The sequence below is a fragment of the Crotalus tigris genome, unplaced genomic scaffold, assembly GCF_016545835.1.
Source record: "Crotalus tigris isolate CLP2741 ecotype Arizona unplaced genomic scaffold, ASM1654583v1 scf7180000024462.759394, whole genome shotgun sequence".
NCBI lineage: Eukaryota > Metazoa > Chordata > Lepidosauria > Squamata > Viperidae > Crotalus > Crotalus tigris.
In genome coordinates this window covers 603,849-748,027 of record NW_024100633.1, presented here as the reverse complement: position 1 = coordinate 748,027, position 144,179 = coordinate 603,849, and the positions used below count along the sequence as shown (strand labels likewise).

Sequence of the window (144,179 nt, the reverse complement as noted above, 5' to 3'; positions counted from 1 at the left end):
GCCTGTCTTTACATTTGGGTCAAAAAAAAAATTTCACTTCCGGAGCACAAAAATCCCTGACCCCGGCATCAGGAATTTCCTTCCCCGGACACCAAAATCGCTGTTTTTAAAAACTACATAAAGCACCATTTTTAAGCATGAAATTTAACTCCGAATCCAATTCTGATGTTCGTTTTTACATTTGGGTCAAAAAAAAATTTCACCTCCGGAGCACAAAAATCCCTGACCCTGGCATCAGGAATTTCCTTTCCCGGACACCAAAACGGCTCAATTTTTAAAAACTACATAAAGCACCATTTTTAAGCATGAAATTTAACCCCGAATCCAATTCTGATGTCCGTTTTTACATTTGGGTCAAAAAAAAATTTCACCTCCGGAGCACAAAAATCCCTGACCCCGGCATCAGGAATTTCCTTTCCCGGATATCAAAACGGCTCAATTTTTAAAAACTACAAAAAGCACCATTTTTAAGCATGAAATTTAACCCCGAATCCAATTCTGATGTTCGTTTTTACATTTGGGTCAAAAAAAAAATTTCACCTCCGGAGCACAAAAATCCCTGACCCCGGCATCAGAAATTTCCTTCCCGGGACACCAAAACGGCTCAATTTTTAAAAACCAGATGAAGCACCATTTTTAAGTATGAAATTTAACCCCGAATCCAATTCTGATGTCCATTTTAACATTTGGGTCAAAAAAAAATTTCACCTCTGGAGCACAAAAATCCCTGACCTCGGCATCAGGAATTTCCTTCCCCAGAAATCAAAATAGCTCCATATTTACAAACTACATAAAGCACCATTTTTAAGCATGAAATTTAACCCCGAATCCAATTCTGATGTCCGTTTTTACATTTGAGTGAAGAAATTTTTTTCACCTCGGAGCACAAAAATCCCTGACCCCGGCATCAGGAATTTCTTTCCCGCGACACGAAAACGGCTCCATAATTAAAAACTACATAAAGCCCCATTTTTAAGCATGAAATTTAACCCCGAATCCAATTCTGATGTCCATTTTAACATTTGGGTCAAAAAAAATTTCACTTCCGGAGCAGAAAAATCCCTGACCCCGGCATCAGGAATTTCCTTCCCTGGACACCAAAACGGCTCAATTTTTAAAAACTACATAAAGCATCATTTTTCAGCATGAAATTTAACCCCGAATCCAATTCTGATGTCTGTTTTTACATTTGGGTCAAAAAAAATATTTCACCTCTGGAGCACAAAAATCCCTGACCCCGGCATCCGGAATTTCCTTCCCGGGACACCAAAACGGCTCAATTTTTTAAAACTACATAAAGCACCGTTTTTAAGCATGAAATTTAACCCCGAATCCAATTCTGATGTCCATTTTTACATTGGAGTGAAGAAATTTTTTTCACCTCCAGAGCACAAAAATCCATGACCCCGGCATCAGGAATTTCCTTCCCCGGATATCAAAATGGCTCAATTTTTAAAAACTAGATAAAGCACCATTTTTAAGCATGAAATTTAACCCTGAATCCAATTCTGACATCGGTTTTCACATTTGGGTGAAAAAAAAATTTCACTTCCGGAGAACAAAAATCCCTGACCCCGGCATCAGGAATTTCCTTGCCGGGACACCAAAACGGCTCAATTTTTAAAAACTAGATAAAGCACAATTTTTAAGCATGAAATTTAACCCCGAATCCAATTCTGATGTCAGTTTTTACATTTGAGTGAAGAAATATTTTTCACCTCCGGAGCACAAAAATCCCTGACCCTGGCATCAGGAATTTCCTTCCTGTGACACCAACACGGCTCCATAATTAAAAACTACATAAAGCACCATTTTTAAGCATGAAATTTAACCCCGAATCCAATTCTGATGTCAGTTTTTACATTTGAGTGAAGAAATTTTTTTCACCTCCGGAGCACAAAAATCCCTGACCCTGGCATCAGGAATTTCCTGCCCCGGACACCAAAACGGCTCCATAATTAAAACTACAATAAAGCCCCATTTTTAAAACGCATGAATTTTAATTCCGAATCCAATTCTGATGTCCATTTTAACATTTTGGTCAAAAAAAATTCACCTCCCGAGCACAAAAATCCCTGCCCCCGGCATCAGGAATTTCCTTTCCCGACACCAAAACGGCTCAATTTTGAAAAACTAGATAAAGCACCATTTTTAAGCATGAAAATTTAAAAACCCCGAATCATTCTGATGTCCATTTTAACTTTGGGCAAAAAAAAAATTTTACCTCGAGAGTACAAAAATCCCTGCCCGGCATCAGGATTTTCCTTCCCCGAACACCAAAACAGCTCAATTTTTAAAAACTGCAAAAAGCACCATTTTTAAGCATGAAATTTAACCCTGAATCCCATTATGACGTCCGTTTTTCCATTTGGGTCAAAAAAAAATTCACCTCCGGAGTACAAAAATCCCTGACCCCGACATCAGGAATTTCCTTCCCGGACACGAAAACGGCTCCATAATTAAAAACTACATAAAGCACCATTTTTAAGCATGAAATTTAATTCCGAATCAAATTCTGATGTCCGTTTTTACATTTGGGTCAAAAAAAAATTTCACCTCCGGAGCACAAAATTCCCTGACCCCGGCATCAGGAATTTCCTTACCCGGACACCAAAACGGCTCAATTTTTAAAAACTACATAAAGCACCATTTTTAAGTATGAAATTTAACCCCGAATCCAATTCTGATGTCCATTTTAATATTTGAGTGAAGAAATTTTTTTCACCTCCGGAGCACAAAAATCCCTGACCCCGACATCAGGAATTTCCTTCCCGGGACACCAAAACGGCTCAATTTTTAAAAACTAGATAAAGCACAATTTTTAAGCATGAAATTTAACCCCGAATCCAATTCTGATGTCCATTTTAACATTTGCGTCAAAAAAATTTCGCCTCTGGAGCACAAAAATCCCTGACCCCGACATCAGGAATTTCCTTTCCCGGACACCAAAACGGCTCAATTTTTAAAAACTACATAAAGCACCATTTTTAAGCATGAAATTTAACTCCGAATCCAATTCTGATGTTCGTTTTTACATTTGGGTCAAAAAAAAAATTTCACCTCCGGAGCACAAAAATCCCTGACCCCGGCATTAGGAATTTCCTTTCCCGGACACCAAAACGGCTCAATTTTTAAAAACTACATAAAGCACCATTTTTAAGCATGAAATTTAACCCCGAATCCAATTCTGATGTCCGTTTTTACATTTGGATCAAAAAAAAATTTCACCTCCGGAGCACAAAAATCCCTGACCCCGACATCAGGAATTTCCTGCCCCGGACACCAAAACGGCTCCATAATTAAAAACTACATAAAGCACCATTTTTAAGCATGAAATTTAATTCCGAATCAAATTCTGATGTCCGTTTTTACATTTGGGTCAAAAAAAAATTTCACTTCCGGAGCAGAAAAATCCCTGACCTCGGCATCAGGATTTTTCTTCCCCGGACACCAAAACGGCTCAATTTTTAAAAACTAGATAAAGCACCATTTTTAAGCATGAAATTTAACCCCGAATCCAATTCTGATGTCTGTTTTTACATTTGGGTCAAAAAAAATATTTCACCTCTGGAGCACAAAAATCCCTGACCCCGGCATCCGGAATTTCCTTCCCGGGACAACAAAACGGCTCAATTTTTAAAAACTACATAAAGCACCGTTTTTAAGCATGAAATTTAACCCCGAATCCAATTCTGATATCCATTTTTACATTTGGGTCAAAAAAAATTTCACCTCCAGAGCACAAAAATCCCTGACCCCGGCATCAGGAATTTCCTTCCCTGGACACCAAAACGGCTCAATTTTTAAAAACTAGATAAAGCACCATTTTTAAGCATGAAATTTAACCCCGAATCCAATTCTGATGTCCATTTTAACATTTGAGTGAAGAAATTTTTTTCACCTCCGGAGCACAAAAATCCCTGAACCCGGTATCAGGAATTTTTTTCCCGGGACACCAAAACGGCTTAATTTTTAAAAACTAGATAAAGCACCATTTTTAAGCATGAAATTTAACCCCGAATCCAATTCTTATGTCCATTTTAACATTTGGGTCAAAAAAAAATTTCACTTCCGGAGCAGAAAGATCCTTGACCCCGGCATCAGGAATTTCCTTCCATGGACACCAAAACGGCTCAATTTTTAAAAACTACATAAAGCATCATTTTTAAGCATGAAATTTAACCCCGAATCCAATTCTGATGTCTGTTTTTACATTTGGGTCAAAAAAAATATTTCACCTCCGGAGCACAAAAATCCCTGACCCCGGCATAAGGAATTTCCTTCCCGGGACACCAAAACGGCTCAATTTTTAAAAACTAGATGAAGCACCATTTTTAAGTATGAAATTTAACCCCGAATCCAATTCTCATGTCCATTTTAACATTTGGGTCAAAAAAAATTTCACCTCCGGAGCACAAAAATCCCTGAACCCGGTATCAGGAATTTTTTTCCCGGGACACCAAAACGGCTTAATTTTTAAAAACTAGATAAAGCACCATTTTTAAGCATGAAATTTAACCCCGAATCCAATTCTGATGTCCATTTTAACATTTGGGTCAAAAAAAAATTTCACTTCCGGAGCAGAAAGATCCTTGACCCCGGCATCAGGAATTTCCTTCCATGGACACCAAAACGGCTCAATTTTTAAAAACTACATAAAGCATCATTTTTAAGCATGAAATTTAACCCCGAATCCAATTCTGATGTCTGTTTTTACATTTGGGTCAAAAAAAATATTTCACCTCCGGAGCACAAAAATCCCTGACCCCGGCATAAGGAATTTCCTTCCCGGGACACCAAAACGGCTCAATTTTTAAAAACTAGATGAAGCACCATTTTTAAGTATGAAATTTAACCCCGAATCCAATTCTGATGTCCATTTTAACATTTGGGTCAAAAAAAATTCACCTCTGGCGCACAAAATATCCCTGACCCCGGCATCAGGAATTCCTCCCTGGACACCAAAATCGGTACTCATTTAAAAATCTACATAAAGCACAATTTTTTAAGCATGAATTAACCCCGAATCAATTCTGATGTTCCATTTTAACATTGCGGGTCAAAAAAACAAAATTTCAACTTCCGAGCAGAAAAATCCCTGACCCCGGCATCAGGAATTCCTTCCCTGGGCACACAACGCTCAATTTTTAAAAAAGACATTAAAAGCATCATTTTTAGCATGAAAATTTAACCCGAATCCAATTCTGATGCTGTTTTTACATGGGTCAAAAAAAATATTTCACCTCTGGAGCACAAAAATCCCTGACCCCGGCATCCGGAATTTCCTTCCCGGGACACCAAAACGGCTCAATTTTTTAAAACTACATAAAGCACCGTTTTTAAGCATGAAATTTAACCCCGAATCCAATTCTGATGTCCATTTTTACATTGGAGTGAAGAAATTTTTTTCACCTCCAGAGCACAAAAATCCATGACCCCGGCATCAGGAATTTCCTTCCCCGGATATCAAAATGGCTCAATTTTTAAAAACTACATAAAGCACCATTTTTAAGCATGAAATTTAACCCCGAATCCAATTGTGATGTCCATTTTAACATTTGGGTCAAAAAAAATTTCACCTCCAGAGCACAAAAATCCCTGACCCCGGCATCAGGAATTTCCTTCCTGCGACACCAAAACGGCTCCATAATTAAAAACTACATAAAGCACCATTTTTAAGTATGAAATTTAACCCCGAATCCAATTCTGATGTCCATTTTAACATTTGAGTGAAGAAATTTTTTTCACCTCCGGAGCACAAAAATCCCTGACCCTGGCATCAGGAATTTCTTTCCCGCGACACGAAAACGGCTCCATAATTAAAAACTACATAAAGCCCCATTTTTAAGCATGAAATTTAACCCCGAATCCAATTCTGATGTCCATTTTAACATTTGGGTCAAAAAAAATTTCACTTCCGGAGCAGAAAAATCCCTGACCCCGGCATCAGGAATTTCCTTCCCTGGACACCAAAACGGCTCAATTTTTAAAAACTACATAAAGCATCATTTTTAAGCATGAAATTTAACCCCGAATCCAATTCTGATGTCTGTTTTTACATTTGGGTCAAAAAAAATATTTCACCTCTGGAGCACAAAAATCCCTGACCCCGGCATCCGGAATTTCCTTCCCGGGAAACCAAAACGGCTCAATTTTTTAAAACTACATAAAGCACCGTTTTTAAGCATGAAATTTAACCCCGAATCCAATTCTGATATCCATTTTTACATTTGGGTCAAAAAAAATTTCACCTCCAGAGCACAAAAATCCCTGACCCCGGCATCAGGAATTTCCTTCCTGCGACACCAAAACGGCTCCATAATTAAAAACTACATAAAGCACCATTTTTAAGTGTGAAATTTAACCCCGAATCCAATTCTGATGTCCATTTTAACATTTGAGTGAAGAAATTTTTTTCACCTCCGGAGCACAAAAATCCCTGAACCCGGTATCAGGAATTTTTTTCCCGGGACACCAAAACGGCTTAATTTTTAAAAACTAGATAAAGCACCATTTTTAAGCATGAAATTTAACCCCGAATCCAATTCTGATGTCCATTTTTAACCTTCTGGGTCAAAAAAAAATTTTCACTTCCGGCGCAGAAAAAATCCCTGACCCCGGCATCAGGAAGTTACTTTCCCGAGGACTACCCAAAATCGGCTCCAATTTTAAAAACTAACATTAATGCATATCATTTTTAAGCATGAAATTTAACCCCGAACCAATTATGATGTTGTTTTACATGTGGGTCAAAAAAAATATTACCTCCGAGCACAAAAATCCCTGACCCCGGCATAAGGAATTGTCCTTCCTGCGAACCAAAACGGCCTCACATAATTTAAAAAACTACATTTAAAGCACATTTTTAAGTTATGACATTAACCCATGAATCCATTCTGATGTCATTTTAACATTTGAGGTGAAGAAATTTTTTTTTCACCTACGGAGCACAAAAATCCCTGACCCTGGCATCAGGAATTTCTTTCCCGCGACACGAAAACGGCTCCATAATTAAAAACTACATAAAGCCCCATTTTTAAGCATGAAATTTAACCCCGAATCCAATTCTGATGTCCATTTTAACATTTGGGTTCAAAAAAAATTTCACTTCCGGAGCAGAAAAATCCCTGACCCCGGCATCAGGAATTTCCTTCCCTGGACACCAAAACGGCTCAATTTTTAAAAACTACATAAAGCATCATTTTTAAGCATGAAATTTAACCCCGAATCCAATTCTGATGTCTGTTTTTACATTTGGGTCAAAAAAAATATTTCACCTCTGGAGCACAAAAATCCCTGACCCCGGCATCCGGAATTTCCTTCCCGGGAAACCAAAACGGCTCAATTTTTTAAAACTACATAAAGCACCGTTTTTAAGCATGAAATTTAACCCCGAATCCAATTCTGATATCCATTTTTACATTTGGGTCAAAAAAAATTTCACCTCCAGAGCACAAAAATCCCTGACCCCGGCATCAGGAATTTCCTTCCTGCGACACCAAAACGGCTCCATAATTAAAAACTACATAAAGCACCATTTTTAAGTGTGAAATTTAACCCCGAATCCAATTCTGATGTCCATTTTAACATTTGAGTGAAGAAATTTTTTTCACCTCCGGAGCACAAAAATCCCTGACCCTGGCATCAGGAATTTCTTTCCCGCGACACGAAAACGGCTCCATAATTAAAAACTACATAAAGCCCCATTTTTAAGCATGAAATTTAACCCCGAATCCAATTCTGATATCCATTTTTACATTTGGGTCAAAAAAAATTTCACCTCCAGAGCACAAAAATCCCTGACCCCGGCATCAGGAATTTTCTTCCTGCGACACCAAAACGGCTCCATAATTAAAAACTACATAAAGCACCATTTTTAAGTATGAAATTTAACCCCGAATCCAATTCTGATGTCCATTTTAACATTTGAGTGAAGAAATTTTTTTCACCTCCGGAGCACAAAAATCCCTGAACCCGGTATCAGGAATTTCCTTCCCGGGACACCAAAACGGCTTAATTTTTAAAAACTAGATAAAGCACCATTTTTAAGCATGAAATTTAACCCCGAATCCAATTCTGATGTCCATTTTAACATTTGGGTCAAAAAAAAATTTCACTTCCGGATCAGAAAAATCCCTGACCCCGGCATCAGGAATTTCCTTCCCTGGACACCAAAACGGCTCAATTTTTAAAAACTACATAAAGCATCATTTTTAAGCATGAAATTTAACCCCGAATCCAATTCTGATGTCTGTTTTTACATTTGGGTCAAAAAAAATATTTCACCCCGGAGCACAAAAATCCCTGACCCCGGCATAAGGATTCCTTCCCGGGACAACCAAAACGGCTCAATTTTTAAAAAACTAGATGAAGCACATTTTTAAGTATGAAAGTTAACCCCGATCCAATTATGGTCCATTTTAACATTCTGGGTCAAAAAAAAAATTTCACTCTGGAGACAAAAATTTCCTGACCCGGGGCATCAGGAATTCCTTCCCACCCCCACACTGAAGTGCACTTCACACCCAAAACGGCTCAATTTTTGAAAACTAGAAAAAGCACCATTTTTAAGCATGAAATTTAACCCCGAATCCCATTCTGAGGTCCGTTTTTACATTGGGTCAAAAAAAATTTTTCTCCTCTTGAGCAGAAAAATCCGTGACCCCGGCATCAGGAATTTCCTTCCCGGACACCAAAACGGCTCAATTTTTAAAAACTACATAAAGCACCATTTTTAAGCATGAAATTTAACCCCGAATCCAATTCTGATGTCCGTTTTTACATTTGTGTCAAAAAAAAATATTTCACCTCCGGAGCACAAAAATCCCTGACCCCGGCATCAGAAATTTCCTTCCCGGGACACCAAAACGGCTCAATTTTTAAAAACTAGATGAAGCACCATTTTTAAGTATGAAATTTAACCCCGAATCCAATTCTGATGTCCATTTTAACATTTGGGTCAAAAAAAAATTTCACTTCCGGAGCAGAAAAATCCCTGACCCCGGCATCAGGAATTTCCTTCCCTGGACACCAAAACGGCTCAATTTTTAAAAACTACATAAAGCATCATTTTTAAGCATGAAATTTAACCCCGAATCCAATTCTGATGTCTGTTTTTACATTTGGGTCAAAAAAAATATTTCACCTCCGGAGGACAAAAATCCCTGACCCCGGCATCAGGAATTTCCTTCCCCAGAGACGAAAACAGCTCAATTTTTAAAACTAAAGAAAGCACCGATTTTAAGCCTGAAATTCAACCCTGAATCCCATTCTTGGGTCCGTTTTTACATTTGGGTAAAAAAAAAAAATTTTCACCTCCTGAGCACAAAAATCCCTGACCCCAGCATCAGGAATTTTCTTCCCCCAACAGCCAAACTGCTCAATTTTTAAAAACTAGAAAAAGCACCATTTTTAAGCATGTAATTTAACCCCGAATCCCATTCTGGGGTCCGTTTTTGTATTTGAGTCAAAAAAAAAATTTTACCTCCTGAGCCAGCATCACGAATTTTCTTCCCCGGACACCAAAACGGCTCAATTTTAAAAACCAGAAAAAGCACAATTTTTAAGCATGAAATTTTACCCAGAATCCTATTTTTGGGTCCGTTTTTACATTTGGGTCAAAAAAATTTTTTTTACCTCCTGAGGACAGAATACTTTGTAGAAAATGGGATATATTTTATCAATGGCTAGAAACTTATATGCGGGTCAAGAAGCAATAGTGAGAACTGGACATGGAACCACTGATTGGTTCAAAATTGGAAAAGGAGTCCGGCAAGGCTGTATACTGTCGCCCTGCCTATTTAACTTATATGCAGAGCACATCATGAGAAAGGCAGGGCTAGATGAATCAAAAGTTGGAATTAAGATTGGGAGAAATATCAACAACCTAAGATATGCAGATGATACCACGCTAATGGCAGAAAGTGAAGAGGAACTAAAGAGCCTCTTGATGAGGGTGAAGAAGGAGAGTGCAAAAGTTGGCTTGAAACTCAACATTAAGAAAACCAAAATCATGGCATCCGGCCCTCTCAATTCCTGGCAAATAGATGGGGAAGAAATGGAGGTAGTGACAGATTTTATTTTTCTGGGCTCCAAGATCACCTCAGATGGGGACTGCAGCCAAGAAATTAAAAGACGCTTGCTCCTGGGGAGGAAAGCTATGGCAAATCTAGACAGCATACTAAAAAGCAGAGACATCACCCTGCCAACAAAAGTGCGTATAGTCCAGGCCATGGTTTTCCCAGTTGCAATGTATGGCTGTGAAAGTTGGACCATAAGAAAGGCTGAGCGCCAAAGAATTGAGGCCTTTGAACTATGGTGCTGGAGAAGACTCCTGCGAGTCCCTTGGACTGCAAGGCGTTCAAACCGGTCAGTCCTAGAAGAGATCAACCCCGACTGCTCTTTAGAAGGCCAGATCCTGAAGTTGAAACTCAAATACTTTGGCCACCTAATGAGAAGGAAGGACTCACTGGAGAAGGGCCTAATGCTGGGAAAGATTGAGGGCAATAGAAGAAGGGGACGACAGAGAATGAGATGGCTGGATGGAGTCACTGAAGCAGTAGGTGTGAACTTAAATGGACTCCAGAAGATGGTAGAGGACAGGAAGACCTGGAGGAACATTGTCCATGGGGTCGCGATGGGTCGGACCCGACTTCGCAATTAACAACAACAAGAAAAACAAGGTAGAGAGAAAGGAATTTATCACGTATTAGTAAGCCAAATATTGAAACTCAGAGAATATGTTGCTGATAAAATATTAAGGATTTGTGACTACAAAAAAATTAATAAAATATTGAAAAAAAAGAAAGAAAGAAAACATACCCAGGAAATTACAGAGCAATCAGTTTAACATCAATACCTGGTAAGATCTTATAAAAGATAATCAAAAAACAGATCTGAAAATACCTAGAAGCAAACAAAGTTATAATCAGTAGCCAGCACAGGTTTGTTAAAAACAGATCATGCCAAACCAATCTTATTTAATTCTTCAATAAAGTGAATAAACTAGTAGACCAGTGAAATGCTGTGGACATAATAAACTTAGATTTCAGGAAGGCATTTGATAAAGTAGATCACAACCTACTCCTCGGTAAACTAGAAAAAGGTGGAATAGACAACATCACCACCAGATGGATCTGTAGCTGACTGACAAATCATACTCAAAAAGTAATCCTCAATGAAACTACATCCACATAGAGAGAAGGAAGCAGTGTGGTACCACAAGGTTCTGTCTTAGGCCTAGTACTCTTCAATATCTTCATAAATAACTTAGATGAGGGAATTGAAGGGGAACTCATCAAATTTGCAGATGACACTAAACTGACAAGAATAGTCAACACCCAGAAGACAAACTCAGGATCCAAAAAGATCTAGACAAACTTGAACAATGTGTTGTGTCCTGAGCCTGCAAAGGCAGGCTCGGGACGTTGCAACAGTCCCGGGCAGTTGCAAGCTGCCTGGGACCAGACTGGCTGGCGCCAGCACTCACACGCATGCGTGAAGTGCAAAGCGTGCCAAATGTTGCCGTTTGGCCCGGGGATTGTCTTTAAGAGAAGGAGAGAGGCTTGTGTGCCTCAGCATTGTAACCGGGCTGCTGAACAACAATAAAGAGGCTCCTGAGAACTACCAAATGCTTCGTGAAGTTATTGCCATTCGCTGAGGACTCAACACTGGCGACAAAGGTGGGATGCCTTACAATTATTTCAAACAATTGTAAGCTTGCCCTGGAGTCCTGAAGCAGCAGGAAACGGCGTTAAATTCAGCAACTGCCTGCCAATACAGCAAACGTTGAAGGTAAGCTGGCTGATAGACCCTTCTTGTACTACTGAAGATGGCAAAGATAGGAAGACTTTCTGAGTTCGGTGTTACGCATCCGGAAAGATGGGAGTCTTATGTGGCCAGAGTAGAAAATTATCTCAAGGTCAATCAAGTGAGAGAAGATGGCTTAAAAGCCGCCACCCTGCTGTGTGTTTGTGGTCAAGATGCATTTGAGATCGCTGAAAATCTAGCAGCACCTGCACCTCTAGAATCTGTTACCTACACAGACTTAAAGAAATTGCTAAAGGAACATTTCCAGCCCAAGTTGTCTGTCATTGCTTGGCGCCATACTTTTGAACAGAGGGATCAACGGGCTGGTGAATCAGCTAAAGAGTACATTGCTGCATTGAGAAGAGCAGCTAAGCCTTGCGAGTTTAAAGACTTAGAAGAAAGGCTGAGAGACAGATTTGTATGTGGACTGAGACACAGAGACTTGCAGCAGAGACTTTTTGCCAAAGAAGATTTATCATTCCAAGATGCCTTGAGAGAGGTTACTGCAGAAGAGGCAGCAGGTGGGGCAATCAAGAATATGAGGCCTATCAGAAGTACTCAGTCTGGGAGTCCAAGGGAGCTCAGAAGAGGATTCTGATGAAGAAGTAGACCGTCTCTACCCAACAAAAGAAGGGAAGCAGAAGGAAGGCAAAGAAAAGTCTTCAGCTGTCCCCAAGTGCTTCGGGTGTGGAGGTCGCCACAAGAGGACCGACTGCAGGTTTCGCTCTGCTATCTGTAGAGCATGTGGAAAGCAAGACCACATTGCAGCTGTGTGTCTGGGCCGTCAGAAGGTACAACCCCGAGAAGAATTGCACCTGAAAGGTACCAGGGTCCCCAGCCAAAACAGGGTGGGTTTCTGTGCTTCACGAAGAAGCATTTATAGGACAGGCACACACAAACCTATCAAGAAGAAACTGTCACTTAAAGTGAAGTTGCAAGGAGTTCCATTGGTCATGGAACTGGACACTGGGTCTGCACTTTCAATCATTTCCATACATACATTCAGAAAGATTTGTTCTGGTAGTGGATTTCAGGCCAAGCTTAGGCCTTTTGACATTGTGTTAACAGACTTTCAAAACTCCAGAGTGTGTGTTAAGGGGGAGGCCACCCTTAACGTACAGTATAAGGATTTTGAAGGTCCATTAGATGTATTGATAGCAGGGGGTGAGCGAACGAGTCTCATAGGACTCGATTGGTTTGAGGCCTTGGGAATACATGTTACAGGGCTCAATAGCTTGCAAACAGTAGATCTACAGGAAGTCTGCAAAGAATTTGCAGATGTTTTCAGCCCACAGCTGGGCACGTACAAAGGGCCCCCTGTGTCCTTAAAACTAGACCCCACTGTCACTCCTGTCAGAGTAAAAGCAAGAAGGGTTCCTTTTGCTTTAAAAGGGAAAATTGATACTGAATTAGACAAATTGATTCAGCAAGGAGTTTTAGAACCTGTTGATTCCAGTCCTTGGGAGACCCCCATAGTCACGCCTCTTAAGGCTAATGGGGACATTCGCATCTGTGCAGATTACAAATGCACTCTGAATAAGGCATTGCAGCAACATGCCTATCCTGTACCTGTAGTCAGTCATATCCTGGTCTCCCTCAAGGGGGGGCGTGTTTTTGCAAAGCTTGACCTAGCTCAGGCTTATCAACAGTTGCCTGTTGATGAAGCTGCTGCAGTAGCACAAACCATTGTAACCTACAGGGGGGCATTCAAAATAAAGAGGTTACAATTTGGAGTAAATGTGGCTCCTGGAATTTTCCAAAGCATAATGGAAAACACACTGAGGGGTATACCAGGGGTTTGCCCCTATTTTGATGATGTCTTAATTGCTGGAGACTCCACCCAAAATTTAGCTGAGAGATTGAGGGCTGTCCTGCTGCGGTTCCGGGAAACGGGCCTCAAACTCAAGAAGGACAAATGTAAAATTGGGGTGCCTTCTACAGATTTTCTGGGATTCAAAATTGATGCCAATGGGATTCATTCTGCTGAGTCCAAATTAAAGGCCATCATGCATGCTCCTAGGCCTAAGTCCAAGGCCGAACTACAGGCTTTTCTGGGCCTTTTGAATTTCTATAATTCATTCATTCCTAACAAGGCTAATGTAGCTGAACCACTTCATAGGCTTCTGGACAAACAGGTAGTGTGGCAGTGGTCACAAACACATGAAGCAAGCTTCAATGAGGTTAAGGCCTCTAACAATGTGCTTGTACATTTTAATGAAACTCTTCCTGTGTGCATCGCTTGTGATGCTTCTCCGTATGGGGTGGGAGCAGTACTCAGCCACCTTAGGCCGGATGGAACTCAGGTTCCTGTTGCATATTACTCCAGAACCTTGTCTTCTGCTGAGCGAAACTACGCCCAGATAGACAGGGAGGCTTTAGCTGTTGTTGCTGGAATTAAAAAATTCCATGATTTTTTGTATGGCAGACATTTCACGGTCTTCACTGACCATAAGCCTTTGTTGGGGCTGTTTATCACAAACAGACAAACTCCCCATATCATCTCCCCCAGAATGCTGAGATGGTCAATCTTTCTGTCAGCCTATGATTTTTCTCTAATTCACAAACCTGGGAAAGAAATGGGCCATGCTGATGGCCTCAGTAGATTACCCCTGCAAGTAGTAGAGGCTGATCATGCCCCTGCCATCAACATCCTTTCAATTCAGGCATTGCCTGAGTCACCGTTAAATGCCAGGGATGTGGCTGCTGAATCTGCTACAGATTTCACACTCTCTCGTGTTTTATCTTGGGTTTTGTTTGGATGGCCAGAGAGTTGTCCAGGCGCTGAGTTTCAGAGTTTCTGGCTTAAGAGGAATGAGTTATCCACTTTCCAGGTTGTCTGCTGGGGGGCAGCAGAGTTGTCATTCCTACCTCAATGAGGTCTAGAGTCTTAGGTTCCCTTCACGAGGGTCATCCTGGCATTGTACGCATGAAGGCGCTTGCGCATAGCCATTTGTGGTGGCCTGGGTTAGACAAGGAAATTGAAGCTAAGGTGCACGCATGCCACCTTTGTCAGCACTCACGCCCAGAAATGCCACAGGCTCCTATGCATAGATGGGAGGAAACACAGTCTCCATGGTCTAGGGTGCACATCGATTATGCTGGGCCCTTTCAGGGTCAATTCTTCTTGGTCCTGGTTGATAGCCATTCAAAATGGCTTGAGGTTGTACCTGTCTCTTCCACCACCGCTGAAAAGACTATTCAAGTACTGAGGGGGATTTTTGCTGCACATGGGCTTCTGGATGTTTTGGTGTCTGACAATGACCCTCAATTTACTTCTTCTGAATTCCAAGCTTTCTTACAGGCCAACATGATTCGTCATGCCACCTCTGCACCTTTCCACCCTTCCACCAACGGTATGGCAGAACGGATGGTCCGCATCACCAAGGATGCTTTAAAGAAACTGACATATGGGGACTGGCATCACAGGTTGGCAGATTTTCTACTTGCTTACCACACCACACCTTCAACTTCTACTGGGACGAGCCCAGCTGAACTTCGCTGGGGGCGCAAACTGACTACTAAGCTTGACCGGTTGCACCCGGACAGACTGCCTCCCAAGTTTACACAACCCAGGGCACCTAGGCAATTGCTAGTGGGTGCCCTGGTATGGACCTGTAATTACGGGCCAGGTCACTTGTGGGTCCCTGCCATAGTATGCAAAGTTACAGGTCCTTTGTCTTACGAGGTTTCCCTGGATGACGGTCGTATCCTGCGACAGCATATCGACCAGCTGCGTACGAGACTGGACTCACCTGCAGAGACTCCTGGGTCTTGGTCCGGGGGGGGAGGGGGACCTCTACGGGCAAAGGGAAGGGTGTGGGCAGTAGCCAGACACCAACAGAGCGGCCACAGACGGCCCATTTCAAGATTCCGCGAGTGCTCCGAACAGGAATTCGTGGGAACCAGCTAGAACACAGGCACCAGTGCCTACTCCAGCCAGGGAGTTACCCCAGGGGCATAATCATTACACACCAACACCATTCAGCACTCCAGTCAGGGAGAATAAGTGGGAGCATCCTAATAACTCACACCTTGCAAGAGAGCTGGCACACACTCCGTCTAGTTGGTCCAACACTGCCACTGTTCCCAGAAAGGGGCATTTACATAGGAGGTGGTCGGAGGGCCGAATCCCAATTCTGACACCTCCGGCATAACAGAGGGGGCAACTGAGTTTTGGGACAGTACTGACATTCCAGACAGCCCTACTATAGAACTGGGGAGTGGAGGAAGGCAGCCTCATGATAGGTCTAGGGTAGACTTGGGAGGCTCTACAGAGTTATCCAACAGTGGCAGCCTTCTAGAAGGGCCAGAGAGCCTGCAACTAGGCAGGTCAACCAGGTTAGGGAGAGAACAAAGTCCTGTCCTGACGAGCCCGGTGGGCAAGCAAGCAGGCCAGGCAACGGGGCACGGTCCATGGGGACCAACAGGGTCAAAGGAAGGGGGCGAACACACAGCACCCCCTGGGCAAGATGTGCTTGGGGGTTGCCAGGGAATTCGGAGGTCACAGAGAGCTAAAAGATCTCCTAAATATCTTGCGTAATTCAATGAAGCTATAAGCTATGTCGTACAGGGCCACCCAAGATGGACAGGTTATAGCAGAGAGTTCTGACTAAATGTGATCCACTGGAGAAGGAAATGGCAAACCACTCCAGTATCTTTGCCATGAAAACCCCATGGACAGTACTAAAAGGAAAAAAGATATGACGCTGGAAGATGAGCCCCTCAGGTCGGAAGGTGTCCAATATGCTACTGGGGAAGAGCAGAGGGCTAGTACTAGTAGCACCAGAAAGAATGAAGCGACTGGGCCAAAGCCGAAAGGACGCTCAGCTGTGGATATATCTGGTGGTGAAAGGAAAGTCCGATGCTGTAAAGATTTTTTCTCCATAGGAACCTGGAATGTAAGATCCATGAATCAAGGCAAGCTAGACGTAGTCAAAAAAGAGATGACAAGACTGAACATCGACATCTTAGGAATCAGCGAACTAAAATGGACAGGAATGGGTGAATTTAACGCAGATGACCATCAGGTATACTACTGTGGGCAAGAATCCCTCAGAAGAAATGGAGTAGCCTTCATAGTCAATAAAAGAATAGGAAAAGCAATACTGGGATACAATCCCCAAAATGACAGAATGATCTCAATTCGAATCCAAGGCAAACCATTCAATATTACAATAATCCAAATCTATGCCCCAACCACTGGTGCTGAAGAGGATGAAATTGACCGGTTCTATGAAGCCCTACAGCACCTTATAGAATTAACATCAAAAAATGATGTCCTTATCATCATGGGGGATTGGAATGCTAAGGTAGGAAGCCAAAAGATAATCGGAATAACAGGCAAGTTTGGCCTTGGAGTACAAAATGAAGAAGGGCACAGGCTGATAGAATTTTGTCAAGAGAATACGATGGTTATAACAAACACTCTTTTCCAACAACCCAAGAGACGGCTCTACACATGGACATCACCAGACGGTCAACATAGAAATCAGATTGACTATGTGCTCTGCAGCCAAAGATGGAGAAGCTCTATACAGTCAGTAAAAACAAGACCAGGAGCTGACTGTGGCTCAGATCATGAGCTTCTCATTGCAAAATTTAGGCTTAAATAAAAAAAAGTAGGGAAAAGCACTAGGCCACTCAGGTATGAACTAAATCATATTCCTAATGAATATACAATAGAGGTGACAAATAGATTTAAGGAATTAGATCTGATAGACAGAGTGCCTGAAGAACTATGGATGGAAGTTCGCAACATTGTACAAGAGGTAGCAACTAAAACCATCCCAAAGAAAAAGAAATGCAAGAAAGCAAAATGGCTGTCTGAGGAAGCTTTGCAAATAGCTGAGGAAAGAAGGGAAGCGAAAGGCAAAGGAGAACGAGAAAGATACACCCAATTGAATGCAGAATTCCAGAGAATAGCTAGAAGAGATAAGAATGCCTTCTTAAATGAACAGTGCAAAGAAATAGAAGAAAACAACAGAATAGGGAGGACCAGAGATCTCTTCAAGAAAATTGGAGATATGAAGGGAACGTTTCATGCAAAGATGGGCATGATAAAGGACCAAGATGGCAGGGACCTAACAGAGGCAGAAGAGATTAAGAAGAGATGGCAAAACTACACAGAAGAACTATACAAGAATGAGCTTAACATCCCAGATAACCACAATGAGATGGTCACTGACCTCGAACCAGACATCCTAGAATGTGAAGTGAAATGGGCCTTAGAAAATCTGAGCAACAACAAAGCTAGTGGAGGTGACAGTATTCCAGCTGAGCTATTCAAAATCTTAAAAGACGATGCAGTAAAAGTGCTACACTCAATTTGCCAGCAAATTTGGAAAACTCAACAGTGGCCACAGGATTGGAAAAGGTCAGTTTACATTCCAATTCCAAAGAAAGGCAATGCCAAAGAATGTTCAAACTATCGCACCATTGCACTCATTTCACATGCTAGTAAAGTTATGCTTAAAATCCTACAAGCTAGACTCCAGCAGTATGTGGATCGAGAACTACCAGAAGTACAGGCAGGATTTCGAAGAGGCAGAGGAACTAGAGATCAAATTGCCAACATACGCTGGATCATGGAGAAAGCTAGGGAGTTCCAGAAAAACATCTACTTCTGCTTCATTGACTATGCAAAAGCCTTTGATTGTGTGGATCACAACAAATTGTGGCAAGTTCTTAAAGAGATGGGAGTACCAGACCATCTCATTTGTCTCTTGAGAAACCTATATGCGGGTCAAGAAGCAACAGTGAGAACTGGACACGGAACCACTGATTGGTTCAAAATTGGAAAAGGAGTCCGGCAAGGCTGTATACTGTCGCCCTGCCTATTTAACTTATATGCAGAGCACATCATGAGAAAGGCAGGGCTAGATGAATCAAAAGTTGGAATTAAGATTGCCGGGAGAAATATCAACAACCTAAGATATGCAGATGATACCACTCTAATGGCAGAAAGTGAAGAGGAACTAAAGAGCCTCTTGATGCGGGTGAAGAAGGAGAGTGCAAAAGTTGGCTTGAAACTCAACATTAAGAAAACCAAAATCATGGCATCCGGCCCTCTCAATTCCTGGCAAATAGATGGGGAAGAAATGGAGGTAGTGACAGATTTTATTTTTCTGGGCTCCAAGATCACCTCAGATGGGGACTGCAGCCAAGAAATTAAAAGACGCTTGCTCCTGGGGAGGAAAGCTATGGCAAATCTAGACAGCATACTAAAAAGCAGAGACATCACCCTGCCAACAAAAGTGCGTATAGTCCAGGCCATGGTTTTCCCAGTTGCAATGTATGGCTGTGAAAGTTGGACCATAAGAAAGGCTGAGCGCAAAGAATTGAGGCCTTTGAACTATGGTGCTGGAGAAGACTCCTGCGAGTCCCTTGGACTGCAAGGCGTTCAAACCGGTCAGTCCTAGAAGAGATCAACCCTGACTGCTCTTTAGAAGGCCAGATCCTGAAGTTGAAACTCAAATACTTTGGCCACCTAATGAGAAGGAAGGACTCACTGGAAAAGGGCCTAATGCTGGGAAAGATTGAGGGCAATAGAAGAAGGGGACGACAGAGAATGAGATGGCTGGATGAATCACTGAAGCAGTAGGTGAGAACTTAAATGGACTCCAGAAGATGGTAGAGGACAGGAAGACCTGGAGGAACGTTGTCCATGGGGTCGCGATGGGTCGGACACGACTTCGCAATTAACAACAACAACAAATATCTTGAAGATTTTGTAACTCTGCTGGCAAAGCAGAAACAGTAAGAGGGTATTTCTGTGAAAGGTTAGAATAAGGAACACTGGGAAATGAAGCCCAAAACATTACAGCTTGGTTCCATGGAGCTAGTGTGGCTCCCACGCTCGTGTTGAGGTCGCATGTAACTATTCATGTAGTTATAGTTTTAGCCGGGGGGGGGGGGTGGAAGGGGTATTGTGTCCTGAGCCTGCAAAGGCAGGCTCGGGACGTTGCAACAGTCCCGGGCAGTTGCAAGCTGCCCGGGACCAGACTGGCTGGCGCCAGCACTCGCACACATGCGTGAAGTGCAAAGCACGCCAAATGTTGCCGTTTGGCCCGGGGATTGTCTTTAAGAGAAGGAGAGAGGCTTGTGTGCCTCGGTGTTGTAACAGGGCTGCTGAACAACAATAAAGAGGCTCCTGAGAACTACCAAATGCTTCGTGAAGTTATTGCCATTCGCTGAGGACTCAACAAATGGGCCCTATCCAACAAAATTAGTTTAAATGTGGAGAAAAGCAAAGCTTTACATTTAGGCAGGAAAAATCAAAAGTACAAGTACAGATTGGGCGAGACCTGTCTTAAAAACAGTAACTCTGAGAGGGAACTTGGAGTCCTAGTGGACAATCACTTGACTATGAGCCACAGTGTGCAGCAGTAACCAAAAAAGCTTATACAATCCTGGGTTGCAAAAACGGAGGCATGGAATCAAGACCATGTGAAGTATTAGTACTGCTTTATAAAGCCTAGTAAGACCACACCTGGAATATTGCAGCCAACTTTGGTCACCATATCACAAAAAAAGATGTTGAGAGTTTGGGTAAAATTCAGAGAAGAGCAACCAAGATGATCAAATACCTGGAGACTAAAACGTACGAAGAATGGCTGCGGGATTTGGGTTTGGCTAGTCTAAAGAAAAGAAGAAAGAGGGGAGACATGATAGCAGTATTCCAGTATCTGAGGGGCTGCCACAAGGAAGAGGGGTCACTTTGTTCACCAGAGCACCAGAGGGAAGGACAAGAAACAATGGTTGGAAACTGATTAAAGCAGCGGTTCTCAACCTGTGGGTCGCGACCCCATTTGGGGTCAAACGACCATTTCACGGGGGTCACCAAACAACACAATCCGCCATTTTCCCCCTTTTCCTTAGCTGTGCTACTCCCTTTTATTCTATTGGCTTTTGAAAGCCAATAGAATAGACTCTCTTGAATAGAGTCTAATTCTATTGGCCTTCAAAAGCCAATAGGAATTGTCCAGGCTGTCTCTGCTCTGCTGAGCCCACCAAAAGCTTCAGTTTGCAAACGGTGTTGCACGTTGTCTGCAGCGAAGGCGAGCTGTCTGGAAGCTTCCACCCCTCCCTGCTGAGCAACTACTAAATGTAAGTAAAAGAGGGCCAGGGGTGGGAGGTGGGAGGCCGGCGGGTGCAGGGAGGGTTGCTGGCGCACGTGGGGCCCAACGGGTGCCTTACCTCCCTTGGGCTGGGCCAGCTGGTGGCCCAGCCAGTGGTCGCCCTGCGCCATCACTGCCCCTTGCCAGCTACGCCTCGGCCAGCGCAGGGGGTAGCACCACGCATGCATGGCGCTCCCGGGCAGGGAAAGTCCTCAACTTACGACCAGTTAGGTAGTCCTCAACTTACGACTGGTTGGGGTCACGGCATTAAAAAGGTTGAGAACCACTGGATTAAAGAGAGAAGCAACCTGGTATTAAGGAGAAACTTCCTGACAGTGAGGACAATCAACCAGTGGAACAGCTTGCCTCCAGAAAATATGGGCGCTCCACCACTGGCGATTTTTAAGAAGAGACTAGACAACCACCTGTCTGAGATGGTATATAGGTTCTCCTGCTTGAGCAGGGGGCTGGACTAGAAGACCTCCAAGGTCCCTTTCAGCTCTACTCTACTCTACTCTTGTTCTAGACTCTTACTTGTTTCTCTAGAATCTAGAGAAACAAGTAAGCACATTAGAAAATAATTGCAATAATTGCAGAAAAACTGCCAAAAAAGAAAACCCCTGGAAAAACTGCAGTAATTGCAGAAAAGAATTCCAATTGATCCCACTCCTACTGGAGGGGATTTTCCCTCAAGGTTTTTTTTTTTAAAAAAAAAGATGAAAAAAGTGCACCAATGGGCGCCGCTCTTCTCAGGTTGCAAACGCCACCTATCTCCCCAAGGCTCGAGCAGCGTTGACTGGCAGGCTTTTGTCACGTGACCAGCTAGGATGGCGGCTCCTGGCTTAGTTCTTGTTGTACAGTCAACCATTCCAGGCGGAACCGGAAGTGCAACGTGCGCTCGGCTAGGCTGCAAAGAGGGCGCTGAGCTGTGCGCGTGAGTCGGGCAGGTGGGTTTCGGGGCGGCGGGAGAAGATGCGTGTTTTTAAAGCAAGCGCGTCAAATGCAGGAAGGTCTGCTGGGGAAGATGATCTAAAGGATCAGGGAATAGGGGAGGGGTGGTGAAAGCTGAGTAGGGAGATGAAGAGGCGCATTCGTTTAGGGCAGGAACTAAATAACTTAATGCCTTCCAAATGCATCGGGTTGCGAGTTTCCTAATTCCTAACTGGTAGCAGTGCTACCTGGGCCTTAGGAATGGTGCGGTTCAAACGTACCTGGAAGTTCTTTGATTTGGAGTGGGGTGGGTGGATGGGAAGTTGAGAAAGCTTACAGTAGAAGTAAGACATAGAAGTGGAAGGAACATGTTGATTTTCCACGATCTGTACTGAACATTGGTTTAAATGGCGAGGGTATTTCTCTGGGGGATAGTTTTAATATCAATACAGTTGGGGAAGGTCCTTTCCTTGTTTCCTAACTACGATCCCTTTGCAGGTTTTGTTCCTGTAGAAAGTATAAGAAACTTGGGGCGTGGATGTATCAAATGTGTGTGTTTTTTTAAGCCAGGCAAAGCTGTTATTTTGCTGAGTTGTCCTTGTTGGGGTTACAAGTATTGAACTCCTTCCAATATAGTATGAATCTGTATTTTAAGACTGTGATGTTAGAATTGTGTTGTGTTGAATAGTGTCATTCAACAGGGTGGGTTTCTGCAAGCAATAATTTTCCTGTTTTAATATTAGAAAATTATTTTCCAGAAAGTAAAATTTTAATATTTTATAGTTAATAAAATTGTAACCAGCCCCTTTTTTAAAAAAAAAACTCATTGCAAAATCCAAGGATACCCTTCTGGATGTCATTTAAGCCTAAATCTTGATTTTTTTATTCTTAATATTTGCATTGAATAGAAGTATTATTTGGAGTTTAGCATGGCAGCTAAAAATGAAATCCTGTATTATAGTGAGTTTGATGCAGAAACTGTTACAAGATTGCTGCAATAATGTTACTTTTGTAGTTTAAGGTTTTAACATCTCCCTCCCTTCTGTGGAGTTATTTGAGACATCCTTATCATAGCTTCAGTAAACTCTTCAGGAGACAGTATTGTAATCCAGTGAAAGACTTATTACCTTCCCAAACCGGTGGGGGAAGAGAGCTGGCTTGTCCAGCTGGTAGATCTTGTTTTCCACTGTTCATGTGGGAAGCACTGAAACAACATAAGGAGTGTTTAGTTCTAGTATCCGTTAGTAACCTCAGTGTCATATAGCCTTTTTTTTTCCATTGCAACTCTTGGCAGATGCTTGATGATTTCTTCACATTATTTTTGACATTATTTTTCTTTCCAGCCAAACCTCCTTTTGAGGCTAATCTTTTGGTGTGCCACAGTCCTCTTCCTTTATATAATAATTGAACTTCACCACCAAATAAGAAGGGGCTTATAGATATGAGTTGTTGGAGAAATGTCCTTCCGTTGTTCTTCTTTGAGTCATTCAGATGTTTATTGGCAAACTTCAGACGGGCCTGTACATGTGCTTTCTTGAGCAGGGGGACCTTGCAGGCGCTGCAGGATTTCAGTCCTTCATGGTGTAGTGTATTAATTGTTTTCTTGGTGACTATGGTCTCAGCTGCCTTGAGATCATTGACAAGATCCTCCCTTGTAGTTCTGGGATGATTCCTCACCATTCTCATGATCATTGAAACTCCATCTTGCATGGAACCCCAGACTGAGAGAGGTTGACCGTTATTTTGTATTTCTTCCATTTGCGAATAATCACACTAACTGTTGTCACCTTCTCACCAAGCTGCTTGGCGATAGTCTTGTAGCCCATTCCAGCCTTGTGTGGGTCTACAATCTTGTCCCTGACATCCTTGGACAACTCTTTGGTGTTGGCCATGGTGGAGAGTTTGGAATCTGATTGATTGCTTCTGTGGACAGTGGCTTTTATATAGGTAACAAGCTGAGATTAGGAGCATTCCCTTTTAAGAGAGTGCTCTTAATCACAGCTCCTTATCTGTATAAAAGACACCTGAGAACCAGAAATCTTGCTGATTGATAGGGGATCAAATACTTATTTTGCTCATTAAAATGCAAATCAATTTATAACTTTTTTGAAATGCATTTTTCTGGATTTTTTTTGTTGTTATTCTGTTTCTCACTGTTAAAATAAACCAGCCATTAAAATTATAGACTGATCATTTCTTTGTCAGTGGGCAAACGTACAAAATCAGCAGGGGATCAAATAATTTTTTCCTCACTGTAAATACTATCTCTAGATTAAAGGTAGCATGCAAATAAATACTAATTACAGGAAAGAATGCCAAGAGAAGAGCAAGTCTCTCATCTCCAGCTTGTGAGAAATTGGCCATTGTGAGAAATAAAATGCTGGATTAAAATGAGCAACTTGTTTTTTAATATTGAGCTGTTTTAAATGTTGCTTGAATACCTCTTTTTCTTTTTCTCTTTCAGCTGTGTTGAGAATAGATCTTCAGAGATGCACAGGATGATTTGAAGCACCATGCTGATTGCTGCCTATGTCGCTTTTGCTTTTCTCCTACTGATATGTTTGGGCTTGGAGTTCTCCGCCTGCCGCTCCAGGCTCACCAGCAAGTCTTGCTCCAACCCAGCCTTCTTGCGGTTCCAGCTAGATTATTATCAAGTCTATTTCTTGGCTCTCACAGCTGATTGGTTGCAAGGACCTTATCTTTACAAACTCTACCAGCATTATAACTTCTTGGAGGCCCAGATCACCATTATTTATGTTTGTGGCTTTGCCTCAAGTGTGTTGTTTGGGCTGGTTTCCAATTCGTTGGTTGACCGCTTGGGCCGAAAAAAGTCCTGCATCCTCTTTTCCTTGACTTACTCTGTCTGCTGCCTCACAAAGCTCTCCTGGGATTATTTTGTTCTAATTGTAGGAAGAATATTAGGAGGGCTGTCTACTGCTCTACTGTTCTCTGCTTTTGAGGCATGGTACGTGCATGAGCATGTGGAGCGCCATGATTTCCCAGCAGAATGGATTCCGGCCACCTTCTCTAAGGCTGCCTTCTGGAATAGTATAATTGCTATTGGAGCTGGTGTAGTAGCCAATATCTTTGCTGAATGGCTGAGATTTGGCCCAGTAGCTCCCTTCATGGTCTCTATTCCCTTTCTTGTGCTGGCTGGTACCTTGGTTATGAAGAACTGGGATGAGAATTATGGGAAAAAGCGGGCACTGTCCAGAACTTGCACTGATGGCTTGAAATGCCTTCTGTCCGACCGTCGTGTCCTGCTTTTGGGGACTATTCAGGCCTTATTTGAAAGTGTCATCTATATCTTCATCTTCCTCTGGACTCCAGTCCTGGATCCCTACAACCCACCTCTAGGCATTGTCTTCTCCAGTTTCATGGCTGCCAGCATGGTTGGATCCTTACTCTACCGTGTGGCCACATCCAAGAAATATCACCTCCAGCCCATGCACATCTTGTCTCTTTCAGTCCTAATGGTATTTTTTTCACTCTTCATGCTGACTTTCTCAACCAATCCTGGGCAAGAGAACCCATCGGAGTCCTTCTTGGCCTTCCTGCTCATTGAGCTCTCATGTGGGCTCTACTTTCCTTCCATGGGTTTTCTCAGGCAAAAAGTGATCCCTGAGAAGGATCAGGCAGGTGTGATGCATTGGTTCCGTGTTCCATTGAACCTACTGGCTTGCCTTGGGCTGCTCATCCTCCATGATAGTGATTATAAGACAGGCACCAGGAATATGTTCACCATCTGCTCTGTCATGATGGTAATGGCCCTCTTGGCTGTTGTAAGCCTCTTTACTGTTGTCCGAAACAATGCAGAGCTCAGGCTGCCCAGTTCATCTAGCCAGGCGGAGATATCTTCTCCTGAGCTCTGATCAAGAATATGCCAATTGTCCATAATGTATCAATACATACATACATACATACATACCTATATACAAAGAGTCTGCAAGGAGAACACTGAATATCTGACAAGTGCCATGTGGATCTCTTCCACCTACTGGAAGAGTGAAGTGTATAAACATCTAATTTTCTTTTCAACAAAGACAGGCCACATTAAGAACTTGGGTTACATCTATGTCAAGCAGCTTGCATCCTTTTTTCCCCACCTTGGAGTCCAGTGGCTGCTTGACTTCTGCTAGTTGCTGTCTGCTACTTCATTCTGAATTGATGGTGACAGACAATGGCTTGCAAGGACAAAGCAGGGTTTCTTTATAAATAATAAAAAAAAAGACAACAGTGAGGTTGATAGACTGATTGTCAATTATCAGTATTGAACCTGGTAGCAGGAACAGCTGTATTCTATAAACAGCAGTATCAGCCACACTCTGTGATCATCTGCTTTTTAAAAAAATAATAAACTGAAATTAAACAAAGTTTATCTTGAGTCAATTTTAATTTTGACAGTATATAGCCCGGCTTGGTCAAATATTTCAAACGAGTTGGGATATTTTGAAATTCTGAATTTTGACATCACAAGGTTTTTATTGTGTTTATATTGGTTTCACAATTTCCAGTATGGCAGTGATAAAGCATTGTTCTTCCAATTTCCTATTTTGCCCATTGTTTTAGCTTCTATTTCAGTTTATAGTGAAGGGTGTAAATTAAGCACCTGTTCAATATTTTAATCATATCTGCAAACAGTAGAATTTAAAAAAATACTGAGACTCAAAAATGAAGAAGAGTGATAGTCTTAGAGAAACTTTGTTTTATAGTGCATCTAGTTTTATTTCATTATCCCAGCAACCAAAGAGTTTGCTCCTGTTGATCTCTGCATGATCCACTTGCAAAGGTATATGGCAACTGTAGTCATATCTGGAGAACTTATCCAGAATTCATTTCACCAATAAATAGCCATGAAACCCCACAATTTATAATATTTGAATATTAACAATGTTCCTGCATTAGTGCATCTAGCTTGTAGATTTGTATCATTTAGCCAATATGTTTTTAAATCCCTTTAAATAATAATTTTTACCAAAAACCAGAGGGCAAGCAATACCTGCTACATGAGAGAAGGCAATGCCTCTTCTCTGCATTCCTTAAGTCTTTCTGACAGTTGCATGCTTCATCTACATGGGAAATAAATGTGTTTGCTTTTCTCAGAATCATTACTTCTAATACGTATGCTAATGTAAAAGCGCTTTTATTTTAACAGACTCTGTACAGCACGGGTGTTAAATTCACCACATCACGTGACATGTTGCGACATATCACAATTCTTTTTGCATTGCCGGCAATAGGATGGGTGCGGCTTTGGTATGATGAAACCAGCCGTGGACCAGCAGTTTGACAACCCTGGTGTACAGTACATTTTAAAGGATAGCATCTGAGCCAGCTAGTACAGTAATTAGCATTCTTTTTTTTTTACTAAACTCTAATAGGAACTATAGTTTTGCCTAAGGTGATAGGCCTTGATCTCTGCTTTGGTTTTTGCCCTGCCCAGAATTAAAAGCATATTCAAGTGGCAAACAAAAGGCAAAACAATATGTTTCATTGTGTTTTTGTCTACTTTTTTTTTTTTTTAGATCTCAGCTCTTATCTCTTATCTCTTCTACATGTTGTCTCTCTTTCCCCCTAGTTCTTTTAAAAAAAAATTAATTCAGGAGACAGCTTTTAAACCAACTGCTCATTTTATAGCCAAGTGATAAGTGGGGCATTTCTCAGTGACTTCCTATTATTTTTAACAGAACAGCTTCAGGGTTTCTTCAGTTTTTTTGAGAAGTTCTAATGATTTAAAAAATGTTGCCACTTTTATATATTTCTTGTCACTCATTGAAAACTTATTTACCATCCAAGACCAAACAATAAAAATCCAGTATTCGTAATATTCAGGTTACAATGACAATTGGAATATCCATTGCTAAGAAATGCTATTGTATCAAAAGAAGAGAATATTGGTAGGTCAGGGTTGAATTGTGGGGTCCTTGGTTCTCTGAGCTTGGTGTGGATTTTTTTTTTTTTTTTTGCAGATATTTCATTACCAAACTAGGTAACATCATCAGTGCTAGCATTGAAGTTGAGGCCTTTCTGTAGAATATTGTACTCGGCAATAGATAGTGGGCAGCTAGCTATGTTGCCCAGTTATTCATGCTAGCACTACTGATATTAACCAGTTTGTTAATGGAACATCTGCAAGAAAACCATCAAGCTCAAAGCATGACATCATGTGACCACATTGCTTAGTAACAGCAATCCTGACAGTCCTAGTTGCTTTTGTAACCTCAAGGACCGTGCAAGTCATTAAATAGGAACAGGTGGGAATATAGGATGGTGCTGGGAGCATGTGCTGCAGAATGCTGCTGTGGGGAAGGCATTATGGAATGCAGGTGGGCCAGCAGGTGCCACAAGTGAGTGTTATGAAACACAGGTGGGCAGGGTGCATTATGGAGTATATGATCCCTGACATCTCGTATTCTCAGGATTCCTCCTGCTTTCCAACTGCAACATTATTTTTTGAACCTCTAGGAGTGAAACAGGAGGCCATTCAGGAAGTTCATCAAATAGCTGTTAGGAACTTAACAGCTTTCAGTTGAAGTGTGGAAATCCAGAAATATCTAGCCTACAACTTAAGAGGAATTATTTATTGTTGCCATTAGCATTTATTTTGGGTGTAAATGGAGAGACAAATAGGCAGAAGAGACAAATTGTCTTTATTCATTATTGCTTGTTGGATTTTGGTGCAATTCTTAACAATGTAAAAGTTTATTATAGTCCTTTTTTAGGGAGTAAAAATTTTCATATGAGGGACAGTCATTATGGATACAGGAATTCCTGTAAGAATTGCCTGTGCTTTGACCCTTTTACACTCTCAAACCAGGCATTGGGGCAGGGGTTAGGCCAGTGTAATGAAGAGGGCTGTGAACTTCTGAGTAATGATTTCTGATGGAAAAGGTCATCTTTGGTTATACTTACAGACTTTCTCAAGTCAACAAAGAATTAAAAAAAACAAACAGATCATACCCCATCTGTTCATCCAGACAAGTCTAAAGTACCTGACAGTAGAGGTAAATAATAAAGTGATAATGAGCGACTTGGCCCAGTTGTGTCAAAAACAAATGAATCCACAATTGGAAGACAGTCACCCTCTGGATGGAAGATCACACTAAAGTCTTTGCAATGGAAGGCAAAGGCACTAGATAACTAGTCCAAAGTTGATACCCTTCTAGAATCCCTAATAATGAGTTCACCCGCTGGATCCTTCTGGAATAGATTCTTTAAGAATATTTAAGTCATATTTTGTTGCCAGTAAGAAAAACTTCCAAACCCGTGTTATTGCCAGAATCCTTAGATTTCTGGGAAGTCTCCTCAATTGAGGAAGATCATGGGGCACTGTGATGCAGGAGAAAAGCTTTATAATTACTCCCCAATCTGGCATTGAAATCAGTGATTATTATACAACTTGTAAATTGGGAGGTTAAATTCAAGGGCCAAGATCCAAAACTCTCTCATTCACTATTAATTTGAGAAATTGGGTATAAGCTGGAAAATGCCCACTTCTTAGAAGCAAATTGGCTAGGCCAACTTTCAGGGGAATAGCTATAGCAGTGGTGGCGAACCTATGGTACGGGTGCCGGAGGTGACACTCAGAGCCCTCTCTGTGGGCACGTGCGCCATTCGCCTCAGTCCTAGGCCTTCAGCTGGGTTTTATAAAATCTTTTCGCTTTAGGCCTCCGCCGCCATGTGCAAAAAAAAACAGTTCAATCAGTCAAATTCAACTTTTCGCGGGGGGAAAAAAGATCTTGCAAAGTTGGAATTGATCGATTGAACTTTTTAGTCCCACCCAGTCTGCCGTTACCACCGCAGTCATGCCCACCCAATGGGCCACACCCAGCCAATGGGCCACACCTACTCGGCACCCTACGATGCATAAGTGGGTTTTCGGTTGCAGTTTGGGCACTCAGTCTCTAAAAGGTTTACCATCACTGAGCTATAGTAACTTGTTCACAATACTATAAAATAAAGTGTAAGCATGAGAGCCTAACAGAAATAAGTACGTATACTGATTCCCCTTAATGGACAGCCACTCTTCTTCTTAAGTCTAGTCAAAAGGGAATAAGTGGTACTGTTTAAAATATAAAGGATCTGTACCCTAAGTCTATATCTCTTTAAAAATAAAACTTCAGGTTGTTTTCAGCAATCTAAATTGCATTGTTCTGACAAGGGAGATTCCAGTAGTAGGCAAGACACTGATATGTGTCACAAGTCTCAGTTGCTTATAACCTCTGCCCCTGGAACTGTCTCTGCTCCTGAGTCAGACAGACCACTGATTTGATTACTCATAATACATCAGTAACTCCGACAGGCATGTAATTCAGTTCAGGGACTAGATTATCAGCTCTTAGTTGCTTCAAGGATTTTCTTTGGCTTATATGTGCAGACCTTAAGTGAGCCCTCTTTTTCCTACCCATTAATATTAAAAAGCATTCTGATAAAAGAAAACCAAAGACATGTCAGTCCTCCGGATAAAAGTTGGAAGTCAAAAATTGAAAGTGAAACAAATAAAAAATTAGAAATTATTTTAAAATGTATTTAAAAATATTGGAGTCAGGGAAGACCCTTGGCTGTGTCACATCATCTTCAGAAAAAAACAAATAGCAAAATATGTTCAACTCACATTTGCTGGTTATCACTAATTTTGCCTATTAGCCTATCCAATTCTACAGTGATGGTTGGTATAGTAAATCAAAACTATATCATATGAGATAGCAGAGGTAAACTGTCTCTCTCCTGTATCACATTTTAGCCCTTCTGCGTAAACACTAAAGTTGGGGGGGGGGAGTGAAAATACTGCAGTTAGCATCGCTCTGTTTGGTAGCTGTTTTAGGCTTTTGTCTGTCTAGAGACCAGAAGAAAGTGTTAAAACAGATTAATTATCTATCTGGTCCAGACAATGTCAACAACTAAAGTTAAGATGAGGTGAGGAAACCAATGACAATGCTTCACTTGGCTAAAATGCTCAACATTGTTGACCTAAGTTCTAGATTTATATACATTAGACTTGTCAAAAATTAGTTCTTGGAATTATGCCAAGAAGATGAGCACCTATATGAGCAAATTCCAATTCTACACAGGAACATTTAGAAAGCTTTGGTTCTGTTATATGGATCCCAACAATAACAAGGCTGTAGAACATGTTTTTCAGCAAGTTACTACCAAAACGAGAGTCATTCATCCATTGCTTTAGAATTTATGGATGGGGTAATTTTGTCAAGAACTAGACAAAATTAATATGTTACTACTGTACACTGGCACATTCATAGCTAGAAAACATAACGGTGACTATCTTCTTGTCCAGTACATAGTCACCTATTCAGTTGCCTCAGGGTGATTCTTAATCATAAGCAGATAATCAGTAGTAGTTTATAACTCTCAGAGTAATAATTATACTCTTAGTGACATAAGAGTTACTGAACAAACTTTGCAAAGCCACATGGAAGCTTTGTTTGCACGAAGTTTGATTAACTGTAACCTAGGTTAGATTTTTTGAGGCTTAGCATTTTCATACAAAATAACATGGTTAATTTTTGGCTGAGTGTCATATGGATAGATGATATGGGCAACTAAATCATAACATTAATCATGGATAAGATTGCATAAACACTGCAATAGAAAAGCTGCTTTGATAACAATCAGTAAGCATGCTACAGTCATCACCATTCTGGTTTGACCCTTTGCTCCAGTTGTAGCTTGAGAAAGTCCTACAATATAAGGAGATGATCTCAACAGAATCTTACGTAACTTACATTGCCTGTCTTTCTAATATATCCAGTTAGCTTATCTATGTGCCAATCAACATCATGAATATGTAGAGTTGGGAGAAAAATACTTGATAAACTGGTGAGGCCACTCTCAGCCAAGAGTTATCACTTGTGGTATTTGTTTTGCATTAGTGTTAACACCCAGAGATCACCACCCCATGTTAGTAGAGTGGGGTTTACCCTAGTGTCGCACAAGAACTCCACATGTTAAGGCATGATGATACAATATTGTGGATTTAGAGTATATATCAAAGGCATCTGTGCACCTGTAGTGATGCCATTTTATCAAAGTGTTCCAAGTGCTTTTATGAGGTAATAATGTTTTATTCTGGAAGGGCTCCTACTTTTATTATTGGTATTTTTATCCTGCTAAACTCCAACATGGCTATGAGACATGTTCATTAATGTAACTCGGAAGAATCAGAAAACAGACACAATGTAGTTTTCTCCTAAGATTCTCATTTTTTCCCTCTCTCTCCTTGCAAAAGGAAAGTTTTTGGATTGGGTTGTCCTTCAAATACAAAAAACCTGAAGCCCACCATTCTTCTTGCTAATTACTTCATTTCTTGCCCTTTACAGAGGCAACTTTTCTATTCAGTACTACTAAAGATGCTCTCAACAATTTTGATTTCCTTGGCAATTAGAATACAGCTTCCTAAAGCAACTGTAGTCATTTGAAGTCCAACATCACAATTTCAAAACATATGTACATAGGTGGGTTTAAAAATATGTCCAAAAGTGAAAAAGAAATATTGCAGTCAAGATCTGTTCTGGATCTCTTGTAGCAGATAATTCCTTTGAACCCTTGTTTCCACTTGAAAATACTGAAATAATTTTTCTCTTTAGAATGAAAAAATCAACTTAGATCTATCCACATTATCACTGAATATATCTGGATTTCTCATACCATAATACTGCTATCATAAGATTATCTGAATCTCAAAGAATCTCATCTTAAAGATTTTTTGCATTCAGGTATTGTTATGATAGTAACCTTTCATATGTTCAAATATTCAAATATTGAAGAATGGCATTGTTCTTAGAACTAAGGTGTATGAACAAGCTAGATTTTTTAAAAAACAAAGCTTTGATGTTAACTTCTATTTTATAAAATATTTAAATACTTTTTTTAGTGAAAGGATATTTAAATATTTACACATGCATAACAGCATAAAATAATTAGTAAATTAAAATTCTTGCTAAATTCTGTGTTATTTACCCATAAGTACTTTTTTATAGTTTTGAATCTTTTGTTTCTGTTCCATGTAATGGCTGTACATATACTAGCTCTTGTTCTTTCTGTCTTATCTTCCTCTGCAGGTTGTCAATTCAGGTTACTATGGACAATCTAATTCTTAAGTCTTCAAAGCTGTCCCCAATGAAACTACTGACATCTTCCTCAACCTGTTGTGTCCCACCTGATGAGCAGATCATGCATGAGACAAAAGACTGAACCATAAGTACTTTAGAGGGGGGGGGGAATGACAATACAAATAAATACGCTAAGTCAGGAGTGTCAAACTGCCAGCCCATGGGCCGGATGCGTCATGGTAAAAACAATGGCATCATGCCCACCCCATTGCCAGCAATGAAAAAAAAGTTGTGACATATCACATAACATTGCAAGTTTGACACCCCTGTGCTAGGTAGAAAAACTGAACATTCTAAACAAAAAAATAACCTATTTATCACTTCCTACGCCATATCTGCCTTTTTTACTCTTTCCCCCATTTACTATCACTATTCCAACTACCTTGGACTTTCTCTCCTTTCCTCCCTCTAAAGATTTACTCAATAATGTCAAGAAATGCAGATTTATAATTTGTGCTGCCTATCTTACCAGCTATTTTGTTAACAAAGATGACTTTTCAGTGGACCCATTTTGGAATAGTGCCTATTTATCCTCCACCACCACCAGTTTCAGTAGTCCAAAACTACTGATCCTGACCTAACTGCACGGATTCGTTACTTATATTACAGAATATGGCATAGGATTCAGAAGTATTGTGTAACTCCAAACAATAGTGACTCATGCAGTATGTTATAGTTAACAGGCCATGGTTAATCATATTGGAAACAAATTAACGTGAGCAGTAAGTAGATGGACTACATCTTGTTTTGGGAGGATAGGATATCGATTGGAGACAAGATTGCAGCATTCCCCAGCTAGGAATGTAGAATGTTGTAACGAATAGCGATCAAAGATGTTATTTTGCATAGAAAACTGCTGAGTAAGTTACATACACTTCCATGCAAGGCACCAGTTTATTCCTTAGCAGGGTATTCCTTAGCAACAAAGGAATAATAAGTACAACTCATCTTTTTCCACCTAGCAGTGATGGATTTCAATAAGTGAATTATCCAGGAATAAGCATGCTGTTATAGTACCACTTAGGAATTTTTGGAATGCTTTTAATATTAAAGAATGTTCTCCAGTCGGAAAACCTGAATCCGTAAGATCAATAGACAGCAAATGTCAATCAAACTTCGGCAAGCCAAACATTTCTGGCTTGAAATCATTCATTGATTGTAGGACACGGGTGGCTTCTTTCGTCAGTTCTTTTGGCAAACCGCCGTCGGGGACCATGACTACTTGCATGCCGGCAGCAAGGGCAGCTTTGACTCCATTGGGGGCGTCTTCAAACACAAGGCACTTTGCCGGAGGTACCGGCGGTTCGAACTTCTTTGCAGCAACCAAAAATATATCGGGTTGTGGCTTGCCGTTTTTTACCTCGGGGTCATCTCCCATCACAATGTGATGGAACAAGCCGAAAAAGGGCTTAAGTTGCCCCGTTTTCATCTCAAACGCTTCGCGAATGGAGCTGGTGGCGACTGCAATGGGGATCTTGTGCTCGTGCAGATGGCGGACCAGCTTGTCCACCCCCGGCATTAAGGCAGAGGTGGGATATTGTTCTCGTTTCTTTTGTGCGGTTTCGCGTAGGATTTCTTCAACGGTTAAAGGCAGGTCGAAGAGCTTTCGGAGAACTTCCAAGGCGTTCACTTCTTTCATACCCATAATCTGGGATCTTTCCTTCCAAGTGTACATCTTCCCATAGCGACTACAGAGTTCTTTCATGATGGCGTTAAAGATATCCTCGGTGTTTATGAGGGTACCATCCAGGTCAAAGATGACATGAGTGACGGGCACTAGCGGCTTACCTCCATCGGAGGAAGCAGCCATCGCAGTCTCCCGTCCTCTATGCCCCTTTCCCGTGCTAAATCAACCGCCCAGGAAAACCGCGGGAAACGAACTACGCGTGCGCAATGCCGTTTCCCCGTCTCCTAGTGGTTACTGTGATATCAATGGACGCCTCACACGCCGTCACTTGAGCGTTCGAGAATTCGAAGTTCGGCTCGCCTGCTCAAACCTTTGCGAAGATTGTCATTGGGCGTACGTAACGCGTGCCTCTCCTTCTGCAAAGAGGTTCTAATTCTTAGGAAAAAATAAAGGAGACAGGTTTACTTTAGAGAGCAGCTGTAAAACAAGCTACAAGCGAATGGAGCCATATCTCCTTCCCGAATAAGTCTTCCCTAATGTAATGCAGCAGAAATTGCAATGGCCATGCTTGCTTGAGTGGTGGGAGACAAGTTTCAACATACTTAAAAGGCACTGGGTTGGAAAGTCTGGTATTATGTTTTATTCAAAATGAGGTCCCACTATATAGACTCATTTTATTTATAGATAGTCCTGTTTAGTGACTGTTCAAGGTTACAAAGTTACTTAAGTTATGACCACATGATTTGTGAATTGGCAATTGGTTGATATTTAGTGTGATCATCTTTTGCGACCTTCTCACAAGCAAAAGTCAATGGGGAAGCCAGATTCATTTAACAACTGGGTTACTAACTTATCAATTGCAGTGATTCACTTAACAACTGTGGCAAGAAAAGTCGTAAATGGGGCAAAACTCACTTAACAAATGTTTCACTTAACAGAAATTTTGGGCTCAATTGTAGTCGTAAGTTGAGGACTACTGTATTTAGTAGATTTTTATCCTGCCTTTATTACTTCATGAGTAATTCAAGGCAGCAAGCATATATGATACTCCTCCTATTTTCTGCACAACAACCATCTTGTAAGGGTGACTGGCCCAAAGTCGTTCAGTCAAGGCAGAAGGAGAACTTAAAGAGTCTTCTAGTTTCTAGGCCAACATCCTAGCCATTACACCAAACTGCCTCATATATATGCCCATGTACAGGTAGTCCCTTACTTAACAACAGTTCATTTAGTGACAACAGCACTGAAAAAAGTAACTTATGACCGTTTTTCACAGGTGAGTCTGGCCTGTCTACAGGATATGGAGAGTCAGGTTGCGAGTCAGGCTTCTCAGCCACACACAGATCCATACAATTGCGACAATAGAGAATTTCATCTCTATTGTCCACTAGATAGGAGCGTGGTGCCAGTTTCATTTTGTCCTTTAAACTCATGACATAACATGTTGTACTGAGTCCAGCTGGCAGGTTTGAATTATATTGTTTAATCTGAGATTTATGAGCCATTTTTTGCCCTTAGAGTTTATGGCATCAATGCATTCCTTTATGTCAGTGTTTCCCAAACTTTTGACATATGTGTACCCCTTCTATAATTTTCGTAACGCTGAGTACCCCTCATAAAAAACATATGCTTTAATAAAAATCAAAATATATTTATTTTTTCTTTTTTTTGTACATACACAAAATAAACGAAAGTTATATTATAAAGAACATTTATTTGATTCAATGAGAAGGATGAAATTGTTTATGTTGAGATGACAGATCATCATAATTTGGTTCCCTGGTTGTTAATTTTAATCTGAGATGCGGTTCCACATCCAATAGTCTGTTCCTTTTTTTCAACTTAATGTCTACAAATGCAGAAAAAGCAACTTTGCATAAATACGAAGTTGGAAAAGGCAAGATGTATTTCAGGACTTTTTCTGTTAAAACTGGATACACATGTTGCATTTGTAACCAGAATGATGTTAAAGTACACTCCTTATGTTTATTTCTCAAGAATCCGTCCGAAGCTAACTCCAACAATTGCTCTCCTTCCGCATGCGACAAACCTTCTGTCATGGATGTTGTGTTAATGTTGAACGGATATCTTATCCATTCAATATTTTCGTTTAAATCAGGGAAATAGTTTTTCAAGCCAACTTGCAAACTCTCCAAATGCTGTATTATGCATTTCAAAGTATCAGCCTCAATTTTAGTAGCCGAACTTGTTATAAACTCATGAAGAGAGGGAAACGAGTCTACTTCTCCATTACCAACTCTCTTTTGCCATAAATTTAGTTTTGCGATGGTAGCGTTCACTTTATCTTGAACGTGAAACAATGAAATTTCTTTGCCTTGTAACGATAAGTTGAGGCAATTTAAAACAGAGAATATATCTGCTAAGTATGCTAGTTTACAAAGCCATTTCATGTAAACAATTTCTCAGCTCAAATCTATCATTAAGAAAGCACTGAAGTTCACGTCTAAGTTCGAACAATCGGTTTAGAATTTTTCCCCGAGATAGCCAACGAACATCGGTATGAAAAAGCAGCTGGGTATTTCTTCACATATTTGCAAAAAAAGTCGTGCATTCAAAGGGCGGCTTTTAATGTAGTTAATGATTTTCACGCTTTCATCCAGAACTTTCTGTAGATCAGCGGGCATCTTACGTGTTGCCAAAGCCTCTCTGTGTATGCAACAATGTGTGGATATGACATTTGGAGCAACATTTTGAATTCTTGCAATGAGTCCTTTATTAATTCCGACCATACTTTTTGCTCCATCTGTGCTTATTCCAACACATCTATTCCAATCAATTTTGTTCTCTTGCATAAATGTATTCATAACATTAAAGATATCTTCTCCTGCTGTGTGATCTAATAAAGGCTGGCAAAATAAAAAGTTGTCATGAATTTCTTGATTTTTTTCGTATCTAACAAACGCCATAAGATTTGCAAAATTCGCAATGTCGGTGGACTCATCGACTTGCAATGCATAATAACGACTTTGAGAAATATCAGATAATAACATCCGTTTTACATTATTAGACATATCAATGATTCGTTGATGAACTGTATTATTTGAGAGAGGAACGCGGTCAAAAGTTTGTTTCGCTCTATCTCCTATCATTACTTCTGCCATTATCTTGGCTGCAGGCTTGATTAAAATTTCGCCAATGGTTTCCGCTGCACTACATTTGGCAATTAAAAGTGACACGCGATACGAAGCTTCTAGTATTTTTTGATTGTCACCTCCCGTCAAACCCTGCATTACTTTTCGAGACTGATTTAAACCCTTAAGTTTATTTTCAAAAAAATCTATGGGTTTATCTTTGTACTGATTATGGTTTGTCTCAAAATGGCGCTTTAAGTTGGATGGTTTCATGCTTTCATTTGTTAGATTTTCAAAACAAATGACACAAAGTGGAATAGGCTCATTTTCATCTCCAGTCCATGAGAATCCAAATTTAAGATATTCTTTGTCGTACTTGTGAGTTTTCCTTGCTTTTTTCTTAACAGGTTCTTTCAGAATTGAAATTGATTCGTCGTTAATTTCATTATTTCCTGTTCGTTGATTGCTATTACAATCATTACTTTCTTTCGGTTTAGTAGTTCCAGATTTCAACCAGCCATCCATAATCTCTGTTAGGGATAAAAATTGTATTTTATAAAAATAATCAAAATCAGTGGAACTTACTAAAGCACGATAACAGGCGCCCGGAACTAACTATTAAAGAAGTAAGTTGTCTCTATAACGAAGTGCAGTATATTCACGCCGTGTCACGCCTCACAAGACTGTCTAACCGTTGATAACACTGGAATTCTCTGGCTTTTAAACAGCTCCGAGGCTCAACATTAACTGTTAATGTTCCCGCAGTTTAAAAATGGCCGAACCAGAGCTGCGCGAAGGATGCGCAGAAGTTCCCATCATAATGAGTTGCGATACGATGTATGATGGCCCCAGTTCCCGTGTAAAAACTGCGATACGCGCCTATTTCTTTCTTTGTTCTGTGGGTGCAGCTAAGCACGGTGCAGTGGATATTCCCACGTGATCCCCACTAAACTCCGGTGCAACGCGTACCCCCACCAAACTCTTCCCGTACCCCTGGGGGTACGCGTACCACACTTTGGGAAACACTGCTTTATGTAAACCACATCAGTGGTAAGCAAGTGTGCATCCTCGGGATCTTACATTTGTTCAATTATGTGCAGCTTCCTTGTTTCCATTTTACTTGTGCAGCTTCCTTGCTTCCATTTTACTTTACTCCTGCAAAATGATTTGGTTTCCCACATGCCCTACAGATTTTCCCATATGCAGGACACTGCTGTTTCTCTCGTACATGCCCACTGCCACAGTACTTGCATGATACTGGGTTGCTCCCAGGTGAGTTGTGTAGATGAATTTTGTGCTAACGCATGTGCTTAACCGTTGTTTGGAGGCTGTATTGACACTGTCAATCTGTTTATCCTGCTCCAAAGCTCTCATCCATTTGTCAGTAAGTTCTGTGGTACAACATATCTCAATTGCTGCTTTTAAACTTAAAGTGTGCTCCCTCATAAAGTGACGGGGTGTGCTTTCACTAGCAATACCCAGAACTATTTTATCACAAATTCATCTCTCAGAGAGCCATAATCACAGCTTGCAGCTTTTAGGCATTTGACAAAACTGTCTATTGCTTTACCTTCTTCTTGCTTACAACTGCCAAATATATATCTTTCATATATGACATTTTTAGAAAAATGAAAAAGACTTCTAAGGCAGAGGTCCCCAATCTTTTGGGCACCAGGGACTGGTTATGGAGAGAGTTTTTCCGTGGACCAGAGAGGGCGTGGTTTTGTATGCTGCCTACATCCCATGGATGGGGTTTTGCTTATTTGTGTAGGGCGGTTGCTGGCATGCCGTGGCCCGGTTCTGGTCCACGGACCAGAGGTTGGGGACCCCTGTTCTAAGGCATCTAGGATGACTTTAGTATCACTTTTTTGCTCCTCTGTAAGGGTTAAATTATGCTTGTAAACATGGAGATATTCGCTAGTAGAAGTAGTGTATACCTTTTTTTAATGAAAATTATCAGCACTTTTGATCAGTGACGTCATCAAAGTAAACAAGCCCACGTGCTGATTACGTCAATAGGGCACAGCCCTAAAAGGAAGTGACGTGCTCAGCCCCCACCCTCCGGATGTGACGTTTTGGCCTAATCCCATCAAGATTGGCAGGCAATCCTCTGGGTACATGATTAGGTTAACCCTAGACTAATTCTATGGACGTTCAAAACCAAAAAGAGCTAAGTAAAGTGAATAATTAGCAGAGGCCTGTGTTTTTGGGGAACAAGCCCTACTTTGGGGAGCTGTTAACCCTAGACTATTTCTATGGACATTCAAAACCAAAAAGAGCTAAGTGAATAATTAGCAGAGGCCTGTGTTTTTGGGAACCAAGCCCTACTTTGGGGAGCTGTTTGTGTTTTTGGGAAACAAGCCCTACTTTGGGGAGCTGTGAAATAAAAAAATAAAAAAAGGCTTTTTATTAGCCTAACGATGCTTTGAATTTTTGTGGAGTTTTAAAAATCAGTGCCTCAAAAGCTGGGGGAAAAGAATCCCCTGAAAGGCAGCCAGAGCCTGCATTTAACCCCCTTTTTCTAAAAGATATTTTTTCTGAAAGGTATTTATTTCTAGGTGGCTTTAAAAGCATTTCCTCGAACGCAGGGGAAAAAACAAACAAACACAGCCCCTTTTAAAACCCACAGCTGGTTTTTACTTTTGTAAAAAATCTAAAGACACATATTTTGCCATTTGCACCCTGAATAAAATTTATTCTGCCCCCCTCCCCACTATAGCAAAAGACAAGGAATATTAACAGGAATTAAAATGCTCACAAGAGGCAAGCAGCCAACCAGGCTCACAAGAGGCAAGCAGCAAGCAGCCATGCCTCTCTGTCTGCTAGTAAAAAAAAAGTGGGGGTTAGGCCTTGTTTGGGACGTGCCCGGGCATGTCATGCTCCCCGTGATCTGGGCATGCGCAATGCTCAAGGGCGTGTCATTGCAAGGGGCAGGGGAGTTTGCGCGGGCAGGGACATGCCCGGGCATGTCATGCTCCCCGTGATCTGGGCATGCGCAATGCTCAAGGGCGTGTCATTGCAAGGGGCAGGGGAGTTTGTGTGGGCAGGCCTGAACAGCTAGCGATTTAACCCCAGCAGTCTTTTGAAGATGGCAGCCTCTGATGGAGATTTGTTTGATGTAAATTTGACCCCCAAACCACCCAAGCGTGGGCGCAGAATAAGAAAAGGACCTGAGTTATACAGTTTCATTGAAGAGAACAAACTTATAAAACCTTGTTATTGCAGATTCTGCAAAACATCAAATGGTAAGTAAATATGTTTTTATTTATGATAATGTAAATGGTGCTGGAGCGGATACACCGCTAACAGGATGTGCTTTATATTTTGCAGACTCTGAATTAGTAATACCTAGACAGCAAACACTTCAAGACACCCCGCTTTTAGATTCCTGTGGTAATCGCCATGGTCAGAAAGCTTCTGCAGATTTCTCTGATCTAGACTGTAACAGGGATTATGAGCTATCCCAGAGACCACGCTATCTACCTTGTGAGTTAAAGAGCTGCAATTTGTGTAAAGACTGGTTTGCTTGTGACTGCGGACGTGATTTGTGGGGCACAGACGGGTCAGAGTATTATAAAATAGTATTATCTTCTGATTCTGATAGTGGTGATGAGGGATATTTTTCTGATGGCAGAGCCGTGCACCCTCTGAATTCTGTATAACCAATAAAAGACTGTGTTAATGTCAACACTTGAACATTTGTCAGTGGTCTTTCAGTATAACGATGCATGAAAAGCTTTTAAGTCGTATTTATTATACTCCGGGGTGTGTAGGGAGTTATGGAGGTGTGAATGCCCTTTTTCAGGAAGCTAGAAAACATGATAAAAACCTGACCATGAAGCAAGTCAAGACGTGGCTGTCAGGGGAAGACGCTTATACGCTTCATAAGCCTGCAAGAATTAATTTTCCTAGAAATAAAACAGTAGTGTCTGGCTTAGATCATCAATGGCAGGCTGACCTCATAGATGTCTCCAAATTTTCTAAAGAGAATCATGGAAAAAAGTACATCTTAGCAGTTATCGATGTGTTATCTAAATATGCCTGGGCCTCCCCTTTATCTGATAAAACAGGGAGGGAAGTTACATCCGCTTTCCAGAATATCTTTCAAACAGGACGTGCACCCCGAAAATTACAGACAGATGCAGGTAAAGAGTTCTTGAATATTCCACTGAAGAAACTTTTAGCACGTTACGGCATTCATCATTTTGTCACTCATAGCGAAACTAAAGCAGCCGTTATAGAGAGGTTTAATAGAACCCTAAAAAACAAACTCTGGAGATATTTCACAGCTAGAAATACCCACCGGTATGTGGACATTTTAGCAGATACTATTCAGGGGTACAATAGCTCTTACCATCGTAGCATCGGTACTGCTCCTAACACCGTAAATTTGTCTAACGAAAGGGGTGTGTGGATGAGGCTTTATGGGGCAACTTTAAAAAGAAAAAGAAAGGAAAAATGTCTTAAGATGGGGGATCATGTCAGGGTATCCAGACTGAAGGGTAAGTTTGAAAAGGGCTATCAGCAAACCTATACGGATGAGATATTCATCGTCAAAGAACTGCAGACAAGGGGGGAAAGAGCGGTGTATAGATTAAATGATTACACTGGTGACCCTGTAAAGGGGGCTTTTTACTTTGAGGAGCTCCAAAAGGTTCCTGCTGACCAACAGCGCATATACAGAATAGAGAAAATTATCCAAAAAAGAGGGCGGGGGAGACACAGAGAATTTCTAGTCAAATGGACTGGATGGCCAGAGAAGTTCAACAGTTGGGTTAAGGAGACTGAAGTACAACATCTTTGATATGGCAGAGTTTTACATCACCCTTCCCAGCAATGCGTCAGCAGCAATTTTCCCCCAAAACAGAAATTCTAATTTTACTATACAATTAGCAAGATCATTGGATCTTCCAGGGTCATGGGAAGTAGGGCTAGCAGAGATACAGTATCCGCATAGTTGGCACACATTAACTTCTCCTGGATATTTTGAAATTGCTAATGAGAGAAAGAGATGGCATTTTTCTTTGAGAAGCGGATACTATACTAGCATCCGACAACTGTTAGAAAATATGAACAAGCTTATATCAAGTGCCAAGGACGGCCCTAAGACAACCCTACAGTATGATGCAGTGGGTCGAAAAATTAACCTTAAAGGTGATGAACCGCATACCATTCTAGTTAGCGGAGAACTTGGACATCTGTTAAGTACGTTCCCTGGATTCAACACCTTATATGTTTACACAGACATTGTAGAGCTCCAGATAGTGGGTGACTACTATGTGCCATTACTGCGCTGTGTGCCTGTGCAAGGGCAAGACAATGATTTCATCACAATAACCTATGACCGTCCACATTATGTACCAGTCAGCAAACATCACATCGATACCGTTACTATAGAAATCAAAACCGACCAGGACAAAAACGTGCGTTTTTATAACGGGAAGGTGATTGTCAAGCTTCATTTTAGGCCTCGGAAAAGTGAAGGATGGTTGTAATCAAGGAGCACGGGAACCCTCAAGACTACGTGGCTTACTACAGGGCACAAGCCGGTGGAGGCCTTCCAGGCTTCCGAGGAGCCCCCATTATGTATGGGACAGGGTTAGGGGGTCTGTTCCGTGGGCTTTTTCGAAAAGCAATGCCTTTTTTGAGGCGTGGGTTAGAAATCATTAAGCCGCATGTGAAATCTGCTGCCAAAAACATTGTCAGAGATGTTGCGGGGAATCTTGTATCCCAAGTTGTTGATAGGGGGCAGGCTGGATCAGGGTTGTTCATAGCCAGGAAGAATTATGCATCGGGCCCGCCTATTCCGCTTAAAAAGAGAAGACTTGTGAAAAAGGCCCGTCATACCAAGAGGAGACGTGCGCAGAAGAGGAAGCTCTGTGACAAGGAAGACATATTCTAATACAATATGTCATTTATTCATTCTGCTTCAGAGGAATGTGTTAAATCAGAACTGGATCTTTTTCAACTGGCGCCTACACAGACCAGTATTGAAAACAGTACCTATGTCGAGATCCCTCCTTTATCAGCGCTAACACCCAACGCACCCCTGGAATTTTTTATCACAGGGCATGGTGAACATTACACGGATTTAAACAACACTCTGCTGTATGTGAGTTGCAAGATTGTAAAGGCGGATGGGACGGATATTGATGATGGGGCAAGGGTGGGCCTGACCAACTACCCTATAGCATCACTATTTAACCAGCTGGATGTTACTTTGGGAGATCGGCTCATTACACAGAGCCATCATTGCTATTCTTATCGGGCCATGATTGAACTGATTCTGAACTTTGGTAGTGATGCACTGGGTACCCAATTTACAGCTGGGGGTTTTTACAAAGATGACTCAGAACTCATGGAGAGTACTCTACTGACAGCTGCTGGGAACTCCGGTTTCAAAGCGAGAGCAAGACACACGGCCGGTAGTCGTAAATGGGATTTGCTAGGGCCTCTGCATAGCGATCTGTTTTTTCAAGACAGACTGCTGATTAATGGCGTTGATGTGAAAGTCAAACTCACAAGAAGCAGAAATGAATTTTGTGTGATGAAGGACGGCAATGAGAATTATAAAGTGCAACTCCTGGCAGCTTCTCTCTTTGTAAAACGTGTAAAAATAGCCCCGGGAGTGCGCCTTGGGCATGCAGAAGCTTTGCTCACCTCCAATGCCAAATACCCCATTGATCGAGTGGGGATGAAGGTTTACAGCATTCCTGCAGGGAGCCTTGTGTGTAATCAGGAAAATCTATTTCTGGGGCAGCTACCTAAACAATTAGTGATTGGGTTTGTGGACAATGCATCTTTTAGTGGGGATTATGAAAGAAACCCGTTCAATTTTCAACACTGCAATGTCAATTTTTGCGCCCTGTATTGTGATGGCGAGCAGATCCCTGCAAAGCCTCTCCAGCCTGATTATGAACACGGTCTTTTTGTGAGAGAGTACATGCAGATGGTGCAAGCCACGGGCAAAGGCATGAAAGACAGGCCACTGATAATCAGCCGGGAAGAGTTTAACCGAGGGTATACTTTGTATTGTTTTGACTTGAGTCCTGATCAGGGGTGTTCTGAGCACTATTCTTTGATCAAGAATGGTAACCTCAGAGCCGAAATTAGATTTGCACAACCCCTCCCCAACACCGTCAACATGATTCTCTATGCAATTTTTGAAAACCTTATTGAAATAAGTCACACAAGGAATGTGCTTTTTGATTATATGTGAGTATGGACACACTGCAGCTCCTCCAATTGTTCTCTGGAAATACTGCCTTTCTAGGGGTCTACCCTTGTGATCTGCTACCCCAGAGACATATCTCCAAAAGACCTTTTGGATTAATTGTAAATACTCACCCTCACACTCTGCCTGGTGAACACTGGCTGGCCCTCTACTTCCCATCTCCTGGATATGGGGAATTTTTTGATTCTTATGGAAGACCGCCGGATAGCCCTGACTTTCCTGGCTCTATAGTGATGTTTTTAGAGCAGCAAGCTGAGAAGTACACATTTCACCAACGTCAACTGCAACACCCCAGCGCTGTGACCTGCGGGCAACACTGTGCGTTTTTTCTACTGAACCGGACTAAAGGAGTGGACTATGAAAATATTTTAAAGATGTACTCCAAAGCCGATATTAAAAATGATCAAATGGTAAAGCTGTTTGTAAAAACTATAAAGGTGGGAAGGGGGCTTGGAACCTGTAACCGTCACCAATGCATGCAGACATGCATGCCTTATTGTAAAATAAAGAAGAAGACTTAAATGTTTTTACTTGTTTCACTGTGTTTTTATTCATTTTACAAATTGAGCCAGTCACCAAACTTGAACCTACTTCTAGGATTTAATGTCCAAGGGCTAGAGGGGGTACCGGTAATCAGAGGCTTCTGAGTTCCAAAAGGGGGTGTCATAACAGAGACGGGGTTAGTAGCAGCTTCATCCTTAACAACCAGAGAATCTTTCAACTTTTCTATTTGCTCTTTAACAGTTGTAGATCCCAACACAGAGGTTGGAACATTCACCTCGGCCATAGCATTCATAAAGTCATCCCAGCCTTTAGGTTTCCGCTTCTCAGTAGGAGCTCGGTGTTGTGAGGCTCCTTTTACCAAGTCTAAAATATTAGTACCAGGAATAGGGACCCCTTTGTATAAAAAGGTACCACGATCATCCCAGGTTGAGACGTCCTGATGCTGCTTCATTTTGTTCAGTAAAAGTTCTGCATTTTTCCTGTAACGGGTGCTCACACCCCTTAGGATCTCATCCATCGCTGTGTCCTGCGGAGATGGCTGTGGCGGCTGTTCTGGTAAAGTTGGAAGTGGTCGAGGCTCTTCCGGTGGATAAATGAGATTCAGTCTGTCCTTTTCAGATTCATTTTGCCTGGTCAGTCTTAGATACCTCTGCAGTGTAGAATTGTAGAGCTTAATCTTGTCATCCTCAGACAAATCAGCTCTCTGAAGAATGGTACGCATCTCATCATCCAACCGGTTAGTGGCTATAGCCCCCATAGTAGGGGGCCTACCCTGTAGTTGCTCCATCTGATGACGCGACACCAGGTACATTTTTTCAGCATGATCCATGGTTTATCCAGCTAACAGGCTAGTCAATAGCGGAATAGCTATCCCTAGTAAGGGCCCGATAAAACCGCCCGACTGAAGTATGATCTTCTTCTTCTTTTTGAGTGAGACCTTTCTATCACTCAACTTTTTAATGACCCCTTTCTTTCTCTTTAGAGACCGGAATTGTGAAGGTTTCAGAGGAAGGTTTCCTTTTAGGGTGTTCAGAGCTATTTCTGCTATTGCCCCCACCAGGTCATTGTTAGCATTGCATAAGATGGCTTTTCTCTGTCTTGGTCCAGCCTTTACTAAGATTTTTAAAAGCCCCCAATTTCTACGTACCCTCTCTGACATCTTAAATGAACTAGCGCTAGGGTAACTGAGCTACTGCTTTTTACACTTCTTTTTCATTGTGTAAACAGTAGGCCAATCAGGCGGGAAGAGGCCTGTTCTCAACCTGTAGGATTCTGGAGTGGTGGCTGCCAAATCTACCAAAAGGTACCCATGTGGTTTGCGAGTGGCATCTTGGAATACTTCTAAAAAATACTTTGTGTTAGTGGGATACATTTGTCTGGCCAGTGTGACAATTTGCATCTGATCACGGGGGCTGCTGAACAAAACCAAATATTTGGAATTCAGAGCTATTGTTCTCATTTTCTTACCTTGAAAGAACAGGTTTTGTAGTATGAGAATAATGCTCAGGTTTCTGTGATGGACGTACTGTGTAAAAGCCTTCTCTATTTGATCGCTGTCACCGGCCGATGCCATGAGATCATCTATCACAGCTAGAGTGATTTGTTTTGGCGGAAACAAATCATCATCTTCAAAAGAAGACGGAAGCCCCTCCATAAACTTAATATAAGGAATTTTATTAAGCAGTTCTTTGTACAGAGGTTGCCAACAACTATAAAACCATACAATATTTTGAGGCATTTGAGACAACACAACATCACCATGTTCTAACATTTGTTTGATAAAAAAAGATTTGCCAGAATTGGACGGGCCGCTTATAATACAGGAGAAAGGGTGTACAAATTGTGCAATGTTTTCCGCCATCCTTAATAACCGTAAGGCAGCGTACAGTAATCCTCACTCTTTAATAACCTTTTATTATACACTACTTTTAGAGTTTTTCGGAGGACCCGCGTTTCTAGGGTCCAATTTTTCTTAACCCTAACAATCCCCAACTGCTCTACCCCAATCTCCTTTTTTCTCTCTGCACCAGACACACAATAATCATCTACCAAATCTTTCAAGCTGTCAAAATTAACCTTGTTGCTATTACCACAGTTTAGCGTGATCCCCTTCACTTTTAGCACCGTTTCCCCGTTGGACAAAGCATAAGCATACGTTTTGGGACCAGCCGCAACAAACTCTGTTATCGTAGTGTTTGGTGGAATCTCACTTGTCAGCTGTCCTAAATAATCACCCAAAGGAGGTGTCCACGCCCCCTCTCTACTTACAAAAATGACTGAATCGGTGTCATGGTACAGGCACCTATCGCCCAGCCCATCCAGTAGTCTGTATAATTCCAGCCGGGCATAAGCAGTAGTAAAGCTGGCGATAAATACATTAGTGCATGTCGATTTGGTGGGGTGGTTCTTGGCTGTTTTCCATGTCACAACGGCTGTCTCTGTATCCACAAACTCACATGAGGAAACATCATAATAGGGCACAAAAAGGTATTTGAATAAATCCTCAGGGTTTGTCACCACGGATGTGGTCAGGTGATTGGTGCTCTGACCAAACTTGCCCCACAGCGAATTTAAAAACAGCTTGGCAATCTGTCTTTTAGCAGGATTTACTTCAATGTGGTCACGTCGTAAGCGGACACCTTCCATCTTTTCATAATCCTGAATATATTGCTCTTCATCCTGTTCTGTTTTGCACCAGTCAGGGTAACCACTGGCCTCCTGTTTCTGTCTGAGATGCGTGTTCATATAACCTGAAAATAGCTCATTTGATGTTCTTTCAAAATGCCAGATCTCATAGATTTCAACAATTCTGTAACCTTTTTCTAAAGCTACATTCAATTCAATGGTACACCATGTCCCAGTCAGAGCTCTTTCCTCATCACTGTGTTTACAGGGGGTGGTTTGCAGTTTTTCTGTGCAGGTTGCGCACAAACTAAACATTAATTTGCCCCCTGATTTGTGGGGTAGGATTGGGAAATAGAGATTCCTTGGTGGGTACACTTTGACTTTGGCCAACCCAAAATATTGCTTTATGTCCCCAAAGTTTTGGTAGATGATTTGCGGATGGCCAATTGGGTACTCCTTGGTCTTATTCACAAACGGGTACAAACTGGTGAAATCATAGTATAAGATTTGTTCACCGGGTTTTGGTTTGTAGTACAGGCATGTAGCATTTGTTCTACCACCAAAAAAAGCATCTCGAGGATTCAAAGGAGTTGGGAGCTTATTCTCAACTAGAAACTGCTTCAAAGAGGTGTCATCCTCCACCATGGCCCTCCATTCATGTTCCCAGATGCAGCGCACAGCATACCCCTGGCCCCTGAGGTACTCTTCTTTAATCCTAGTACGATTGTGCAGGCCTCCATATGTTGAATCAAGTAATTTGTTGAAGTCTTTTTCAGAGTAGCAGACAGGGCACCCATGAAAAAAACACCCGCGAAATTCAAAAGCTGTGGGAGTTCCATTTATGACAGCAAAACCATCCAAAAAATATTTGCCTACTTGCTTTTCACCCCCCTTCAGAGCATGCTGGATATTGAGATTCTCAGTGTGCTCTATATGCAACAACCATTGAATCGCTGGAGCTGAATACCTTTTCTGTGTCTTGTGATAATTGTCCAAAGGAGCTAATGCAATGGTATAGCTCTTCAAATACATGAACCGGTACTGGGCCATACAGACAGATGCCAGTGTGATATGTTGGAAGGGGTCAATGCCTCGAATCGCTATCTCCTCAACAATATCCCCCCCGACCCCCCTGAAACACTCTCGCTCAGTCATTTCCATCACCTGTTCCCTAAATCGAATACAGGCCTCTCTTAATATATCTACATCTTGTCTGCAATAGTAAGCCAGAGCCTTCTTTAGTTTAAACACAGTACCTGTATTAGCAGAGTGCCATTTCATGAATTCTTCTCTCTCCCCGGGCATCATGGTTTCAGGGCTGTAATACTTGATTTCAGGGAGTGGCCCCACGTAGTCTTGATTGGCCATTGTATTGAACAAGTGGGGGAAATATCCTTTGCTGCCTTGAAACCCCATAGCTTTGGGTAATTTGCTTAATTTAAGGGGCAAAAATGAGAGGCTATCAATAAACCGGATCTTATAATCTGGCAGGGTGATACACAACAGTTTCCCCCCCTGACTTATAAGCCGAACCTTAACCTTTTCACGGATCAGCTGCTTCAGTACTAGGTACCCGTCATAACCTTTGGAGTTGTGAGCGATAAAAGTACATCCTTTAAACTTATGATTTATAAAATTCTTTACAAACTGCTCCAGGCATCTAACACCATAACAATCCCACCTCACAACATCTTTATCATCCTCATCATTCAACATATCCCTGGCGCAGGCATAATTAGGTATATGGATGCCTGTCTCTTGACAGCATTCAAAATCATAAATGATGTATCTTTTGCCAATTTGCGGCCGGTCCAATGAATTTAGAAAGCATAAATGCCCTTCCAAGCTTTCAACCTTCTCAGAGCACTGTCCACACTTGGTTTCCTTGCACTTTTTGTGGGGGCTAAAGACGTAAGCCCCACACGTTTCACAATATTCTTTATTCTTACAGTCAACTTTTCCCTCCATAGCAAGCTGTGTGTGTCTTTCAAGACACGCCTTAGACCGGCAAAACTCTTTGCACCTACAGCAGCGCACCTTCTCCTCCACCACCTGCTGGCATTCTTGGTTGAGACAGGCTCTGCAGATATATTGACAGCCATGACTAAATTTGTGGTGGTAGGGTGTGTGGCAGAATTTACAGAAATAGCGTTCACCCAGGAAGCCCTTGATATTTTTGATGCCATAATAATGCTTGTCGTGTAACAATATAAACACTATTTTTTCTTGCTGGGGGCTACCTGTGACAAAAAACCGCCAACCGTCCTGCATATAAAACAAGATCTTTATAGTGACCCTTAAAGCTTCTTCAAAGAGGTGTATCTGAGAAAAGTCAATTCTGTTTTCTGTGGAAACACCCAGTCTATTGTGAAGTTCCCTGGCCCTGGTAATAATTTCTTGATTTCTAACATCCCCGCCAATCAGCCAGAGCAAACAGCTAGCAAAACATAGAAATTCACCTCCCACATTGAAATCTACTAGGTGCTGTCTTTTTTTCTCCAGCACTCTGGTGAGCAGCACAGTGCTTAACTTCCTAAGACCTCCCCCCTCCTTGTTCTTCACGACAGTAACCACTAATTGCAAATTACCCCCCCACAGTATCTCGGCCTTACTTTGCAGCAGATTTTCAATACCGGTCAGAAAATCCTCAGCATTTAAATCATTGATATTCCTCCTGAGAGAAAAGAGAGGATGATTTAACCCCTCTGCATCCAGCCGGAGTTGAACAAAATCATTTGGACCTATGTCCCTAGCAACATTATTCAAAAGAGGCTGTATCACATTATGAACAGCCTCTATAGCATCTACAAAAGACCGGATTTGGTCAAGATTAATAAATCTATAGCGTTGATAATATTCCACAGCCCTGAAATTCCTGATAGGCTTCTCCCATTCCTGTACCATATCCAAATAAACATTGTTCATATTCTGAGAGTTTGCAGAGTTAGGGGCTTGTAGCTGTGGTGTAGAATGACATATCTCCCCTTCTGGTTGAGATGCTGGCGTGGAATCACATTTATGACTGTCTGCTGGGGATGCGGGAAGTCCACCTCCATGCATTTTTGCTTTTTTGCAGGCCGGCTCTGGTTAAACAAACAAACAAAAGGCTATCACCAACATTCCTAATAATGTAATAACGCTCCCCTCCCTTTAGTTTCTAAAAAAATAATACTAATGATTTTGTAGTTGGATAAAATGCTAGATATTATACCTCCTAACAGCATTCGTGTTGTGTAGCTTGTGCATGGCTGGGCCTCTTGGGGCTCCTGGGGTAATGTAAGGTCTACATATGGCTGGTCATCCACCCATTCTGAAGGAAAAAAAAGCCCCCAATGTTCAGAATTGTTGCAGAAATGTTTACCAGAATCTAAAATGTTATGAAAATATGAAAGACAAATACCTTCATACGCCCTCAAACATTCTGAGTCTGTCAATTGGTTCTCTACAGTAATAGCAACATCAGTGAATAACTGGTCATCCTCCCATTCTGAAGGAAAAGAGAAATCCTATGGTCAGATTTGTTGCAGAAATGTTTACCAGAATCTAAATGTGTGAAAGTATGAAAGACAAATACCTTCATAAGCCCTCAAGCATTCTGAGTCTGTCAATTCATTCTAGTGAAATAAAACAATCAATCAGTCAAACAAGCAAGCAGACAAGAATATTCTAAAACTCCATTTTGCATCTAAGTGTTTCAAAAATTAGCCATAAAACTACTTACAATAGTGGCTTCCATTCTGAAAAGGGTCTTCTTAGCAGATCAAATGGCTCCAGAGGTACAGATATGCCAGAAACCAGCAAATGTGACTAGACCAGTATGGACCCTGCTTTTGTATACGCTGGTGATGTCACAACTTAATCACATCAGAGGAGGTGTGTTTTTCACAACTTTTGCAAATCTGACCAGCCCCGCCTCATCAGGGAAACCGAATTGAATAATACCCCTTGAGTTTTGATTAAATTGTGTTTAACATCTGCCAAAGTTAAACAGGGGTCAGCAAAAGAAAAACATAATACATATTTCATGTGATTTGTAAAGCCCATTTTATTATAAATTTCATAGCATTAAGAGATTCTTGTAATTAATTTCTGTTACATTTTGGCATATGAGCCTCTTCAGAGACAATGGCAATTCAGATTCAATCTTTGACATTAATGACAGTGGTTTACGGCTCTTTTCGATACGCTGTATGAATGTCTTGACCTCATCAAGGGAACCCTGGGTGAAATATAAGTTATTCATTTTGTCAGAAATACTGATGATGATCCAGAGAACATGAGGCATAGAAAGTCTAAAGCATAAGCTTTTAATATGTTCTGTTTCACTGGTACCATCCACGTGGTCTTCATCTGATTGTAGACACCCCATTAAACAGTGGTGTAATATTTTAATAATACACGCTTTCAGAATCTGAGGCATGCTGACATTTTGAGACTCCGCCGTTTCTAAAGCAGGAAATAAGGTAGATTTAGGCTAGCTGTTTCAACCAATCAAAATACTGTTTTCTTAATTATATATATATATATTTACTTACCATTTGATGTTTTGCAGAATCTGCAATAACAAGGTTTTATAAGTTTGTTCTCTTCAATGAAACTGTATAACTCAGGTCCTTTTCTTATTCTGCGCCCACGCTTGGGTGGTTTGGGGGTCAAATTTACATCAAACAAATCTCCATCAGAGGCTGCCATCTTCAAAAGACTGCTGGGGTTAAATCGCTAGCTGTTCAGGCCTGCCCACACAAACTCCCCTGCCCCTTGCAATGACACGCCCTTGAGCATTGCGCATGCCCAGATCACGGGGAGCATGACATGCCCGGGCATGTCCCTGCCCGCGCAAACTCCCCTGCCCCTTGCAATGACACGCCCTTGAGCATTGCGCATGCCCAGATCACGGGGAGCATGACATGCCCGGGCACGTCCCAAACAAGGCCTAACCCCCACTTTTTTTTTACTAGCAGACAGAGAGGCATGGCTGCTTGCTGCTTGCCTCTTGTGAGCCTGGTTGGCTGCTTGCCTCTTGTGAGCATTTTAATTCCTGTTAATATTCCTTGTCTTTTGCTATAGTGGGGAGGGGGGCAGAATAAATTTTATTCAGGGTGCAAATGGCAAAATATGTGTCTTTAGATTTTTTACAAAAGTAAAAACCAGCTGTGGGTTTTAAAAGGGGCTGTGTTTGTTTGTTTTTTCCCCTGCGTTCGAGGAAATGCTTTTAAAGCCACCTAGAAATAAATACCTTTCAGAAAAAATATCTTTTAGAAAAAGGGGGTTAAATGCAGGCTCTGGCTGCCTTTCAGGGGATTCTTTTCCCCCAGCTTTTGAGGCACTGATTTTTAAAACTCCACAAAAATTCAAAGCATCGTTAGGCTAATAAAAAGCCTTTTTTTATTTTTTTATTTCACAGCTCCCCAAAGTAGGGCTTGTTTCCCAAAAACACAAACAGCTCCCCAAAGTAGGGCTTGGTTCCCAAAAACACAGGCCTCTGCTAATTATTCACTTAGCTCTTTTTGGTTTTGAATGTCCATAGAAATAGTCTAGGGTTAACAGCTCCCCAAAGTAGGGCTTGTTCCCCAAAAACACAGGCCTCTGCTAATTATTCACTTTACTTAGCTCTTTTTGGTTTTGAACGTCCATAGAATTAGTCTAGGGTTAACCTAATCATGTACCCAGAGGATTGCCTGCCAATCTTGATGGGATTAGGCCAAAACGTCACATCCGGAGGGTGGGGGCTGAGCACGTCACTTCCTTTTAGGGCTGTGCCCTGTTGACGTAATCAGCACGTGGGCTTGTTTACTTTGATGACGTCACTGATCAAAAGTGCTGATAATTTTCATTAAAAAAAGGTATACACTACTTCTACTTTCGCTGCACATCAGTCTACTCAGTGTGGCTGCTTGCACTGCTGCTGGTTTGTCATTTAAACCTGTGGCTAGGGAGTAATCCTCAAACTCTGCTCTGAAGTCCCAGTTACTGCTGCAATTTCCACTTACCCTCATTGCCTCAGGCAGTGATATGCTATTAGCAGTTGCCATGATGCTGGTTTTCTTGCCTCAAATGCTCAATTTCCAGGACAAAACCGCAAGTGCTAGACAGGCATCAAATATGTAGACAGTGCAGATTCAGATGCTTCTGACACCATGTCTCATATGGAGTAAGTAAATACAATAGTAAATACAAAAAAGAAAATGCATCACAGGAACAATAGAGGTGGATAATAGAGTAGCAATGTGACACAGGAAACAAATACATTAGAGATGAATGATAGAGCTGCATATAAGGTAAACATAACACCCATGACATGTGTGATCCCCTTTTGCGACCTTCTGTCAAACAAAGTCAATGGGGAAGCCAGATTCACTTAACCATGTTACTAATTTATCAACTGCAATGATTCACTTAACAAACAAGGCAAGAAAGGTCATAAAATGGGGCAAAACTCACTTAACAAATGTCTCACTTAAAACAGAAATTTTGGGCTCAACTGTGGTCATAAGTTAGATTTCCTTCTGCTGTGTAGGCCAGGCTTTTGTTAATTACATGGTTACATTTACCAGGGAGAATACCTCACTGAAATCAGTGGTTTATCTGACAACATACAACAACAATGACAACAACAACAATAAAGTTGGAAGGGACCTTGGAGGTCATCTAGTCCAACCCCCTGCTCAGGCAGGAAACCCTATACCATTTCGGACAAATGGCTGTCCAGTCTCTTCTTAAAAACCTCCAGTGTTGAGCATTCACCACTTCTGGAGGCAGGTTGTTCCACTGGTTAATTGTTCTAACTGTCAAGAAGTTTCTCCTTAGTTCTATGTTGCTTTTCTCTTTGGTTAGTTTCCACCCGTTGCTTCTTGTCCTGCCTTCAGGTGCTTTGGAAAATAGCTTGACACCCTCTTCTTTGTGGCAGCCCCTGAGATATTGGAACACTGCTATCATGTCCCCCCTCGTCCTTCTCTTCATTAAACTAGACATACCCAGTTCCAGCAACCGTTCCTTATATGTTTTAGCCTCCAGTCCCCTGATCATCTTTGTTGCTCTTCTCTGTACTCTTTCTAGAATCTCAACATCTTTTTTATATCGTGACCAGAACTGGATGCAGTATTCCAAGTGTGGCCTTACCAAGATGTTGTAAACTGGTATTAACACTTCATGTGATCTTGATTCTATCTGTCTGTTAATGCAGCCTAGCACTGTGTTGGCTTTTTTGGCAGCTGCAGCACACTGCTGGCTCATATTTAAGTGAATGTCCACTAGGACTCCAAGACCCCTCTCACAATTGCTACTATTGAGCAAGGTACCACCTATACTATACTTGTGCATTTGGTTTTTCTTGCCTAAATGTAGAGTCTTACTTTTTTTCACCATTGAATTTCATTTTGTTAGATAGGGCCCAATGTTCAAGTCTGTCAAGATCCTTCTTTATCTTAATCCTATCTTCTGGATTGTTGGCTATTCCTGCCAGCTTGGTGTCCTCTGCAAATTTGAGGAGTTCCCCATCTCTCCTCTGATCCAAATCATTGATGGAGATGTTGAAGAGCACTGGGCCCCGAACAGAGCCCTGAGGCATCCCACTACACACTTCCCTCCATGTAGATGCAGTTCCATTGAGGACCACATGCTGAGTATGGCCGGTCAGCCAGCTATCGGTGATGCTGTCTAACTCACATTTTTCTATCTACAACTTAGAGTGGAGGCCAAGATCCATTAACCCCACCATGCATCTACATTTCCAATTAAATATATTTTGTGGGCATTTTAAACCCCAAAACTGTAGACCTTGTTTGAAACTTCTTGTGATCAGGTTCATGGAATGAGATCGTTTAGAATTCTAGCCCTATGATTTTAAATTGAGAAAACAGCCTCACTTTATCAGAGAAAACAAAGTATACACTGCTCTAGTTCAAAGCACCATAATAGTGGTATACCATACCATGTATTCCATTGCACTTAGTGGAACTTTGTCTGAAGAAAGCATGTGTATTTATACATCAGTGCTTCTCAACTTTGGTAAGGTGTGTGGACATCAACACTGGGCTTATTTTAAAGTTGCTAAGGTTGAGAAACACTGAACACTATTAAATACTAAGGGAAGCTTAACGGCTTGTAAAAAAACAAAATTAAAACAAAATTATTAGACATTTACTCAAGTGATACACAGTAGGGAAACCCAAATAAATTAGACCCCGGGTGTATTGGGGGCGGCTATTTAAGAGTTGCAATCAGAGATAAGAACTGCTAGCATTCAAACACTACGCAACATCCTGCCTATTGAAGTTAGTTAAAGGACTGGCGCGGCGGCGACTCCCAAGCAAATTCCCAGCAGGCAATGGATGGGGAAAATGGGCGGAGCTACACTGCCGCTTTTGTGATTGGCCGCCATTGTCGATTTGAACGGGGCGCGGGGCCGAGTCTGTTCGTGTTTCGGCTGCAGGTCGTGGCTGCTTTAGAGAGCGAGCGGCTGGTTGAGAGGAAAGATATTCTGGCGGCGGGTAGGCTGAATTTAAGGGGGAAGACAGTGGGAGGGGGGAGCTCTTCGCGCTTGGCGCTAGAGAGGGGTAGGGAAATCGTGTGGGAGATCCCTGAAACAGCGACCATGTACTGTATTTCTCATTTATATTTGCCCAGTGCTCGTCTTGGACCATAACTCCCATACAGTATTTCCTGTCCAGCACTTTGTTGCATAATGCTAAAGTTGAATTCGGCCCACTCTTCTGAAGGTTACTGTAAACTAGTAATTCGAAACAAATATCTGCCGCATCTTTTTGATAAAGTGGGAAGGAAGCCATAAACGCTTTGACCGGTTATAGGTTTGTTACACGCTCTAAATGCATTTTTTTCAATGCGTTAAAATAAGATAACCTTGTCATTTTTTACTGTGAGCACACTGGCATACATTAACAATGAAATTTTGTTGCTTGCTCTAAAAAAAAAAAAGTACCCATGCCCATACATAACACACATATACACATGCTATATACATATACATACATATATACATACATAAACATACATATATATTACAAATTGGTCAAGTCTGTATTTAATCTAGTAGGCATTTAAAAGAGCTGACAGATGCTTCTAAACTGTTCTTTAGATTGAGATAGGTTCATTGGGCCTGGGACAAGTTTTGCATATGGAGAGAAAATGTCTTTAAGTGAACTTTCTGAGACTATTCAAAAAATAGATGTTCTATGTGTTAACTCCTCACTTTTTATGGTATATTGGGCTTCATGTGTTGTAGGCATTAATCATGTGTAATAGCCCTTTTGGCAGGATATATTGCAGAATAATATAACTTGACAGAGATACACTTTTTTGTGAAGACTAAGGGGTTTGGAGCATCTACCATAAGATAACATTTGGAAGTGGAGTGAGAAGATAACTCCCCGATTCAGTCAATTAGGAGGAGGTGGTGGTACAGCATAATCAGACTTGCCACAACCTGTTGTTATAGTCAATCTCAATACAGTAGTTTTAGCCTTCCTGTGAGTTGATTTTTCTGGACAGGTTTACCTTATAGCGCTTATAAGGGACGATGGCTCAATTTGTACATTTGGAAATAACTGATTGTATGATACTTTGCTAAAATGCCTCATCTGGTTTGCAATCTGGGGGGGGGGGAAAGTCCAGAGTGACAGTGGAAGAAAATGCAATATTGATAATATTCCATACATAGTGAGATAAGTCAATCACTTTGTGAGTTCTGAATATGGCTTAATAGCAGTATATTGAACGAAATGGAACAAAAGAAAATGCATCAATGGTGTGAGATAAGCTTAGATTGATATGTTTGCAGCTTTTTACAAAAGTGGCATGACAATGGAATATCACAAGTATAGTTTTACTATATCTCCATAATCTAAAGTTTTTCCAAGTATTCAAATTGTATAATATTTTCACTTTAAACTGTCCCTCATTCCAGGTTGTCTCCTAGAGGTTCAGGTGGGAAATAAGTTAATAAGTGAGAATAAGTAGAAAATCTATGGGAAGGGAACCAGAAATGGGAATGTGTCTTGTCAGATTTTTATGTTTTTGACTTGCACAGGTTTTTATGACTTATGAATTAACTATCAGAGGGGGAGATCCTCTGTTTTTTTACTCCTTCCTCTGTAATCCAGACAGCCCGGGCTGAAAAAGATTGACCGGCCTTAAGTCACCTAGTGAATTCCATAGTAAAAAACTCAATCTGAACGTCTAATACAATTGTGGGTATTAGAGTTGAATGTAAAGCTTGCTGGTATGGCCTGATAGGAAAAGATATAACACAGAAAAATTCTAGCTACTATAAATTGTGATAAGGTACAGATGGGAGGTATAGAGAAGCACTGAGAGGCCCAATGAGGCTTAGTCTATGGGCTAAATGTATTGTGGGAAGAATTTAGAGAAAGAAATATTTTGGGAAATATTAAAAAGGCAGAATATATCTCCTCTAAGGATTTTAAAGGCAGAAACCAACCCCCCCCCCAAGTCTGCCCCAGACAGAAACCAGGGCTGCAGAAATGCAGATGTGATAATCTTGTCAGAAAGATTACAGTCAGGAAGCTGGGATTAGAAAGAAAGATCCCTAGAATCAACAATCCCTCGCACCAAAAAATCCAACAGTCATCAGCCACAGCTCCAGGGAAGCAGGATATAACCTTTGGGACATAATAGGATTAACCCACCACCATCAGAATATCAGAAAGGCACACTCAGACCCAGGTCAAAGTTCATGCCACAGGAACAACTCCAAATAAAAGCTCAAGAAGGCCAAATAAAAGCTCAAGAAGACATAAAAACCCACTACTCTCTACTACATGTGGTCAGTTTTTCCAGAGCCATCTTTCCGTTTGGCTCTCCTCTTCAATAACTACAACCTTCTTTCTAAAGCAGTCTCCATTTTGATTATTCCCAGCTTGGACTGTTGTTTCAACAGTATATACATATTTTCCTCTTGTTTCAGGCATGCAAAATGAAGTTCCTCAAAAATGTGGATTTTGTGGCACAGACTAATACTCCGCAAGAAACCCTGACTTTGTTGTCACTGCTGAAGGTAAGAAATCTGCGTTGCTATCCAATGACTTAAAAAAAAAAATTAAATGCATTCAAGGATGGCAGATCTCAAATGCCTGTTAATAATAACTAAATTTTATTGTATTATATTTAATTATGCTTAGAATAGACTTAAAACATTTTGAATTTTATTCACTATGGACTCAGAAATCTTATGTCCTGCCTTCTGAAATGGACTGTTTCTTCAATTACGTCTGGAGATTGTTTGAAATTTTAGAAGGCCTTAAAACAGTTGAAAGGACCTTTAGGAAATATTTATTTCTCCTTTATACAGTATAGATTTCTTTTACATTTTATATTGATTGCTATATTGTTGCTGTTATTAGCATTGTACTGCATTGCTTTCCTTGTAATAAAAATTACTCCTATCTGTGAGCATCATTATCAGTTTTTTTGCAGGCTTCTTACAAACTGCTTGCTCAGCACTGCTGGAAACAGACATCTTGAGTAAATTTTATAGGTCAGGAGTAACAAATTGGACTGTAGGATGTTAATCTTTCCTTCAGCTGGGGGTTATGGTTGTTGGCAATTCCCAGGGTTTTCAATCAACATAAACATTGTATGGGAATGGTGGTGGTGGTGGTATAACTGGAGATCTGTAAGCTTCCCATTCCTGCCTTACATGCTATAGGTTTTGCACCAAGGTAGGAAAAATGCTCTGGATGATTGTTTTTTCTTTTTTTTAAAGAAGGTTGCTGTATTAGATGTATTTTAATTACAGGAATGCCTCATATTTGGGCCTAAAAATACAGACTGTCCAAACGAAGCTTCCATGCAAACAACAGCATGTGATCGGATCCTTCGGGCTTGCATCTACCGGTTTGGAGAAAGCTTGGACTGCCCTGGTCATTTAAAAAGCCTCCAGGCCCTAGCTGACATGGCTTATCAAGGCTACGTATCTGCAAGACTTAAATATGTTCCTCTCTATTTGGAAAGGCTACTTTATCACTTGCTGCGGGGAGTGGCTGCTCAAGGCCCATCTGATACTTGCCTGAGGTTTGCTGATCTTCTCTATGCTGATCTGTTGAAGCACCAGCCTCCCCAAGTGCCTGTTGATGACTATACCTCTATTGCCAAAAGTACATTTAGTGTGCTGTGGATGACCACAGATGCCATAGCCAAAATGGAAAAAATGCCTGCTGAGTTTAAGCTTGTACTCTCCACCCAGCTACAAGCAGTGCGGTTTTTACTGCTCCTGGAGCATCGTGCTCCTATTATTTTGCTCCTAGAACCTCCATTCTTAACTTCCATAGTGGCCCGGCATGCTTCAGCTGCCGCTGTTTCTTTTGTGGCCCGGTACAGCCCTCTGAAGAAGGAAGAAGCCAGCTTTCTCAATGAGCAGCTTTTTCATCACTTGGTGGCAGCCATTTTGGAAAAGAATGGTGTAAGTGAACCTTTGCCCTTCCAGGACTGCCTCTGTATCTTTGAGCTTATGGTGGTAAGAGTACGTTACCTCTGCAAAACTGGCTGCTTCAGACAGAGCAAAGAAGTTATTCAGCAATCTAAAAGCTTCTTGAGAAAATCCAGCAACGAGTCCCATTGCTTAAGACTCACTTTAGACATTCTCTTTGCTGGTGTTGAACTGAATAAAGCACTGTTAGTTGCCAAAAGTCCTGTAGGCCCTTTCTTCAACCAAGCAGCAGAAGTTCTAAACTGTTCTATGGATGCTCAAGAACCCCTCCTTAAAGTGCTGGCTGAAAGTGGCCAGTTGCTTGTAACTCCTTTATATGAACATGCAAAGAAAGATAAACAGAAGATTTTTCATTTGAATGATATCTTGGAGGTTTCTACATTCATGGAAAGTTATTTCAGGCTGCTCTGCAAGCTGTTAAATATGGTAAGTAAAGCTGTTTTTTAATTATTTTGGTTGAAATTCATGCTGGATGTCTCTTGCAAATTTATGTGATTTAGATAAAAAAAACCCATTTTTCAAAATGGCTTTGTTTTGGAATGGATCCAACTGGAATGCTTCTCTAGACTATAGATGTAATGATGGAGAAGAGAAAATGCTGTCACCTTATTAATCTGTCTTGAGGTCTAGAAAGTTAGCTTTAAAAAGAGCCTATTGCAGTTTATGTACACATCTGAGATTCACTTATAACTGCATTCCTCATTCATAAGCTTTTTTTCAAAAAGACGTAATTTCCCAATTGTCATCTAAATATCATACTGGGCAAAAACAGGGAGGAATGGGAAATAAAGCAGCGACCAGTACTTTTTTTCTGGATTAAAAGGTCAGGAAGTCCAGTAAGTACCAGGTTTTTTTTAATTTCATATAATATTTCTGGATGGGGGCTGTCTGCTACTTAAAATATGAACTGTCTTTTTCATTTCCTTTTGCCTCCACAGGTTCCAAGAGACAATGTGAAACAGCAACAAGTTCTGGTGAAGCTACTATATCATTATTTCCAATTATACACAACTGTGGTGCATGATTCTTTTCAGATGCTTCCGGTAAGGGAAATTTAGGAGTTGCCTTGGTCTAGTGAAATCTTGAATAGCAAATTTCCAGCCTGGGACAGCAAGGGTGGGTTTTTCACCTTTGGGCAAAATATCTTTGCATAGAAAAAATAGAGCATGATTCTACAAAGCCACCAAATGGGCTCATATAGTGTAAAAAAAAAGGTATGTGTTTCTTTTTGTGCAAGCTCAGAGTAGAGACAAAAATAGTGCCTGCATTGCCTTTTTTATTCTCTACCTTATCTGATGGGCAGCAAGACTTTCTGTTGTGTTCACAGATCCTGGTAAAACAGGATCTTTGACTGCAAATAGACTTTAAGTATATTCTAATTAACATGTGTTGAAATATTCTTCAGATTTTTCTGCAATTTGCAGTTTTGGATTTGAAAGAATGAGCAATTTTGGGATAGGTTTGCTGGCAGGAACCTGCTGTCTGCTCAGCAGTATTCATTTAACAGTGTGTGTTCTTGGGTAACATGTAATGTTCCCATTTTGATGTGGCAAATGGAGTTCTGTGTTTCCAATTAAAAATTAATGACAGTGGTATACATATTGTGATCGCTGGCCTCCCCCCTTTAAAAATGATTTTCTTCTACCCTAATCTGCCTTATTCAGCTCTTTTCAAATGGTGTTTGTTACATTATCTGAAAACAACAGATTCTGTATTTAATTACCTTATTACATTTGTTCACATTCCCTTTGGCAAGAAATTAGCACTCATAATCATTAGAGTGTCTGTTTATATCAGTAAATATAACACTGTAACAACAGAATAAAAACAGAATGGAATTGGTCTAAGAGTGAAAGGAGGAAAGTCTGAATCTATTACATACTCATAGTGTCCTAATCATAGCATACACAAGAAGTTACAATGTTAACTAATACGTTTTTCTTTTTTCCTCCTCCTCCTCCTCCCTTTTTATTTTATAATAATAGTAGAGTTCAGGTTACATTTGATTCCGCTAACTGGCCTTGGGTACTCTGAGTACTGATTACAAATATAATTGAGATGGCAATCTACAGTCTGTCATAAATGTTCTGCACAGTGTCGCTTTAGTTTTGGAAGTTTTATTGTTTCTCGTCCTAAAACTTCTGTATTTCCTCACAGGGGTTGGATTTTTGTGGGCTGCCACGGTTATTGGCATCTTTTCAAAGGATTGTTACCCAGATGCTAGAAATGCTGGAAGGACTCCCTAAGGCAGACCAGGCCGAATATCTGGATCTCTCAGGTTGGTGTTCAGAATAGGTCGCTTATATTCCCAGTTGTCAGTAAAAAGGCAGATAGATAGGGCATTGTATTGCTCTTTTGGCAGTTACAAAGAGAAAATAATAAAGTGTTCTAAATTAAGTTTTTTTCAATTACATGTTGCCCTGATTACTTCATTACTTGGAAAAAACAGATGTTGCTCTTAATAATTATAAGAATGATTATAAGCATAACAGGATAGGTACTGTAACTAGGAAACATATTTTATTCTCTCTCCCCCAAACCTAACAATATTTCATCATAAGATGCAAGCCCTTAGCTCCCTACCAACATACATCCCTACCAACATATCTCAGCTCTTAATTTTATGCTCTTGTCTCCTTGCAAACAAATAATAGTAAGCAATCTAGATTCTTAGAGAAATGTATACATTACTGTTTAAGATGAACATATCTTAAGTTGGTCAGTCAGTGATTTATAGTTCATGCACAGGCTATAATATAACTATTAATAAATAATCATTCATTATGTGAACTGTTTTCAGAGCCAGTTTTGGTAGTCACAAGTAACAGTTTAATACCACTTTAGTCTATTACTAAAACAAAAAAACAGTTGAGAATTTTACCCTTCCCACCAAAAGAAAATGGCTCCTAGCTTGGTACATCATAGGGGAGAAAGGAAGAGGCACAATAATTTGAATATTCATTTTACTATATTAACTGTGGAGTTCTTGGTGTTCTCTAAGTAGGTTGTTTGCAGATGTTTCATTACTCAACTAGGTCCGTGCCAGTGAGTTTGGTGTTTGCTCTCTGTTTATATACAGCAACTTGCCCTGCCAGTGTCAATGGGTGTATGGTTTTCTCCTTGATAATTTCTTGATTAGGGTATGTTTTCTGTTCGATTGTTTGGTGTTTAATCTCTGCTTATCTGGGTATTGGTTGCTAGAGACCAGTGCTTTTTTTGTAAAAAAAAAATTAAAAAAAATGCCAGAACTCACACATGTTATACAACCCGCCTTGCCTACCCTACAAGGTTCCATCCAAAAAAAAGGTGCCGGAACTCCGTTCTGAGCGTTCTATGAGAAAAAAAGCCCTGCTAGAGACTATGTGTTTCTAGTCTTTTTTTTTTTCTGGCTTTTTTATTCTCTTTGAATGGTGTACAAATGTTTATTACTATGTAATGGCTGTTTATTGATGGCTGTCTATTGCTGTGTGTGTGCAGCAGTTGCAACTTTGAGGACAGTTCATAAATTTGGGGATCTAACATAATTTCATATGGTCGTTAAGTGAGTACTATCTACAGTTGGTTTATATGATGCCTTATGGTTATAATAGCCCATTGGTTGTTTCTGAGATGTTTTTGATGTACAGATAGTAGTCGAGTTATAACTGCAATTGGGACCTGGATTGCCATTGTTAAGCAGTGCAGCTGCAAAGCACAACAGCACATGACCACATCATTTAGTGAAGGCAATCCAGACAGTCTCAGTTGCAACCCAGGATGTGCAGGTTGATAAGTGGGAAAGCAGAGGAAGTCCCAGGAAAGGAATATGGGGGCGCTGCAGTGGGTGAAGGGGAGCTCCTGAAAGGCCTGTGCAGGCTGGGTACTAGTTGGGAGGAGGACGTTCTTGGCGTGGCAGAAGCTCAGAAAGGCCAGGGCATTAAGGTACATCCATGTGTGCAATGGCAGAGAGGCTGTAGAAAGAGGGTGGGGTACATGCATGCAGTCATTTGTAGGGAGGCTGCGGAAAGAGGGTGCAGGGTACATGTAAAGTGCAAAGTTTATGTGAATGAAAGGCGGAAGAAGAAGAGTATGGTGCATGCAAGTAAAGAAAGACCAGTGGATGAGGGGAGAAGAGAGACCCCAGAAGCTTGCAATCTTCCTTGTTGCCTTCCCACTGATTTTGCTTGAAGTAGGCTGGTAGGGAAGGTCATGTGTGGGATGCTGCAACTGGTCATAAGTGTGAGCTGTTGCCAGGCTACCGAATTTTATTCATTTGATTGCAGAGGTGCTGAAATAGCTTGGACTTAAATGACTGGTTAAAAAGACTCTTAGTTTAGCATCATTGTCACTTCGAATGATCGCCAAAGTAATGTTTGTAACTTGACTACTAGCGTAGCAGCATTATCCTTTTCATAGCTGGTTTTGGTTGTGTTGTAGTGGGTTGAGTGGTCAAGAAATTTTTGATAAAGTTCTGTGGGTATCCACTTTATTGGGAGATGTTATACAGGTACTCTTTGGCTTAACACCACAATTAAACCCAACATTTTTATTGTTAAGCAAGACAGTTGATAAGTGAGTTTTGCTCCATTTTATGACCCTTTGCCACACTTGTTAAGCGAATCACTGCAGTTGCTAGGTGAATCATGTGGTCGTTAAGCGAATCTGGCTTCCCCATTGACTTTGCTTGTCAGAAGCCAACTGGGAAAGTTACAAATAGTGATCACATGCCCTGGGACAGTGCAACTATCATAAATGCATGCCAGTTGCCAAGCGCCTGAATTTTGATCATGTGACCAGGGGAATGTTGCAATGATCATAACTGAAAAATGATCATGTCACTTTTTTGTGACATTGTAACTTCGAACAGTCATTGAACAACTAGTTGTAAGTTGAGGACTATCTGTATAGGTGGTCTGTTTCCTTTTTTCTTTTTTGGTTTTTTCCAAATTTTGGTTGTGTGCTATAGTTTTTAGATGCTGCTTTAGAGTTCCTGCCACGTATCATGAGAGGCTTCCTCTGATTTAGGTAATCACTTTTGGATGGCAGTTTAGATTACCAAAATAAGATCGCCACTCTCAGGAGTGAATATAGATTACTTGATTTATTCATTTAGAAACTGCTTGAGATCTGTCTGTGGCTTAGCATGATATACGAACCTTCTTAGAAAGAACAAATGTTCTTTTCTTGGTTAAATCGATATATTATTTTCATACAAATCTTATTTTCACTCAGGAAACTGGAAACAACTTATTGTTTGTTTAATGAGGTTTATTACAACATATAGTTTCCTTGAGGAAATACTAGCTAAAGTAGATTTATTAATCATTATGGATGGCTTACAAATGTTTTTTGTTCTTCTTACAGCATACTGTGTATCCCGATTGGCCTATAGATTCTATTCTCATAAGATGTATGTAGAATCTAACTCCATAATGGGGCAATTCTGTGGATGGCTAGTCAAAAAGGCCAAATGTACAGACTTGCCCACAGAAAAGGTAATTAAGTTATCCTTATAGTTTGAATGAAGGCTATAACATGAAATGAGAATGGTGTATGGGGCACAGGAACTACCTTATGAAATAAGACTGTTGATTTGTTATTTTTGAGACAGGCTCTAATTTTATATGACCAAGGTCTTAAGCCTACTATTTTACTAATGAAATGAAGCCTAGGTTTTCAAGTTAGTGAAGGGTTTTAGCAAATCACTCTTTTCTAGACAGAATCTGTGGTTGTTTACTTAAAATGTAAGTCATATCCCTATCCCTGCATATTCCAAATAAATTCAAATTAATTTATTTAGATAATTTTTAATTTTATCTTAAATATATAACTCTATATTTATATGGCTAACAAACACAAGTTTTAAAACCATTTTTACTGTGGTTGTTAAGTGAATAATCACCGGTCGCTAAGCAAATCCAGTTCTCAAGTGATTTTGCTTGTTGGAAGCTGATTGAGAAAGTTACAAACTGGAATCACATGACCAAAACTGCAACTGTTGTAAATATGAGTTGGATGCTAAGCAACGGAATTGTGATCATGTGATTGTCAGGGTGGAGCAGCAGTTGTAATGTTGAGGACCCATCACCCCTCACTTTTTCTGAGGCTGTTGTAACTTCAAACCATTGTTAAATGAATGATCATAAATTGAGGGCTACCTGTACTGAGATAAAATGCTTCTAGGAGGCCTCTGATTATTTGCCAGTCATAATCAGTTTGGTTAACCATATCCCTCTTCAATACACTGTCCATTACTTTCCTGGATAATTTTCTTGATTTCATTTCCCTGAACTATGCAATTTTACAAAACTAATTTCATGGGTCTGCCACTACATTATACCTGTCAGATGTCCTTTGCTGCTGCTGACAAACTCCAGACACAAAAGGAACAGGTGACTAGCAAACTTTAATGCAAAGAAAAAGTCAGCACTGGGAGTGAACTGCTCCCAGTGCTTTACATAGACGTGCCCCTCCCATCAACCCCACCTCAATCAGCAAGCCAGCATCCAGTTCGTATGGATAAAAGGCACAGTTCAATGTCCACATTCCCCCCCTCCAGACGCACCCACGTAGCCTCTGCCATTCCAGCTGCTCTCTCAGGCAACCAGGCAGTGCTCTGCTTCCTCCCCCCTGCGCCCAGCAGGAGGGAGAGGCAGCCAAGGTGAGGGATACTCTCCCCCTGGCCCGGCTTGCTTAATCCACATGTCCAGCCGGCGGTGGGAATGTTTCTGGCATCCGGTTCATTGGAGGGAGGCACCCGCGGCGTCAGGTGGCCAAGCCGACTCCCAGCTGCTGGCAGGGAGCCAGGCCGACTCCCAGCTGACTCCCAGGAGCCGAGCCAACACGTGGAAGCCGGGCCGGTTCACAGCTGTTGTTCGGGAGTCAGGCGGCGCACGGCGCGTCCACCGACGCCCAGCTGTTGTGCGCATGCCAACCCGACTCAGCTGGTTGCTGGGGACCAGGCGGTGCGTAGCAATCCCGCCGGTTCTGCGCCGACCTCTGGACGCTGTCCCGACTCCCAGCTGACTGTCGGGAGTCAGGCGGTGCTCACGGGCCCCATACGGGCGTCGTTCGGCTGCTGGCTGCGTGCTCCCCGTCTCCCGGCTCATGTCAAGCCCAGGGGCTTGACAATACCTATATCTAGTCATTCCCTTCACTCTTACATTTGGATTCGTTAGCTTGCCTGGAATTCAGTGATTTAACTCATACAGTAGTATCCAAAGATCTTTTGGTCAACACAGGAACTGTCTGACATGGTTGCTTAAAGTCTAATCACCATAAAGAACTTGAAATTCCTTGGGGCTTCTTAACTTTTTATTGTTTTTAGTATGGCTACATTATATTTATTATGTTTTTAATTGTTTTGTTTTATTGTGATTTTATGTTAACTGTGCACTGCTCAGAATCATGCATGTGAGACAGTCAGTTATGTAAATTTACCAAATAAGTACATAAAAAATAGGATAGCTACCTCTACCTGACATCCCAATCCCATTTCATTGAGCCTTGAACTCCTAGAGCAGCTTAGCAATTTAAGCAAAGGCTTATAATTCACAGTTGTTTGATATGCAGGGAGCTTCTAATCTTCTGGGCAGCTGGAGGAGTCTCCTGTTGCCACCCTGAATGTTTATCTTTCTCTTTCCAGCTACACAACAGCTTTAAGCTGCAAGTAGAAAACTACAGGAAACTGGGCTTGCTAGAGGAGGGTCTTCAAACTGTAGCCCTCTGGTTGGCTTCTCATCACAGCAAGATCACAGAACAGATGGTGGAGCCTGTCTGCTCCTGGGTCAAAGTCAAGATGGATGCCAATAAAAATGGGGCTGATAATTTGAGGCTGAAGTAAGAAATGAATTAAAGATTAGGTCTCTTATTCAAAACTGGCAATTTCGGAGTAGTTTCTATATATATTTTTTTTATTAGGAATTGTTATTTTTTGTTTCCTGCCATCCTAGTAAACTAAAAGTAATGAGGCTGATGTTTCCCCTTCTTGCCATTTAAAATTTTGTTCTGCGGGAAGAGTCTGTTGTTTTCCTTTTTAATAATTAAAAATATACTTTATTTATTTTTCATACTTCTGTACCATCCATCTCCCTCAAAAAGAGGGAGATTTTTTATCGTTCAAAATTGGCCATGAGCTGTGCACAAAACAAGATTCATTTTGTTTTCAAACCCAGAACAAATCTGTTTTGAAAATTCAGCAGACCTTTTTCAAGTCCATCATGTTTTGCTGAAATAAAACTTGGGAATGTTTTGGTGGTTCCAGATTTCAGTCTTATGAAAACTTAGAGGGATACTGGAGTGATTTTATAGGTCAAGTAGGGCAAGGCTGATATGTGTTTCTTCTCCTCCTTTCAGTAGCTTCCAGTGTAACATTCCACTAACTTATCTGCCTCCTAATTTTTCCAGCATTTTCCCTCCCTTCTCCCCCCTCAGGTGCTGACTTTCCAACATGGCATATTTCAGACTTCCTTAGCCCCAAGTCTTCTCATATCTGTTCTTCCTTTCTACTCTTTAGCCCCATGCTGCCACTTTCAATGTCCCAGCATAGTACAGCTGACTGTCTTGTTCCCATAACTTTCTCATTGCCGTCCTCCCTTCAGTTGCAAATAATATCTGGCTCCCTCACCCTCTTTTTCCCCCCACCAAAAGCATTTCTGCCACAAATAACAGCTTTTTGAGTGCCAAAGAAACACCCTTGTTTTGTTCTATGTGTGAACCCAACACATTCAAAATATATGTGCACAGTCCATCTGAAACTAATATTCCATGTTTGGGATGTTTTGCATTTTTAGAATGAGTCATTCTCCCTCCAGGGCCTGTCCAGACATAAGAAGCCTCTTATTCATGGAAATGCCATAGGATTGAGGAACTTATACTTGAAAGGTCCCAGATTCCAGTGTCCTTCAGCACTGGCCATTTCAATTGAGGCAAATGTGAGCTGGCAAGATAAATTTAGAAAGAATGCTATTTGGTGCCTTAACTAGCCAGATATTTTTATGGTGGATTGCTATTTAATAAGGCTACTTAAGAGTAGACTATTCTTTCTATTTGTTGTGGGTAGAGAGCCATGCAAATGAATTCACGTTTGGTGGAAGAAGATCCCTTCCCTCTACTTTTTTAACAATAGAATGTTCAGAACTGATTGTTTTTTGCATCAAAAGAGCAAGAAGTGGGAACATGGGACAGGTGGTCTAATGCAGTGTCAAATGCCTCCTTGCAATTGATTCCCAAGACTTTCATCACATTTTTCTTGCCTTTCCCATTTCCCTTCCAGACTCCTCTTTCTTGCCACTTTCTGTATTCACATCCTCTGAATTCCCTTACTTCTCCAACACTTGCAAATCATCTCTTTTCATTACTTTCTTGCCTTCTATCATCTAGTCTTCCCAAGTTTTCTTCTTCCTGTGATTTCTTATATGTACTGTTTTTTTTTTTTCTGTAGCTACCCAGAATCATTAAAGAGTCAGGCAACCTCAAAACTGGATAAATAAATATTGCCTTTCCGCAGTCCACACATGCTTATCCACCTGGTCATAGAGTGAAGCTTTTCTTTTGTCTTCAAAAATTAAATAAGAGAAAATTGCAGCATTAATTATTAGTACCATAGGAGTATGACTTTAGGATTATTTTGCATGTCATAACCTCTTCTGTGTCTGAATCTGTCCTTTTGAATATGAAGCAAACTCAGTCTGTTATTTTATAAACCTCTAGGCAAGAGTTCAAGAGTGAGTCGTAGTTGTCAATTTCTGGAACATCAGTGTAACCTATAATCCTATGTTTCTCTGAGGGCTTTCCCTCAAAGTACTAGTGAAATCCAAGTCTGTTTGGCTTTTTCAAAGTCTGCCAAGATTGGCTAGTCACTGCTATCTTCTGTGACTATAGGAGGGGACCCCAAACTGAAACTTTTTATCAGTTGAAAAAGCTGATACTGAAAAATATCAGTTTTAAAGCACTCTCTTGATGAAGAAAGCTTGTATCTTAAAAAAATAACTTGTAAAAAAATCCATAAAACAAACCAAACAGACAAAAAAATATTTTACAGCAGGGATCTTCAAATGTGGCCCTTTTATGACTAGTAGACTTCAACTCCCAGAATTCCTCAGCCAGGCATGCTGGCTGAGGAATTCTGAGAGTTGAAATCCACAAGTCACAAAAGGGCCCTGTTTTACAGTGAAACGAGTATCCCTGCCCATTTATAACATGAGGCCCTCAAAATGCTGTGTGAAGCAGTGTAACTGTGCAGTTGGCAGAAACTGAATGTCTTTGCTTTTTACACCTTTTCTAATTTCTATTTTCGTTTGGTTTCTATATTCATTATAGGACTCTGAAGGAAAGTCTTGAAGAGTATCACTTAGATGATGAGATCCTTGTGAAAGTCCTGTTGGAGGAACTAAAGACATACAAAACTGTGCGAGTTGACACTGGCCAAGAGCGTTTCAATGTGATCTGTGACCTCCTAGATATATGTTCAGAAGGCAGCCAATGGGTCCATGAAAGAGCTTTTATTCTAGTAGAATTGGCACAGGTGCTGTGTTATCATGATTATAATGAGCAGACAGAATGGTGAGTATTTAGTATGATTTGATGATAGCTTTATAATTTACCTCAAGTTCTACTTTGGATACCTCTTCATTGAAGTGTTGCTCAGTTTTAAAAACTGCCAGAGCTGCAGTGTCTTGTTTCTCGTATCCTGTCTTCTCTTGGTTTTGTGTTTTCGCTGGTGGACTGTGGACTTTTAAGTGCAGGACTGGAGATGAGTTGGGAGAGAATCAACCTTGCTTGCTAACAAAGGATTGCTGACTGATGCTACTGATAAATGTTAGGATCCGTTGCCACTTCAAATATACTAATAATTAGGGTACTGGACCCTTGCATATTTTAAGTGCTGCTGTTGCCATACTTTCTGACAAAAGTACTTGAATTTCTAATGAAAAAAGGGAGAAGGATTTTATCAGTTATTTATATAAGGATTGGATGATGTAGATATAATCTAGAACTGATGAGAATGTTGGCTAAGCTAATTAGAAATGAACAAGCAATCTTCTGACTGTATCATTTATGTTTTCTGAGCATATGAGAATCCAATTACAAAAAGAATTCTCAGCAATTGTCTGTAATTATGTCTGAAATGATTGTTAAATGTAGGTCTTCTCTCTTGTAGTTCTGCTCTGGACTCTATAAATGAAGCCCTGCAGTTGTTAGAATATGTGCCAAAGAGCCCACAGAATGAGGAACAGCTCCAGGATGATAAGGCCCAGGCTTTACTCTGGCTTTATATCTGCACAGTTGAGGACAAAATGCATGAGGTATGTGACTAAAAGCAAAATAGCATAGAACTCAAACAGCTAAATACTAATTTGTGTGTATTCTGTACTCCACAGAGAAGAGGAACTAAAATAGCTAATAAAGCCACTGGAAGGAACATAATCTTTGCTTATTTAATTAAAAATGAGAATGCAGAATTATTTACTTCACTATATCACTAGTATTAAGTGACAATATAATTTAAGGTTATCCCAAAATATACAAATCCAATATACATTATATAACAGGAAACAGTGATAATCTTTTAGAAGCAGCTACAGTCAGTGATCATTCAGAGTTCCCCAGAGATACTTAAAATCAGGTTTCCAAATTTTGATTTTCCCCCACAGTCATGTGATCACATTTTGGGCACATGGCAACCAGACTGCATTTATGACTATTTGCAGTGTCCTGCGATCACATGGCCACAATTTATAACTTTTTGCCAAAACCTGGCATTTACGTCTGGTTTCTGGCAAAAAACACCCATTGGCTAAAGGGGTTTGCTTAACAGTCACAGTGTATGTTTAATAACTGCAGCATTCACCAAATATCCTCTGCAAAACAGATTGTTAAAATTGAACAGTGTCACATGGTGACCTGCTTAACGACAAGCATGACTTATGACCATAATTCTGGGCTCAGTTATGGTCGAGGACTATCAGTATAAGAAATCATAAAGCAAAGAGCCCAGTGAGATTAGAATAGGTCATTTAAAGGCCTGGCAACTTGTTTACTGGCTAGCTTTCAAACTAGCACAGTTCGCCAAGGATTTCAGCAAAGGTGTTATACACCATTGCTTAACCTTTCATGATTGGAAATGTTGATTACAATAATACGTACATGCTCCATGCAAGGGGTATATGCTGTCCCCAGAGCTGTTTTCCATCTTCTGTAAACGTTGAACTGTTTCAATGGTCAGTGTAAGAACTTGTTTCTATGGTACCAAAATCATATATATAGTAATGGTCTAAACTCTAAAAGTTTGTTAAAGGATGAAAAGAATAACTTGCTGTAGTGCAGAGGTGTCAAACTGCTGGCCTGTGGGCTGGTTTCATCATACCAAAGCCACGCCCACCCCATTGCCGGCAATGCAAAAAGAGTCTCGATACGTCGCGACACATCATGTGATGTGGCGAGTTTGACACCCATGGTGTAGTGGGTTCAGCTGCTGGCCTAGAAAGCAGGAGGCTGTGAGAACCTATGACAGCTGCCTATCCCAGGTTCTTGGGAAGGACTCAATAGATGTATAAAAATGCCAAATCCAATTTAAACATCTGGCTGACTGTGTGACCAACCATAATAACAATAACCACCACCATTAAAAGCAGACTAACCACTACATTGTTATTTTGTATTAATTGATGGTAGGAAATGATATACCTCAAGAGTTCATTTACAGGTGGTTACTTGAAATCCCCACTATCATATAAAATAATGCATATTGCAAGATGGGCTCAATGAAATCTCTCTCAGATAGTTTTGAAGTTCTCTTATCTAAAATTGTGGCATAAGGGACATAGAGGAATGGAACATGGACAGTAAGAACACTGTCTGGCTTACATACTATCTGGCTTACTTACATACTAAGTATGCTGTTTGCAATACTTGGTGCGTTTAATGTTAATTCTCCTCTCTCAAACAGAGTATCAAGCAAGAGCAGAGAACCAGAAATACTGACACAAAAGTTCTTCAGAGCTTTGAAACCAATGATCTCACTTATGAGGATAAATCCCATGATGACAAGTTCCTGTATCTTGGCATTGCATTTAATCTATGTGCAGATTCTGGTGAGGATATTTATATTGCTATTGGACTGAAGGGAACTGCTAAATTGAAAGAGACATTAATCATCTTGGATTACTTTACCAAATACAATTTTCCATTTTAGTTTGAAAACTGTCATAAAGCAGGGCCGGTCCCAGAACGCAGCCTGTTGGGAACCAGGCTGTGCAAGCTGCGAGCGAGCACATGGAATCATCCCCTTATTGGTTTATTATTTGCTCAAAGTTAAGATAAGACATTATTTTGTAATAGTCTGGGAACCCTTTATGGACTTTTTGCTGATACCAGGATTGAAAAGTTGATATTTTATAGATTTGCTTATAAATAAGGGATTAAATATTGAATCAAGAGATAACTTTTTAAGTTAATAAAGTATGAAGAGTTATTAAATTGTTTGTATTTGTTGTGATGAAGATTAGAAATCACTTCTTCATAAATGTCTTTTTACTTTATTCTTTTTTCTTTAATTCTTTTTTTCCATTCTCTTATTTCTCTAGTTTGTGTTACTTTTAAGTACTGTAATTACAACAACTTTCCATATCCTGTCAAGATTAAAATCAGTGATGCTTTTTAGAGCACTTCAATTTAATATCATTCTGAACCTTTATAACTAAGCAAAATAGTTAATCTTGCTTGGGAAATTTTCTATTGGAAACACTTAAATAGCAAACAGGAAGTCTAAATCTAGGCTCCATAACCAAGTTCTACCAGTTTACACAATATTACAATTATTTCATTTCTTAATTTCAGTTTTTTCTCTTTATAGGAGTTATTTTGTTGGAAAGAATTAAAAACAAATGAGCATACTATAAAAGCACATAACTTGTAGCAACAATAACAACAAACACAACTTTTTTTTTTTTTTTTAAAAAAAGAAAGGTGTTTGATACTGCAGATTCAGGGCATTTGCCAAGGAACAGCATTCCATGCCATAATAAGTACATTGCTTCAGTTGTTAACCCCGTTACCTTACACAAGGCTATTAAAAGAGAGTTTGTTACTACACCGGTGTTTTTATCCATCTGAAAGACAACAGGTTGGAAAACACCCAAAATAATTGAACTTCAAGCTGTGTATAGTGGACATATATCTTGCTTGCCTGTGTCTTGCAGCTGAGGACATTAGGCAAAGGTCTTCAGCAGTTCTATGCTGCTCAGGGAATGATTTTACCTGTTCTTTCTCAGATTGCTTAGGATGCAGCAGATGAGCTCCTCAAAAAGATAAAAGTAGGATTTGGTCTGGCTGTTTGTAGAAATGCGCATATTCTGGCACCTAACTTGTCATTACTTGATTAGCAAAAAGCAAATATAGTCTTGTAATTGTTCCAAGCTTTCATCTCCTTAGACTACTTTACCAAAATTTGGGGATAGAATTGTAATCGATATCAGACATGACTCGGTCTCTTTCAAAACAATTTCTCTTCTGTTCAGATGGGACATGTTTTAATAATAATATACTCTTGAAGGTAGACTGGGTCCTATATAGGCTGAAGGCAGAATTGAGCTAAAATAATCCTATTAGATTTGCAAACTGTCTTTGACTAACCTTTTGCTTTCTTTCTAGTGCAATCCAGATGTTTGGATGATGCCCTGGCCTTATGGAAACAGCTCCTATCAAAAGGCAGGACCCCAGCAGTACGGAGCATTGAGCAGACAGCAGCATCCCTGCATATCATGGCAGCTTTATACAGAATGATGGGGAAGGTATATTAAATGCTGGACATTCTGTTCTGGGAATTTTGTATAACCTGATTTTGCTTCTTTAGTTTCCTTGAGGCTTGCTCTTTTTTTTTTTCTTTCCTTCCTATTCCAAATTCTCTTGCCTCTCTGGGATACCTATGTAAAGTGCCTCAGGAATTAGAGAAGATGAGAGATGACAATTGTTTATACACCTCACAAATATGATGTATCTTTTCTGCTCTTCTAACTACAAATGTTAACTCTCTTCCCAATCAGATTATAAGAGAAAGAGTGGCCTTCAACTGTTGCTGCTTATAGTAACTAACAACCTCCTGTTTTGTTCTCAAGCATGCAGTGTTATAGCCAGTAGAAAATTTCTAAGCAAGATTAACTATTTTGCTTAGTTATAATAATCAAGTTGGAATGTTGTTGGATTGAGGTGCTCTAAAAAACATCATTGATTTTAACCATGATATGAATTGCTAGGCTAGTGAAGGAGTGGAGAATCCTTGGCCTTCCAGCATAATTAGTGGGGAAGGACTGGGAATTATAAATAGGAGAACAGTTGAAGCCCTGCAGGTTTCCCAAATGTATGCATGGTGGAAATATTAATGCTGGTTGCAAGAACTAAGTCAAAATGTACAAAGGGGTTTGATGAAGTATATTAATGAAATACAGGTAGTCCTCATTTAAGCAACTCCAATTGGTTTTGGCGAAATGGCCGTTAAGCGACATGTTTGTTACTCTTCAGCAAACATTGTTGTCAGGCAGAAAAATTTGGGCATAAATGCAGGTATTGATCAGAAAATTATTTTTTACTATTGTTTATTACCACTGTATTTGCAAACAAGGCAGTTGCGAAACAAGGATTACCTGTAGTTTTATTTGTAGCATCCACCTCTACTTTTTCACCCACTGGCTGTCATAAAAGGATGCTAATTGGCAATGTGGCATCTCTAAGTAGCTCCTCTTGATCTCCAGGCTTTTTAAAATAAAAATGTCTTGAATTTCTGTAGCATTCCATGAGTTTTTTTTTAATTGTAGTCTATCAGTATATTCATGTTTTTTAAAAACGCTGTGGAAACATTAGTCATAAAGGTTTTAAAGCCCTGTAAAAGTGAGTAGCGGATGCTTAGAATTACGGTTTTCCAGTTTCTTGCTACTGTTCCTTTTTCTTGTACTTCTATAATTTTCAGTGCAGGAACAATAGAAAAAATAGGTGATGCAGCTTTCTCAAAGAAAGTACCATCATACATATTTATTTTAAAATGGAACACCTTTCCAAAATGTTGAATCAGCATTTTGAATGAATTCTTGCAGTGGAATAAAATATGATACGCAGTATGTATGATAGTTCTCTTTATGATTTCTGTTTTGTCCAGGTTTATATTTGAAAGTTTTTTTTCCAATCAGAAAGAAAGCAAAGTAGTTAGCCAGCTGGTGGTCAATGGCTATGGCAGCTTTATTTGAAAGATAATGGCCATAAAATTGTTAATAAAGTACAGTTTCAGTTTTTGTTCAGTTTTAGTGAAATGAGAGTCTCCAGCGATACACTGTATGCTTTGTAAGCTTATGCACTGGTTGAATAATCAGGCTTGCAGCTTCGGTTTGTTTCCTGTTCAGGGAGAAAAGGGAAGAGTAGATTATTCAACTCCAGTAATAATTTCCAAACTGCATATTGTTTTAGTTTATGAATCCAGGACCATCTTTCTGTTTAAACATTGGCAACTTTTACTACAGTACCTCAGTTCTACAGGAACAGGTTTGGGCCATCAGATTTTTCCAGAATGTTATAGCTGGTCATCTCTATTCCACATATCATATTATCATCCTCTACATTTCCTCTTCTACCCTCTCCTTCAAAGTTATATATCTAAATGTTTTATTCTGCTTTTATTTTGCAGCCACTAGAGGCTATAGAGAGCTTCTTCCTCATAACAGCTCTTTGTGATGCACTTAAAGATTTTGTTGGGAAAACCAGTGCCTTGTGCCAAATAGTTAAGCTCCTTCTCCAGCTGGAGTGTCCCAGTTATGCTGAGGTGAGTATGAGGTGTGGTCACAACACAAATATGGGCACATCACAAGGCCATATCTTTGTTTATAGCCTATTGTTATGTCCCAAAGGTGCATTTTCAGGAGGCAACTGGACTTTCTTGTTTTTCTTTGAAGACATTTCGCTTCTCATCCAAGAAGCTTCTTCCGCTCTGACGGATGGTGGGGAATGGAAGGATTTATATTCCTTGCAGAATATAAATGGATTTCCAGAAAACATTGCAGACTACAGGAACTATTTGCATTTCAGTTTGAGATGCATACAACACAGACTCATCCCCAACTGCCTGCACCTGTCTTTGACTGAAACGACACAAGCAAAAAACATCCTGCAGCCTAGAAAGCTCCACACACCTTTGCACTACTCAGGTGACTCTGAAGACACAGGTAAACTTCCAAATGGCCTCAACAACTCTCTAAAAGAATGCAAATGACCAGCTCTTTGCAAGCATTCCCTATCATCCAGCCAGAGCTGAAGAAGCTCTCTTTTGGATGAGAAGCGAAACATCTTCAAAGAAAAACAAGAAAGTCCAGTTGTTTCTTGAAAAAGCACCTTTGGGAAAACCATAACCTGGATGTCAGAGAATCTCCATAGATATTCAGCCCATTATTATTCTGTTGGTTCACTTAGGTCTGCATACAACTACAATTCAGCAACAGGAGAATTCTGGAATTGGATCTTGAACTTTATGCACTCAAAATACATAGTTTGCTAAAATGACCACCAGTATAACAAACATGGAGTTTAATGGATTTCTCCTGATGTTATCACATGCTGGTTTACTGTTTATTTTTTTTAAATAGTACAAAATAACATTGAAAGTGTAAAAAAAAAATCATAGCATAGCGAAAATCCAGATTCAGAAGACATAAAGGAATCTTTCCTGTCTTTCATGGAGGGAGGAATAAGAAGAAGGAAAGTAGACTATAAATGCTGGATTTTGTTTGTTCATATTAAACTAGGACAGCCATGAAAGCAATAGATTGCCAAATGTCTCCCAATGACCCTGAGTGGTTCATAACAATCAACAAAGAAATTAAAATATAATCAGTAAGATGTAAAAAATAAAAGACGGTAAGTGGAATCAAGCAAAAGGTCTCATTCTTCCTTGCCAAAGGCCTGGTGGAGAGTTAGGTCCTGTTTGCTCTTCTGAGCAAAAGTAGAGTGGAGGCCATCCAGATTTCATAGGGAACCTCATTCCAGAGGGCAGCTGCAGTTCCTGATCCTGAGAGATCATGATGTTTAATTAAGAAACCCAGAGCACACCGAAACCCAGATTGGATTGACTGGGCAAATGCTATAGAAAGCAGGTTGTCTTAAGAAACAAGGTTCTATTCTATGTAAGGGTTTATAGGTGGCACTCTGAATCACACCTGGAAGCAAATTGACAACCAGTGCAGCTTGCAAAGCATATAGGCGTTACATGTACATACCAAGACATGCCCATTACTGCTCGTGCCACTGCATTGTGGACCAGTTGAAGCTTCTGGAGGGTGTCTTCAAAGGCAGGACCACGTAGAGCATGTTGTAGCATCACCTTTGCTTCTATTATATAAGCTTCTCGAGAGGAAAAGTCTTCCTTACATTCTAGAGGGGAAGGTACAGTATATGGAGGAGCAGTCTCCTCCTTTTAAAGGATTTTTCACAACTTTAACGTCAAACTCGTGATGTCGCGCGACATATCAGAAGTTTTTCCCCATTGCCAGCAACGGGGTGGGCGTGGTTTCCTAATGATGTATCCGGCCCATGGGTTGGCAGTTTGACACTCCTGCTTTAGGCTGTTGAGATGAATTGCTAATACTCAATCATTAGCTACATTCTCTTATTAAATGCTAGTGGGCTACCTGTTCCGAAAATGTCCTTTTTCCTCTTTTCTTTTAGACTCTTTTAAGGGAAGCTGAACTATGCCTGAAAAATGTGGATGGAAATAGTAGCTCCTACTCGCTGATGAATCAGACATTGGCTGTGCTCCATAGCAAGCTGTATTTAGCAAACTGCAAGGTATTTGCAGTAGAATGCCTTTTTATATGTGTTGGATTAATAAGCTGGTGTGCTAAAAAAAATGTTGTTAAAGTACCTTGGCCTTCATCTATGTTAGATCTAGCCTTCTCGATTGGCTGAGTTCACCTCTAGTCAAGGATAGTCATTGATTCTAGTTGTATCTCATATGGCATACTAGAAAGCAACATGGATATCTTGCTTCTGTAGAGTCACAAAGGGAAGCTGTTGTAATAGTTACTATTTGGCTCTGCTATCGAAAGTTAGTTAACCTTGTTTAGTTAACCTTCTTGCCTAGATACTACTTCTTCACCTATGCTTATGGCAAGGAGATTCGTCATAGCTAGACTATCAACTGGTTGTCTTCAAGATATACAATACCCAATTGACTCCCTATACAACAAATAGCAGTGGCACCTTCCATACCTAGAATGACCATAATTCTACCACAAATGGTGCACCCTGTCCCTACAGATGCTGCTGAACTACCTCCCAGTGGCTTGAGCAGAGGTGAAGGATACTTGGAATTTTTGTGCAGTAACAACTACAAGTTAAATCATGAAAAAACCATTATTCTTTAGGACTGTACAGTAGTCATCGTAAGCTTGTAATTGTAAATTTAGTGATAATTGTTAGTAAATCTTGTTAGTATTTTCACGGTCACGTTATTCTATTTTTAACATTTTATCCTTTAGAAAGATTGTTGGCATACTTTTATGAAAAGATTATTAAAAATATTTTCAAGCCGGCAATGATATATAAGGTTTTCCTCCTGAATAACAAGAAGTATCGTTCACTGGATGATAGAACTGGTGTAGAAGAGAGCCATCTGGCTTAGTAGAAAAATAAGGAACCAAGTTCCTTATGGCACCATGAGCTTGGCACTTCAAAGGCCCCAAGTGACCAACTTTCTGGGAAGCAAACTATTGCAGAAAGCAAGAAATTGACCCAGTCCCCTTTCTTATTTATTCTACTAACAAATATTGGATACAATCTGCACTTTGTGGATTCTCAAGAAATTTCTCTGGAGTTGGCAAATCACCTGCAATCTGAACAATGAATTACTGAAAACAGATGGCTAGAATGGAGAACAACCTTCTTAGCAACTGATGTTTCTTCCTCTTTTCTATTGATGAACAGATTGAAGAAGGCCTCAATCTATTAGTAGAAATCCTTCAAAATCCAGCTTTGCAAAGATCCTCCAAGGTCTGGTATCTGCTGCGAGCCAGTGCTCTCCAGCTAACTGCTGCTTATCTTATCCTACCTTCTTCCATTCTCCCACTGACACTCCGGCAAAAGCTCTCTTTTCTAGGTGAGTGTGAAAATCTGTGTTCCCTTTTTTCTTTCATATGCAATATGCTTCATACTTTATAGGTAAAGAACCTGAAGCACTCTGTAAAATGGCAGTGCAATCCATCCTATGGGAGAAAGTTTTACCCTATGGTTTTTAAGTTCCTCAATTGGTTCAGAAGCTGACTTCCAAACCTAGAGAACTGACTTTCAAACCTAGAGCATATGGAGCAAAAGCAGAATTATAGATGACTGCTCTATGTTCTTAGAGCAGCTGCATTAATAATAATAATAATACTAGTAGTAGTAATAATAATAGTAATAATAATAATAACTGCTTCCATCTTGCGACAATATCTGTTATACCATCAAACATCCACATCTGCCTATCCCAGGTCCTTGGTAAGGACTCGATAGGTAGACAAAATGCCAAATCCAGTCTGAACATCTGGCTGACTGTGCGATAATAATAATAATAAAGTTGGACGGGACCTTGGAGGTCATCAAGTCCAACCCCCTGCTCAGGCAGGTAACCCTATACCATTTTGGACAAATGGCTGTCCAGTTTCTTCTTAAAAACTTCCAGTGTTGGAGCATTCACCACTTCTGGAGGGAGGTTGTTCCACTGGTTAATTGTTCTAACTGTCAGGAAGTTTCTCCTTAGTTCTAGGTTACTTCTCTCCTTGATTAGTTTCCATCCGTTGCTTCTTGTCCTGCCTTCAGGCGCTTTGGAGAATAGCTTGACTCCCTCTTCTTTGTGGCAGCCCCTGAGATATTGGAATACTGCTATCATGTCCCCCCTCGTCCTTCTCTTCATCTTGCAGGGGAAGATAGATGATTAAAGAGTAAAAAATGGGTCTTGTCTCCTGGAAGCTTTCAGCTCCCATTGTCATCCATCAAATGTTAAAAATTGGGGTATTTGGGAAGGGGTTTACAAATAATTTCATTCTTTCCCATAACGTTCCAAAAAAATAATGCTTCTGGAATGCTTCACTGTTTCATTGAATGGCCTTTTTGATCCTCAGAAGGTTGGAAAACTATGTAGTGGTGGATTTACTGCTATGAAAACTAGCTTATTTCTTAAATGTGTAATCTTGGAAAACATTGTAAGTTGCATTCTTGTGACTAAGGTTTAATGTGTGGATTTTATATGTACCTGTAGACAGTGTTGTATGTTATGATCTAAAGGCAGACACTGTTCTCCCAAATAAAATATAAATTAAATAAATTACTAAAAGGAAGAATAGTCTTGTGGGATTTTTTTTATTTAAGTTGTGTTCTTAATTTTAGTGTATGCAGAAATTAAAGAGTGTCTGCAGCTATGGTCCTAAGCCACAGGTTGGGAATAATGGTCCTCAACAATACTTATAACACTCCTCAGAAATATCAATAACACAGAGATCCCATTACATGGATTTCTTGAGAAAAGTTTCTCAAAGCCACGGTGTTTGAAGAATGTAATATTTTTCTCTTCTACCATGCAGGATGGAAGACGCCTGAAATGGCTCTAAGTGATGCACACAGACTGTACCGTAGCATCCTCTTGACCTTTTCACTCATTACCAGTGACGCATCAACAAAAGAGTCTCTTGAACATCCGTTTATCGATCATGGTAAATTATTATTGTTTTTCTATGTGTATAAGAACTCTCGCTGTGGCTAAAAGCCTGTGATCTTGAAACTATTAGCTATCTATGATTTTCTAATTAAATTTGCATAGTATAAAGACTGAAAAAATATTTTTGTATACTGTACATTTGGCAACTCCTTAGTGATGAAATTCCCTTTTCTAAAGATTTAAAGAAAGGGTCGACAATCACATTGCTTGCTTCTTTGTTCTCTTGCTCATTTGCTCTACTAAGTTTGCAAATTTAAAAAAGTAGGCTTAAGAATATGTGGGTAATGCTCACCTAATTTTTAGAAATCTGAAAAGTCATGATGAAAAATCAAGGTACCACTATATTGCAGAGGGAGCCTGCCCTGTTTCACATTTAACTACGATTACTTTATAGTTAGTAATTGCCTTGTATGTCTGTTTTGGTTAAACCAATAATTATTGTGTAAACTTAACATTTAGGGAAAAATAAATACCAGAGTAGGTTTGGAGATGATGCAAAGTGGAAGGACTGTACATATCCAGGCAACTATTTCCTCTCTTTTTCCTAGCTTTGGGGAAAGGTTTGGTGGTTTTGGAGTTTCATTTAGTATGTTAACCTATCTATCTGCAAAGTATGTACCATAATTATAACATATTTTGGCTTCAAAATGGCATAAACAACTTATTTTTGATAATGATTGGAAGAGACTTTATGGAATTTCAAAAATGAGTATTATGTGACCCAATTGTGAGCTAAGGGGGATTTTGCTCATGTTCCAGAATGCTTTATATTTTTCACCAACAGAACCACTTAATATCTCAGCTTATGCTCATCTTTGCTACCCCCACCTAAAGCAGTGGTTCTCAACCTTTTTAATGCCGCGACCCCCCAACCGGTCGTAAGTCGAGGACTACTCAACCGGTCGTAAGTCGAGGACTACTCAACTGGTGCAGCACCGTTTGCAGAATGGGACTTTTGGTGGGCTCAGCAGGGCAGAGACAGCCTGGACAATTCCTATTGGCTTTTGAAAGCCAATAGAATTAGACTCTATTCAAGAGAGTCTATTCTATTGGCTTTCAAAAGCCAATAGAATAAAAGGGAGTAGCACAGCTAAGGAAAAGGGGAAAAAATGGCGGACTGCATTGTTTGGCGACCCCCCGTGAAATGGTCATTCGACCCAAATGGGGTCTCGACCCACAGGTTGAGAACCACTGCTCTAGAGTGTTTCCTTTCCCTTCCCTTTTTGTTTCTCTCTTCCTTCTCAGGTGATAACCTGGTGCAGAAATGGCAAGTGCTGGCAGATATGTTTGTTTGTTCAGAGCGTTTTGTGTCTCTCCTCAGCAAGATTGAGACTGTAAGTGAAGCCAAAGCTTTCTGCCTGGAAACACTCAAAATTTCCATGAAGGTGCAATCCATTCGATGGTAAGAAACATGCAGATAAAACAAAAGAGGCAGAATTATGGAAATTACAGACTTTGAATGAAAATGAACTTCTAACCCTTCACTAAAACATAGAGGATTTCTGAGTTCCCGGTTTATCTTGACATATAGAACTAATCATTTAAAATATATTGGGATTCATAAAACATTATATTTGTTATTGTTGCTGTTGTTCTTATTACTTATTACAGCAAGAATAACGCTAACAATAGGACTATGAATGATTTCAAAGGAATTGTGGGTGGTGTATGTAAGGTCGGGTGCATCTATTAGTGAATTCCAGCTGCAAGGCAAAAATTTGAAATGTTGACTAACTGGATCACTAAGCCCACTGAAACAATGAAGGATACCATCTTGTTACAGAGGATAACCAGGTGATTTTTTACTTTTCTTCTTAGGTGTGCTCGCTTTCTGGTTCTGAAGAGTGAGCTGGAGCTCCAGCGCAACAATCTGGATCTATGTGGCTCAGATCTTGAGCAGGTCTTCTTTCTTCTTGAATCGGGCACAGGTGATAAATCTAAGCAGGGTTGAACTTATTTATTTTATTTTATTTACTTAAGACATTTAAATATCTGCCCATTTTCTAACCAACTCTGGGCAGTTCCCAATCAAAAGTTAAAACAACATATAAAACCATATTAAAACTATTAAACTAAACACATTAAAGCATTAAAAACAACAAAAATCATGGCAGAGCAAAGAGCTTTTTGTTGCAAGCAGCATGTAGGTTTGAATGGGTCGATCAACTACTCTATTAAAAATTCAGTCTTACTTGGAGCAGCCGAGGTTCCAGGTCGATAGATTGTATTTCATTTCAGACTGCAATTTATTTAAGCTGTGTTTCAGGAATAATGAAGGCTTAAAAAAAAAGAGAGCAAGTGTTGGTGAGGGAAGAACTATGTTATGTTACCCTCCTGATGAGCAGTGCCATATTCCATCAGCTCATATTGTGCAAAGGAATCCAGAATTTGCAGGACAGGATTCATTGTCAAATTATGAAACAATAAATTGAGAGCCTCTTCTTAGATTTGTGCTCAAATTTCAGTAATCTTCACAACATTAGTAAATACCAGGAAGCAAAACTCCCCTGGGGACAGTTTTGTCCATGACAAAACTGAGTTGTTAGATCAAAAACGGCAGATTTTTTTTCTGTCTTGCTTCCACCAGCATTTCATTACTTAAGTTATTTCTGAAAAAAGGTACATTGGTCAGTTTTTTAGGACCATATGCTTGGCATTTCAGATTTTAGACCTGAACTTACTTTCTTTAGAACTTACACATAGTTTTTTTGGTGAAATGATTTGTTTTTTATGACTAGCCAAAGAAGTTAAATGTGGTTGAGTCTTGACTTTTTTTCCTCACTCCCTTCTCTGTTTCAGGGCTACGTTGGTGTTTACATAATTGCTCTTTGTATTTCTCTATATCTGGAGCCCAAATAATTGGGCTAGGCATCTCTTGATACAAACTTTGACAATGAGTTCTACTCAGAGTCGGTTTCTGAAAAGATCTTCCCTAGAGTAGGAGAATCTTTGCTAGTCTGTCAAGATTAGTGGGAGGAAATACATTAGAATAATAGTAAACGTGTTAAGCATTTAACAAAAGGTCATAGAATTTTCATTTTGTTCAGTTCATTACAAGGGGGAGAAATTACTAAATGAACCTTTCTCTTTTGTTGCTAGTGTTTGAAACCAAAGAAGGAAAGGAGAAGGTGAAAATCAAGCCCAAGAAAGGAGGCCCTAAGGGCAGGAAGCCCAAAAGCCTGCAGTTGGAGTCTCCCGAGGAAGAACAGTCATTCTTGAAAGAAGCCTGCCTTGAATTCATTGATACAGTCCCTGTGCAGAAGACTTTAACTACTTCACCAGTACTGAGGCCAAAGCTGAAGAAACAGCCCAGCTTCCTGAGCCACTCAGATAAGTGCTGCTGTTTGCTATGTTCTGATGTGTTCCTCTCCACCATCTGTCTCCGCTGGCTGATCATCTCTGTAGATGGAGAGCTGACCTTTGGAAATAGAGTGGAAGGATTTCATCTCCTTGAGGCCATTCTGCAACGGTGCGCCACTGTGGCTCAGCGGATCGCCCGTATGGTAGCAAGTGTATCTCAGCAGGAAGAGAAGAAAGTTGTTGGTCCATGTCAATCCACCATTGGGCTCCTTGATGGTCTCGTGGCCCACACCTACATGCTACTGACAAAGCAAAGCATGAACAGCAGGACACCAGGGAAGAAACTCTGGCAGTTTCTCGAGAAGGGGTTGACCTTTCTTTCCTCCAAGGGGCCTCAACTGCTTGAACTTGAATACTACAGGGCCCAACTACTACTTGCCAGAGCTGTGGCTGCAATTTCTGTTCTCACCTCCAGACAAGACAGTTATACAGAAAACATCCTGTGTAGTACTTGGTCGTGGAAGTCCCCATTGCCTCTTACTGGAGACCAAGAAATCAAGCAGGGAACAACAACAGAAGAGACTTTCAATACAGTTTATGAAATGTCTCGGAAAAGCAGAACGAAGAAGCAGCCAGGACTTGTCTCAAAATCAAAGTCTAAGAGAATCCAAGGGACCAAACCTCGGCCTGTGATCAACCCAAATGACCCCTTTGCCCTTGGTGACTCTGATTCAGACACTCCTTTCATTGTTCTTAAGCCCCCTACTGAATCCTTCTGTACCCCAGCACAAAAATCCCTTCCAGTCTCCAAGAAAAACCTGTCCTTAAGTGCCAGGTCCATCATTACTCACAAGGCTCCATTTGTGGTGTTTGAGGAATCCTCTCCAAAACTGAACACTGAACTTCCAAAAGCTCCCAAAGTAACCAGGAGAATGAAATGCCGAATTAAGGTAACTTAATTAATATAAGGAGTGGGGTACTAGGCAATTAAAGGATGTTTGACCTTGCTAATGAATAAAGATGTTATTCTAATAAAACAAAAAGATATTTTGCTTAGCTGGTGCATATATATGTCTTGATACAAGCTTGTTTTAGAGATAGTTTCTTCCATACAAGGATGAAAAAAGATTTTCTACTTCATGCAAATATAGATCATGTATGTGCTTTTTGCAGGTTGGCTTGATAAAAATATAAGAGTTACTAATTGCAAATGCATTACATCAGTAATCCTTATGCATATTGATATAGTGATGGTCTCAAAACCTCCAAGAACCTTAACCAGTGGTTAACAGGGATGACAAGTTAATGGCCCATTGCATTGTTTAGACTAAATCTGGCATTTTTATCAACCTATCGAGCCCTTCCCAAGGACCTGAGACAGGCAAATGTTGATGTTTGTTATATTCTCTATTTCTTTCTCTTCTGTTGTCCCAGGTACTGCCATGTCAGCTCTTTTTTTTTTTTTGTCTTTCTGATCAACAGTTGTTAAATCTGAGGTATTATAAAGCTGGTGCCTGTCTGTTGAATTCTAAAGTCCCAGAGCACTTTAGCTTCTTCCATTTTCAATTATTTTCTCTATTTTGTGGTTCCATCAGTTCTTGCTTGCAGACAAATGGTATTTCTTGCATATCGTCCAATGCATCATTGTTGCTACTTTGTCATGCCGTTGCCTATAGTCAGTCTGTGTGATTTTGCAGCAGCTAAACTAGGTGGTCTACTGTTTCTTCAGGTTCTTTGCAGAAGTGGCACTTACTGTCTGTTACTGTCTTCTCAGATCCAGCTTTGTATGCATTTTTTCTTAAGGCTTGGTCTTGTGCAGCCAGAATTAGCACCTCTTTCTTCAGCTTTCCTACTCTTAGCCATTGTCAGGTCTTATTATTATCTGCTTTGCCTGCTGTTTTATTTTAATGTACTGACCACGTAATACTTTGTCTTCTCATGTCCCTTTTTAATTATTATTTTAAGATTTTTATCCCAACATTTTAAAATATATTTTTGGTCAACTCAAGGCTCTTAACATACCTAATATTCCAGCCTCCTATTTTCCCCACACCAACAGTCCAATGAAGTAGGTTGGGCTGAGAGAGAGAGAGAGAGAGAGAGAGAGAGAGAGAGAGAGAGAGAGAGAGCAACTGGTTCAAAGTCTTCTAGCTGTCTTTCATGCCTAAGTGAGGTCAAGAACGCAAAATTCCTATTCCTATTCCTATTCTATTGTGTTTCCCCGAAAATAAGGTGCAACTGGAAAATAAGCCCTAGCATGATTTTTCAAGATGCTCGTAATATAAGCCCTACCCCAAAAATAAGCCCCAGTTAAGATCATCAGCCAGACAGACACATTTAGTATCTTATTTCTCCGAAAAGAAGACCTAACCAGAAAATAAGACCTAATGCATCTTTTGGAGCAAATTAATATAAGACCCGGTCTTATTTTTGGGGACACACGGTACTTGAAAAGCGTACAAATCTCTTTGTTTCTAAATTTTTAAAACACAGGCATTTCTTGCTTAACAATCCTAATCGGGACCAGAATATCCATCACTAAGCGATGAAATCATTAGGCAAAACATCACATGACTGCATTGCTTAATGATAGTGGTTTTGACAGTCATTAGGTGAGGACCTCATACTTCTCCTACCTTGTAGCACTCACCTCCACTTCAAACCCACCCATCCATCTAACTCCCTCCATCTCTGACTCTTTTGGCCACCCTATACTCTACCATCCCTGCTTCTCCCTTCGCCTTCTTTTCTAAGAAGATGAGAAATCCCATCCCTTTGTTATCCCCAGATTCCCTTCAGCGATGACAGCGATGCTGAAGGCCATCCAGAAGCAGGGCCAGAATCCCAGCTCTGTGTTGAGAATGAACCAATGGCTGCTATTCGCAGGACAGGACGAAGGGTAGCATCTAACAGAAAACCAGCTAAGACAAACTTCGCTAAAATGGAGAAGTGCAGTGCTGGCTCTTCACAGGAGTGCTCCAAAATGGTAAATCCCCAGCTTGAGAGGCCAAGTACTAGGAGACGCACTAGACAAGAAAAGCAAGAAGAAATCCAGAAAGCTTCCAAGGAAAAAATTCATCAGGAAGATCAAGGAGGAGGAGAAAAGAAAGAGATTCTAAAGACAAACAAGGAGAGTTCAGAAGACAACATTGAAGTCTTGCGAGGTTCTGATGAGGAGAAACCTATTAAAGGTAGGCTTTATGTTATGAAAATGGCAAGCAAAAATCAAGGGCTGAGCAGACTGCAGATTCATATTAATATCAACAAAAATGCAAAACACTGAGACAGAAATGGGAAATAAGAAATGGAGCTGAGATTGTAGGGATATAAATAAGCCCCATCTGACCTAAGGAACTGGAAGATACATCGTTTCCGTCAGTCTCTTCTTCTCCCCATCTGCTTCCTTCTTTCCCTTCTTGTCCTTTATGCTTTGAAGCACAGCACATACCAGGCTCCAGTGGGTGGGGAGATCTATTAAACGCAAATTCTTAAGGTATTTGGAAAAACCTTAAGTCAACAAGGAAGGAAAGAAGTCAACAGAAAAAAAACTGTTGACTTACATCCAAAATTTACCATTGGAAGTAGTATTGATTTCTGATTCCAACTTCCTGCTTATTTTAAATTCTTCTTGTCCGCCTGGCCCAACATTTGTGATAGCCAAGTAAGAAAAGAAATGTTCTAAACATTCTAAAATTTCTATTTGGGTTTTGTAAAAACTGATTACAAAATAATGCTGAGGCTCAGCATTATCGTCTCTGTCCACTGAGATTGCATCGTATATCATGTAGCTGAATATTTCAACTTGCCTGAGCAGAAGCTTCCTTGCTTTTAAATACCGTGTTTCCCTGAAAATAAGACCCGGTTGTTGTTGTTTTTCCTCTAAAAGAGTCGCCAGGTCTTATTTTCATGGGTGGTGGCACCAACAACTCCACCCAGCTGACCCATTGCTTCTGCAGCCAAAGGATCAACTTCATTTTGCAGCTGAGAATGGAGCTCAGGCCTGCATTTCACCATCAGAGACCTTTCCGGAAGGCCTGTGCAGCCAAGAACCAACCTACAGATCGATCCATGGCAGGCCTGACTGCAATGGCAAGCTCCATCCCCACCCTAGCTTGATTTTTAGGTGTGCGCCTCACCCCAAAACTAGGGCTTATTTTTGGGTATGGCTTATATTAAACCCACCCCAAAAAATCAAGCTAGGGCTTATTTTCAAATTAGGACTTACTTTCGGGAAAACATGGTATATTTACTGTGGATTTGCAAGCTGAAGTCAGTTATAGCCCACATAGATGATGCATAGTAAATCTATAAATCAACCGTTTCTGGATGTTTACTATCCAGATTAACATATCATCAGCAGTCTTGACTTAACACCACTGGGCATCAACTGTTGAGTTTGTAGTCTTTGTGGAATTACAACAAAAGCAATATTTGACATCTGATTTGGACAAGATGGAAAAGTTTTGGTGTTCTGTTTCTTTATCCTCTGCAGAAACTCGAGGACAACCAAGGACAGAAGACCAGGAGGTCCTTCGGAGAGACTTTGGCACTGTCTTACAGGGAGGATTTTCAGCCTCAGAGAAGAAAGTTTTGGAAGATCCCTTCAACTTGCATGTACTTGCCTCTTCACTAGATGCACCGGCTGGTAAAGAGCCATTCAAATTTGTTTTCTCTCAAATCTTCCTTTAAAAATTATATTATTGTTGGAAAGACTTACCTGAACTATGGCTTCCACAATATACTGCATGAAACCCTTGCATTTTTTTTTAACATAGAAGTTTGAATTCTGATATTTTTCTGGATCATTTATTTTTAAATTTCTATCCTAGTTTTCACTGCTACAGTTGACCAAATTCAATCTATTGCCTAGGGATCTTTTCTAGAATAGTGCCCTTAGATGTAATTTCTGATGGTCCCATAGCCATTAGTTGTACTGACTATGGCTGATGAGAAACTAAGCGTCATTGGAAGGCATTGGCTGGGAAAGGCTGAGTTAGAATATCAGCAATCATTTGTGCAAGCTGGCTTCACTCAGAAGTTTCCCTAAGCAAAAATCCATAGAATTTCAGCCTATACTTGCTATGCTCATGACTCAGAATTCTTAGATTACTAACAAATTATCTGCTTTCTTGGTACCAACTTAATAATATTGAGATATAATTAAATTTTCTGGATGTCGAAAGTATAGATTGTAGGGCTGTAAGACAGGAGGATTGAAACAAAAAGAGATGGCTTATCTAAGTCCACCCAAGTCAGCCTTATATTTAATAATTTGCTTGGTTAGCAAAGGGCATTAGAAATGCCCTAATGGCTCCACATAGTTAGGGAAGTTTCCATGATAGCCATAGGCAAACTAGCTAAGGAGACATGACTCAGTCAAAATGGGTTTCATGCTAACAAGAGAAAAAGTAAAATTTGTTTCCCCATGATAAACACAGGAATAGAGTTGGTTACTTGAGAAAAAATATTTTAAATTTACTGAAATGCTAGTTGCCTGCCTGCAGAGGATGTACTTTAAATTACCTTGTAGAGTTTTGTAATGTTAAAAAACGGGAAATGAAGAATAATTATCTATCCTGGCTTGAGCTACTAGAAGGATGAGGAATGCAGATATAAAAATGGAGCTTTATGAAATTAGAACTTATTTCTGAACATATTCCGGCTGGTGTAGTCCAGATGTGTTTCCTTCAATTCCTACCATGCTGACATGGAATTATGACAGCTGAATTCCAGTACGTTTGGAGAGGGAATCGTGGCTAGAGAAATTGGGTAAATAGATTAATATTGCAAATTCAAAAAGAGAACTAACACTGCTCGATTATGAAATAGACTGACTAATCTGAACATAACTGCATTCAGGTTTTCACTGACTTTCAGGTTTTATTTTTCTTCCCTCACTTGCATAATTACAGACATCTTGTCCATGGACTCAGTCTATGACTCCCTGCAAGCCGCTTTTCATTCAATTGCCCATTATCCACTGGGTGCCCTCTACAACCATCTCTGTCAACTCATGGCGCTGTGTATTGGGAACCAGGACCCCATTGCTACTGCCTATCTGGTTTCTGAATCAGTCTCTATCACTCTTCGTCATCAGAAGATGACCATGATTCATAAAAAGCTCAAGTAAGTTCATGGTGATGGAGGGGGGAAATGGGAACATGTTATCTATCAGTTTGATGAGCATGGCAAGTGGAAAAATGTAAAAACGACACCAAACAATCCTATCCTTATTCACCATGCTGGTGGATCTGAACAAAGCTCCTAATTGGAAGGAGATAATCCCAGGACAGGAGTGAAAGTACTATCAGACAGCCTCTTTCAGGGATTTTGCTGTGATTTTAAACCAAATGGAAGAAAAGTTGCAAGGGATGCAGCTGGACTGTCTATTACTGTGAATCTTCTGGAAAGTAGATTAGTAAATCATGCAGTGGGTAGCCTCCCTGTGGATATATATTTGAAGATCCCCTGATGCTTGGATGCACTTGTTTCCCATCCAAGCTTTTAGTTGAACTTTAAATGAATTGGAAGCTTGCAAAACGTCATGGCCTAGAATTTAGAACAATGGTTCTCAACCTGTGGGTCGGGACCCCATTTGGGGTCGAACGACCATTTCATGGGGGTCGCCAAACAACGCAGTCCGCCATTTTTTCCACTTTTCCTTAGCTGTGCTACTCCCTTTTATTCTATTGGCTTTTGAAAGCCAATAGAATAGACTCTCTTGAATAGAGTCTAATTCTGTTGGCTTTCAAAAGCCAATAGGAATTGTCCAGGCTGTCTCTGCCCTGCTGACCCCGCCAAAAGTCCCATTCTGCAAACGGTGCTGCACCAGTTTAGTCCTCGACTTACGACCGGTTGAGTAGTCCTCAACTTACGACCGGTGGGGGTCGCGGCATTAAAAAGGTTGAGAACCATTGATTTAGAACAAAACTTGCAGTACAAATTGTAAATGAAATAGTAATACTTCATTAAATAAGCCCACTGGAAATGGGTGGGTAATACATTCAAATAAATAAATAGACATTCCAATCAGGTTTGTCAAGGTGGAGTAGACTTCTGTGATTAACATGAAAATTTTAGAACTGTCTTTAAGATTATTGTCTTCATCAGTAACAGTATGTCACATCTACAGAAGGGAAAGCATATTTTTGCAATAAAGCAGAGACATATTTTAAGAATGTCTAAATAATCTTAGTGCTCCATTTCCTCCTTAGCAAAATGAAAAAAACATCAGTGGTCAAGCAACTGGAGGCACTCACCCTGCAAGAAGGAAAAGCAGATTCTCAGCTTCAGCACCTCTTAGAACTTCAGAATGCCTTTGAGTTCAGTTGCCCCAACTCAACAGAGTTGGAAACTAAGAAATTCAGAGAAGGGCTGCAGGAAATCCCCCCTGGTATGTGATTGATATGTAAGAGGGAATCATATTTTGATTGTGGTTGGCAAGTACCACCATTCTGAAAAGGAAGATAGTTCTCAGTCATAAAGAGGCCTTCTCAGGTATGTGCGTTAATATTGTGTGTTTTGAATCGTCGTGACTGGACTAGCCTCTCCAATTCCCTTGGCAAGGTTTTTGGGTTTTTTAAGTGCTTTGCCCTTATTTGCTTTCTAGGGCTAAGAGAGAGTGACTGGCCCAAGGTCACCCAGCTGGCTTCATGCCTAAGGCTGGACTAGAACTCATGGTCTCCTGGTTTCAAGCCTGGTACCTTAACACTACACCAAACTGGTTCTTCTGCATTAATAATACCATGGCACAAAAATATTGTGTTTTCCCCAAAATAGGACCTAGCCCGATATTTTTGGCATGCTCCTAATATAAGCCCTACCCCAAAAATAACCCCAGGGGGTGGGGGTGGCCAGCACAGGAGGCAGTGAGCGCACGGGGGCAGACGGTGTCTGTTGTAGGATGCTAAGAAAAAGACGCAGGCATGTCTTGAGCAGAAGTTTGAAGCTGCAGGACACAGCTTGACAAACTCTGAGTTTATTGCTTTTTATATACTTGTTACATACATAGGCTTTACCATTAAATGCTGACAAAGCTTTCTTCACTGGAAAATGTCTTCATGTAAGCAACTATTTTCTAGTAACACATTACATGGTCAGAGATCAGGTAAAGAGCAAACAGGAGAAGGAACTAACAAAGACAGGAAGAGATAGGAGAAGGAACTAAGCATATCTGTTTAGATAGGTAAGGCATTAAGTCAAAAGGGTATGAACTTCTGGCTGCTTCATTAGGACAAAGGGTATCAAAAGGTTATGAGGTTTGGGGGGGGGGAAAGCATGGCAGCTTGCTGCGCGTGCAAATTCCCCCACAGTCTGGCAGCAGCCGCAGTCCACACAGCACAGGTAAGTCCGAGTGTGGAGACGGGGAAGGCAGGCGATCTGGTCTCACTGTGCAGCCGCCTGGCTCATGGGAGGCTCACGCGGCGGCAGCAGGCGGAGGCATGGGGAGGAGGCAGGCGATCCCGATGCACCACCCACTCCGTCCCACTGTCTTGGTTTGCCCACAGCTGTGCTGGAGCAGGCAGCTGTGTGGTGGGATTGTCTGCCTCCCCCCATGCCTCTGCCCGCTGCTAGTGCCACCGCATGAGCCTCCTGTTTGCCAGTTGGCTGCACAACACATCCAGATCACCTGTCTCCCCCTCCACTTTTGTCTCCATGCTCAGACTTACCTGCGCTGCTACAAAGGCTGTGGCTCCTGCTGGATACCATCGGTCCCTGCGTGCTCACCGCCTCTTTGTGTGCCAGGGAGGTGAGGTGCCTAACCAGGCTGATCACCCTGATACAGTGTTTCCCTGAAAATAAGCCCTAATGTGTCTTTTGGAGGGGGGGGGAAGATCAGATCTTATTTTTGGAGAAACACAGTAAGTTTTGTTGCCAGAGTACCAGGATGAGACCCTGAGATACTGCATATATTGTCTGAAGACACTTCTCACTGTCATTGGCAAATGCTAATTGGAGCTATTGAGATTTGTAGTTCAGCAACAACTACTGCACCACTTGTTTCCAATCTCTGTTTTAGCTGAACATTAAATGAATTGGCAGATTGGTCTAGAATCTAGAAGGAAACATCTGCAGAATAGACTCTGGATGAAATATTTAATACTGTTTAGATTATTTAAAAATGAGTTCTTTGTCAGCGTTTTTTTTTTAGCAACAATCTGATGCATTGCAAATGTTTTGACTTACTTTCCATCTGCCCAATCAGCAAAATCAATAGAAGAAATCTGGGGAAATTATAATAAAAAAGTGTATGGACGCTACTAGGCTGCCCACCCACCAGTACAGGTTATTCAATTATCTTGGATGTATTACATTAGGAATCTGGAGCTTGGAAGTAGGAATTGGAAAACAGCTAAGTGATCAGAGAGTTAGGTGAGCTGATTTCTGTCCTGCCCTCTTTTTTCAACCATTGACTTTTTTTATTACTCTGACCTTTTGAGGGCTAAAAAATACAGGGCTTAAAGGAGTAGCGTGATGAGCAGGGATGATGGCTTGAAGGCCTGTGATATGCTTTGGCAAACAAATTCTGGTTTTAATAAGATATTATTTTCTTGTTACGTTTTCTCTTTTCAATTGACTTATTTAAGAGTCTTCTTGTCTCCTCCTTAGGAGTCACAGTGTGCATAATGACTCTGGTGAGCACCCAGCCAGAGACCACTGGGGACATCCTCTTATTGACAAGGTTAGAGAAAGATGCTATCCCTGTGAACATCCAGATACAGACTCTGCATGCCAAGGTAAGAGCGAGAAGGAGAATTTGAATGCTAAGTTTCTGGATTTAGACCATGTTTTGCTTCATAATATTCCTTTTGATGTTTTTTCAGGTCTCCTTAAGTGCAGCTCTAAGTGAATTTGAAGCCATCCTGCAAAAACAAAAAGAGATCTCAAATTTTACAGAGAAAGAGGATTGGTGGACTGGCCGGATAGCATTGGACAAAAGAATGATGGTGCGGTCTGCTTTCCTATAGCTTATGGTTCTCTTTCAGATCAACTCTTAATTTAGTAGACTAAATTAATCCAATTTAGTACATTTATTCTGCATATATTAAAATTATTTTCAAATTAAAATTTGCAGTTTTAGGTCCTTCATCTCTGCTCTGTATTTTTCAAGGTATATAATGCTGACCTTTATGTCCATGATCCTCTGGACATAGATTGTGCTGACAAGATGATGAGATTGGTAATCTAAGCACATGTAAAAGGCATGCCTTGGACAAAGCTGAGCTAGTGACAAGCTTGAAACTTTCTGAGTTGGCATCAACAGAAAGAATGGGAAGAGGAGATCAAGACCATCAGGACGACTTGCTGTCTTGATTGTGCAATCACATTTGATTCCTTCATGCTCTGTTCTTTCAAATTCTTCTCCCACCCCAATAGCGTCCATACACATGTAATGCACTCTTACAGCTCTCTGCCTTTGGTGGGAATCAGAATCAGGTCAAAGGTAGCATCCTCCAAACCACACTATTGTGCTGTTAAAAGGACTTTTCTGACTTCACAGGCTTTGATGGATTCTCTGGAGATACATGTGCTGAGCTGCTGGAAGATTGCACTACTACCAACCTGTGAAAATGACAGCTTGATGGAAGAAGCCTCCCATCTTCTAACACATCTCAGAGAATGTGGTTGTGAAAAGGTTGATATAGCTTTGCTCAAGGTGAGGAGATAGCCAGGCTTTGACTGTAGAAAGTGAGGTTAGCCAGGTATAACTTGTCTTCAACAGGATGATCCGTTATTATATTCAGGTTATTATATCAGACAGTCCCAGATATGGGAATTTCTTTTCTCTTTTGATAGGTCATACTAGCTGGATCCCATCTGTTAACTCCACAACTTGTAGAGCACTTGGTACGGGGCCTTCGCCCAGCTCAACCTGAGAGAGCCCTGAGCCTTCTACAGGAGACAGTGGACAAACTGAAATTATACACTGGCCAGGCACCAAGTGGGCACTTGGTGCTTGTGCTGGATAAAGTGAGTAATGATGGAACCATGCTCTTTTACTATAGGGATGAGCAAATGGCAACCTCGGGGCAGCATTCTTGTATTGTGCAAGAGGCTGCTGCCTGGATTCTCTTCCCATAGAAACATGTAGAAAGAATCGTCATGAAATATCCCAATCTTCTAAGCCAGGGGTGTCAAACTGTCAGCCCGTGGGCCGGACACATCACGATGAAACCGCACCCACCCCATTGCCGGCAATGGGGAAAAAGCTCTGATATGTCGCGTGACGTCGCGAGTTTGACATGTCTGTTCTAAGCATTCCAGGATTAGTCCAATAACTTACCATATTATTGACTTGCTTCAACCAATAAATGTTTTATGGAAGGGGAACTGAACACTTGATCTTTCTTTGCAGCATCTCCAGAAGCTTCCCTGGGAAAACATACCATGTTTAAGAAACCAGTCAATAACCCGATTGCCATCTCTACACTTTCTGCTTAGCTACTCACTTATGAAAAAGGTGAGGTATCTGTTACCTTTCTGGAAGCTGAGAGCTTGACTCAGATGTTCTTTTCCAGCACCCTTTACTGATGCATTTAATAGCAACTTTAACACTGTCATAACTAAATAACAGTTCTTTGGCATCTCAGATTTCTGCCTCATTGAAGTCCAGAGGGAAAAGGAATGCTTAACAAACGCTAGGAGACACTATTTTGCAAGAATCTGGGGAGCTTTTTAGGAGATAGTACTCATTTCTTTGCTTCCTCTGTGACAAGGAAGATCGATTCACTTAAGCTGGCCAGTGCTATTAGCATCAAAACCCCAGTCTCTGATTTGTATTAGTTCTGATGGACAAACAAAAATTGAGAGTCACTTAGTTCTGATACTGGGTGAGATTATCATTATTATTATTATTAAATGTATTTACTGCCTATCTTGCTACTCTAGATGGCTCACAACCATAAAAAATGAAATAAATAAAACGGAAGTTTAAACAAAACAAAAGTAAAATAATAGAACAAACAAACAAGGAAAAAGAAGACAAAATATGTCGATATGACTATTAAAAAGATGGGCACACCTTTTTTTATAGGGGAAGGAAGGTAGAGTTTGCTGTCAAATTAGCAGCCATCTCCAGAGCTGAATTTTTCCATTGGGTCCCCAAGCCAATTTGCAGAGCCAGGTCTTTAGGCTCTTATGGAAGGATAGGGGATTGGGGGCAGATCTTATTTTGGAGGGCAGGATGTTCCAAAGGGTGGGCAGTGCAGCAGAGAAGGCTCTTCCCGACAGAGTTCTTCAACCAATGGGATCCTCCTCATAAGGCCCTCTTTGCCAGCCTAAGTAGAGCTATTGGGCTGTTTTGAGTTAAGAAAGCTAGCATAATTTCTATAACTCTAAAAACTCAGTTCCTTGACTTGAGAAAGCCAGCATGCAAGCTAAAAAGGATTAATGTAGGCTGCTCTTAATCACAAGAAGGAACAATCAAATTTCCATGAAAGTGAAATATTGCTTACAAGGAGCAATTTTTGTTTAAAGAATTTGTATGCATTTTCCCTATTTTAAATAGTTTAAAACAGTGGTTCTCAACCTGTGGGTCGGGACCCCATTTGGGGTCGAAAGACCATTTCACGGGGGTCGCCAAACAACGCAGTCCGCCATTTTTTCCCCTTTTCCTTAGCTGTGCTACTCCCTTTTATTCTATTGGCTTTTGAAAGCCAATAGAATAGACTCTCTTGAATAGAATCTAATTCTATTGGCTTTCAAAAGCCAATAGGAATTGTCCAGGCTTTCTCTGCCCTGCTGAGCCCGCCAAAAGTCACATTCTGCAAACGGTGCTGCACCAGTTGAGTAGTCCTCGACTTACGACCGTTTGGGGGTCGCGGCATTAAAAAAGTTGAGAACCACTGGTTTAAAATAACTATTAAACAGAATTGTAAAAGACTGAACAATGTTAAAGGAGACCAAAGATGGATGGATAATTAGGATAGACAGACATTAGGGCTTGATATACTGTGTGTAAGACATCATTGCAAAGCATAGTAGAGTTTGTGGAAGACCTGTCTCAACCCAGAAGCAATTTGTTAGCTACAGCATAAAGCCTAGTGGCCTCCCTTGATGTTCATTGGTGCTTTTACAGCTGATAATAGAAGACACACATACACACACACTTTCTTCTCATGGACTTTGGATAATCAAGTGAAAATCCTCACATGCTAAAAATAGTGCCTGATTTCATGGTGCTTTGTCCCCATTTAATGAAGCAACTGTTCTGATCTCCCTCAAACAGTATCAGGAAGAGACTATCCTCAACCACGGAGTCAGTAACAGCAGCACCTTCTATGTTCTGAACCCACACAAAAATCTTCCTGGCACAGAGAAGATGTTCAAAGAATGGTTTCAAAGGTAGGTATTTGCACTCTATATTGCTCAGATTTTGGATCCTTCAGGGGAGTCATAGCATCACAATCCATCAGCAGGCTTCCTTTTGAATCAAGGTTGCTTACCATGTTGACACAACCAAACTCATTCAACTGATAACTATCTTTTTTTTCTCTGCTTATTACTTGATAGTGAACCTGGATGGGCAGGAGTGGTGGGAGAGGTTCCCAGTACAGACCAAGTACCACTGGCCCTCGAAGAATGTGATCTCTACATGTGAGTACAAGGCAGAACTGCATATCCTATACTAGCACCAGCAAAAAGTTTGAATGCTTGAATGAATTGCAGGTAGAAAACTTGCATAATGAAAGCTATTAAAGCACAGAGGAAGTGGATTCTGGGTCTGATGTGATTGCGCTGAGAGAATACATTTTTCTTGATTAGGCACTTAATTGTTAAGTGTTCTTGCCTTTAAAAATGTTTTTAATACGGTAGATCTCAGCTCCAGAGGCACATTAGAGTAATGCTATTCATAAGTGAGCAGAGGCATAGAGAAAGCAGGAAAATAGAAAAGTAAAAAAAAAAAGTTGCTCAGGAATACAACATTTTTCTCTGAATGTATTTAACACAGTTTTCTGCTCCTTGAGTATTTATATAAAGTCTCAGAAAATAGTTATGCAAAACCAAGATATCACGGAGAAGAACTAGCTTATGGGGAAGGAAAAGAGTTGCTATGCCATAACTATATTTTGGGCTACTTACCAGGACAAGCAGTGCTGGAAATTCCTTGATTTCCTCCCCACCCCTCTGTTTCCCATTTCTATAACATTTATTAGTGTCTTTTATGACCCTATATTAAATAACAAGATAAGCAACAAGCTTATCCTGAAGGTTATAATCCAAACCTAGTGTTTTCCAAGAACCTCATCAGCAAGTCATGTGCAAAAACACATTTAATGGATGTGTTCAGTTCAGCTGGGAGGTTTTGGCTCATTGTAGCCAACTTCTAAATGAGACAAGATCTTTTAGCAAACCTAATTATTTTGCCAGAATTAAGCAAGAATGCTTATCATACATCATATCATATGTCATATCAGATATCTCACATATTTCTTATATCAAAAATACAATAAAAATATAGCAATGCTAATAAAATCAGAATATACAGAATAGTGATTAAATGAATGGCATTTGAAATTTAAAATATATTCATAAAATGTTAATATAGAAATAGCTCAATTTTTCACATATTATTAAATATAGTCATATAGACCTTCTATTGTACCATTGTTTTGATACAATATCTTATTTCGGTATAATAGTATTTATACAATAGTCTTAATATTCTATTATTTATGCACCTATTAAATGTAGTATTAAATGCAGGTAACAGAAAAAGTAGATATTCTATCAGTATTAATCACACTTTTGAATATTAATATTGCAAGCATGATTATTTGAGTTTTTCTTCAAAATTAAATAAAACATTGAAAATGAAATGAAAGACTCAAGAAAAAACACATATCAAAGTATTTGTTTTATAGCACAGATTTCAGTCTTAGGCTAAATTAATTGATATTAAAATTTCCAATGTATTGTTCCAGTGTGTGTGTGTGAACATGGATATATGTATTTTTATATATATGTTAATAAAGGAAAACTAAATGAACAAACCCTGCTGCTTTAACTTGCTGGAACCAAACTTCTCACTCCCTTTTGCCATGGATAAGTTGAGCAAAAGAGGGCATGCAGCCTTCTGACGATGTGATTGAGAGGCCAGCCACTTTAAAAGATTTCCTGTTTCAGTTTCTGGTGCAGGTATATTATTTAACATTCAGATCTGCAAATGAACAGGAAACTGAGACAATCAAGAAATTGCACAATGGGAATCTGACAGATTTTTCTGAGGTGTCAATCATTTTTTTTCTTCTTTTAGCTATGCTGGCCATGGGGCAGGCGCACGCTTTGTGGATTCCATCTTAAAAATGGATTGCAGGGCTGTGGCTCTTCTTTTTGGCTGCAGCAGTGCTGCTCTAGCAGTACAGGGCAAGTTGGAAGGAACTGGTGCTATCCTCAAGTTCATCATGGCAGGATGGTAAGTTGCTTAAACTTAGTCAGTCTTCTTGGTAATTGCGCAGAATCATAGTTCCTAAATCCTGATATACTGGCTTCCAAACTATGTTGGGAAAAGTATACATGAAGTCAATACTTGGGAAATCTTTGCTATCCTAAAGCTTCAGGAGCAAGGAGACATCATCCAACATGAAATGCTTGTGCAAGCCTAAGTATTACTCAACCAAACCTTTTGCTCTGTTTTGCCTACCAACTGATATATCCATGTTTCTGTTATAAACGTGTTCACATACTTCTTTCCTCTCCCTTGTTTTCCAGTCCCCTAGTGCTGGGTAATCTCTGGGATGTAACAGATCGAGATATTGATCGCTATATGCGGGCACTTCTGAACAACTGGCTCAAGGCAAATTCTGGAGCCCCTTTGCTGCAGTACGTCATTGAATCCCGCCAGGCTCCCAAGCTCAGATACATGATTGGAGCTGCTCCCATTGCATATGGCTTACCAGTATTCCTGAAATAGAAAACTCGACAAAACATGGGGAAAAAATTGATGGGAGTTGAATGAATTTATTATTACGTTTTGAATTCCCTTCAGTATAAATTGTCTAACTGCGTTTCAGGAGAAAGGATAAACATTTAATTTATGCTAGTATGTTTGGTCACAGTCTGCCTTGCCTTTTTGATCTAGCAGACCTGTATTGCTCTTAGAGAACCTGTGTAAGCTGCTATCTTTTGGAATATATATCACATTTGTACAGAGTAAATGTTCAACAATTATTGTAAGTTATTCTTAAATCTATTTTTATTTTAATGTTTCAAAACCTCAATAAAGTTAAAAGCAAATAAATTCTGTGCATACATGCAGCCAATCCTGAACTTGGGACAGGGGATGTGTTCTAGTCTTGACTGAGGATGTTTGAGCCGACTTGTCTAGAGCTAAGAGACTGGAATAATATGGGAAATAGGTAACAGTCCTGCCAGACTTTGTACAGGTAGTTGACTTATGACCACAATTGTGCCCAAAGTTTCTGTTAAGTGAGTCATTTGTTAAGTGACTTGTGCCCCATTTTACGACCTTTCTTGCCACAGTTAAGTGAATCACGGCAGTTGATAAGTTAGTAACACGGTTATTAAGTGAATCAGGATTCCCTGTTGACTTTGCTTGTCAAAAGGGTGCAGAAGATGATCACATGATCTTGGAACACAGCAACTGTCATAAATATGAACCAGTTGCCAGGCGTCTGAATTTTGATCACACAATTACGGGAATGCTGCAAAGGTTGTAACTGAAAAATAGTCGTCATGTCACGTTTTTCAGTGCCTTTGTAACTTTGAATGGTCACTAAATGAACTTTTGTAAGTCAATGACTACCTGTATTACAACTTTCAGCAGCCTCAGCCAGTATAAGCAGTCATTAGGGATACTTGGGAAGGCATGCAATTTAAAATATTTGTATTCTACTAGACAACTTATACGTCCTTCCTTGGAATTTTAGTTCTACCTTTATTATAGCTTTTTTTAAATTATAAATTAGGCATTTGGCATTTCTTTTGGCTTACTTTGGCACAAAAATGTCCTTTTTATGTGTTTAAGCAAGGTCTTGAGTATATGAGCAACATCCCGGAGCAGAATAAATTATTTACCATAGTATGGGAAATTAACTCCTGTTTGATCTCCAGATCCCTAATTTCCAAAGGCTATGACATGGAATGTCGTGAGCAACCTTGATCGTTATGAAGTCCTATTTTTGCAATGAGAAACTCTTATTTTGATCTTACGGAGCCTTCAGGTCCAGGGATATCAATAAATATAATCTCTGTGCATAGGCAGTAAAAGGAGACAACTCTCTCAAATCTAAATAAACTGCATTCTTGAATCAATTGTTTCCTCTACAGCTCCTCAGATTCAAAAAGGAGCTATTCAGTAAGGATATTGGATTATTTTGTATTCACTTTTAGTCAGTACTTCAAAGGCACAGGTTACTTTCTAAAACAATCTTAATCAGTTTTACCCATTCAGCTGCATTGCATTAGATGAGCTACTTGGTTGACCAGGAGAACAGTAGCTGAAGTTATACATCTGGAGGGGATTATACAGGATATATAATTCTGGGAGTTGAAGTCCACACACCTTCAAGTTGTCAAAAGTTGAGAAGCACTAATCTAACCAATAAAAGGGTAAGCAGACTGAGGCTGCAGTTAGACGCCGAGATGCAACGAAGACCTCAGATACCCTCCGGATGCTTAGGACTGCCCTTCGCGTCATCCCCAACCAACGGGGATGATGTTTGAGATTTTATAATAGATCTAAGATCTTCGATCAATAGCTTTGGAATGGGCAGTAGCGGGATCAGTTTGCTTGATGGGGGAGATTCAAAGACATAAGCGAACGCAAATCATTTGCATAGTCCAAAGAAACCAATCGGAGTTCCGATTTTTATTTACACGCTCCAATACAGATTTGCCTCTGGACGCATGTAAGTGCTGCCGGTTTTTTTTTCCTTACTTCGGTAATAGCGTTTCCGCCCTCTAAGAAGAAGTGGGGGCGTGGCGTCCCGAGCCTTAAGCGTCTTTCTATTGGCTGGGCAGGGCGGCCTTTTCGGTTGGCCGCGAGTCACAAAGGGCGCCTTGATCATAGACTCCAGCAGCTAGAGCGAGCGTTACTGCCTTCCCGAGGAGGCGCGCGGAGGGATCTCTCCGCCTCCTAAGATGGCGCAGCAGGTGAACATCGCGGAGCTCTCCCTGCCGCAATTAGAAGTGTTGAAAACCCAGCTGGATCAGGTGAGAAAGCGGAGGGTGGGTGGAGGTGGATAGGCTTGCTTGTCATCGCGGCTGCCGGCAAAGAAGGAGGGGCGCTTGGTCAGCTCGGGGTGGGATTAGGTGGTCCTTTCGATACTTAAACCGGGGGTTCCTTCGCTTGACCTTCAGAAGCTCCCATCTCCTCCAAGGATGGGGGAAGGAGGTGAGAGTTGGGAGCCAAACGTCCTGGAGGGTACCCGGTTGGGGTGGATGTTCATGCCGAGCCCAATTATTCGAAAGAAAGGAAGGAAGACAGACCCACCCATTGAACTCAGTATTATCCCCAGGTAAGCGTGAGTGAGACTGCAGCAGTCACGGCTTTCTCTAAATCTCCATTGAATAAAAGAAGGAGAAGGAAGGGGAGGCAAGCTTTTAACCGGGTAATAGGATTTTGTCGATGGCCATCGCGATCTTTGTCTTGTAATGTTCATTGTGATGCCACAACCTTCTGACTTTCCAGAGGCTGCTAATATAGGTAGTCCTCAACTTCATTTAGTGACCATTCAAAGTTACAGTGACCCTGAAAATAGTGGTTTATGACCATTTTTCACACTTATGGCCGTTGCAGCATCTCCATGGTCAGGTGATTTACATTTGGATGCTTGACAACTGACACATTTATGATAGTTGCAGTATCCCAGGGGGGTCATGTGATCCCCTTTTGCGACTTGACAAGCAAAATCAATGGGGAAATCAGATTCATTTTAACAACCTAATTTAAGAACTGCAGTGATTCTCTTAAGAAATGTGGCAAGAAAAGTTGTAAAAGGGGGCAAAACTCACTTAACAAATTTCTCACTTAACAGAAATGATGGACTCAATTGTGGTTGTTAGTTGAGGACTACCTGTACCTCTGAGTCTCCAGGTTGTATCTTGAAGTCTGAACCTCAGGACTTTGGGCAACTTGCAGATAGGTAGTTTTTAAATGGAAATGTGTATTGAGTATTGAGGAACATGAAAGTGACTTACCTAGATGTTCTCCAGCTTTGGGTTTTATATAGCGTGCTAGACAACCCTTTATCCCATCAGTCCTTCAAAAACTCAGTATGTTCTCTTGGAAATGCCATGCATAATTCAACTGTTTGGGGTCATTATGCTTTGCCTTCCCCTCTTTCCCCTCAAAATGTACATGAAATTGTTTGTGGATTTTTTTGGTAATTTGTCACTTAATTTCAGATGCCATAGGAAGATCAGGTAAAAATCATGTCTCTTCTCAAAATGAGTATCCTAAATAATTTCCCTGCTCCATAAATATTAGTTTTATATAACATCTTAATATTTGGAGTGCTTTACTCTGAATATTTTCTCCATCAATCCTGCAATATTTTAGTATAATAGGCCAGACATAGTTCTTTCTCTTACTGTATAAATTAAGCGAGGAGGGTCAGTGCTTAGAATTATAGAAATAAGAGGTTTCTCTTATTTTGCTTTGTTAATGGCTTTCTACATGAAGTTAGATCTGAATTCAAAAGGTATGGTCACTCTTATTTTAAGAGACTGATGTAATTCACAATCTTCTGTTTGACTATCCACTCTTGTTAATGTGAAAAATTGATTCAAAAATAATTTTTAACATTGAACTTGAAGACAGAGATGGTGTATTATTTGCTAATGTCACTGACTTAAATGACATTCACAAATACAGGATGGAAAACTGGAAGTCTCAAGCCTTCTCTCTCAGCAGTCTTTTTGTTTTTTAAATGCTGGTTCTGTCTCCTTTGGATTGGCAGTTTGACAGTTGGTTTGCTGGTTGGTTTCATTCTTTTCCAAGGGGGGGAGGGAGAGAGGGCGTGGTTCACATAGTATTCTTTCTCCAACCCTTTGTGTGTGAGACGGGACTCTTTGCTGCATTTCTAGATATTAAGAGATTTTAAAAAATCAAGGGGAATTAAGTTTCATAACCTGGGGTATGTAGTTTAGAGACTTATGACTAGAGTTTTCAGTGCTACTTCCCATCCTTACATGATAGACCATGTACCTCATCAAGCAGGAAAGGAAGGGCAAAGGGAATGGGAAAACTATAATAATAATTTTTCACTTGAGATATTAACATACAAAGCTTCCCTACTAAAGATGTAAGTATGGAGTTCCCTTGATCAGAATCAGCAACCAAACAGACAGCAAGCCAAACAAAACGAATCAGTTTGAAATAATAGAAAATATTTGTAGCTTGGGAGTAGATTTTGGCAGTGGTTTGTTCTTCGAGCTTGCCATTTAACTCCCGAACATTTTGTTACTAGATTAGGTAACATCTTCAGCAGGACTTCGGCCGAAGTGTCTTGTTCCGTTCCTCTTTAGTTTATATAGGTCTGTGTGGTGGTGCGGTCAATTGGTCACGTGACTGGCTGTTTGCATGGTGCGAAAATCAACTGGTGAGGTGGTTGGTTCTGACATTGAACCAGACCATTTGAACAACCAATCAGTGATGGAACCAACCTGCTTGCCAGTTGATTTTCGTGCAATGCGAACAGCCAGTCATGTGACCAATTGACCGCACCACCACACAGACCTATATAAACTAAAGAGGAACGGGACAAGATACTCCACCCAGAGTCCCACTGAAGATGTTACCTAGTTTGATAATGAAACATTCAGGACCTAAACAGCAAGCTTGGAGAACAAACCATTGTCAAAATGAATAGGTTTTAAGCAGACCACAGGATGGTGCTGGTCTACTACAAATGCAAAAAAAAAAAAAAAAAAAATCAAAACAAAAATCAAAAGAAATTGGAATGAAATTCAACATTACTTCAGACTGCAAGGCTTTATAGTAATATTCATGGGTACAGAATTCCAGACCTTGTACTAAAGTAACAAAAGACTAGCATAACACAATAAAAATAATTAAATTTAACGCAGTATTCCTAGCTAAAAGTTTATACCTGTCGGTTTATGTAAAACATCTACAGACTATAACAAAATAATAAGATTATTTTAAAGTACCCAATATTATGTAAATTTCCTTAATCATAATCCTAAATATCTCTACAGGAATTAAAATCAAATTGCTACCTTATCCGAATAACCCTAGTTAAACATTTTGCCACAGCAATGAAGAATTTGATCACAAAGAAGACATTTAATATAAAATTGATTAGAATGTCCAAGAAAGGATTGTAAAACTAGATTAATCAAATCACTATAGGAGCTAAGATAAAAGCTACAATACAGGACTATTTGCTCCATTGATTCTAGATCATGATTCTTTGAAGTAGTGCTCAAGTTATGACAGCAATTGGGACCAGAATTTCTGTGACTAAGTGCAACATTATATGACTTCACTTAGTAATAGCAATTCTTGCAGTCCCCATTGCTGTTGTTAAGAAAGGATTGTGGATTATTAAGAGAGAACCTCCTAACAAGTTCCTGCCAACTTTGTCAAAGTGGGTGGGGAAGCTGGCAGTTGCAAGTCCCGGGTAGTTCACAACCAAGCCAGCAGACAGGTAAATGGCTACTGTCGCATGGGAAATGGGGGTGGATGGCTGGGGAGGTGTGTGGCTGCTGCCAGGTTATGTGGGTGCATGAATGGTGGCGGGTGCAAGCATAACAAGACTTGGTGTATTTGCTGCCAGATGGGAAGGGATGCATAAGTGGCAGGGGAGGTGTGGCATGGGTGCAGCAAGGCTTGGGGAGGGTGCACAAGTGGCTGAGGAGACATGGCACAAGCCCTTCAAGGTTGGGATGCTACAACTGGCATCAACAAAGATGATTAGGGGACTGGAGGCTAAAACATACAAGGAACGGTTGCTGGAATTGGGTATGTCTAGTTTAATGAAGAGAAGGACGAGGGGGGACATGATAGCAGTGTTCCAATATCTCAGGGGCTGCCACAAAGAAGAGGGAGTCAAGCTATTCTCCAAAGCGCCTGAAGGCAGGACAAGAAGCAGCAGATAGAAACTAATCAAGGAGAGAAGCAACTTAGAACTAAGGAGAAACTTCCTGACAATTAGAAAAATTAACCAGTGGAACAACCTGCTTCCAAAAGCGGTGACTGCTCCAACACTGGAAGTTTTTAAGAAGATACTAGACAGCTACTTGTCCAGAATGGTATAGGGTTTCCTGCCTGAGCAGGGGGTTGGACTAGATGACCTCCAAGATCCCTTCCAAATTATTATTACTGTTGTTGTTGTTGTGCAAGCTGGTTGCTAAGTGCCCCAATTGGGATGATGTGACTGGGTATTTCAATGGCTAGAACTTTGAGGACTGGTCATAAGTACCACTTGTTCAGTGCTGTTGTAAATTGAAACAGTTTCTGAATGAGTGGACATTAACTGAGGAATACATATAGATCAGACCAAGAAATTAACTCCACAGGAAGGCTAAAACTACTTTGACTGAGATTGGTTGTAATAACAAGGCTATACTGTCCCTCCTCCTCTCTGTATCCAGTGAATTAAGGAAGTATCTAAGTTGCTTCTGAATGTTATCTCATTATTCTGGACCTAAGAACCTAAGAATTTCTGTCAAGCTCATGTTCCGAAGTGTTTACACCTTGTCCCTGTCTGACAGGTATATACTGTAACCTGCTATGCATGTTAACTGTTGCTTTCATCTTTCAGTATTAGGTATTTGGGGAGGCATCTTTCAGTATTAGGTATTTGGGGAGGCAGCAGTGGGGAGAGAGGATATTGTTATTTCCTAATTTAAAACCTATGTTGGAATATGGAGGAGAGAAGGAAAGAGAAATCCATGCTAGATTAAAATGACTGAGGCGATTAGTGGGGTGATTCTGTTGTTCGGCCATTCTAAGTGCGTTCATATGTTGAGGATCTAGCTGGAAAAGATTTAGCTCAGGGGTAGGTAACCTTGGCTCTTTTATGACTCGTGTGCTGGCTCAGGAATTCTGGGAGTTGAAGTCCACGAGTCATAAAAGAGCCAAGGTTGCCTACCCCGATCTAGCTGAAAAATATGTTTTAACTGAATATGTTAGTGAATCAACTCAATTTAATTCTTGGGATTAAGATGCTATTCTAATTTTCCTAAGAATCCCAGGATTATCATTTTGATATTTAAAATTTATGTTCTCCTACTTTAAGAAAAAAATGATACTTGCTTTATGTGATAATCTTACATAGTTTATTGTCCACTAGACTGGTTATAGAAGATTATATGGCAAGGATTTATGCAATTAGAATTTGAGCCAACTCTTATCACTCATTCTCTATGGGTCCTGTTATTCTTTAAATTCCACATTTCAATTCACTAATGGAGTTGTTCAGGAACCAGATCTCCGATTTTCATTATTAAGGTAAGCTTAGTATAAACATATGTTTTTGTAATCCCTTTCACATGTTGCTGAATTACAGCCCACAACATTCTTCAACATCAACAATGTGTTTGGAATTTTTAACAACTTCAGAAAAGCCAGATTTTCCACCCTGATTTGGACATTATGTTGCCACACATGGAAATGCTTGTAGTTCAGTCTTCTCACATGTTCATATGTTGAATAAGCCAAAATTTTCCATTAGGAGCAAGAGAAAATTGTGGTTAATGGGCACGTTTATGAACTATATAGCCACAATATCTTCATCATTTTCTTGCAATGTATCTGTTATATGGTGTCATTTTGTCATAAAAAGCATGATAAACTTTTTGATGAGCACCGAATAGACACATTTAAATAAAATAATTGCCACATCTCTCAGTGCACTAAATAGCACAGTGACGAAATTTTCTAAGACTGTTTTAGAATGTCTAATCCAACAATTGTTTGGAAGCTGAGAGTATGGCCTTCATTGCTGAACTTTGGGGTTTTGTATGTTTTTTCTCTAGGAAGTTGAATTCCTTTCTTCATCCATTGCACAACTTAAGGTGGTACAGACAAAATATGTGGAAGCAAAGGACTGTCTGAATGTATTAAATAAAAGCAATGAAGGCAAGTAATAATTCCCTTTTTAAAATCACTCTCTTTTGTAGCCTCAGCTCAGTCTTGAAAATGTGCTTGAGATTTTTGTGAGAAACCTCTGGTTTTGCTGAACTGTAGCTCCTAACATTCCTCCTCATTGGCTGTGCTGGCTGATGCTGGGATAAGTTTTACATCTTCCAAGCCAGAGGTTTCCCAGCTGTTTTATGACCTAATGAAATTTTCTACCTGTGCCTTATCTTCTCTTGCCTAGAAGATTCTTCTCTGTTTTGATTATAATAAGTCTGTTTTGGTTACATGGTTGGCTGAAGTTTCATTGGTACATTTTAGTGGTCAGTTTGAGATTATTCATCTGTGGTTTAAATAACTGAAGACTGGAAAAATATTATAAAACTTACTAAAGCAATGTTTCTTAAAGGGTTTTTTTTTCTCTCTCAGGAGGCTTTCCCATTTTTAAAAATTATGAAGGACCCCAAAAAGAGCTTTTGTTTGTATGCATTACATTTAACAATATTTATCATATTAAAAATTAAAATTGATGCATTTGCTGCCATCGTTGCTTCTCATGATTGTACGGGATTTTAATATAACATAGGCTGGGAAATGTGATTTTATGGACCTCTGAGATTCCAGTACCACACCTTAAGAAACACTGCTCAATAGGAATTCAGCAATAATTTCTATGTCTCAGATTCAAAAAATGGTCCTGTATTGAACTCTATTTCTGAATTAATATTAAATATTCTGCAGATTGGGAGAATAGTTCTGGGCATTTTCCTCTTTATTTATTTATTTATTTATTTGCCCCATTCTATATTAGAGCTTCACAGTGCAATTAGTAAAATGAATAGGATGGTGGCCTAGTGTTGAAGACATTCGCCTCGTACTCGAAAGGTTGAAAGTTCAATCCTAGGTAGCAACAGATGTTTCTCTCTCAGAGTGCAAAGAGAAAATATCTGCTGTGAACTCTGCATAGGCATGAGGAAGGGCATCCAGCCAGTAAACACTCAGCTCCATTGAGTCACCCCAACTCTACCCCGAATTAAGGGATTATAGGGTCATAAAAAGAAAAAAATAGTGCAATTAGTAAAATAAATGTAAAACAAATAATACAAAGGGGAAAGGATGCACTTAACATGGCTCAAAGATTCTCCAAAATATTCAGATCTTAAGATACTGCTGAAATAACACTAATATCTATGTTAGCTTAATGTCTAAGACGAGACCATTTTGTATGGGGGCTACATAGGTGAGATGGCATTTCCGTGAATTTCCACATGATGGACAGTTGATCTCAGCAATAGAAGCTAAGGAAAACATTCCTTAGCAGACCTTAATATCTATATTAATAAATCTTGGAAGGTGTCCTTCCTCGAGTATTATGATCCTAAACCAATTACAACCATTACACAACATTCACTAACAGTTCAGATCATATTAGAAGTACGTGTTGCCAGCTAGTATGATTTGTTTAACATGGTATATGGGCTGTTCTAGCTGCTATATTCTGCATTAGTTATAATTTATCCTTTTGTAGGGTAGCCTTATCTAGAATATATTGCAAAACCTATTTTTCTCCTCTGCTTAGGTAAAGAGCTACTGGTTCCACTCTCCAGCTCTGTATCCTTTTTACAAAATAATATCATGGAAGATCTTCAACTTTTTGACTTTTTCTTCCTCATAAGTATAGTAATTTCTAGTAATTCTAATAATTTGACACTGGGATTAATCTACAAACAGTTTACTGAATTACTATTATTTCAGTGAGCCCAAATGTGTTTTACCACTTCTAAAAAAGAAATACTGTTTGCACAGGCTAGCTATTCTGCTATCATTTCTCATGAGAATAAATCTAGAGGCAAGTTACCTTGGAAGCTGTAGATTTCTATATGTTGTACTTAGTTAGAAGCTTTGTAAGAGGAAGGAAGGAAGGAAGGAAGGAAGGAAGGAAGGAAGGAAGGAAGGAAGGAAGGAAGGAAGGAAGGAAGGAAGGAATCAAAGTTAGTAAGAAATCAGAATCCCTTCAGGCTAATGCCATACTTTTCAGCAGAAAGCAGTTGGCATATTTGTATGACATATTAATTACAGTTTATGATGAAACATGTGCGAACCAGTGCTGGCTGGCTCTGTATTATGCTTTCTGTTGTGACTTCCACCAGTTGCTCAACTGAGAAACAAAAATGCTTTCATAGCAACCCAAAGTGTAGCCTGATGACATACTAATCGTACTTGCAGGAGAAGTCTCAGAACCTTGTAGAAGTTCCGTTTTAAGTATTGATAAACAGTGTTTTTCTACAAGAAATTGCAGCACTTTGAACCCATCAACTACCAGCACAAAAAAAACTATACCAAGAGGAGAAAGCATCTTAGGGTGGTCTGTTGTAGTTCAACCTCTAATTCCTATATTACAACAAACTTTCCATTGAAAAAACAATAGAAAATAGCTGAGAATGGTCTCTTATTTCTGTGATTCTAATTCAAGCTCTCCAAGAGAAAAGTCTTTTTTAAAAGGGGGAGAGGCATCTTTTCATTTAGCTCATTTTGTGTTTGTGTAAATGAATTTTCTCCTGCAGCCGTTGTCAAATGATATTTTTCCAAATTAATGCTGTACTTATGATTGGATGGGACCTCTGTAACTTACCATGATTATAACATTTGGGATTTTTAAGACACTAGAGAAGGCAAAAGAAACTTTTAATATGGAGCTAAATTGATTATACAAATATAAACCCTCAAGAATCTCCTGTTTTCTAATCTTGGAAACCACAGGAGTTGTGTCTTTTACTTAGAGAGCTACAAAGATATGCTTTGTTTTAGGTTTTCTCAATGCATAGCATAGGTGGGAAGGTGTATTTTGTTGTGAGTATATTTTTAGATACAATGGCAACCTCTGGCTCAATTAAAAAACAACAACTGTGAGCTTAAATCTGCTGAGTACTTGAATGGGAGGCAGCCACGAAATCCCAGGCTAGTGTAAAGTGGTCCCAAGGAACTGTGTTAACCAAGGCTTTTTTTGTCATAGAACACCCAGAACGGAGTTCCGGCACCTTTTTTGGATGGAACCTTGTAGGGTAGGCAAGGCGGGTTGTATAATGTGTGCGAGTTCTGGCACCTTTTTTTTTTTTTTTTAACAAAACACTGTTGTTAACATAAATCAGCCAAAAGTAAAGATATTCTAATGTCTACAGTTATAGCTTGGATGTTTTGTAAAACTGAGTAGAGTTTGCAAGCCCAAAAGGTAATGATGATGAGATGGTTGTACTTTCTGTGACTCTTTGGACTGCCTGAAGCAGTTTAAGACTAGTGCGATATTTGCATCCAAAAAACTCCAAAATATTCATAACTCTACTATTTTGCAATTTTTATTTTATTTCGTGAAGAAATACTGATGCCATCCTTCATAATATTACCTCAGTTATTATAACTATTCTTTCCAGTATTGTTTCTTCATCAGCATGAGAGTTATGACCTAGCAATGCTTGTGACTTTTTTACTTACTCCACTGGGGGACTTCTCCTTTGGACTAGAAATTTAATTCTTTTTTCCTCTTGATTGTGCTTGATTCCTCCAGGATCTTCTGCTTTTCCTTAACCTTTCTTTACAGATGTATGTTCCTGGGAAGCTTTCTGATGTGAGCCATGTATTGTTAGATGTAGGTACAGGTTATTATGTAGAAAAGGTAAGATTTATCATTTCTGTGAGGCTGATGTTAAAGGAGTTTCACAATTCCAAGGAGGCAACAATACATAATTTAACATCATAGGAAATGCAGAGTTCTGGTCTTCCACCATGCAGGCACAGCTGTAGAGAAAGTCCTCGACTTACAACTGTAATTGAGCCTTGAATTACTATCGTAAATCGAACCTCATTTTTTTTCCAGTGGCCATTAATGCTGCACTTGTTAAGCAAACACCACCGTTTGTTAAGCAAAACCATTTTTCTCAATGGGTATTTATGTGCAACTATGACTCCCCTCTCCCCGGCTTGCCTTTGAGCCAGAGGCTTTAAAAGCATGGGCCCCTACTTGTGTGTACTCCGAACAAGAGGCTCTTAGGAAACCTTCCTGGTCTGATTTTTACACCAGGTTGTGAAAAAAGGCACATTTCTTGAGAAAGTATAAAGTGCAACAAAGGCCAGTTCAAAAGAGTTAACAGAGAATTCTAATCTTGGCAGAAATAATGAAATTCAAATAGTGTTTTTATTTCATTCATTTTTATATGTCTCTCTATGCCACCAAACTATTTTGCTGCTGCTTACCTCAGCTGATCCCATCCCATTTCCACTATATACAGGGGTAGATTGTAAAAGGGATTGAAGATGGGCCATTTAGTGTTCTCTGAATTTTCCAGAAAACACCCAATTCTGCCCACTGTTGATTGAAAAATATAAGCCAAAATCATGCAGTTAATTTGGATTTACCACATTAGCAGTTGCAAAGTGCTAGCTGGGCATTCTTTGTTGATAAAGCTATTTGATTGTAAATAGTGGAGTAACAATGCCTTGATCTTGGCAGAAAGTGGATGAGGCTAGAGACTTCTTCAAGAGGAAGATTGATTTCCTGACAAAGCAAATAGAGAAAATCCAGCCAGCATTGCAGGAGAAGCATGCAATGAAGCAAGGTAGGCCTTAGCAACAGGGAAAAACTGAAAAATGCAAAAACTGTAAATGTAACTCCATCTGATTCTGATTATAGCCATTACTGCTAAAATGCCTTCCTGACTCATTTGGGGTTTTTTTCTTTCACAGCTGTAATAGAAATGATGAACCAAAAGATTCAGCAACTGACAGCAGCAGGTGCCTCACAAGTGTTGCCAACAAAGGCCTAGCAAAGATGACTCCCTTGCCCACCTATTATTTTGTGATGGTCAAAACATCTGGAGGGAAGCAGCATTCCTGCTGCATGCAGCTTAAAGGGAGGGTGGGAGGGTAAGGGGATGATAATTTTCTGTTCTGTTAAAATGAATGTGGGGGTGTTTCTGTTTTTGGGAATGATAATATCTTGAGAACCTCATCTGCTCAACTCAGTTGAGTTTTCAGATGTTGTTTTGCTAGTTATGGCACCTGGATGCCATCTTTCATAAGATGCCCAGTGAAATGCAGTGCTTGTAAATGGAATTGTACAAAATAAATAGAACAAAGCAAGTAGTAATTGCATATTGACTAATGCATTGCTGCCCAGAAAGCTCCATGGCCCACCTGATTTTATTTTGTTAAGGTTCTTTTGATTTTTAAAAAGGGATGTAATTAATTTGAGTTACAAATTGTAGTTTGAAGAATACTTCTGTATTTGGTGTGTATCCTGAAGGTACTCTTGGAAAATAATTAAGCGAGACCTGCAGATCGCAGCATTGTTTAGAAGCATTTCACCTGTCAAGAAAAAAGGGACAAGTATCCTTCCATGATGAAGGACTAGAGAGATGAGTGGGGCAGTGGTTATCAACCTGTGGTCTGCAGACCCCTGGGGGGCTGTGATGTTATCACAGAGGGTCCACAAAGGCTTGAAAAAATGTTGATTTAAATCTTAAGTCTTGGTGGTCTGTAGCCACAAAAGGTATTTAAAGGTCTATGGTGAAGACAAGGTTGAGAACCACTAGAGTGGGGAACACATGAGTTTGCTTTTGAGGAAACAGATGTTTGTAGAATACAAGGTAGCAAATGGTTTTATATACTAGTACAGTCATTTGCATGAATAGAGTGAAGCACAGCAGAAATTCGGACCATGTTATAATTAGATGCCTATCATACTGAGGTGTAGTAAAATGAGATTTTGCTGTACTTACATGTGCACACATACTTGAGATAATATAAAGGAGCCTAGATCTAGGTGCCAGGGCCAAGTAGTCCTTAACACTAGGATCCTCAGCAGGATTGAACTGGCCAGTATAGTGGAAACATAGTTAAGCAAACTTTAAGTGAACAATGTAGCGTGAAGTGTGTATGATTTCTCTATTGCTTCCACTTAATTTTCATGATAAAAGGTACACTACTTACATAGGACTGGTCGCTTAGTGAGTGTTCAGAATTATGTAGGACCTCCCTGGGGGTAATTTAGTTCCAAAGGTCTGATGGCTGAGCCCTCCCAGTGATCAGATGACTGTATATCATGCAACTCAGCCATTTGCAGTGTCCTGCAAATATTTATTTTGTATCCTGCCTTTATTTTTATTTTTACACATAACTCAAAGCAGTAAACACATCCAGCACACCTCCTCCTCTTTTCTGCACAACAACCCTGTGAGGTAGGTTGAACTGAGAGAAGATGGACTGACCCAAAGTCATTCAGCTGGCTTTCATGCTTAAGGCTGGTCTAGAATTCATGGTTTCTAGTCTGATGCCTTAACCACTAGGCCAAACTGGCTCTATGACATAATCTATATAAAATATACAGTATATATTATTTAAATTTTAATATACATAAAACATGACTGTTTACAATAGCTTTGCCAAAACACAGCATTTACTTCCAGTTTTAGCAAAACTGACTCATAGCAAACCATTCGCTTAATGAATGCTGCAAAAAAGATCATAAAATCAGATCAATCACATGGGTGGCCTATTTTATGACAGACTTACAATTGTAATGGAAGGTCTTCCATTGTGGTCGTATGTCAAGGACTACCTGTAATGATTTATATTTTCAAGTATTTCTGCACATGTAAATCAGATGCAAAAGAATTTCAAACTATCCTTTTTCTGAAGTACTGTATTACCATAATTCCTAAATTGTTTTTAGATTTTTTTAATGACATTCTAATGTGATTTTCCAAATATTTAAGAGTATGTTAAAACCAAGACAAACATTGCAATTTTACAAATATGCATTTTTTTTAGTTTCCTCTTACTATCTGAATGATTCTTTCATGGGTTTACAAATTCTGCTGCCAAAGAAGACCCTTTCCTTTTTCAGATCTAATAAGATTTTAATGCTATCAGGTTGTTAAGAGTTAATTTCTCACAACAAACATTCTGTTTCTGGATGAGATAGGTCATCGCCACCGGTAGTCCAAGCTAGTCTGCTTCTGTTTTTAGAATTATTATCCCATACTCAAAAGACAGAATACCTCAACTAGCAGATGCTTGTCAAAAATGGAACACCATGCCACACTTATAAGCTCTCTCGGAATTTTTCGATTGGCCACTTTTAAAATGGGAATAAAGATAGTTTTAATTCCTGAAAGGCCAATCCAGGCCAGTATTCTATTCCAGAGAGGTGTGATGGATGTTTATTAAAAACCCCACAAGCAGAAAATAAGTGCATCAACAACTCCATGAGCTGAAGAACCTGCTGTCATTTGTACATCTCACAATAGTTTTTGCTAATATTCCCCAGTTCTTTTTGAGTTATTGTTTCTTCGTCTCATTTTATTTATGAATATTTTTTTCTATTTTACTTTTATTACTTTATAAATAATTCAAGGCATACGTACATACATAACACCCCTTCCTCCTATTTTCCGTAGAACAACAACCCTGTATGGTAGGATGGGCTGTGAGTGAGTGGCCCAAAGTCATTCAGCTGGCTTTCATGCCTAAGTCAGGACTAGAACTTACAAGACAAATGGAAACAGGCAATAGTGCCAGCCACTTAGACAAACCTGTATTAGCTGGAATGAGCCAATCTGAAAGTATTTCCTTCCTCAGAATTAAACTATATCTCTTTCCCTGGTTATCTTGTCTTAACTACCAGACTATTTCACCCTGCCTTTTTTAAAAAAGTGTTCTACTTTTGTCCGGAACTCTACTATCTGAGGCACTCTACTGCCTCTTAAATCCTGACATGGGGTTTCGCTACAAGTACGCAAAATATTTAGAATACAGTTTGAGCTCAGGATGGGCTATTTTCACTTTGGTGGATGCTTTCCAAGTGGGATCCTGGGGTTTGAACACCAGGTTTTGGACACTGTTTTTTTAAGAGCCACCAGTTTTGATATTTCATTATTTCAAAAGGGAAATCATAGCTCTATTTTGCAATTTTCCTCTGAATTTGAGCAACATGGGTTCTCAAGTCTGCAAAAAAAATGTTTCAAGGGTGATAAACAGGGGAAATGGTTGCTTTTTCCTTAGAACATCCATTCTAAACATATACCTCTATCTTAACTTTATAAACACATCTATAGATATGAACCTTTGATTTAATAATGCTGATAATTTCCATCAAAGCTTAAATATATATTATTGCAATTGCTCAGGTTAACTAGTTATTTCCTCTCACTAATTTTTGACATTTAGACTGAATCTTTTGCTCAATAGCAAACTGTCAAACTCTAGAGACATGATTTCCTAAGGGAAACAAAAACACAAAGGCATATTAAGCTTTAGGTTGTCATTTGAAATTGGGAAAGTATTGAGAAAATGTAGAGAGCTCATCACCATCCAACTATAATATGTGGCATCAAAAACCCCACTCTTTAAAAAGCCCAAATATTTTGTAGTTCATGTCTGTTTAATACATCTACTTAATATAATAGCTCCCACAATCATAATCTATTCTTTTGCTGTGTTCCGCCACCTTTTCAGCAATGAAGATATATTGTATATTCAAGATCTATTTGGTCCATATTCCATTTCTGACACCCTTTGCCTAGTTTTCTACTGAAAAGACAATCATAAGAAAACAAAGTAAAAGTGAAAGCAACTAAGATTAGGGGATACAAAACACTTTATTGCACAAACTGGGTTTCAATCCTCTTATTCCTCCACTCTTCAGTGCCCTCACTTTTTTCCCACTTCACATCCATACCTTTCCAAAGAAAAATAACTCAAAGGTACTTCCTTATCCATTTTTTCCCTTTGAAGTCCCAATAAATCTTAGTTTGACTGAAAACCAGATCTCCCGCCTTCTCAAAAATTCTTATAGCTTCTAACTAAAAACTTTATTTACAGTAACAGCCTTCTGGTTCTCAGATGGTGAGAACTATTCTTTGATCCAGCCTCACGAGGCAGATCCAGATCTGGACACAACAGTTTTTCTTCCATCAAATGACCAGAATCCTGAGCTCCAAGCTGAATTTCCTGCCTCCTCCTATTCTTGCTGCTCTCTAGTTTGATACACTGGCTCATTCAGGGCCTTTGATCTGAGCAAGCGAGATCCAGGATGCGGAGTCACTGGACCAAAACTATCCTCAGGCTTCAGGCTACTAACCTGGACATCACTTAGAATTCAGATCCCACCAGGGAGAGAAACCCTCAACGCACAAATATTGGTTTGTGCACTTGCTTGTGGCGGATAAGGGTTGTACTCTTGGTGAAACATTCTCCACATTCCACACAGATGAAGGGCTCTGATGGGGTGGCCCCATGATGGGCAATGCGGTGACGTTCCACTTCTGAAGGAGCACGGAAGCGTTGTCCACATTCTGGACACGGGTGGCCAATGGGAGAGTCTGTGTCATGGCGCAAACGCTGGTGCTTGATCAGGCCAGCACTATGTGCAAAGCCTCGGCCACATTCGGGGCAACAGAACGGCCGGGCCCCTGTATGTGTTCGCCGGTGCTTGGCCAGGTTCTTGCTTTGTGTGAAGCTGCGACCACAGTCCCCACATGTGTAAGGGCGCTCTCCTGTGTGGATGCGCTGGTGCTGGATCAGGTTGGAACTCCAGCTGAAGCTCTTGCCACAGTCACGGCAGACGTAAGGTTTCTCACCTGTGTGGGTGCGCCGATGCTGCACCAGGTGTGAGTTCTGAGAGAAGCTCTTGCCACAGTCAGCGCAAGTGCTGGGACGCTCACCGGTGTGCGTGCGCTGATGCCGTAGCAGTTTCGACCAGTGGCTGAAACTCTTGCCACACTCATTGCAAATAAAGGGGCGCTGCTTGCTGGACCGGGAGACAACATTGGTTGCTACATCCATGTTACCCTCACTGTAGTTACCAGGGACTAACAGATTCCCCTGCCGTTCTATGGGAGAGACTTCCTGCTGTGAACTTGCCCTCCAGGTGGGTTGTCTGTTCTGTACTGTGGACTGGATGGCCTCATGCTTCAAATCATCTTCACTCTTGCGCACCATACCTCTGTCCGCTATTGGAGGGGAGAAGCACTTTGCTTAGAAAGACACATCTAGGCTTTACAAAAAAAAAGAATCGATTGCCACTTCTGCACAGGGTTAGGAGTGAGGAATCTCTGGCCCTTCAGGTACTATAATTGCTTCCATCTTGTCTACCCATTGTCCATATTGCCTGGAATTGACTGAAAGAGCAGGAACACTTGGAAAACTAAAGGATGCCTATCTCTGCTATACACAAAAGACTTTAAAAGTCTTTTAAAAATCACCTTTAAAAGATCAGGACAAAAAATACTTTACATAACTGAAATTTTGATTCAGTTGAATTTAAAGATAATTTGTTCAGGTAATATTATGCCCTATACATGAAATAATTTCCTCCTCTCTATATTATACTTGACAGATTTCTGTCAATGGCAGTTTTTGAAAGGATTCTGTGCCACTTCTAAGAAGCGAGATGCAGATTTTATCCCCGAGACACTCGTCTAAAAAAGCTAAATTAGGATTAGTGAACTCTGGATTGAAATCTTTATTCAAATCGCGGAACTTGCATGGAATCTTAATCTAATCTTATTTATCTCTTGAGGTTGGTCTGAAAAAAGGAAAAATAGAGAACTTTATATGCCACTTCTTGGAGGAAAAGTAAAATAAAATATTTACAACATGGCTATATACCTGACAGCCCTACTAGGTAGACCAGACCATGAAATCAACTTCACAGAAAGGCTAAAATTACTTGGCTGGAATAACAGAAACTAGCAAGACTAATAGTGCTGGCCATCCTCCCTCTTTCTCCTTTTTACAATTCAGTGAGTTTAGGGGGCATCTGCCTAAGCTCCTTGTTCTGGACCTAAAACATGCTTTACAGTCCCCCCCCTCCCCCCGCATTGGAAATGGAGTTTGCACATCTCTATCAGGTCACTCTCTACAATGCCCCAGTTTCTCACCTATGTAGATTCTCCTTATGGTCCCACTTTTATCTGAGCCACGGATCTCTGCAATGCCGGGATCTTCATGCTCCATTTCAATATGAGAAATTTTCAAGTCAGAATGTATCTGAGAAAGAGAGAGAGAGAGAAACAAAGAAAGAATCAGAAAAGCCACCCTGTATTTGTGAATAAGGTAAACATTTATCTTTTGGTGGCTTTCTGGACACGTCTAGTACATTTTTCTCAGTTGCAGTATGAAACTGGTTGGCTGCTGCCTGCATCCAAGATGATTTTTTCAATTCTCAGTCTAAACATAAATTTCTGGGATTCTGTAATAATTTCCTACCCAAGTAATAATCAGATCTGATCTTGCTTTGCATTCTGAAGTCAACCAAGGTCATCTAGGTATTGATGATCTTGGTACTATACAAACAAATAAATCTTGGTTTAAAGAAAATATAATTGGACACAATTACTTCCTCTCCCCCCCCCTTTTACCACTTGGGTAAAAGCTAGTCGCTAGTGGTCACATTCATTATATATATTTTGTACTGCCTTGTTTCTGGGACTCAAATCCAGTCTAGCAATGTTCTCCTGAGAAAGTCCAAACCAAAATACATCCTTGACACATTGTATAGCAGTGGTTCTCAACCTGTGGGTCGGGACCCCATTTGGGGTCAAACGACCATTTCACGGGGATCGCCAAACAACGCAGTCCGCCATTTTTTCCCCCTTTTCCTTAGCTGTGCTACTCCCTTTTATTCTATTGGCTTTTGAAAGCCAATAGAATAGACTCTTGAATAGAGTCTAATTCTATTGGCTTTCAAAAGCCAATAGGAATTGTCCAGGCTGTCTTTGCCCTGCTGAGCCCGCCAAAAGTCCCATTCTGCAAACGGTGCTGCAAGTTGTCTGCAGCGAAGGCGAGCTGTCTAGAAGTTTCCACCCTTCCCTGCTGAGCAACTACTAAAAATGTAAGTAAAAGAGGGCCAGGGGTGGGAGGTGGGAGGCCGGCAGGCGCAGGGAGGGTTGCTGGCATGCGTGGGGCCCGGCGGGTGCCTTACCTCCCTTGGGCTGGGCCAGCTGGTGGTCCAGCCGGTTGTCGGACTGCTCCGTCTCTGCCGCTTGCCAGCTACGCCTCAGCTGGCGCAGGGGGCGGCACCATGCATGCACGGCGCTCCCGGGCAGGGAAAGTCCTCGACTTACGACCGGTTGGGGAGTCCTCAACTTATGGCCGGTTGGGGGTCGTGGCATTAAAAAGGTTGAGAACCACTGCTATATAGAGAATTCTAGCATTTTAAGCTTGATCTCCTTGACAGCAAATGAGGTTCTTCCTATACCACAGTGAATCAACCAGCTAGATCCTGAATTATTGGAACACTATACAACTGGCTAAATTTTAATAGTTGGCTTGTCCCTTTTTTGCCTTAGTAAATTGGGGAACCAATTTAACTTAATCTTATATGCATACCTGACATTGATTTGAAAATCCTGGACCAATATGTTGGAGTTCAAAACAAGTGCATGCTCTTATCAGCATCCTGCCATTAGTTTGGTGTCCCAAAGACCAGGGATATCACAAGTAACAGGATCCCAACAGCTATCTCTTCTCCAACTCAGGGATACTTGATCATATAAAGCCACCAAGTATAACTTTTGTCCACTGCCCAGAGCAATAAAGTCCTTTCCAATTTTGTTATTCTGTTCTGTTATTCTGCTCTTTTTATGACCTAACCCACAGAGACTGTGGCTTCCAAAATAATGCAGTAAGACTAAGGAGTAACTTCCATGTATGCCTAGTTGAGTTTTTGTTGTCTTAGCTTCTTTACATACAAACACAGCCTGCTTTAAGAGCTACTTTCAGCATGCTAACAAGAAAGAAAACGTATATTTAGTTCCAAAAGATTGTGATTTCCCCAATATAGTTATTTACATTATTAACAAGAAGACAAACATTAACCTGGTACAGTAAACAATCTGGCTCCCACATAAGTGTTTCTTAACCTCAGCCACTTGAAGACTTGTGGGTCTTCAGGAATTTGGCTCAGGAATTATGGGAGTCGAAGGCCATGTGTCTTACAATTGCTGAGACTGAGAAACACTGCCCCACAGTATCTCTGAACTGAGAAAACTTTTCCCATTTATTTTAGTTGTATATGCAACAGTAAAAGGCACAGAAGCTGTGCTAGAAAAGAATGAGATGAGAGACAATGAAAGTAATCTGGATTCTACTGGAAACCTTTTAGTTTTTAAGGTGCCAAAGAACACTTCGCCAGATTCAGGAGTTGCAATAAGCCTTGGATTATTGGGTGAGAATTATGGGTGATAACTAAGACAGAGTTAGCTGGGTTTACACAGTGTTATATCATAAACCATATTTTTTTAATCTCAATGGCTGTTTGCACAGGACTTAAACTAAATTCCATTATAGCTCAGGATACTATACTTTTCCTGTCAGTTTCATATCTTTTGATCTCCATCCCCACTACCACACTTCCTCCTCCTGGTACATTGCTTCGAGATTGCCCTGGAAAAAACAAGCATTCGTTTTCGCTTTCATTACTCTAACCTAGCAACCCCTAACTTGGTGGAGATGGGCCAGGGTTGCTTCCTCAACCGCAACTTTTAAATGACAGCTTTCTCTGTAGCTCGGGGTGGCCATCTTGCGAGGAAGTCTCGTTTGGGGCAGCCAGCAAAACAAGCCCGCAGGCAGTGCGAGGAAAACCGTCTGAGCATTGCCTAAACTGTCAACGATGGGCTTCATCGCTGGAAAATAACCGTTTTCCCCGAGGTCGAGGAAGAAAAGGAGTGGGGAAATAAGGAAACTCTTCGTTCAAGCTCGCAGCAGAAACAATCTGACCCTAGCAAATAATGGGGTCTTTTGCTACGCGAAGGGGTCCTGCGTCTGATCGTGCAGAGCCACGTTACGGACTTGTCGGGGAGCAGAAAAGGAGGTCGTTTCAAAATCTGCAATCTTGCCCCAAATGCTCTCCTACAGGCGATGCTTCAACCCCCTTCTGTCTATCCCACCCGCGCGGGTCTCCCCGATTAAAACTCACTTGCCCGGGATGAAGGAACCCCCAGTCACGTCCCCGGGGCGCCTCAGCACCACGGGAAGATCCAGCCACCGCAGCGACTCCACTAAAGCCCCACTCTCGGCTCTGGGGGCTGCTGGGAACAGGAAGGTTCCCCGATTAATTTAACCCCCTATTCCTCCTCCTCGCTGTATTTCCTGGTGATCGCTAGGAACCAAGAGGAACTAGGAGCTCTATGGTTTAAGGGTGAACGTGTTGCTTGTCCGCTCTTGAAGGCGAGGGTAGAAATGAAGAGGTGGTCCAGCTCCCGGAGTTCGAGTTAATGGTTCAAGGAAGTCAAGAAAGGGTTGGGTGAGTTTCCGCTTTTCTCAGGCTGGATGCAAATTTGCAGGGCTTGTCTATGCATCCAAATTAGATTTGGAAGAGGATTATCTCAGATTCCCGGCTTGCAAATAGCCGGTTTGGGGCGTTGGTAGCAAATGGTATCGATTCCAGAGGGGAAAACGAGGGTGCAGGTTGCATGAATCTTGTAGGTTCAGAATTCGTGTGTATGTAGGTTCAGAATTCGTGTGTATAAAGATATAGGTAGAAAGCAAAAAGAAAGGCCAAAGATGAAATACCTTGTTGCACTTGCGTTTTTGTCTCTGTTATTCTGGCATGGCTAACTCGATTTACTCTTTCATATAACTTTCTGCAACCTGTGTCCTCTAGTTCAACCCTGGATTAAGCATTAACCCAAATAAGCATCTGTTTAGGGAACTAAGGGAAGGGAGGGGGCAGTATTGTGCTCAGCTTTTGTCCCCAACTATCATGCTCATAACTCTTTCATTGTCAAGCTTGACTTTAGTTTTCAACAATTTTTTATGTTTGCATTTTCTCCTATAGTATAATAGTCTTAGTAGCAATGCTTTAAAGGTATTGAAAATGCAGTTTTTATTGTAATTATTAAATAATTTTCTTATATTGCTTATTGCTGTTAAATATTTTTTTAAAAAGTTTATATTTAATATTCTGTAGTTCTGGGGTTCAACCTGAGGGAAGGCCTCTTATTTCACCTTTGGCGCTTATTGAGACTTAACGTTTTGTCATTTAGCATTGGAAGGGCGGGGGGGGGCTGTTGTTGGACTGTGCTTGGAGCATCAATTGACCTTAATCTGGCCCAGATGGGTAGAATTCCGTTCTCATACTTGCCCAGCTAGTCTGGCCACTGGAGTAGAAATGTGACACAATTTACCAAAGCAGTGGAAAAATTGGACCTTCAAAGTTTTGCATACATTACAGGTACAATAGTCCTTGACTTACAACCACAATTGAGCACATTTCCTATCTAAGCGAGACAATTAAGTGAATTTTGCCTCATTTTATGACCTTTCTTGCCACAGTTAAGTAAATTACTGCAGTTAACTTAGTAACATATTTGTTAAGTGAATCTGGCTTCCCCATTGACTTTGCTTGTCAGAAATTCACAAAAAGTGATCACATGACCCCTGGACATTGCAACCTTCATAAATACAGCCAGTTGCCAAGCATCCAAATTTTGATCATGTGACCATGGGGATGCTGCAATGATCATAAATGTGAAAAATAGTCATACGTCATTTTGTAAAGGGCCATTGTAACTTCAAATAGTCATTAAACAAATGGCTGTAAGTCAAGGATTCCCCCTATGATTTTTTTTATTTCTTTAAGGGTTGGCATATTTCTAGTTTATTTTGTTTTTTACAGGAATTCTATAACCAACTAACCTGAACCTGATTTAAAAACAAGCAAACATCTACTTTCTGTCTCCCCTCTCGTGTTCTAAATCACGGGTGTTAAACTCACCATGTCACAACGTATCACAACTCTTTTTGCATTGCCGGAGCTGGGCTGAGCAAGGCCTCCGTATGATGCAACTGGCCCTTAGGCCAGCAGTCTGACACCCCTGTTCTAAATAATGTAGCTGACCAATTAGATCTGGCCTTTGATTTTCCAGTAGCTACTTTCCCTCCCTACTATACAGATAGTCCTTGACTTACAACAATTCATTTAGTGACCATTCAGTTACAACAGAACTGAAAAAAGTGACTTATGACCATTTTTCATACAACCATTGCAGCATCCCTGTGGTCAAGTGATCAAAATTCAGACACTTGGCAACTGACTCATATTTATGATGGTTGCAATGTCCTGGGATCATGTGATCACCTTCAGACAAACAAAGTCAATGGGGAAGCCAGATTCACTTAACAACTGTGTGATTAACTTAACAACTGCAGTGATTCATTTAACAACTGTAGTAAACAAGGTTGTAAAATGGGACAAAAATCACTTAAGTGTCTCAGCAACAGAAATTTTGGGCTCAATTGTGATCGTAAGCCAAGGACTACTGTATTGCATTTCATGAATAGAGTATCTGTAACCCTCCTGCTGTTTTTTAATCTACGTGGATCATACCAATTTTGATTACTATGGCCTAAATTTGCTTGCCACTAATATCCTGTCTAAATTATTTTTTCACAATCAGAGCCATGTCCCAGTTAATGCCAACTGCTGGGAAACAAATGATGTGAATCAGCTAATATCTTTCAGGCTGATTATAGGCTTCATGAAAAGTATGCAGCCAGTCATTGGGGTTAATGTCAGGTTAGACAAAATGTATCTTTTTGTCCAATAGATTTTGTCTGAACTAGCAGGACTATTCTGATCTCCTAAACATTACTGTAATTGTAGTTCTAATTTCTATTATATTGATCTTAAACTATGCTCATTAGGGATGATGGGTGTTTAATGCCTGAAGTATATTTTCACCAGATTGGGAGAGGCTGTTTCAGTCAGAAATAAATCATTACTAAGCTGCTGTTCTGACTTGCAGGTTTGCAGGATATAATCTTTCTGCCTCATAGGGATTTATTCAGTTTGAGCTGCTCTCTACTATTTGGCATCATATTCATGTATTTTAATTAATTCTCATGAAATCTAAGCTGCTAATATTCTTATGACATAAACATTATTAGCAGGTTAGAGTTCTGAGGCAATGATATTGTTACCTAATTTGGATGATAGTTTGCAAACAAACAACCAAGCTCGGAGAGCACCAAGGATTTCACAGTGCTAAGAGTTGCTAATTGTCAGACGAGGAATAAAAAGATGGCACTTCTTGCTGCTTAATGGGTGGATACCTGAATGAGAATGAATGGCAAAAGAGGTTAAAGAAAAAAAAACTGAGCTAATTCTCTTTTTAATTCATTATAGATTTCTAATCAACAGGAAACAGCAATTTTTTAATGGAGTGTCAATAAATCTTGTCATTTTCTGATCTTTTTCTGTTCCTTGTTCCCACACAAACTTTTTGTGGATAGCCCCCTCTGCATATAATGAAATGGGCTGAAATGTATGAAATCTTATGTTATAATAAATTGGCCAGTTTTTAAGGTGCCTCAGGACTTTTTCAACCTACAAAGATGGGCAAATTTACTACTTACAAGTAAAAAGAAAAAAAATTGATAACACCATTCCTTCCCCTATTCATCTTATATGGAATTTTTCAGTTTTAAGATTTTCCATCAATTTTTCAATTTGCAGCCATTCTATTAGATAGGAACTGAAAGAAGCAAAGTAGAGCAATTAAGAATAAACTAGGATTTTTTTCATAACAGTTTATAGTGGCTTTGTTTACACAAAAAACTAAACCTTTAGTCCCTATTCTTTTCCTTTATAGAGATTCATATCATCATTGAATACATTATGTGAACAAGAAAATTGGGGGGGGGACTGATTACACTCTTGGGTTTCCACCCTCAAAAGTAATAATGTATTGGTGTAGTTTGAAGAATATGCTTGTGATCTCAATCTAGAGCACTATTATGCCCATGGATATTTTTCTTGGTGGACATCAGGATTTCCACCTTCCTTGATTTTTGGTGTTAAAAAATGTCAGGCATAAAAGAGCAGGTCTTAGCCCACACAGAATTCGGGGGGGGGGGTGCTTGACTTAATCCACTTGGGATCACTTAGGTCATAGGGAATTCTAGGCTAATCCCTCTTTTAACTCCACCCCCAGCGTTCTGTCACTCCTCCTACAAATAGTAAATTAAGAAACTGGTACTTTGCAAAAGAGCTAGAATCCAATATTATCTGATTTTGAAAAATACTGAAGTAATCCTGGTAACATTTTATACAAAAACAGGACATCTCTGAAATCAAATGGTTTAGTTCAGAGTGTATTCACCTCCTCCCCCCCAAAAAACCAAATACAAGATGGGGGAATATGGATGACCTGTTGGCAGAATCTAGAGATGATGCTATTATTCTCCATTCTGATGAACTATGATGATGCTCCATTCTGATGAACCAGGCATGTAACAGTGTGGCAACCATTTGCAAATGGGTAACCTCTTAGTTTTGTGAGACTGACCACATGTTCTCAAAATCCTGGATATCTCCATCTGTGCAAGAAGTTGGGGGCTCTGATCTGAAATATTTGTTTCACTGCCTCTTATTGAAGCATCATGAAGCGGAAAGAGTATCAGAAGTCATTTAACAATTGTCTAGAAGTTACAGTTTAGCTATGCCATAAACTATAGTTGAGAAACCAAACGTTTGGGTTGTTGTCAGATGGGCAAGCTAATAAATTTTACAAAATAGATATAGATGATTGATTGATAGACAGACAATGACTGGGATAAACCAAAATACTGAATTGCTTGGTTTAATCTTAGCAGGTTTGGTGAATTGGACCTTATTTTGCTTGCTCAGCCTGACTCTAAAAATTAAGCAAAAGAGAGGTCCAGTGAACCTAATGCCACTTCTAAACCAGCATTTCTTAAAATGTGGTCCTAGAATCCCTGGGGCTTCTCCAACACTCATAGGTCCTTAAAATCAACATTATTTGCTAGCATATGTTGAAAAACAATTTAATATTAAATTCTGATCAAACAATTGTGAGAAGCAGTAGTGGCACCAAAAGCTTCAATTTTAAATTTGATTACAGTAAATATCAATATAACACATGCAAACGAAAGCTCTTTTGGAATCCTTGAATATAATGCATGGAAACAAAAGTGTTTTTGGAGTCGTCCATAATTTTCCAAAATGGGAAGAGAAAAAAAAATTAAGAAACTAGTTTTGTTGTTGTTAGTTGCGAAGTCGTGCCCGACCCATCGCGACCCCATAGACAACGTTCCTCCAGGCCTTCCTGTCCTCTACCATCTTCTGGAGTCCATTTAAGCTCATGCCTACTGCTTCAGTGACTCCATCCAGCCACCTCATTCTCTGTCGTCCCCTTCTTCTATTGCCCTCAATCTTTCCCAGCATTAGGCTCTTCTCCAGTGAGTCCTTCCTCAGACCCATCTCGCATTTGATTCCCGCCACAACAGCGAAAAACCACCTCGATCTTCCCCGCGAATTAAGAAGCTTGGCTGAAGAACTCTCAGGGGATTGGAAGACTGAGCGGTGAAGGGCGGGACTTGCGTGCCATTCGGTGAAATCATTGGGAGATATTTGTGCAAAGGGTCGGCTTTAGCTAGATGGGGAATGGAAGGGGGGAAAAGGAGGAAGGGATTGATCGGTGCGACAACTTGTTGGCTTGTGTTGGGATTTCGGGAAAGTCGGCCTCTCTAGCTGTCATCGTCCGTGATTTCCGGTCGCTGAGGGGACCAACTTCCGAGCAGCGGAGGGCGCGCGGTCAAGTGGGCGCCAAGTCGGTGAGTGTGGAGGGGGAGTGACGTGGTGGCCAGGCTGTTGTTGCGCTCTCCGGAAAAAAGCCTTCTGGGCGATAGGTGAGGCGACCGTGTGGAAGAGCAAAGAAAGCAGGGTCCGTCTCTTTGCGGAGACTTCGCATTGGGAGGGTCCCCCTCTCTCCCCCCCCCCCCCAGTCAAGCTCTCTCCACACATGTGCTGGATTACAGTTCATCTCCGGCCATTCTGGCACGGGAGTAATAAGTCGTGTCTGTGCCTGGAGAGCGTCGGGTTGGGAGGATCCGCCGGATCACGATTTTTCTAACGCGTAATCTTGTTTCTTGTACCTTGATCCAAACGGTGACATGAAAAACATGTTCCTGCATTTAGTTGTTCTTGGATGCCTGTCGTCTGTGTCAGTAAGGTAAAATATATCTATCGATCGATCTGTCTATTCTCTCTCTCTCTCTCTCTCTCTCTCTCTCTCTCTCTCTCTCTCTGTGTGTGTGTGTGTGTGTGTGAATAAGGTAAAGATAGATACACACAGACACACGATTAGGTTGCTGGCAACTGTTTGAGAAGCAAGAGACTCCTGTTCTCCTGCAGAATGACCCTCTGTTTTGTGTGTGCAGAATTGCAGAGTTAATTCCCTCTAAAATGTAAAAGATGTGCGCTCTGTGTTTTCTTTGTAGTGGAGAAATCCTTTAGTCTATGGTAACCAGAAACCAGGAGTCTGATAGTACACTTTCAGACTAATGCATTTGTTAGATGCTAAGGTGTTACAGGAGACTTGCTTCTTGGTTACCATAGACTAACACCACTCTTCCTGTGTTTACAGTAAGAAGCACCAATTTTGGATGAAGTGGAAATGCATAAAATTCAGGAAGCTAACATAGATACAAATGGGCATCCTTTTTCCAACCAAATGCCAACAGCATGACATTTTGAAAAGATTGAAAGAACCTTCTACTTTACAGCCTACATATTGCAGAGACTGCAGCCAAAAATTATGCTGTATCTTTTCCAAGAAATTCTTTGACCTTGTTTGGAACAAGCAAAAGTTAATTGCCACTATTTTAAAATTGTTAGTCTGAAAAGCTGCCTCCAGAATTCTGATCGGTTTATTATTGCTGCTTTCTGGAATATTTTTTTCCACTTTTTAATATTTCCTATAGCCCTGGGATTTCCTTGTGATCTCCCATCCAAATAATAGGTGTGATGCTGGTAACCTTATTTGCTAGATGATGCTAACTTGTTTTAGAACTGGATTCAGTGGAAAGAACTGTTATCCTAACTCTTTTCTTGCCAATTTGTTTGTCTTATCACCCAAGGCTACTAAGGTACTTCTTAAATGGAACATTAATTAATACTGTTCTTAGAGGTAAGATACAACATGTTCCAAAAAGCTTCCTCAAGTTAGAAGTTAACTGAAATGTTTGCTTACTGACCACGTGGCTGGGAATGTCAGATGTTGTATTCAAAACACTGCAGGCTACCTTTTTTTTTTTTTTTTTTAGAAACTTCTACTTCTAAAAAGTTTTCTACTTTTATTTTTGGGAGGTGGGCTGATTCTGATACACCAGCGGAACCCACAAATCATCTTGTACTAAGGTTACTCAGCTAATACAGTATTAAAAATGCAAAAGTACAGTGATTTTAGTAGAGGTGCAGCTTGTTATATAACAACTTGTGATTGGCATGGCTGTGTGACAGATAAGGACAGCCTTGTGTATTGAGACAGAAGAAATATTTTTCCTTAGAGTATCTTGGAGCCATTTTGTTGATGTGTGTAGGAACACAGCTATCCTGGAGACGGTTCGATTTCTTCTTGTTTATTAATTTCTCATGGGCTTGCTAATGGTTGTCTTGCAGCATAGCAAGTTTTGTTTCAGCTCATTCCTAATTGGTGGCAATGGCAATCTCCTGAATGTGAATGTTTACCAGGCATATGCATTAATATTCTTTCCCTCCCCTTATCTTGTTTATCAAATTGTACCATCTTTGTTATTCTGTTCTTTGTATGGTTTGTTGCAGCATAAAAATTAAATCTTCTTTTCTGATACTATTGCAATGATCTGGGTTGCAGCATCAAACTGAATTTAAAGATGATCTGGAGCTACCAAATATTTTACCTTCCTTGCAGCATTAAAAAGAAAAAAACAACTGAGGTGGTTGCTGCATTACAACGATTATAATTACATAGCCTCAAGGATTGTTTATGTATAAACTGCCAATTTGTGAACATAATTTGTTGCTAAAGTCTCCAAATAGAAGAATTAAATTGTTTGTTTGCATGATTTATTATAAGGAGTTTTCTTTAGAATTTGGAATTTAAAAACAAGAATGGAATCAGAAGTACAATATGCTTTAAAAGGTAGTCAAAATAGTAGCTCTGCAACTAAGGGGATACTTGCATTTTAACTGATATGCTTGAGTCCAAATTCCAAAAATTCCAATAGAAACAAGAAGTTTAAAATGTAAATGTTTATGAAACCAATGTTAATCATAGAATATATATAGACTCTAATGAAATATTATTATTGTTTTTAGGAGGAACAAATAACCCAAATCACAATTTTTCAAACTTTTCCAGGTCTGTTGGTCATGCTGGCTAAAAATTCTAGAATTTTTAATCCAATGCATTTATTGTAAAATTTTGTTTAAAAAAGCTTAAAATACCATTGATTCCTGGTGATTATATGAATAGTTGTGGTTTGTCAGTGCCTTTTTTAGGTTGTTTTGCAATCTTTTTGCCTAGCTTACAATCTTGATAATCCATAATGATGTCCTGTCCTACTAGTCTTCAAGCAGAGTTTTTCCAGAGAAATTTACAATAGTAAAAAAAAATCACATTTTAGCCCATAGTAATAATTAAAATGAAATATATTAACAAAAGCATAGTCAATAAATGTGCATTTAAAATATTGCAGTATACAGTAAACATATTAATATATTAAAAGGCTTGGGGAAGTAAAATAACTTTTCTTGTTGCTAGAAAGATTCTAAAGTTAAATCCAGGTATGCTTCACTGTGATGCAGTTATTCTTACCGTTGAGGAGATCCACTACCAGGCAACCAGTTTTCCGATTTTAGCCTAAGAAGGCAACTGGAGCTGGACTTAGAAAATGACTCTAAGTTGCTGATAGGAATATATGTGAAAAGGTTCAGACTGTAGTCCCAAACTTGGGAAGACTTTTATAGGTTAGTTTGAGGACTTTGAATCAAGACTGGAAAAGAGTTGGCAGCCTGTGAAGGTCATGCCAAAGGGAGTAATGCAAACAGTTATGCTCCCGTGGCTGTATTTTGTACTAATTGATGTTTCAGAATTGGCTCTAAAGATAGTAATCTAACCAAGTCTCTGTTGAGTTGAGCTCATCTCCTGGTGTCTTTATAAAGACCTTTCATAGCAACGGTTTGAAAATAATTTTCCAATGTCATCTACTAGAATTTATTTATTTTCTCAATCTACATCTGAGGTTTCTTGTCAGTCTCCTATGGAATCTGTCTGCCTGCTTATCCATTGGTACATGCAGCTGTGAGATTAGTGATAACCAAATCTGATCCTACATAGCTTTTACTAGTTTGGTTAGGTTATTAAAGTGAGGCCATCAACATCTAGTTAATAGTTTTATATATATCATACCAGTCTAAATTGGTAGGAGCAGCTTCATTTGTCTATTTGATAGTGGAGCTCTGGAAGGACCCTCAAGGTGCAGACTTCATCCATTGTAGGAATGATCCAACAAAGGCTGCTGGAAGTGTGACAGAGATAATTGTTTTACTAGCAGTCTAGAAAAAAAAATGTAATAGTGAAAATAAATACATAATCCAACCAAATTACTTGGATTAATTATTTTATTTTCATAATATTTCAGATATTATTCTCAAGGTGTTTTCATCAGTTTGCTCTCTTTATTTCTTGTTTTCAATGCAGTTAATCCATTTTGCATGAAGTATAAAACATCTTTATCATCTCTTAATAGTTCTCTAATGTCAGCCGATACCAGTTGATTTTTCTGAATGGATTAATTTGAAAGATATGTTTTAGTTGTACATGTACTGTCCAGGTAAGTTTGAGCCACCTCCTAAACCTCAGGTTATTCTTGATTAGTTTTTCCTCACCATCATAGGTTAATGAATGCAACAATCTGATGATATTTTTTAATGCTATTACTATATATCTTGCTGCGATTTCTACATAGTTTTTTAAAGAAATTGTACTTTTAAAGTTCTTTTTTTGTTTGTTCTTCAGGCAATTTGGAGCATGTAAAGTAACCAAGGAAACTGAATTCCAGTATGTGGTATATTATGCAGAGCATCCAGAGTAAATATTCTTTGTCAGAGCGCTTGATCCGGACTATAGCAGCCATCCGATCCTTCCCGCATGATAATGTTGAAGACCTAATAAGAAGGGTAGGTGAAAAAAGCTAAGAAAAAGTTTTTATTTGCTTTTTTAAAAGTTTCTGGGAATGTTTATAAAGTTAGGAGAGCAAATCTGACTTTGCTCCTCTTGGTTGCAGTTTTAAGTAATGATTTCTTTGGAGTTACTTAAAATCTCCTGTTCCTTTCTCCTGAATTAAATTTTCAAGTTTGATAGAGAATATAGACCAGTCCTCTTCACATGGAGTTAATACAGGTATTACTTACAATCATTTGTTTAGGAACTGTTCAGAGTTAAATAGCATCCTGGAGTCTTTCTCTTGATCATATCATATATGAGAAGGAAACAATGATGGAAACAAGATTTTGTATTCCAGAGATTGCCTATATAGATTATTTTTTTTCATATAGTGTTAGCTAAATTCTAGGATCAGATAATTTCTGTTGAGGCTGAGATCATAATAATATATGACTCTTTTATCATTATTTAACTCATGAGCTTGTCTCCCCATCTTAAAATCTTAGGAACTTAGACAAAGTTAAGGATTAAAAGAAGATTTTAAAACTTATGTGGTATTCATAACAATTAGCTATTAGTATACTGTCCTCCTTTATATTGGTATTTCCTAATGGTATTAGATTTCTGGAAGATGCTAAGGTGGTTTTTTTAATAATAACAAAAAAAAGAAAAACCACAAAAGGAACAAAACACAAAAATACATGCATTATAAAAATATAACAAATCCTTAAATGCTTAACAAGTGAAAAATACAACAGAAAAAATACATAGTATATTGTTGCAACAGTAAAAGTTACAATTCTATGTATAATTATCTAATAAAACATTATACAAATAAGTATACACTCATACACATACTTCTAGTAAATACGTGTGTGTGAGAGAGAGAGAATAAAATTCCAGTCTTACCTTTATGGGTGGTTTATGTCTTCTTATATATATTTCTATAGTTATATAAGTGTATTCCATTTCTAATACACTTATATAACAACAAACATTTTAACCTATTGTATTTTGTATAAATCAGTCTCATATTTCATTGTATCTATTCATACAAAGTTTATGTGTATATGGAATCCATAAGTAGCAAGTGTAATCAGGACTTCGTTCTTTCGGTAAATGGGGCCATAAATTTATCAGTCCATTGTTGTAATATCAGTCTGGACACAGAAAATCTATTTATATTGTCCAGTTGTCAAATTCCATGTATTAGATACATAATTCAAGAGAGTATTTATCCTCTGAAAACTTAAGCTTCTGTCATCAGGCTTATTTATTGCCAAGTACTAAATACTGGAAGCCAATGATTGCCCACTTTAATAGTTTTCTGAATTGATTTGCATAATGCCTAATATTGTAAAGTTTGGATTTTAACATTCTCTTGGGCAAATCCTGAAGATTTTGTCATGGAATTGGCATGGAAACCACTTCCCTCTATATCATGGTCTGAACTCTACTCTTATTTCCTACTACAGTATAATACCACTCAGCAGTAGGAAACAGTCGTCATTACTCTTCCTTCCTCCGCCTCTGTGTAAGATAAAAGGGAATACAGGAGATATTGCCTAGAAAAGGCTGCAGCTATGTAATGGAGACATTATATGATCTTTCTCAAGCGGGTAGTAATGCACTTGTCTGAGTATGTAAATTTTTTTGAAGATACCTGTTAGAAATGTATACTATTTTTATGATCTGTGCAACTATATTTTTTTAGGGTTTTTTTAAAATTCCTATACATATCAACAGAAGTTCTAAGAATTGTTCCAATTGCACAGATCAAATTGGCTGTTTTTTCTGCTGGTCCACATCTATTACTTTTTTGTCACAAATCCAGCTGTAATAGTATTTCTAATCTACCTTTTGATCTACCAAGGTCCCCAAAAGAAACTACAGTTTAATTCAATAATGCAAAGTACACTTTAAAATGATCCAGAATGAAATTAAAATCTGTCAGAAGCCTGACAAAACATTGTATATCTAGTCACTCACCTAAAACTAATTGGAGATGAACTCGCTCCCTCAGAAGTTGTGCATTTGAAAAACTACTATAGAAAAGGTATCATCTTTCTCATGGATGTTCTCATAGATGTTCTCCAGCTGAATAATTTCCAGGACAGCCTCCCCTAATTTGCTGTCTTCCATATACACTAGAACTGTTTCCTGTCTGCATTGCCTTTCCAAGTTGCAGTCCTCACGTCTTGAAGATTATCTTGTTGGGAAAAGATTTTGCATTGAAGAATGGTTGGGAAGGGTTTTTAAAGAATGTCCATAATGCTTCTTGTTATACATTCGTGGCTCTATAAAATTTATTCCAGTTAGAAAAGAGACAGTTTGCAGTATTTTTATCAGTGTTTCTCAAGCTTCTATAAGCCTGATATTTTTTTCTTCAAAAGGTTTGAATACTCCTCAGTGTCAAATTGCAATAGTCAAATTGCAGTTTCCAGTTACACAGTTCTTAGAGTGGATGAGATGCTTGATTGAGCTTGATTGAAACTGTCAGCTGCTTTGCTATATAAGTTGTTTAGTATCTAGTCTGCAGCCAGGAAGTTCTGGGGAGACAAGATTGACTCAAAGGTACCAAAAAAGAAAAGACCTTTCCTACCCTGGTGCTGTCTAAATTTAGTATACTATTATAGTTTCCAGAAAATGTGCTGGTTAGCTCGGAATTGCTGCATTGCTCAGTTCATCTAGAGCAGTGTTTCCCAAACTTGACAATTTTAAGGCATGTGGACTTCAACTCCCAGAATTCCACAGCCAGCGTTGCTGGCTGTGGAATTCTGGGAGTTGAAGTCCTCATGCCTTAAAATTGTCAAGTTTGGGAAACACTGATCTAGAGCAAAGTTGAAAAGGGTTGGTTTAATATATTCAAGTATTTTTCCCCAATTTGTATGCCCCCCCCCAAAAAAAAATGCATGGACATTTAGAATTCTTATCAAAAGCAAAGGGATTCTAGAAGTCAGAAGTCGGCACATCTCGAGAAATACTTCAGAGATTTGAATATCGAAAAATCATTATCTTGTCCTACGAACCTCTACATTGCTTGTATTTCTCTACTAATTCTGGTTTGTCTTTTATAAGTAGAAAAAAAAAATAAAAGCTCTAGGTTTACAAGTCCGGCAGATGCAAAACTTTCTGCTGATTTCCTAAAAATTTAATGTTCTTGAAAGTTCTACCTATCCTGTCTAGTATCCTACAATATTCTTCTGATTGAATAGAAGATGGCAGCAGCAGTAATCTGAATTTCTTTTGCTTCTCTTAACTCTAGTTGGTACTTTCCTTCCTCATTCCCTTTGTCCATTTCTGTGGATTCCTTCCTCCACTTTTAAATTCACATAGTCTGGCTTCTCTCACATTAGAAAGAGAAAAATAGTATTTGACCGCCTTTCTTCTTTTTCCCAGGGACTGATCTAAGATTTTCAAAGAACTGCTTTAGAAAGGCAAAATGTGGAATTTTATCAAGAAGGAAATGTTTTGGTCACGCATGAAGGCATTTATGAATAGAAAGTCTTTTTGAAGCAAACCAGGAGAAAGGACAATGTTTACTTTCAGGGATGTCCTGATTTGATATTAGAGAAAAAAAAAGATTGGATTGGTGGGAGAGGGAATGTGTGGTCTCTAATTCTCCAGACATGTACAGTTTCCTTTTTATGGGGGATAAGATGATGTAAATAGGTATTTTTTAATGGGGGGGGGAGATCATGTAACAATTTGTGATGGAAGAGCTAGACCAGGGGTAGGTAACCTTGGCTCTTTTATGATTTGTGGACTTCAACTCCCAGAATTCCTGAGCCCGCATGGAAACCTCTCCCTTTCCCCTCAGCATAGCTGGCTCAGGAATTCTGGGAGTTGAAGTCCACGAGTCATAAAAGAGCAAAGGTTGCCTGCCCCTGAGCTAGACTTAAGTTCATTACTTTTTTCTAAATTGTAGTCTAAGAAAGAAAGAAAGAAAGAAAGAAAGAAAGAAAGAAAGAAAGAAAGAAAGAAAGAAAGAAAGAAAGAGAATGAATTTGACAGCTGGTTTGGTGAAGTGACTAAAGCATCAGGCTAGAAACTAGGAACTGAATTTTAGTCCTGCCTTAAGCACAAATTCATCTGGGTCACCTTGGGCCAGTCACTTTCTCTCAACCCTGGGAAGGGGTCAAGGGCAAACCACTTCTAAAACACCTCGTTAGGAAAACTGTAGGTTTTTGTCCAGGCAAACTCTAAAAATAGGACAGGACTGAATGAAAGGGGGTTGGGGGAAGAAACAAATTATAATTAACCAAGCTAAGTTGTTAACTTTAAATCCGCTTCCAAATCTACCGACAGTGTGTTGTGCCCTGTAAAAAATTAAAGACAATTCTGTTTTTTTTTAATTTTCCTAGTTGTCTTAAATAGAAGAACTAGGCATTGTTGAATATGTCATAGCTGACACTACTGCTTTTGAAATGTTGAGACACTAAATAATTAGCAATAAATAGAAGGAATCCAATGATAAAATACCATTTTAAATTTCAGTCTGTATAATTCAGTTCATAAATTAAAGATGCCCTAATTTCTCTTGCTTTTAAATGACAAATTGATCATGTAAAGCAGACATGTCAAACTCGCGATGTCACGTGACGTTGTGCAATGTATCGGGATGGTTTTGCCATTGCTGGCACTGGGGTGGGCGCGGCTTCCAGATGACATGTTCGGCCCGCGGGCCAGCAGTTTAACACCCCTGATGTGAAGGTTTTATAAGGGTTATGCTGATGGACTGGAAGTACATGAAGAGTATCCTTCATTTTTTTCTCCTCTGTTCTTCCAGGGAGCAGATGTCAACTGTATGCATGGTACTCTGAAACCATTGCACTGTGCTTGCATGGTGGCTGATGCTGATTGCATTGAGCTGCTGTTGGAAAAAGGAGCCCAGGTAAGAAGAGGCACAAGCCTTTTGAAAAACAAATTTAAAAAACCAATTAAGCCAGTGGTTATAAATAGATTTATCAAAAACTTTAATGGGATACAAGGGTGATGTAAGATTGGATAGTATTTTATAGTGCTATTTCAGGTTCTGAGATTGATAAATATTACATATTCTCAAAGGCAAAAAGGGGGAAGAAAAATGTTCTAATGTAAAAAAAAATCCTTTTGAATAACAATACTTTCCCTGTTGTACCTAAAAGGATGTATATTTCAGAATCTCCTATTCTCTTGAGATTTGTATCGTTTGTATCCTGGCCATTATTTTCAAATAGTGCTTTTATTTTTTGTCACTTAATTCTGTTGCCACAGTTTTGTTGTGTTTCAGTTTTCTTATCTGTTATAATATGAATTACAGTGATTTTTCTTTCATAAATAAAGAACAAGAGAAACAAGATTCAACTTTGGTTATTAAATCTAGAAAATTTCTTCACAGTAAGAGAAAACAAGACACATACCAATTCGAATGTGCAAAAAAAAATCATTGGCTTCAGGATATGATATAAAAATCTTATAATGGGACATCTCAGCCTTTTAAGAGATTGATTATATCACACAAATCACCATCCTGTTGTGGAGACAGAGACGGAATTTAAGAACAGCCTATGCTAGATTAAGGGCAAGGATTAATCCAGCGTTAATAGCTAGTCAGGTTCCCCTACATAGAGCAATAAGGAGATAGGGATAAATAACAGAACAGTGACCTATCAGAAAGATCCTATTTCTAAATGTATAGACAGGATTTTCTTTGCAGATTTTTGAGATTTGATCCAGATTAAGTAGTCAAGAAAGAATTTGTATTTTGAGAAAGATTGCTATAGTGTACAAAGTGTTTTGCCTGATGCTCAGTCCTAATGGAAGCTTGAACTGAATTGAAGGATTCCTCTATCGCAGTGGTTCTCAACCTGTGGGTCGGGACCCCATTTGGGGTCGAACGACCATTTCACGAGGGTCGCTAAACAACGCAGTCCGCCATTTTTTCCCCCTTTTCCTTAGCTGTGCTACTCCCTTTTATTCTGTTGGCTTTTGAAAGTCAATAGAATAGACTCTCTTTCAATAGAGTCTAATTCTATTGGCTTTCAAAAGCCAATAGGAATTGTCCAGGCTGTCTCTGCCCTGCTGAGCCCGCCAAAAGTCCCATTCTGCAAACGGTGCTGCACCAGTTGATTAGTCCTCGACTTACGACCGGTTGAGTAGTCCTCGACTTACGACCGGTTGGGGGGTCGCGGCATTAAAAAGGTTGAGAACCACTGCTCTGTCCCATTCTGTGAGTTTATTGGTCATATTTCTAGGGCTAATTCTCTTAATCATACTGATAATACCTTCTGCTTCCTCCTCCTGTTTTTTCAGGTCAATGCCCTTGATGGCTACAATCGAACAGCTCTTCATTATGCAGCTGAGAAGGATGAGACCTGTGTGGAGATCCTTTTGGAATATGGAGCAAATCCCAATGCACTGGATGGCAATAAGGACACCCCACTTCACTGGGCTGCTTTTAAAAACAATGCTGAATGTGTCCGAACACTTTTGGAAAGCGGTGCCTTTGTCAATGCTCTGGATTATAACAACGACACTCCTCTGAGCTGGGCAGCAATGAAGGGCAACCTGGAGAGCGTCAGCATCCTCCTAGAGTATGGAGCTGAGGTCAGGATAGTCAATATGAAGGGGCAGACCCCAATTTCAAGGTTGGTTGCCTTGCTGGTCAGAGGACTTGGCACTGAGAGAGAAGATTCCTGCTTTGATCTTCTTCACAGAGCCGTTGGACACTTTGAATTGAGGAAAAATGGTGCTATGCCGCGTGAGGTTCTGCGAGATCAGCAGCTTTGTGAAAAGCTTACCACATTATGCTCCGTCCCAGGCACATTAAAGACGCTTTCGCGCTATGCTGTGCGCAACAGCTTGGGTATGCAGTTCCTACCAGATGCAGTGAAGGAACTGCCTCTGCCAGAATCTTTGAAAGAATATGTCTTGCTTAAATGATGGCTTCCTCTTTTTTTCATAGGATTGTATTAACCAGCAGATTGGTTTTTCCACGGTGAATGTGGCATTGTGTGTTTGTGGCGGTAGCAGCAGCACATAATAGGTTTTACAGATGTAGCTCCAGGACACAGCTGGTGACAGTGCGGTTTTGTCCAGTGTTTGCCCTTAGCTTCTCCATATGCTGTAGTATCCTTCTGACCTTAGTTTAGTGAAGGAGGCTAGGAAAGGACTTCTGGCTTCATATGACCAGGAGGCCCAAGTGAAACAAGCCTGTGTTCCACCTCCTGAAGAACACACTTCTTAAATTCAGGATTTGACGTCTGTTGTCTGTGAAACATTCACAGAGTCAGTTGTCTCCTGGTATTGCAAAGCAAGCCGAGGTGGCTGAAGTATGGCAACATTTGCTTCATTTAAACTCATTGCGTGCATCAAAGCATTTGAGTAATCCAGCCTTCCTCTTAATTTCAGGCTCTCTTAAGACAGTCCATGCATTTCATATAATTTTTGTCTACTGATAAATGATTTCCTGTCAGGAATGTAATGGCTTAATGAATCTGAATAAAGAAATCCGGTGAGCTGATCAGCTCCTGTAGAGATTAAGGGCTGTTCTCTTTTACATTAGCTCCTTTGAGATTCTCACATCCAGCTGCAGAGATGCTGAGAAAGGCAAGAGCTCTTTTTTGAAGACCAAGAACAGAGCATCCCAGCAATTTAGGAACCGAAGCCAAAAAGCTTCTTCAGAGTGAATGTGAGTATGCAGTTGACCTTTTCTACATCTTAAAACAGTCACACAATTCTAGAGAGCACCATTTTGCATCAAGAAGAGGCCTGCCATATGCTTTGGACCAGGTTTAAGTGCACAGTTGATGCCTCTTTAACTCAAATGCATAAATCCTAGGTTTGCTTGGCTAGGGTGAGACCAGGAAAAGATACTGCTTCGTTAAGGAGGCACTACCAAGAGTCATGTATATGCCAGCGTGCGTATGCCCACCCTTGCTCCAGGGCATCATTTGGTTTAGGAACTTGAGTGCTGCACTTTGTTAATTTGGATCATCTTTTGTTGCTTTAGACTAGTGGTTCTCAACCTTTTTAATGCCGCGACCCCCAACCGGTCGTAAGTCAAGGACTACTCAACCAGTCGTAAGTCGAGGACTACTCAATTGGTGCAGCACTGTTTGCAGAATGGGACTTTTGGCGGGCTCGGCAGGGCAGAGACAGCCTGGACAATTCCTATTGGCTTTTGAAAGCCAATAGAATTAGACTCTATTCAAGAGAGTCTATTCTATTGGCTTTCAAAAGCCAATAGAATAAAAGGGAGTAGCACAGCTAAGGAAAAGGGAAAAAAAATTGGCGGACTGCATTGTTTGGCGACCCCCATGAAATGGTCATTCGACCCCAAATGGGGTCCCAACCCACAGGTTGAGAACCACTGCTTTAGGCCATCTCTGTGTATTACAGAACAAAGTGACAGAAATCTGAGGAGATGGTGAAGCGTGTTACTTCGGCCTGGGTGAGGAATTTGTGACAAGAAAATGAGATGGGCTGGGGAGGAAGGAACAAACATCCTACAATGAAAAAAAGATTTTTTAAAAAAAAACTCGGCCTTTTGTTTACAATACTGGGTTCTATGTGTAATCATCATAAAAAGTAATATTCAATATCAAGCTGACAGAAACCTGTAGCCAGACTAGCTTGCCATACTCTCACCTCATCATGACCATCTGTAGAAACTATTGCCCTACCTGAGTAATTGAAAAAAGTTAATGGTGTTTGTTCTGGAGGCATACTAATGATAATGGCAGTTTTGTATCTTGCATAGTGATGAGGAAATCTTTTCTGCCCATGGTGTATGCATTTACATATTTTATTCACTGCTTTAAAGCTTTTCAGAATGTTATTTCACTTCCTGTACGTTGCAGCTCCAGACAATACTACTAGGCTCTTATTGAGCCTAGCAACAATGGAACTATTTAGTATAGTCAGCTTCTGGTTTGCCAGCACATTCATTATTGTATAGTTCTAGTGTGCCCAAGCGAAGAAATGGCAAAGTATTCATGTTTGAAGACGTTAAGGCATTTTTCAAATGTTTCAAAGGGTTTCCCCATTGTGTCCAATGGGGAATATATTTTTCTTGCCATACAATTATGATTGTAATTCTGTTTTTGTGGCAGATTTCTGTTGCTTCCATTGCCTTGATTTGTCTTAACCAAAATGAAAACTGGGGGTGACAAATATAATTAATTTTTATATCTGTCGTTTCTTAAAAGGTTGATCACTGTCAAGTTGTAGACGTGTAAAATTATAGGTGTGTTTCTTTCAAAAATAATTCTCTTGGTTCAGAAAAAAGAAGCAGCATCCTTATGAATGCATAGGAGCTGAGCTGAGATACAGGTCTTGGGAGTCCCAACTGCCCTCTTTAGACATTTGGCATTTTAAGTGCCATAAATCTCATTGAGCAAGTCTAATGGTCTGTGTTTGTGGGCATTGTAATTACAACCACTGTTTTATCTGCTATTCAGTTTCACAAAAAGTTGTAATTTTTTGACAATAAGCCTTTTTTTTTTTTTTGGCTATTCCCTGAAGATTGGAGTATTGGCTCTCACAATGATTTCTGAAGTGGCTCCTATCTGCTCAGGATAATATTCTTGTTTCTGTTTTGAAGACAGGGAGATGGGAATTAGAACCCTAAACAGCCATCTTGAAAAATCAGACAGTGTGGGAATAGTTATATTAATTGTTGAAATAATCAGTGTTACATGCTATGATTCTGGACTGTGGAATCTATTTGATGTGAACAGCCATCATTCTCTTCAGATGTGTTTCCTTTCTTATTGCTCAGGCAAATTAACAATACTAGAATGCCACAACCTACACCATATTCTCATCAGCATTTGGATAGTCGGTCACCACAGCTGAAATATGCGTTTCTGGAGTTTAGGTCTATATACTGAACAAAATGGGTCTGTTTTATTCAATACAAGATTTGGGACACAGCCACTTGTAGAAGGAGAGGAGAAAGGAAGCAAAGTGTAATTATCTTGCCTTCTTTGCCTCAGGAAATCATTCTAGTATTCAGATTTTGTTTTAGCCAAAACCCAGAAGCACCACTTTTCAGATTTTCTGCTGAACTTCAGCTGGACTAATGTGATTTGGGAAAAATTTCAGCAGTTTTGTTCTTTGTTTCATGCATACACCAATTTCCAAAGGAATAATTAAGTACGAGATGGTTTTGTTTCCCCCTGCTATGTTTTCTCCTCCATATTGATCTGGACCTGCTTACAAGAAAAATGTTGTAAGCTCAAAGTACTCTTTGAAGTGCTTGTTGTGGAAGAATGCTTGTTCAGTGCACAGGCGACTTGGATATTAAAAGCTTGCTGATTAAATTTACATTGTACTGGAGAGTTTTTATTCTGTTGTTTATGTCTTCCTAAGACTGCTTCATATGATTATTTTTCTTCTTCTTGACTATCTGCAGCAGAAAGTTGACTGATTTCTTCCTGCTTCAGTCCTTATTTTAATATTCCTAAGTAGACCAGTTCACATTCAGGGAATGGGACAGCTTGCCATAGTCAGCTCACTGTGGCCAACTCTCCATGTCCAACTCACCACAGCCAACTTGCCACAGGACAACTCACTGCGGAACAATTTA

The 144,179-nt window shown here is 40.1% G+C and overlaps 6 protein-coding genes across 13 annotated transcripts; 4 read left to right on the top strand and 2 right to left on the bottom strand.

The window, feature by feature from the left end:
• Positions 1–21,735: 21,735 nt before the first annotated feature.
• Positions 21,736–26,230, top strand: MFSD5 (major facilitator superfamily domain containing 5). 3 transcript variants are annotated; one of them, XM_039332749.1, is made up of 2 exons: positions 21,736–21,858; positions 24,319–26,230. In XM_039332749.1, the coding sequence occupies exon 2, from the start codon at positions 24,368–24,370 to the stop codon at positions 25,724–25,726; it is 1,359 nt and encodes a 452-aa protein (XP_039188683.1). In that variant the 5' UTR covers positions 21,736–21,858; positions 24,319–24,367; the 3' UTR covers positions 25,727–26,230. The 3 variants fall into 3 exon arrangements, with proteins under 3 accessions (XP_039188683.1, XP_039188682.1, XP_039188684.1); XM_039332748.1 differs by having other exon boundaries at positions 21,746–21,871; XM_039332750.1 differs by having other exon boundaries at positions 21,856–21,934.
• A 7,778-nt stretch (positions 26,231–34,008) lies between these two features.
• On the bottom strand, positions 34,009–35,004 carry LOC120303312 (pseudouridine-5'-phosphatase-like). Its single transcript, XM_039332740.1, has one exon. The coding sequence runs from the start codon at positions 34,791–34,793 to the stop codon at positions 34,089–34,091; it is 705 nt and encodes a 234-aa protein (XP_039188674.1). The 5' UTR covers positions 34,794–35,004; the 3' UTR covers positions 34,009–34,088.
• Positions 35,005–56,366: 21,362 nt separating this feature from the next.
• ESPL1 (extra spindle pole bodies like 1, separase) lies at positions 56,367–101,899 on the top strand. The gene is made up of 31 exons (XM_039332717.1): positions 56,367–56,554; positions 59,008–59,097; positions 59,839–60,954; positions 61,467–61,571; positions 62,686–62,806; positions 65,872–66,002; positions 68,153–68,346; positions 70,828–71,070; positions 71,669–71,813; positions 73,457–73,601; positions 75,160–75,299; positions 77,180–77,314; positions 79,210–79,329; positions 80,467–80,638; positions 82,101–82,229; positions 83,480–83,636; positions 84,053–84,162; positions 85,334–86,484; positions 88,323–88,725; positions 90,027–90,179; positions 91,447–91,660; positions 92,749–92,927; positions 95,144–95,271; positions 95,359–95,481; positions 96,036–96,191; positions 96,332–96,505; positions 96,891–96,995; positions 98,763–98,878; positions 99,047–99,130; positions 100,791–100,949; positions 101,246–101,899. Exons 2-31 carry the CDS (start codon positions 59,017–59,019, stop codon positions 101,445–101,447), a joined length of 6,591 nt encoding a protein of 2,196 aa, XP_039188651.1. The 5' UTR covers positions 56,367–56,554; positions 59,008–59,016; the 3' UTR covers positions 101,448–101,899.
• A 1,655-nt stretch (positions 101,900–103,554) lies between these two features.
• Positions 103,555–114,737, top strand: PFDN5 (prefoldin subunit 5). Its single transcript, XM_039332725.1, has 6 exons — positions 103,555–103,708; positions 109,502–109,604; positions 111,181–111,212; positions 113,197–113,271; positions 114,106–114,211; positions 114,339–114,737. Exons 1-6 carry the CDS (start codon positions 103,637–103,639, stop codon positions 114,416–114,418), a joined length of 468 nt encoding a protein of 155 aa, XP_039188659.1. The 5' UTR covers positions 103,555–103,636; the 3' UTR covers positions 114,419–114,737.
• LOC120303305 (zinc finger protein 436-like) lies at positions 114,548–123,707 on the bottom strand. The gene is made up of 3 exons (XM_039332718.1): positions 123,574–123,707; positions 120,536–120,644; positions 114,548–119,605 (listed from the first exon to the last, which is right to left on the bottom strand). Exons 2-3 carry the CDS (start codon positions 120,609–120,611, stop codon positions 118,779–118,781), a joined length of 903 nt encoding a protein of 300 aa, XP_039188652.1. The 5' UTR covers positions 120,612–120,644; positions 123,574–123,707; the 3' UTR covers positions 114,548–118,778.
• Positions 123,708–123,762: 55 nt separating this feature from the next.
• ASB8 (ankyrin repeat and SOCS box containing 8) lies at positions 123,763–141,724 on the top strand. 6 transcript variants are annotated; one of them, XM_039332720.1, is made up of 4 exons: positions 123,763–123,900; positions 133,460–133,620; positions 138,396–138,500; positions 139,901–140,530. In XM_039332720.1, the coding sequence occupies exons 2-4, from the start codon at positions 133,504–133,506 to the stop codon at positions 140,528–140,530; spliced, it is 852 nt and encodes a 283-aa protein (XP_039188654.1). In that variant the 5' UTR covers positions 123,763–123,900; positions 133,460–133,503. The 6 variants fall into 6 exon arrangements, with proteins under 6 accessions (XP_039188654.1, XP_039188653.1, XP_039188658.1 ...); XM_039332719.1 differs by lacking the exon at positions 123,763–123,900 and adding an exon at positions 128,780–129,308; XM_039332724.1 differs by lacking the exon at positions 123,763–123,900 and adding an exon at positions 128,787–129,233 and having other exon boundaries at positions 139,901–141,724.
• The last annotated feature ends 2,455 nt before the right edge of the window (positions 141,725–144,179 follow it).

Excerpts from the sequence above, each read along its gene's own strand:
- LOC120303312 (XM_039332740.1), bottom strand. The coding sequence starts at position 34,793 with ATGGCTGCTTCCTCCGATGGAGGTAAGCCGCTAGTGCCCGTCACTCAT.
- LOC120303305 (XM_039332718.1), bottom strand. The coding sequence starts at position 120,611 with ATGGAGCATGAAGATCCCGGCATTGCAGAGATCCGTGGCTCAGATAAA. Across the intron at positions 119,606-120,535 it reads CATAAGGAGAATCTACATAG|CGGACAGAGGTATGGTGCGC; the intron begins GTGAGAAACTGG and ends CCCCTCCAATAG.
- ASB8 (XM_039332724.1), top strand. The coding sequence starts at position 133,504 with ATGTGGTATATTATGCAGAGCATCCAGAGTAAATATTCTTTGTCAGAG. Across the intron at positions 133,621-138,395 it reads TTGAAGACCTAATAAGAAGG|GGAGCAGATGTCAACTGTAT; the intron begins GTAGGTGAAAAA and ends CTGTTCTTCCAG. Across the intron at positions 138,501-139,900 it reads TGTTGGAAAAAGGAGCCCAG|GTCAATGCCCTTGATGGCTA; the intron begins GTAAGAAGAGGC and ends CTGTTTTTTCAG.
- PFDN5 (XM_039332725.1), top strand. The coding sequence starts at position 103,637 with ATGGCGCAGCAGGTGAACATCGCGGAGCTCTCCCTGCCGCAATTAGAA. Across the intron at positions 103,709-109,501 it reads TGAAAACCCAGCTGGATCAG|GAAGTTGAATTCCTTTCTTC; the intron begins GTGAGAAAGCGG and ends TTTTTTCTCTAG. Across the intron at positions 113,272-114,105 it reads CAGGTTATTATGTAGAAAAG|AAAGTGGATGAGGCTAGAGA; the intron begins GTAAGATTTATC and ends TGATCTTGGCAG.
- MFSD5 (XM_039332749.1), top strand. The coding sequence starts at position 24,368 with ATGCTGATTGCTGCCTATGTCGCTTTTGCTTTTCTCCTACTGATATGT.
- ESPL1 (XM_039332717.1), top strand. The coding sequence starts at position 59,017 with ATGAAGTTCCTCAAAAATGTGGATTTTGTGGCACAGACTAATACTCCG. Across the intron at positions 80,639-82,100 it reads GCAAAAGCTCTCTTTTCTAG|GATGGAAGACGCCTGAAATG; the intron begins GTGAGTGTGAAA and ends TCTACCATGCAG. Across the intron at positions 96,506-96,890 it reads TGGTGCTTGTGCTGGATAAA|CATCTCCAGAAGCTTCCCTG; the intron begins GTGAGTAATGAT and ends CTTTCTTTGCAG.